At 53.9% G+C, this 138,343-nt stretch overlaps 6 protein-coding genes across 14 annotated transcripts; 4 read left to right on the plus strand and 2 right to left on the minus strand.

Annotated features, from left to right (window-relative positions):
- The first annotated feature begins 2,419 nt into the window (after positions 1-2,419).
- Positions 2,420-20,130, plus strand: GHITM (growth hormone inducible transmembrane protein). Its single transcript, XM_059661999.1, has 8 exons — positions 2,420-2,555; positions 3,297-3,396; positions 4,938-5,049; positions 5,942-6,083; positions 8,975-9,083; positions 15,961-16,149; positions 16,604-16,775; positions 19,840-20,130. Exons 1-8 carry the CDS (start codon positions 2,424-2,426, stop codon positions 19,922-19,924), a joined length of 1,041 nt encoding a protein of 346 aa, XP_059517982.1. The 5' UTR covers positions 2,420-2,423; the 3' UTR covers positions 19,925-20,130.
- A 9,232-nt stretch (positions 20,131-29,362) lies between these two features.
- GPR15LG (G protein-coupled receptor 15 ligand) lies at positions 29,363-36,039 on the plus strand. 4 transcript variants are annotated; one of them, XM_059662000.1, is made up of 4 exons: positions 29,363-29,733; positions 31,222-31,344; positions 32,721-32,920; positions 35,790-35,932. In XM_059662000.1, exons 1-4 carry the CDS (start codon positions 29,664-29,666, stop codon positions 35,799-35,801), a joined length of 405 nt encoding a protein of 134 aa, XP_059517983.1. In that variant the 5' UTR covers positions 29,363-29,663; the 3' UTR covers positions 35,802-35,932. The 4 variants fall into 4 exon arrangements, with proteins under 4 accessions (XP_059517983.1, XP_059517984.1, XP_059517985.1 ...); XM_059662001.1 differs by having other exon boundaries at positions 29,403-29,733; positions 31,255-31,344; XM_059662002.1 differs by lacking the exon at positions 32,721-32,920 and having other exon boundaries at positions 29,410-29,733; positions 35,790-36,039.
- A 14,253-nt stretch (positions 36,040-50,292) lies between these two features.
- CDHR1 (cadherin related family member 1) lies at positions 50,293-75,829 on the plus strand. Of its 5 annotated transcripts, XR_009448329.1 has the most exons (18): positions 50,293-50,424; positions 50,734-50,811; positions 51,575-51,720; positions 52,415-52,465; positions 53,608-53,697; positions 55,464-55,550; positions 56,617-56,733; positions 58,412-58,555; positions 60,251-60,329; positions 62,230-62,330; positions 65,036-65,239; positions 65,705-65,857; positions 68,511-68,675; positions 69,123-69,190; positions 69,687-69,915; positions 71,140-71,397; positions 72,204-74,550; positions 75,395-75,829. XR_009448329.1 is itself a non-coding variant. In XM_059662005.1 (17 exons), the coding sequence occupies exons 1-17, from the start codon at positions 50,382-50,384 to the stop codon at positions 72,735-72,737; spliced, it is 2,547 nt and encodes an 848-aa protein (XP_059517988.1). In that variant the 5' UTR covers positions 50,293-50,381; the 3' UTR covers positions 72,738-74,604. The 5 variants fall into 5 exon arrangements, 4 of the variants coding, with proteins under 4 accessions (XP_059517988.1, XP_059517989.1, XP_059517990.1 ...); XM_059662005.1 differs by lacking the exon at positions 75,395-75,829 and having other exon boundaries at positions 72,204-74,604; XM_059662006.1 differs by lacking the exons at positions 52,415-52,465; positions 75,395-75,829 and having other exon boundaries at positions 72,204-74,604.
- An 11,514-nt stretch (positions 75,830-87,343) lies between these two features.
- On the minus strand, positions 87,344-90,114 carry LRIT2 (leucine rich repeat, Ig-like and transmembrane domains 2). The gene is given in 12 exon segments (XM_059661958.1): positions 87,344-87,504; positions 87,507-87,569; positions 87,572-87,604; positions 87,607-87,645; positions 87,648-87,770; positions 87,773-87,868; positions 87,871-87,965; positions 87,967-87,990; positions 87,992-88,097; positions 88,100-88,137; positions 88,719-88,812; positions 90,039-90,114. Coding segments are annotated over 12 exon segments (948 nt in total).
- Positions 90,115-91,662: 1,548 nt separating this feature from the next.
- Positions 91,663-101,756, minus strand: LRIT1 (leucine rich repeat, Ig-like and transmembrane domains 1). The gene is made up of 4 exons (XM_059662009.1): positions 101,597-101,756; positions 98,652-99,115; positions 96,442-96,747; positions 91,663-95,352 (listed from the first exon to the last, which is right to left on the minus strand). The coding sequence occupies exons 1-4, from the start codon at positions 101,716-101,718 to the stop codon at positions 94,442-94,444; spliced, it is 1,803 nt and encodes a 600-aa protein (XP_059517992.1). The 5' UTR covers positions 101,719-101,756; the 3' UTR covers positions 91,663-94,441.
- Positions 101,757-103,637: 1,881 nt separating this feature from the next.
- RGR (retinal G protein coupled receptor) lies at positions 103,638-114,060 on the plus strand. 2 transcript variants are annotated; one of them, XM_059662010.1, is made up of 7 exons: positions 103,638-103,859; positions 105,342-105,498; positions 106,787-106,908; positions 109,657-109,810; positions 111,257-111,374; positions 113,032-113,145; positions 113,546-114,060. In XM_059662010.1, exons 1-7 carry the CDS (start codon positions 103,781-103,783, stop codon positions 113,681-113,683), a joined length of 882 nt encoding a protein of 293 aa, XP_059517993.1. In that variant the 5' UTR covers positions 103,638-103,780; the 3' UTR covers positions 113,684-114,060. The 2 variants fall into 2 exon arrangements, with proteins under 2 accessions (XP_059517993.1, XP_059517994.1); XM_059662011.1 differs by lacking the exon at positions 113,032-113,145.
- The last annotated feature ends 24,283 nt before the right edge of the window (positions 114,061-138,343 follow it).

Here is a 138,343-nt window from a genome sequence, read left to right on the forward strand (position 1 = left end):
ATCTTTGAAAAAAATTAATTACTTTGTGCTTATTTCTCCACCTCTTGGCTGACAAGGGGTTGCTCAAGCCTCAAACAGCATTCCTGTAGCTAATTAGCATCATTGCAGGAGCTATCAGTCTGAAGGCCAGAGAGAGGAGCATTTCACTCTGTTACAGCCTCAGTAAATATTTAATGACTAAAAGAATGAAGGAAAACAAAAACAAAAAACCTTCATTAAATAGGAAAAATAGCTTTTCACTACAAATTCTGTGCAATAAAAATGTTACAGGGCAGTGAGAAGCTAGAAAATTTTTAGGACAAGTGGAATAGGGAAACTGAGACAGGAAAGTTAAAACAAGGCCAAACAGTGAGGGCAATTTGCAGCTGGCCTGCAGATTACAAGGCATTATCTTTGAGAGCAAATGGTTAGAGCCTCCCTCCCGAGAGGATGCAGACAGGAAGGGGAGGAGAAAGGAGAAAGGCGGTTTCATTTCTTCTAAGCAGAGAAGCCAGCATCCTCAAGGCTGGGCAAGATAAAGCGCAGACACTTTTCATATGTCCTGCGAAGGCCACACAAAGTAATAAGGAACCTTGAGAATTAATCTGCACCAACATATGCAGCAGGGAATTCTGAAACCTATAGCCAGGAGGGTACATAATGCCCCCAATCCCCACCCGACCTGCTCTGCAGATTAGCTGAGCGCCCATCTGCGCTGCATAAACCAGATGGATAGGTTTGCTAGCCTAGCTTCTCTGATAAATGTGCATGCTTTAATTTTTAAAATAAATTCACTTTAAGACAATGTGGTGATTGCCCGGATTCACCCATTTGAATGTATTCCTCGGAGTAGGACTGTCACTGAGGTGGGGACTTAGGGGCTGTCCCAGGGCACCTGCCTGCGAGAGGCGCCGGCACGGAACACCTGCCCAGCCAGTCGCGGGCCTGTCCCAGGCGCAGCGGCGGGGGAGCGCGTGTGCAGGTCGCGCAGCCACGAAGACAACTCCGTCCCCGCCAGCTCGCTCCCCGCCGCCGGCGACTCAGATCCCGTCGGGATTCAGGCGCTAACCTTGGGCCTCCAACCCAAGAAGCCAGTTGGCGCCGGTCTGAAGCCGTCGCCTTGGACAGACTGTTTATATTCCTGAGGAGGCACAGAGGCGACGAGAGCGAAGGATCGAGAGGTAGAAAGATTTTTAATTCTCACGCCACGTCGGGCACGTGTTGAATAATTCTGTAACCGCTGCGAGGAACAACGTCCGGACAAAAGCAGAGCTCGGCCCACACCGACCGGGACGCCGGCCTCCCCCTCCCAGCCCCCTCGCTCGGCCCCGCCCCTGGCCCCGCCCCTTCGCCCTGGTGCCGCCCTCTGTCGCAGGGCGTCCTGTGATTGGCTGTCGGGAGTGCGGCCGCTTCTCCGGACGTTGCGTCACGCCGCGAGCGGGGGGCACTGCGCGCGCCGACGGCAGGGGCGGGTGGACGGGCTGACTGCGCGCCTGAGTGTCGCTGCCGGAGGGTCTGTGCGGTTGAGGCGACCGGGACTGAGGTGCGGCTCCCCGCTGCGGGCACCCGAGGTCGCCGCGCTCTCGGGGGCCGCTGGGGGCGCCGGGGCCTCTGGGGGCGCGAGGGCGGCGGCTGCGACACAGCTCGCGGCGCGTCGCCGGGGCCGCCCGCGGTGACCTGTGGCCGGGGCGGCGCGGGGCCTGGGCCGGCGGGGCTCGCCCTCGCGGCCTCTTCTCCCCGGACGGCGAGTGCTGAGTCACCCCGCCGCCCCGCAGAGAAGGGGTGCCCGCGGCGGTGTGGGGTGCGTGGACGGGGCGAGGCTCGCGCGGGCGCTCGTAGCGGCCCGGGGCTGGGGCGGCCTCTCGGGCGCCTGGAGGGCCAGGATCCGAGGCCCCGGTCCGACTCCCGGGGCCCCTCCGGCTGCGGCGCCCGCGGCCGCCCGTCTTGGGGGCAGGGCCCCGCGAGCCGGGCCTCCGGTCGGTGCGGGGCCCGGGGGCGTCCCCGCGAGGGCAGGCGGGCCGGTGCGGGCGGACCGGGCTGGAGCTCGGGGCTCCCGGGGCCGGGCCCCGGGGACGGGCGTGTTGAGCGGGAGTTGGGCTTCGGGGCGGCCCCCCCGGAGGGGGGAGCGTTGGGACCCGCAGAGCGAGCTCGGGATCCACACCTACAGGCGCATCCCGGAGGTTCCGGAACTGGAACGTCTTACACCCTATTTGAAGGGAAGTCGTTTGGGGCATGTTTGGCAGAAGTGTGCTTGGTTCCGTTGATGTCTGGTCACCGTGCGGTGCAGGATGACCTTGAGAGTTGCTCGTCTCTCTGGGTTTTGTCGGCCGAGTTCCCCGAATTAACCAGGGACGCGCAGGGGTTTAACGTCTGGAAGCTACTTGAGTCCGTCCGCCCGCCGGCTCACGGTGGCCTCTGTCTGTCTGTCCCCCAGCACCTGCGCCATGCTGGCCGCCAGGCTCGCGTGTCTCCGGACGCTGCCGCCCAGGGCCTTCCGCCCGGGCCTGCCCACCAAGGCCGCCCCCGGGCTGCGGGGCCCCGGCGGGCCGGGCCCGTGGCCCTCCGCCCCCGGCCGGGTAAGCGCCGCCCCGCCCCGCCGCCAGGCATTTCCCGGAGCAGTTGCCTGAGGAAGCCCGGTTCGCGCTTCCTCCCATTGGTGTTGTGTCTTCCTGTTCCGCCTTCATCTCGTGTAGAAAGGACCCGGGACGCCTCCGTTTTTGCGGCTCTCGGTTTCCCCTGGAAATCACCGGGGGTGGGAGCGAGGGGAGCCTCGCGGAGGGGCCGGCCGAGCTGTGTCATTCCAGCTTTTGTTTAGGAAATAGCTGTCCGGTAGGAGAGCGACTTCCTTAGCGGATAGATTCCTCCTGGCGTTCAGACACGTACACTTTTCGAGACGTGAGTAGATAAGGACACACAGAACCTTTTCAGTGGGCCGTTTCACTCTTGAAAAGGAGCTAAAATGGAGGTAGTAGTCGTTCCTCCTTTTGGCTTTATGTTAAGGAAAGAAACTTTCTTGAGCCCATTTTCCAGATTAAAAAAATGTAGCTAATAAAGTCTGTAGTTTATGGAATATAAATTCTGAAACTTAAACTAAGAAGTTCAGTTATAAAGGATTAGCAAGTCACTTTGAAGATAGAGCACAAGTACAATAGGGTCTCCATTTAACATTTAAATTGGCTACCGGGCTTTAATAGTGAAAGTACATGCATATAAAGCACCAACTTCATATGGAGGTTTCTAGTGTAAGGAGATCCTGTCTTATCGTTAACTTTCTGTTTTGCTGTGGGTGGTGTATGTCTTGTTTTCATGTGTATCAGGAATATGCCACCAAAACAAGAATTGGGATCCGGCGTGGGAAAACCGGACAAGAACTCAAGGAAGCAGCATTGGAACCGTCAATGGAAAAAATATTTAAAAGTAGGTGCCTGACCATCTGGCCTAGTGTTGAGGGAGGGTCCTATTAACTGGCTGCCCCAAGGGCCTCTCGGAAGCAGGGCCTGCGGTTCGCAGTTTGCAATTCAGCTTTGCAAGTTGAGAAACTAGATTGTTAATCTACCCAAAGCCAGCCCAGGCTCCTTAACCTTGCAAAATGTCCATCTATTATGCGGGAGACAGCCCTCATTGGTATCCCTTGGGGTATTTCTGGTCAGTAAATTGGCCCTAAAAACCAAATTACATGAATCCTGTAGCCACGGAATAGTAACGTTTGTGAACAAATGGAGACTAAAGGGAGTAAGCTGGTCTTTATGAATACCTTTCACCAGTTAGAGTTAATAAGTTGGTTCTTAGTATTAAAAGCAAAAGCACCCTCCCCCTTAATTCAGCGGCATAAACATGGGTTACGTTTTTCTTTGATTCTTTTTTTCTTGACTCCATGTAAAGCACCATCTTTGCTAATGTCACTGTAGACACAATGCGATCTAACTCAACATTTCTTTCTCATGTTTAAAATTATTTTATTGCTTGATGGATTTTAGAGAGAGAGGAAGGGGGGGGGAGAGGGGAAAAAACATCTATTCTACTTTATATACACTCATTGGTTGATTCTTGTATGTGCCCTGAACAAGGGTGGACCCCGAAACCTTGGAGTATCGGGGTGACACTCTAATCAACTGAGCTACCCAGCCAGGGCTCTTTCTCATCTTTGCTTTCTAAATGTCATGAGAACACACCCCAAATTCTTATGAGTAAAATAACGTATCACAGAAGTCTCCCCACATCTACAGATACACTGCCTCTAATTTTGTTGGAGACGAAAGGTTAACCAAGTCTGATCCTTTTTGTACTAATTATTACACCTTTGTTTCAGCAGTGTTCTTACTAGTCCCCTAATTCTAAGGCCATTTCTATATATACTAACTAGAGGCCCGGTGCACAAAAATTTGTGCACTCGGGAGGGTCCCTCAGCCCGGCCTGTGCCCTCTCTCAGTCTGGGACCCCTCGGGGAATGACCACCTGCTGGCTTAGGCCTGCTCCCGGGGGGATTGGGCCTAAGCTGGCAGTCAGACATCCCTCTGGCAGCCCCGGAGTCCTCGGGGGATGTCCAGTTGCCAGCGGGGAGCAGGCCTAGCTGCAGTCAGACATCCTTAGTGCTGCTGAGGAGGCAGGACAGGCTCCCACCACCACCCCTGTACTGGCAGCCATCAGCCTGGCTTGTGGCTGAGCAGAGCTCCTCTATGTGGGAGCGACCTGACCACCAGAGGGCAGCTCCTGCATTGTGCGTCTGCCCCTGGTGGTCAGTGTGTGTCATAGTGACCAGTCATTCCCAGTCTTTCTGCTGTTAGGGTCAATTTGCATATTACCCTTTTATTATATAGGATTATAGCTATTACAAAGAAGTGTGGTGTATAGTTTGATTTCCCTCATTTACTGTAAGTATGGGGAAGGGCTTATTGCCAGCATTTTAATTTAGTTAAAACATGACAGTGTTAACCTGCATTTCCTCCTGTGTTCTGCAGTTGATCAGATGGGAAGATGGTTTATTGCTGGAGGGGCTGCTGTTGGCCTTGGTGCATTGTGCTACTATGGCTTGGGAATGTCTAATGAGATTGGAGCAATTGAAAAGGCTGTGTAAGTAAATTGTTCCCAAACAGTTCTAGCCTTAAAGCCTCCAATTTTCTTCTCATACTTACCTTTGGCCACTTTGGGAATGTTTTATGTCTAGTTTTCTTGTGTAGGAGAAAAATGAATACAGATAGAATCTCTTGTTTCCATGACCTGTATTTATTCAAACCTAAATAAACTTCTTTTTCCAAGGTTATATGTATTCAGTTAAGGAGAAAATGTGTCACTTTGTATATAAGCCAAATGCTTATGTCTTTTATTATGGTCGTGCTTATTTTTTAAAGCAGAGTCACTAAGGCATAATTTATATAAGTTCACCCATTATCAGTATACAATTCAGTGATTCTTGAATGTATAGAGGTTCAACTATCACCACAGCTGTTTTAGAACATCCCCATCACCTCGAAAAGATCCCTTATGCTTAATTGAAACCCTTTCATCCCCAGTCCCAGGAAACCATTAATCTTTTTGCCTTTGTAGATTTACCTTTTTTGGACATGTAGTCAGAATAAAATCATGCTGTGTGTGGTCCTTTGGGCCTGGATTCTTTCACTTAGCACAATGTTTTTGAAGTTCAGCATTTTGTAGAATGCATATATCTCATTCTTTTTTGTGTGTTTATTTTATTTTAATTTTTTCAAACTTTTCCATCACCATTTATCCCCTCTGTGCCCTCTTTCACCTCCACCCATTCTCCGCCCCCCCCCCCCCCTTATATGTCTTTTATCATTTACGTTTTATGGTAACTTCAATGTATGCATCATTTTCGTTCCAAATGAGGTGAATAAGATTTAGAGCAGTAACATATTTCCCAAGACCTCCCAGCTAATCTTATTCAACCAAAATTCACATTCAGAATCTTATAAATTAACTTTTTTTTTTTCTTTTTTTTTTACAGAATTTGGCCTCAGTATGTGAAGGATAGAATTCATTCTACCTACATGTACTTAGCAGGAAGCATTGGTTTAACAGCCTTGTCAGCTCTGGCAGTGAGCAGAACTCCTGTTCTCATGAACTTCATGATGAGAGGCTCTTGGGTGGTAAGTCAGCTTGTTTTTGTTTACCTTTTCTACTCCGTATCAAAAGATTAGACAAAAAATATTGGGACGGGTGTTAAAGGGAAAGAATACCTTATTAAATTGAACAGGTTTTTGTTCAAATAATATATGAAATTAGTAGTGCAGCTGAGATAGAGTAAGAAGTACACAGTGAAGTACTTCAGCTATTCTTTGTTAAATATGTATTTTATAGTGGCAAAGGGGTTGGAAACCAAACTTACAGGAATGTCCTATCTAGCAGCAGATACCAAACTGCCTGTATTTTGCATATCTTACATCAATTTACTAAAATTAAGGGGGATTCCAAACCATCTTAGAGGTCAGTGGGAAATGCATATCACAAAAACCCTAACATTCTATACTATTAAAAGTAGAAAGTGCCACAACTATTCTGAGTTTTCTTGACCCTGTATAAGGAATATTGAGTGAGTGTTTCTTGTGCATTTGTTATTTTACTAGAAACCAAAAACTGATTTCAAGTGTGGTGACTATTTTTCTACTCTCTGGTTGAAGAAATAAACTAGAGTAAGTGGTAAAGAATATACAATAAGAAGTAGAAAGTTTAAAATCAGTGGAAAGATTATTTTTGTCTTGGACTACTAGGGAAGTTCCATGAAGGACAATTTTATCTCATCAGGGCCATTGAAGCCTGGCATTTCTTATTTTAGGAGAGTACAAGGGTAGTCCAAGTTTGCAAAACAGCTTGAGCAAAGAAAGCAGTCATTAAAAATGACTTTACAGTTCATTAGCATATTTGAGGGTTGGTGTGTGAAGAAGACAGACAGGGGCTGTGTGATTGGCAAGCTGAGAGGAGTGCCTAAGCAGTGGGAGGCCATTGCAGATAACTGGACCAGCAAAAGGCTGATGAGCATGGAGAACTAATGTGCAAGAGCCGGTGTACTAGCTCTGCCTTTGCAAGATCTGATGATAAGAGTGTGAACTAGAACAGTGAGCGTGAGGCTGGACAGGACGGGAAGATGGGAGAGTCTATGTAATACTCAGAGATGTCCCATGGCAAACCAGTTCTCCACAGGTAGCCCAAATCCATCTAACCTCCAAATCTCTAGTATTTCCACATTATACATTCCAAAAGGAGAAACACTTACAGTAGCATAGTTAGTATTCTTAGAATATTGCTTCCCAGATGGGTGTCATGAATTGCCTAGCCCCGTGGTCAGCAAACTGCAGCTCGCGAGCCACATGCAGCTCTTTGGCCCCTTGAATGTGGCTCTTCCTAAGCCTTAGGAGTACCTTAATTAAGTTAATAACAATGTACCTACCTATATAGTTTAAGTTTAAAAAATTTGGCTCTCAAAAGAAATTTCAATCGTTGTACTGTTGATATTTGGCTCTGTGGACTAATGAGTTTGCCGACCACTGGCCTAGCCTACAGGTTCTAGAAGAATAAGCATGTGCATTCTCACCAGGAATGTTAGTTTAATCAATAGTACGTAATTTACAATAGTGCCTTTTGTAATTAAGCATGCATGGCTGTATGAGGGAGATCAAGATATGCAAAGGAGTTTAGCCCCTAAAATAAGACATTAAAGAAGGTTTGTGCATGGGCCATAGTCTCAACTCCCTGTGGGCATTAGATCACTCTCATGTGCTTTTGCTCTCGTACTTAAGTAAAAGTTTAGAAAGCCAGACAGATGCTACAGTGGTGAAAATGTAATCTTTTGGGGAGGGGGGGTGGGGTGCCATGTCTGTAGACACTGATCACTGTACTAAGTGTCTTTGGACAGAGGAGAGTCATCTGACACCCTTGGCAGCAAGGGGACCCACCATAAACCTTCCCAGACAAAGGGAAGTCCTTGAGTAAGTCAGACAGGAAAGAGTTCTTGGGCACAATGAACAGAATTGTAGAGGCATGAGCCGGAGGCATGTCCGTAGCCCTACTAGTTCCCACAGCTGGAGTGGAGACTGGAAAGCTGAAAGGCAAAAAGTGGAACTGGATCATGAAGGACCTTAAAAGAAAAAATGTGTAAATTGTGATAAATAACCTGAAAATGCTTTGCACAGAGATGTATGAAGTAGTTTTTAGTAATTGTGCATTGGAAAATGGTAGACTAGAACTCAGCATGCTTTTCTGTTTAATGTGAATGAAAGCAGCAGGTGCCTGCGTGTCAGACAGACAGTGCAGACGACGAGGCAGGTCTGGAGCATCGCACAGGATTCTTAGCATCTGGAGAAAAGCCTTCCCAACCAGAAGCATTCGCGTTCAGTTATGGTGTTTTTTTAGTAATTGGCCAAATACCTGCTACCTGATTCTGTCCAAAAGCTACAAGGTTACAGTTTTTCCTTTAAATTTCCTGGATATTATCATCTTTCTTCCATTACCTATATTTCTTCCTTGTTATATATACAAGGGATCTTTACAAGTCATAACAATAGAAATCTAAGGCAAAGAAAAGGAAAGGACCAAGTCAGCCAGAAAGTTTGAAGGAGAGAAGCAGTCTTATTTCTCATCTTTTCCATGTGCTTTTATTTTTTCAGGTTTCTTTTAGCAAGTGTGCTGTATATATTTTAATTGGTATATCATGACTAATATTTTTAAATGCTATTAGTGCTATACTAAAATATAATTGGAAATAATTCTGGGACTTTTAAAGAGATTTTGTGAAACCTTTGTCTAAAAATAATAAAGTTTTTTAAAGATGACGTTATTAGTCAAAGCTTAACTCATTCACTTAAAGCCGTCTGCAAGTCTAAGGGCACTGGCCTTCTCGTCACGTGGCCAAACGGAAATAAAGGCCTTTAATATGTTGGGAAAACATGGTTTCTTGGAAACACTAACTGAAAATTAGAACTTGTGGGTTTCTACTTTGTTATTGTATAAGGATAGATTTTTCTTAGTAATATGTGTCTTTCAGACAATTGGTGCAACCTTTGCAGCCATGATTGGAGCTGGAATGCTGGTACAATCAATACCTTATGACCGGAGCCCAGGCCCAAAGCATCTTGCTTGGTTACTGCATTCTGGTATGTTCTAGTTTTCAGTTGTTATTAAATAAATCTTGAATACTACCTTTGAGGTGGCTTTTCACAATCATAAATGCTTTGTACATAATTTAGTTAAGCTTCATGTTTAGAAAACACTTGTCATTTTCTACTTACTACTGTTTATATACTAAGACCAGGGACATCCCTAGTATTACACTTGCCTCCTGTATAGTCTAGTACATGCAGAGATTTTCTTTTCTGTGTTTCATCTAATACCAGGAGGATTTCAGACCTGATACCCATCATTTGAGAATTGTTTATATTGTGTATCTTTAAAAAAATTAAAATGGTGAAAAGAAGAAGAAGAAGAGGTTTTTGCAGTGCAGTATTTTAAGAAAGCAGTCAAAAAACTGTTCGGAAATACACATTTGTGACTGATGCGTTTAGGATAGTTCTTGGCACAAGGTAACATTGGGCAGCAAAGGCTGTCAGCCGTGCTGTTGCAGGGCAGTTTTCATATCCTTGTAGGTAGATGTAGTGAATTTTTTCTTAATTGTTGCAAGACAAATATTTGAAAGTTCAGACAAAGTTTTCTACCTCAAGTTTCCTGGAATAGTATGTTCCTGGGTTGAATAAAGAGTCAACCAGACCGAGAAACAAAAATGCTTAGGTGAATGTTCTCTACCACAAAACAAGACATTGTATAAGCATTTCCCTGAAATTTCCAGGGAAACAGACTGAAATGTTCTAGCATGGTTAGTAAATGGAAATCAGGTTTTTGGCACTCAATAACAACTTTGGGGTGAAATATGTCATTTATATGATTCTTATGCTATCTTTATTTTGCTAACTTGAGACAGCATGATTTCCCATCCTTGTTTTCAAGTCTCTTGGGTGTTAGATTATTCAATCATAGATGTTCTCCCTGGAGCTTTGCAGGAAAAATCACTGGTTGGGTGGGAGATGGTCCCTTTTCTTCTATTACCAATGACCTGTTTTTAAGAAAAAATTCTTTTAGAATACTAGAATGTGCATTTGTTAATAAGACTTTCATTGAATCACCAAAATTCTCGTCCTCTGAATTTTAACATTTACATTTATGTTTCTAAATCTCTTGGCTACTGAGTAGTTTTGCACCTGTTTCCCAATTTAGACAATGAGTTCCTTGAGAAAACAGGGTTAGTGTCTTTTTATCTCAGATAAATAGGCAAGAGGCAGCCAATCAGTGATTCTCATCATTGATTTCTCCCTCTTCCCCTCTAACTCTCTCCCCCTCTCCCCTCTGTCCTTAGTCCAGTGGTTCTCAACCTTGGCTGCACATTAGAATCAGCTGGGAATCTTTAAAATCCTGATTTCTGGGCCTCATCCCCCTGGAAATTCTCTTTCTTTGTTATGGGGTGGGTCCACAACATTAGTAACAAAGAAACAGAATTTCCGGAGGATGAGGCCCAGAAATCAGGATTTTAAAAAGATTCCCAGCTGATTCTAATGTGCAGCCAGGGTTGAGAACCACTGCCTTAGTCTCTTAGTCACTTGTTGAATTGAATTAAGCATTTCTACCTGCTTTGCTTACAAAACCCCTTTTAATCTGATGTCATTGTAGCATATAAATTACTTGAGTCGGTATTTTTTTTAAATATGTTTTATTGATTTTTTGCAGAGAGGAAGGGAGAGGGATAGAGAGTTAGAAACATCGATGAGAGAGAAACATCGATCAGCTGCCTCCTGCACACCTCCTACCGGGGATGTGCCCGCAACCAAGGTACATGCCCTTGACCGGAATTGAACCTGGCCGACACTCTATATCTACTGAGCCAAACCGGTTAGGGCTTGAGTCGGTATTTTATGTGTGTTGTGGGGGTGGGGTCCTTAAGACCACTAATTCATTCAGCAATTGATTAGTACTCAGAGCTGAGGTTTATTACAATGAAAGGATGCACAACTGAATCAGCAAGGGGGAAAGATACAGGCAGAGTCTGGAGTTGGAGAAATACACTATCTTTCAATGCTCTCCTTGCTGGGGGAGCACACCAAGAATGGGAAAAGAGGAGGAACGTGTAGTTTTTCTGCCCAGGGAAGCCAGTAGAGACTCAGTGTCCAAGGTTTTTATTTTTAGTTTATTTATTTATTTGTAAATATATTTTTATTAATTTCAGAGAGGAAGGGAGAGGGAGAGAGAGAAATATCAATGATGAGAGAGAATCACTGATTGGCTGTCTCCTGCATGCCCCACACTGGGAATTAAGCCTGGAACCCAGACCTGTGCCCTGACCAGGAATCGAACTGTGACCTCCTGGTTCATAGGTCAGTACTTAACCACTAAGCCAGGCAGGCCAGGCCCAAGGTTTTTATTGAAAGCTGATCATGTAGGCACCCTCCTAGCAACTATCAAAAACCAGACTCCCTGCCCTGGCTGGTGTGCTCAGTGGTTGGAGTGTCAGCCTGCACACCAAGAGTCACGGTTTTGATTCCCAATCAAGGGCATGTACCTGGGTTCAGGTTCGATCCCTAGTCCCAGTTGGGGCACATGTGGGAGGCAACCAATCAATGTGTCTCTCTCTTTCTCCCTTTCTTCCCTCTGTCCTCTTTCCTCCCCTCCTTTCCACTCTCTTAAAAAAAAAAAAAAATCAATATAAAAATATCTTCAGGTGAGGATAACCACAAAAAATGAATAAAAAAACCAAACCAGACTCCCTGAAGGAAAGCAGGTCTTCAGCATAACTCAGTGTTTGCACCAGTAGCCTAACCCTGTCAGTTAGGGAGCTGTCCAAGTGCCAGGTTCTCAGATGAGAGGCAGGACTAACCTGGCAAGCAGGCCTTTGTAAAGACAGCCCTAGGCCTGCTATGTTAACCCAGGGCTGCACAGTATGAAGGCCAATTTCTTACTTTTTTTTTTTAAATTGTTGTGGCTCAAAATTTGTTTTATTCTTCATAAACGTCTTAGGAAGCTGGGTAGATATTAGCATATTCATATTTCATAATTGAGGAAACAGGCTGAGTGAGTCACACACCAGGAAGCACCAAAGTCAAGACTGGCACCCCAACCTTGTTTTTTCAAGTCCTGCATTGCCCATTGATTACTCACTGGCGTGATTGAGATGGGACCCAGAGGGGTTTGGATGATTCAAGGACAACTGCTCACAGCGTCGAAAGGACATCAAAGCTGACATTTTTTATCCAGATGTTTATTTAGTACAGCTGTGGTCTCAATCAGGACCAAGTGATACTTCACAGAAATTACTGGAATGCTCATTGAAAAACTATTCTAATTGTTATTCCCCCAACTTTTTTGAGATGTAATTGACACACAGTCTTATCTAATAAAGAGGGAATATGCTAATTGACCCTCATGCCGTCGCAAAGATGGCAGCGCCCACAGCCAGTAAGGAGAGAATATGCTAATTGCTCCTCTGCCCTCAAAGATGGCAGCACCCACAGCCAATAAGGTGGGAATATGCTAATTGACTGCACCGCCCTCAAAGATGGTGGTGCCCACAGCCACAAGATGGCAGCGCCCAGTCCCCTTAGCCCCCCAGCCACCCAGGGCAGCCCGAGGCACAGGCAAGCCTCGGATGGTGGCTGCTCGGCCTCCCAAGTCTCAGGTAACCAGGACGGGCCGAGGCTTGTGCTGCCGGCAGTGGCAGCAGCAGAGGTGTGATGGGGGCATCGCCTTCCCCTGATCGCCAGTTCACCTCCCGCCCCTGAGGGCTCTTGAACTGTGAGAGGGGGCAGGCCCGGCTGAGGGACCCCTCCTCCAGTGTATGAATTTTCATGCACCAGGCCTCTAGTATTGTGTAAGTTTAAGGTGTGCAACATGTTGATTTGATACATGTATGTGTTGCAGAATTATTACCACCATGGCATTAAATAACACATCCACACCATATTTGCCATTTCTTTTTTCCTAGTGGGAGTATTTAAGATTTACTTTCTTAGCAACATTCAAGTGTATGATGCAGTATTATTAGCTATCATCTCTGTCAAAAATTCATAAATAACAAGTAAAATCAGTGAATTACTGAAATAATAATTAGTAAAAGTTAATAGTACACACACCAAAATGACAGCCTGCAAACTGGGAGCACTTAACCAGAAATATCAAATGAGGCTAGGGTATCCTATCTAATAAAAGGCTAATATGCAAATCGACCGAACAGCAGAAAGACTGGTGGCTATGACGCGTGCTCACCACCAGGGGGCAGACGCTCAATGCAGGAGCCGTCCCCTGGTGGTCAGTGCACTCCCATGGGGGAACACCACTCAAGCAGAAGCCCTGAGCCAGGCTCATGGCTGGCAAGCGCAGCAGCCGTGGTGGGAGCCTCTCCCACCTCTGTAGCAGTGCTAAGAAGTCCGACTTCTGTGGGGAGCGGGCCTAAGCCATTATTTGGACATCCCCCGAGGGCACGAATTTCATGTACCAGGCCTCTAGTATTATTATAAAGCAACTTTTATAGTGAGAAAGCAGTGGTTGGTGGTTCTTTTTTTTTTTTTTTTTAACTTTTTTATTTTAACATATTTTATTGATTTTTTTACAGAGAGGAAGGGAGAGGGATAGAGAGTTAGAAACGTTGATGAGAGAGAAACATGGATCGCTGCCTTCTGCACTCCCCCTACTGGGTATGTGCCTGCAACCAAGGTACATGCCCTTGACCAGAATCGAATCTGGGGCCCTTCAGTCCAGCCTTCCACTAAGCCAAACCAGTTAGGGCTGGCTGTTCTTCACAGGGATTGGTTATAATAGAATTTTCTGCGGTTACCTCATATCAGCCTGGGAAACAGTTCAAATTTTGCTAATGACTTCCAGAGGCATAAGCAGGAAATGACCCAGGTCAAGTTAATCTTGTAAAATAAACTAAATTGAGCTTTATTTTTATGACTAAACTGGTTTTGTCTGCCTAGGGAAAGTTCACATCTAGTCTCCATTTGTTTATTTTAATGTCACCATGTTGTACATTAAATCCTCAAACTTGTTAATTGTAGAACTGGAAGTTTATATTTTTTACCAATGGCTCCACAGTACCTCCCCACCCCCCCACCTCCAACCCCAACCCCGCAAACACCGGGTAACCACCAGGATACTCTGTTTCTCTGAGTTTGACTCTTGGATTCCATGTATAAGTGAGATAATACTGTGTTTTTCTTTCTCTGTCTGACTTATTTCACTTCGCATATTGCCTTCAAGGTCCATGTATGTTGACAAAAATGGCAAGGTTTTGTTTTTTATGACTGAATAATGTTCCATTGTCTATATATTTTTACCCATTTATCCATAGATGGACACCTAGGTATTTTAATCTTGACTATTGTGAATAATACTGCAGTGAACATGGAAATGTAGCTATTTCTATGAGATCCTGATTTTAATTTCTTTTGATATAAACCCAGAAGTGGGATTGCTGGGTCATGTGGTAGTTCTGGCTATAATTTTTGAAGAACGCCCACACTTGTTTTCTACAGTGGTTGAACCAATTTGCTGAATTCCAGTTTTCATTCACAATAATAATGAGCTATCCTTGTTAGTTTTATAATTGATTTGTCCTTAAGCAGCACACAGCTATAACCACTTAAGATTTTTATCAGAAAGTGTCATTGAAAAGTCTCTGAACAGTCTCCTTAAAAGTTTTGATAAAAATTTTGCTATCAAATGTAAAACTGATGGAAATCCCAACAGAAATATTATACAGAAGAATTTTTATTTAGTATCTTTTCCTAGAGCAAAAGAAATTTTAAAGTTATTCATCATGAAATACAATTAATTACCTTACTACTTGATCTAGAAATGTTATTCTCACAAAAGGAACACACTAGTATTGAAATGTTAGTAAGAAGACAGCTCTGTGCCTATTCTGTGAGTTAAACTGTACACATTTAATGTTTAAGAAAAGGGTAACTTGTTCTACTCACCACTGAAATAATGCCTTATCTAAGATTTGTTTGTTTGTTTATTTATTTATTTATTTTTGGTTAATTCTCGCCTGAGGGTATTTTTTCCATTGATTTTTAGAGAGGATGGAAGAGGGGTAAGGGGGAGGGGAGAGAGAAACATCGATGCGAGAGACACATTGATAGGTAGCCTCCTGCACATGCGGGCCTGTAACCCAAGTGCATGCCTAGACCAGGAATCGAACTCGGACCGTTCAGTCTGAGGGCCAAGGCTCTTACCACTGTGCCAAACTGGTCAGGGCAAGATTTATTTTTCAGTTGAATTCTATTTACTTGGTTAATTATATTGATAACTTTCACTTTAATTTTTATGAGGCTGTTTATAATGACAATTTAAATTACTTTTTACAAGTTATGATTTCGTTCCTTATTACACAATGTAACAGACCTCTAGTCTTGAAGTCTCTACATTTTAAAAGTACATGTTTTTTTATTGATTTCAGAGAGGAAGCGAGAGGGAGAATGAGAAAGAAACATCAATGATTGGAGAGAACTATTGATCAGCTGCCTCCTGCATGTCCCCTACTGGGGATCAAGCCCACAACTTGGGCATATGCCCTGATTGAGAATTGAACTGTGACCTCCTGGTTCATAGGTCAACATTCAACCCTGAGCCACATTTAAGATTAGCATAATGTACTCATTTTCTCATCTTACTTTGTTTAAGACTAAAGCTAGGTTTGAATCCAAAAAATTAACTACAGCATGGAATTTGACAAAGTCACTAAAAATGTAGGTTAGGGTTTGTACTTTTGAGTTGTGGCTGTTTGACTAGGAATAATGCTGCTGCTGTAATTTTAGAATCTGGATAGTCCCAAGTTTTGGTTGTAGGATTGTGGGGGTAGTGTTACCTAAATAAGGGGAAGGCTTTTCGTATTGTACTGTTTAACATAAGGTAAAATACGTACAAAGGGCATGTTAGAAGTGGCATTTTCCCTTTGGTTGTTTAGTAAAAACCACTTGCTTTCTCCAGGTGTGATGGGCGCAGTGGTGGCTCCTCTGACGATATTAGGGGGGCCTCTTCTCATCAGAGCTGCATGGTACACGGCAGGCGTCGTAGGTGGCCTCTCCACTGTGGCCATGTGTGCACCCAGTGAGAAGTTTCTGAACATGGGAGCACCCCTGGGAGTGGGCCTGGGCCTCGTCTTTGTGTCTTCACTGGGTAAGCCACTGTGCTTTGACAGTTGGTTCTTGGTTCGTGATGTACCAAAGTCATCTTACGTACTCAGGTTTCCTACTGGGGGGAAGATATCTAGTCATTTTTAAAAGTTGTTTAAAAGATCTGTGCTAATTAGACTGGATTTTCTTATTTGGCATCATGGCAAATCATTACTATTGGTTTACCAAATGCACCTAAAATGGCAAAGTTGGTCTGCAGAACACATGAGCATTGCTCTGATGCAGAGCCTTCCTGTAATGTGGGTAAGCCACCCTTTGCAGAAATGAGTATCATGGGTTTTGAATTGAATGTATATAAAATTAGACCGTGCTTATAACTCAGATGCTTTTTTATGTTGGTATACCAAAGTAAAAATATAAAAATAGCATTAACTATATATATAGTTAGAGAAAAGTCCCTTTTTTAAAATAACCTTTTTCCCCCATTTTGATTTCAGGATCTATGTTTCTTCCACCTACCACTGTGGCCGGTGCCACTCTGTACTCAGTGGCAGTTTATGGTGGATTAGCTCTTTTCAGCATGTTCCTTCTGTATGACACGCAGAAAGTCATCAAGCGTGCAGAAATAGTGCCAGTGTTTGGAGTTCAAAAATATGATCCCATCAATTCGTAAGTAGTCTTTAATGTCTTTGTTATATAAAGACATTTGTTTCATTTTGTCCTGTTTTATGATTATATTAGTTTCTTAGGGCTGCCATAACAAAAGGTACAATCTGGGTGGTTTAAAACAAGAGAAATGTATTCTCTCACAGTTGTAGAAGCTAGAGGTCTGAAATCAAGGTGTTCTCAGCGTTGGCACCTTCAGAGGCCTCTGTGGGAGGGTCTGTTCCTTGCCTCTCCTGCCTTCTTGGCAGAGCCAGCATTCCTTGGCTTGTAGATGCATCACTCTGACCTCTCTGTCTGCACACGGTGTTCTTCCTGTCCTGTCTGTTTCTGTCTCTCCTCTTATAAGAACAGGAGTCATATTTGATTAAGGCCCACCCTACTCCAGTATTCATCTCAACTCACATCTTAATTATATTCGCAAAGATCCAGTTCCTAAATAGAGTCACATTCACAGGTAACCAAGGATTAGGACTTGGACATACCTTTTGATTTCAACCCACAACAATGGCTTTGTCAGATTTTACTATTTTATTTCTATTGCTGTTTGGTCTATTCTCTCTCTAGTAAACTGTGTATCCATAGAAATTTTATTCTATTGCAAGTAAGTAATATTTAGGTATTCAGTTAATTCATAATAATTAGCCTGATGGTGTTCTTGTTGGTTAATTAATTTTAATATTTAATAGACTTTAGAACTGAAGAAAAGATGTATTAGTTGGGTATTCATTGGAAAGTGTAAATAATTGACTTGAAATGTTTAATCGAAAAGACTTTTACTAAAAATTGGAAATATCTTACTATGGAAATTTCATTTTGGAGATATTCAAATTTAACTGATATTAGGTGTTATATAATAATGCTTTTTTCCTTTTCTCCACCAAAGTAGGGTATTTTATTAAGCAATTTTCTTTGAGTTTCATGGTGTTACCACAAATTTTTAAAGTAACTTATTTTTTAGAAATAGTTTTTATTGATTTCAGAGACAAAGAGAGAGAGATAGAAATATCAATGATGAGAATCATTGGTAGGCTGCCTCCTACATGCCCTTCCCTCCCACCACCGGAGGGAGGGGGGGAGGGGGGGGCTTGAGCCCGCAACCTGGGCATGTGGCTCTGACTGGGAATTTAACTGTGACCTCCTGATTCATAGGTTGACACTCAACCACTAAGCCATGCCAGCTGGGCTAAAGCAATTTTTTTAAATTATATTTATTGGAGTGATAGTGGTTAATAAGATCATATAGGCTTCAAGTGTACATTTTTATAACCTACTAGAGGCCTGGTGCACAAAATTCATGCACTCTAGGTGGGGTGGTCCTCAGCCCCGCCTGCACCCTCGCAGTCCAGGACTCCTCGGGATGTCTGACTGACAGGTTAGGCCTACTCCCCGTGAGTCTGGCTTCCGGCTGAGCGGCACTCCCCCTGTGGGAGCACATGGTCTTTCCACCGTTCAGTCAATTTGCATATTAGCCTTTTATTATATTGGGTGATCTGTTTATTGAGTGGTGTGCCCACCATGCAAAGTCAAATCATCTTCCGTCACCATATACTTGGCCCCTTTACTCTCTGCCCCCCTCTGGTAATCACCATCCTATTTTCTGTCTGTCTCTGAGTTTCAGTTTTATATCCTGCATATTAGTGAAATCACATGTTTCTTAGCTTTTTCTGACTGATTTATTTTGCTTAGCATGATATTCTCAAGGTCCATCCATGTTGTTGCAAATGACAGTATTTCATCTTTTCTTATAGTTGAGTAGTATCTCATTGTGTACTAGTATATGTACCACATCTTTACCCAGTCGTCTCCCAAAGACACTGGTTGTCTCCATGTCTTGGCCACCATGAATAATGCTGCAGTGACCATAGAGCAGCGTATATCTTTATGAATAAATGTTTTAGCGTTTTTCAGGTAGATGTTGCTGGGTCATATGGTAACTATTCTTAATTTTTTGAGGAACTGCTATACTGTTTTGCATAGTGGCTGCATTCCTACCAGCAGTGAATGAGGGTTCCTTTTCCTTCACAACCTCTCCAACACTTGTTATTACTTGTCTTGTTGATAACAGCCATTCTACCAGGTGTGAGGTGGTATCTCATTGTAGTTTGGATTTGCATTTCGCTAATAGTTGATGAAGTTGAATCTTTTTTCATATATCTGTTGGTTGCTTATATGTCTTCTTGGGAGAGGTGTTTGTTGAGATCTTTTGCCCATTTTTCAATTAGGTTTTTTGTCTGGTGTCCCCATGTACAAAAATTAATTCAGGATGGATTAAGACCTAAATATAGGATCTGAAACAATAAAGTACATAGAAGAAGGCATGGGTACAAAATTTATAAACCTTGGTCATAGAGAACATATCAGGAATTTGACCCCAAAGTCAAGGGAAGGAAAGGCAAAAATAAATGAATGGGACTATATCAAACTGAAAAGCTTCTGCACAGCAAAAGAAACTGCCGACAAAACAAAAAGGCAATGAATAGAATGGGAGATGATATTTGCAACCGACAGCTCCAACAAGGGGTTAATATCCAAAATATATAAAGAACTCATACAACTCAATTTATTTGTCTTTTTTTTAATACTAAAACTGTAATGATGGTTTTTAAAGTGCTGCTATAATGCTTACAGATTCATAACAGTTTCTTTGGATGAAGGCGGAGTAGGGCCTTAAGGGAAGGGTATATTATATTTAAAAATGCCAGACTTGTGTCTAACACAATTTTGTAAAGGTGTTTCTTTGTTTTTGTTTTGATTCTTGTATTGTCCAACACCCATTCCTCCCTCCCACCCCCCATCAAGATATTATACTTATAGTAGAGTGTTAGAGGATAAAATAATGATTTTTAAACTGCTCATTGCCATTTAAAAGATTAATCTACCAGAAGAAAATCTTGACTATTTTCTTGTCGAGGACTTCCTTAGTTGGCATATCTTGTTTTAAAATTTCCATTTTATATACCTAAGTTAAATAATCAGTATTGCTTTTTCTTCTTTTCTAGATTAAGAAATAGTTGTTGTCATTGTTATTAGAATTACATACTTAAACAGGTATTATTTTCTTTTCTAGGATGCTGGGAATCTACATGGATACATTAAATATATTTATACGAGTTGCCACTATTCTAGCAACTGGAAACAGCAGAAAGAAGTGAAGTGACTCCGCTTCTGACATCACTAATGCGTCAGATTCCTGGCTTGTCTAGTAGGGCAGGTATTAATTAAGTGGTTTGTTGAAGCAGCTTTTGTTGAAGTTTAGAAGATAAGAACTTGTCATCATGTTTGAAATGTCCCAGTAATGTGATGCTTCAGGTCTGCTTTTTCTTCTGGAGAATAAATTCAGTAGTTCTCTGCCAGATAAGCGCACCCGTGTTCAGTTCTCATTTTTGAGTGATTCTGAAATGTTTTAATGAACGTGAAAACTGAGGTTTGTGTTGTGAGAATTTTAAGTGTTTTATCTTAAATTTGTTTTGTTAAGTAAAAATTAGCAAACTTACGTTTACCTGTTTAGATTTTGGAATGCATAATATTAACAAGTAATGTCATGAGTGGCATGGAGGTTTGGTAAAGGGACCAGAAAGAAATAAAGGGTCACCTGCAGCTTTTCTTTGAATACTGGCTTTAGGACTTGCTATTTGGAAACAAGTCATCACTTTAATATTTCTCTCCTGAGCTTACGAAAGCGTTGAGCACAAAACAAAGGCATAGGTGATAAAATTTCCTGCTGTTCCTTTTCAAGCCTCTTTCCATTGTAGATGTGACCATATTGGCTTCTCATTGTTTGACATTGTTAGGATGCTCCAGAATTGTAATCATACGGAGAATTCCTAGTATAAAATGCGTGTATGTGCAAGCTTTACTTTTGAATATTCTAGAACAAAATATTCCTTAAAATACTTTCTCAGGATAAAATATTCAAAGTATATAAACAGTTGCTGAATTTTTTGCATATTTATTGAAATGTTTAATAGAATACATGCTTGTTTTTTTTCACCTCTTCAACTTTTGAAGCTTTATTAGAAAAATCTGTTGTGGTTTACACTATGAAAGGAGTTTTTCTCCTGAGACTTGGTTTCTCATGTCCCTCTCAGATGAAGCACTAAAAGAAGGAAAGCAAAGCTACTCTTTCTTCATGGAGTACGTCAGTCAGAATTGTAATGGGCAGAGTGCTTCATGAGAGTGCCCTTGAGCAGAATTTTCCTTCTCTCCTTCATAGACTGTTCCTTTACTCTCTTGTGACATTTGTCAGTGTTTGAGAACAGAAGAGTTATTTTTGGAAGTTCTTAATGAATGAAATAAGTGTGTGTGATTATTGAGATGATTGGTGTGTTTGACAAGAATTTATTACAGTAAGCCAGAAAAAACTATTCTAACCACATCAAGTTACCGAGGACACTTATTTTTGAAATATTAAAGGTTCCGCCAGATGTTGATTGGTCTGTAATTTTTCCAGCTGAACCATATGCATATTTTTTGAATAGGGGATTTGTTCAAGAAAGCAGCTTATTCTCTTCCCAATGTAGTATATATAGTGCAGTGTGATTACGACCATGCACTGACAGCTGGACTTACTTCCTACATGACCCAGGCAGTACTTCACGGCACTGTGCCCATTTGCTCATCCAAAATGAAGAGGACAGCAGAGCCCACCTGCAGGTGACATGTGCTGTCACTTCGTAAACACTGGGCATTTTAGCTACTGGTTTATTTGTTTTTGTTATTTTCCCCCTGAGAACAATTCTATATTTTCCTACTTTGGTTCTGGTACAGTGTTAGTGTGACCTTAAAGTGAAATCTTAAAGGTCCTTTTGTCTTCAGTCACATTTTGGAGCCCAGAGTTTATATCTTTATGGTTGGATGGTATCACACACACAAAACAAACTATAATTTTAAGCATGGCTCTTAGGCAGAAGCTTATCCAGGAAATCAAGGGTGTTGGTTTTTCAGTGACCTAGTTTTTTATTTTTTCTGACTTTGCTAAGACAGTGAAGACCTTTCAATAAAAAGTGTGTCTACCATGCTAGCTGGCCAGGGGAGGCACATCTCCGTGCAAACAGCCATTGTTTGTTATGGTGTCAATACGAGAAGTGAGCAAAGGACTGAGTTTCCAAGCTGTCCCAGGAGGAAGTACATACAGTAGTTACAGTGCACAAAACGGGCATTTCATACAGCAGGAGGATGACGGAGGAACTTGGAGAAAGATGGCAAGAAATGAGAAGTTCTCTTGAAACCTGGTTTCCTGCTCACAGCGTATGTTCTGTGCTTAGAACACTGACCCCTTGGACTTTTCTGTGCTCTTTGAAGTGTTAGCATCATGTTTCCTTTAAAATTGTTCATCTGTATAGAATGTGTCCACATTGGAGTTCCTGAAACGAAATGATACCCAAGATTTGTATCATCCCAGTAGTCTAGAGAGGCTGGTGTGTGTGTGGGGGGGGGGGGTGGGGGTGGGGGGTAAGCCCTTTGCACAAATGATAACCTTCCTTTGAACTAGGTGCTACTGTCTTCATTTTGCAAAGGAGTGCACTGAAGCCCCCAAGTTTAATTTTTGTAACAAGGTCATATGGCTGGGAAGGAGAGAGTGGTAGAGTTGAATGACCCTCCTAACCTGTTACACTGGGAAGTTTGTGATGAATGCCATAGGGCTGGGATCCTGTTTGAGAACAGAAGCACTGTGCCAGTTAAATAGGCAGGCTGGGAAGTCTATTGAACACACCCAGGATGTTGGCGTTCTAGTGTTTATCAAAAGGAATTGACCTCGGTCAAATGGTGGTGGTGCTTTACTTACTCAGGTTCTATTTTTTTATTTTATTGGTTTTTTACAGGGAGGAAGGGAGAGGGACAGAGAGTTAGAAACATCAATGAGAGAGAAGCATCGATCAGCTGCCTCCTGCACACCCCCTACTGGGGATGTGCCTGCAACCAAGGTACATGCCCTTGACCGGAATCGAACCTGGGACCCTTCAGTCCACAGGCTGACGCTCTGTCCACTGAGCCACACCGGTTAGGTCTCAGGTCCTGTTTTTTATAGAGTATCAGAAGTTCCAGTGCACTTGGAGCTACAAATCAAGCCTTTTTTTTTTTTTTTTTTTTTTTAAGGTGAGTGTAGTTGATAAGATGGACTCCTCCCTAAATGTACTCAATTATGTCACTCAAAATGGAAGCCATTTTTCAGAAGACATGAAGGCTCTGACCTGGAGGACTTGCTCTTTAGCATAGCAGCTCATGAAAACAGAAAACTCCCCCAGTATTAACACTTGAAAGCAGCAAAGGGGCATTTGTGTCAGAAGCAAAGATGAAATCAGAAGTCTGAGTGGGGAGGGGATGTGTGGGCTATCTGGCCAGTTAGCACGAGGGCAGGTCCGGCACAGTCTCTTCCGACCTCACCTTCCATTCTGCCTGGTTCACAGCTCATACGGATTCCTCACCTGTGAGATGTCAGTCCTCCTGAGGGGCCTCCACCTTCTACCTTCACCTGGAAGGTTGATGGGTGGAGGGTGTTACAACCTCACTGGATGCATTTGGGAGCTGGGGAGTGAGTACCTGTGGCTACACCCAGGAATACAGAATTGATATTTTCTGGCAAGACCAAATTGTCATTAGTTCTCACGAGGCACACAAGTCTGGAAACAATTTTTAAAAAGGCTCTTGCTCTGGCTGGATTGGCTTGGTTGATAGAGCGTCAGACTGTGGACTGAAGGGTCCTGGGTTTGATCCCAGTCAAGGGCATATGCTTGGGTTGTGGGCCCAATCCCCAGTAGGGGGTGTGCAGGAGGCAGCCAATCAATGATTCTCATTGGTGTTTCCCTCTGAAATCAATAGAAATATATTTTAAAAATAAAAATGCTCTCCACTGAGACCCTTGTAAAAGCTATCTGATCAGCTGAAGCATGGTGTCAGTTGGCCATCGTTCCCCCAGACTAGGCTTACGTGTGCCTGGAACACGTGGGTTGCGCACCTGTGTGCCCCAGTGGGATTGTGCGTAGCATCACAGCTGCTGAAAATTGGTTCATGTGGTGATCTCAGAGAGAGGGTTGACATGTCTTAGTTTCATTTACTCAGTAGCCGTGTTACTTCAATGCTAAGATGCAGTATTTTTCACACTTGGTTTCAATTTTTTTTTTTTTTAACGGAACTAGCGTATCTTAAAATCAGTGGCATTTTAGAACTGAAGAAATGCGGTGTTTTCCAGTGATTTGTTTTCCATAATTTCCCAAGAGTTCATTATTCTGTAAGAACAGGTATCTAAAGGATAATCATGGTAATTGCCAATAGCAATGAACTTTTCCTGATGATTCAGAGGGAATCTTTCACAAGACAGTACTAGCCTAGCCCCACCCAGTTATGTGTCTCATAAGGCTTGAATGCAGAATGACCCAAACAGGAAGACCAGTGGAAGCTGAGAGCATGAATGATTTGGTTTGATCTGACTTCGTTAGGAAGAGTCAGGAATTTGTTAGGTTGGTTCAGTTTGGTGCTTCCTGAAAGAACTAACTCAGCACCAGCTGTGGAGAGAAACAGGAGTCCTTGTGTCTGCCCTGCCGTCGGGCCATCGAGAAGACAGGCATCTGATAGGCAGAGGCAGGGTGGCAGCAGGAGAGCGAGCGGGAGGAGGTGCTGGCTAAGAGCAGGGGGTGCTGGAGCCGGAAGCCCCTAGGATCAGTGGGGAGTTTCCAGCACAAACACAACTGTTAATCACCAAAAGTCCCTCCTTAAGAGATAAGCCAACAGATACATATTAGATGCTGTATTAGATACCATGCCGTGAAAATGTGAGAAACAGCAACGAATGACCCAAGGTAGTTATGAAATAGTTACCTAGAAACTCCAAAAGCTTAATCCAGACTGAATGCTGCAGGAGTGCAGAGCAGGGACAGGTGTATCAAATGCCCACAGGAAGGCAGGTGTCCCCAACATCCTGCAGAGGGCTGGTGGCTGGAAGGGGCTTTCTGCTTTGGTGGGAAGGGAATGTCTGGGACACCCCCACGCCCAGCATCATGGGAAGTATCCTGACCTACCTGGCAGAGGACCCAACCTCTGCCAACACACCAAATGTGCCCGTGACTCTGCTTGTGTCGCAGGTTGTGTCACCCTCGCCGTACTGGGTGCCTCAGCAAGGGAAATCGTGATAACCCACCTCTAAGTAGAAGGCATTTAAAAAGAAGTTGGAAAAATTATGGCAGGATCTTCACTGTTAATTCTAAGTGGCAGGGAAAGGGGCACTTGGTAGGAAAATGAGGTGTTTGTTGTATTTTCCAGTATATTATAGCAAGGAAAGTACATATGGTGAGAAAGTCCATTGAAACACACTTTTCACAAGAACCATGAAAGCAGAACATCTCCACCCTGAGGCCTTGGCACGTCTCGTCTCCGAGTGGAACTGGACCAGAGCCTTCAAGGTGCTGCAGCCCTGACAGGCTGTTTGCAGGGAGCCCAGCGTTGAAGCTTCCCCAGGACTGCCGAGCCCTGGCCGCACCTCAGACATCGCCCTGTCCCGGTGGTGCCAGGTGGGAGGGTGGAGATGGGAAAAGCTGACACTTATTTACTGGGAGGCCTGCTGTCAACCCTGCAAGTCAGAGACCAGACACTGACAGGATCCATCCCAGCCAGCCCCGAGAGCTGGCAAAAGACTTTGGCACCCCCTTCTCCCTGCGGCCCATGCCTCATGCTTGCTCTACCAGTTCTCCCTTCTCTGTCAGAATCCACAGCTGTGACTGGTGGTGGCACCCGCCATTTAGGCCTGAATTTTAGTGGGGATTTTTTTGTCCTGAATTGTGGCAAGAAAACACAGTCATTGCTCTACCAGCATGTCAAACTTGTGGCCAGTGGGCCGCATGCCTCATTTATTTTAACAAGGCATGGGGCCCTCCAGCCGCGAGTTTGACATGCTTGCTTGAAGAAGCACTATACATCCTTGAACATTAGTGGGGGTTGCTATTTTTTGGAGACAGGTTGCACCCCACTTCCAGCAATCAACCACCTAATAATAAGAAAGATTATCTTCAGATACCAGGACGCGTTAGCATTGCACTCATCAAAAGGATGTGTTCCTCTCCAGCCGCAGCTGCTGTTGTAATTCGCAACAGACACTAAGGAACAGGACAGCTGTGCAGCTATTCCAGGGCCGCTCAGTGGCAGAGTTCTGGTTATTCACGCAGCCCAAGGCCCCGAAAAGGTGCTATCAGACAGCTCGAGTTAGAGGGAGAGGCCTGTCCCCACCTCAGTTCTCTTCATGCTCCTATAAAAGAATTTAAATGAGGGACTCTAGATGATGGAGTTGTGATAAAGCTAATTTATTAAAGCATGCACATTTATCACAGAAGCTAGGCTAGCAAACCTATCCATCTGGCTTATGCAGCGCAGACGGGCGCTCAGCTAATCTGCAGAGCAGGTCGGGTGGGGATTGGGGGCATTATGTACCCTCCTGGCTATAGGTTTCAGAATTCCCTGCTGCATATGTTGGTGCAGATTAATTCTCAAGGTTCCTTATTACTTTGTGTGGCCTTCGCAGGACACATGAGAAGTGTCTGCGCTTTATCTTGCCCAGCCTTGAGGGTGCTGGCTTCTCTGCTTAGAAGAAATGAAACCGCCTTTCTCCTTTCTCCTCCCCCTCCTTTCCTGCATTCTCTCCTGAGGGAGGCTTTAACCATTTGCTCTGGAGTGTGAGTGAGTGTGCTTGGCTGGGGAAGATAATGGCTTGTTATTTACAAGCTGGCTGCAAATTGCCCACAGTTTGGTCTTGTTCTAACTTTCTTGTCTCAACTTCCCTATCCCTCCTGCCCTGGCATGTTCCTAGCTTCTCACTGCCCTGCAGCAGAGCCTGGGCCATGCGGCACCTGTGCTTTTTAGAAGACCAGGGTCCTGAGTCCCCCTCCAGAGCCTCCATGGAGAGAAAGGGCAGGAGGGCAGGGGGCTCAGAGGCAGTGGCCTCACAGGTGCTCCAGCAGGACAGGGAGTGGCCACAGGCCGGAAGACGGCCCCCTTGTGTCCTGGAGCAGAAGGCAGCATTCCAGCATGGGCCTGGGAGAAGCCCAAGTCCTGCTGGCAGCCACCATGGTGGGCAGGTGGCCCGCCATCGGCTGTGGGTGGATGGCCTCCCAGTGGTGGAGAGAGTAATGGGGAGGGTGCACAGCATCCGGGGACCGAGGGACCAGCCAGGTGAGGGCGGAGGGAACAGACAGGATTTACCAGCCTTGACCCCAGAGGCAGGCTAGAGGCTTATGAGGAAGCACAGATCAATGGTAAAACAGAGAGGAAGCCATTAGTTGTTTGTGCATGTTCAGGGTGGCATGTAGGTGATTGTCGATCCCATGAGCTCTGTGGAACCAACACGTCAGAAAAGAACCTCAGCGTTGGAGTCCCATAGGCTGCTGCTAAGTTGCCAAAACGTCTCCTGTGAGGGGAGGAGTGTTTCCTTGTTACAAGATGAAACTAAATGCCCATGTCTCTGAGGCTGGGGAAGAATTCAATGAGAAAAGAATTGAAGGATCACTGAAGTGGTCCCAGGAGTCTGACCCCTCCTCCTATTATAAATTCACCTGGAATTTGCTAAGCAAATGAGGGAGCATCATTGCAGGGCCAGGAAAGCCCCTGGGAAGAGGAGTGGTGGCCCAGAGTGAAGGGAGGACCAGCCTAAGGTGCTGGTGTAAGGGGAGGCGCTTCAGGCAGTTTCCTAATTAGAAACCAGAAATTTGACTGGAAACTGTCTCCTTCCTGGCACCCCCCTGCGCGAGTTAGGTGAGCCTCTAAGACATTTTCTCAGGAGGCTGCCAAGTGTCAAATCATCGTTGGAAATTATTCAACACCTCAAGCTTGATTATTTTTGTACCCAAACTGCATATGCTTAAAACTAACAGATGTTCCTATTAAAAATGCTTCTCATTTTTACCTCTCTCAGCTCAACATGAGATTTCAAATATTCTAAAGAGTCAAAGACATTTCTTCCTTTTTAAAATTAAGACATCCACAGCCATCTGTCTTTGAAATGTTCAGAAAGCAGGTGAAAATCCGAGAGCAGGGATTGTCTTTGGGGAGTGGGGTTTGGGGTAGAACTTTCACTTTATGCCCTATGTTTTTAAATTACTGCAGGCAGAGGTTGCTGAAGTAATTTTTATAAGCATTTAAAAGCAGGTGGGATTCTGACATCTGAATCCATCCTTCCCACCTAGCATGCCATCCCAGGAACACCCGCGGATCTGAGAACAGGGTGTGTGGTTGCGCAGGGAATGGAGGCCAAGAGAGCCAGTCCTCCTGCTCTTAGCTCTCAGTGCCCTTATGATTCTGTTCTGTGTTGAGAAGCTGGCATCTATTTCTGACTCAATAGCTGGGTGGCTGAGGGTCCGCAAAATTACTCAAGCCCTGGACCTTGGAGCACACCAGTACCTCTCTTTAGTAGCCAGTCCCTCCTACTGTCTCCGCCTTGCAAAGCAATTAGAGTTCAAGTCTGAGTTGGACTGCATTGCTGCCCTGGGCCAGGGCGGGCTTCCTCCCCTCTGAGGCTGGTTTGCCGGTACAGAGTCGCTGTTTCAGCAGGCAATGGGTGAGTGCAGCCAAAGGTATGCCATCTCCCAGAGGACTTGGTGGTGGCACCCAAATCACCCAATAAAAGTAAATAAAACAATGGCAATAGTTCTTGATAGGAACCATGGATGTAATTCTAACTGGGAAAGCACCTGAAATGTGCAGTTAGTAAGAATAGCTGCTGCTGGCAGATGCAGCTCAAGACAAGTCCCACCCTCGCCCTGCCCTCCTTTCAACAATGGCCGCCCTCAAACCTCTCCTGGGCACCAAGACTGGAGTTGTCTCTGGAAGAACCCCCCCACCCCCTGGTCTTCCTGGCCACACCCTCGCTGAGGCCATGCCCACTCAACGTGGCCATCAAGGCTGGAAATTGCTTGGAAAGGAAACCAGATGGGCTGGGTGACCATCCACGGGACATCGGACCTCAAGCCAGCAGCCCCTTTGTGTGGATGGTTTAAAAATGTTGTAAACACACGAAGCTTACAGGCTGACTGTCATGACATCCCCTGGGCCCTGACGGGCTCACTGAGCCGACTGACACTCTTGTCTAAATTGTCTCCTGAGCTCCAGGCAGGAGGCTGCGGAGGGCGCGGCTGCCAGTCCCGGGCAGCCTGGGCATCTGGATGGGCTGCTGGCAGCAGCGGGCCTGGAGGCTCGAACCAGATGCCGCCGTGTCCCCCGCGCCTGTGGGCCCAGCGGAGCCTGCTCTTGGTTAGAAGGGCACACAGGAGGGCACAAGGGGAAGCACTCTGTGGATCTGCACTGCGGCCCCACCAAGAAAGCCCGAGGCCAGCAGGCGCCTTCCGCGCCCCCGGGGCCAAGCACTCAGCCTGGCGCGGGGAGGGGCCACGGAGTCTCGGGACGCCCGCCCGCAGCAGAGCCTCCTCACACGGGTTCCTCGCCGGACTGCGGGGACGCAGCCAGCACAGGCTCCGCCGCCCTGCGCGTGGCAGCGCAGAGCCCACCCGGCTCTCTGGCTCCCACATTCCCCCAGGGCGTCACCGGCCTCCTCAGGCCACAGCTCCACAAGGAGCAGGAAGAGCTGTGCGGATGGCATGATCACGGACACTAAAAGTTAATGTTCAACCCAGGGAAGGGGCTCTTCCTGGCGGTTTCCTGCTCTGGCCACTGAGGCCCCGCTGGGCGCTCCCTGGGCTGGGCCACAGCTCTGCTCCAGCTCACCAGGCTCTCACCTTCTTGAAAAGCTGGTTTCTTCCTTTTGGGAGGGGCTGGCTCTGCTCTTTATGAGAATTCCACGGTTGCTGCGGCCCTGCCCATTTGGGAACACCTCTGCCGGCACTCGGCACTCGGAGTCCTTGCGGAGGAGTTCCGGGCTCAGCTGCCTCCGGGACGGACAGGAGACCCGGCCGCACCATGCGGGCTCTGGTCATCGGCGGCCTGCTCTGCACGCTGCTCCTCTGCTCCTCCGTCTTCTCCGTGGAAGGTAGGACCGTCCCGGGTGCTGGGCCTGATGGGATGTCCGCACCCGGAAGGCTGGAAGCAGGAAACGTTGGAGGGCAGGCCGCTGGCAGGCAGTCCTGGGCCCGAAAGACGGTCTTCCTCCTGAGTCTGTGCAGCCCTTCTACCCCCAGTGTCACACCAAGGTGGCGGGGCGCCTTCGCCATCGTCTCCTCACAGCTCCGAGCACACGCAGGCGGAGGGAGGGCAGGCTCCCCGCAGACCAGACAGGGACTCCCCGCCAGATCGCTCTGCACCGAGGTCCCGCCTCGCTGGAATTCAGGGCCACTGTGCTGTCCTGTGTCACGCTCGAAGCACAGTGAATGTGTGTTGAGTGAACGAGTAAATTAATTAATAGGTTATCTGAGTCTGAACATCTCCCAGACTCATGCACAGTAGACACTGTGGCAGAAGGCATGAGAGGGCACATGCGCGGGTTTAGAAGTGGGGGCGCTTCTGTGCCTCTGTGGATATGAGTATCTATCTCTCCTGCCTTCTGCCATCAGATAGCTGAGTATTTTGAGCTTTTTCTCTTGCCTAACTTCTCTAGAAACTGCTACTTTTACTCTTGTTTCAGTGGTTTCGGTTATTTAACATTTATTGGGGTTGGGGATAAAGAAATATGTATAGGGGTGAAAACACCCATCATTTCATGCTGCAAGAATAGCCATGTTCAACATTTTGATTATTTCTTTTCAGTATTGCATGCCAGCATTTTTTGTAGTTGATAAATCCCTGCATGTTTGATGTTGTCTCTTTATTAATCCCTGCATGATTACGCTCACCAAACATAGTTATGATTGGAACCCTGGGAGCATTTACACCAGAATGTCAGCAGCAGTGATCTCTGAGCAAGAAGGCGATAGGAAGCATTTGTTTTCTAAAGTGCCTGCAGGGACAGCGCGTGTCTATGACGTGCAGCCAGGGCCTGGAACCTGCATGCACAGGGCCTGGCAGTGCGGACAGGCCTCCGTTTGCCATGTGGAGGCTGCCACTGCGCCTTCAGGAGGATTTAATGAAGATGAAGCTCTTTCCCCATAGTTTCCCATCCATTTAGGAATATCTCTGGCAGATTCTCATAACTTGCCATCAAGTGAATGTGCATGATGAATTTACACGCTTAGACATTGAGATGGTTGACAACTTTGCACTAGTTTAGGTCTGTGGCAAAGGCATATGAGTACATAACACAATTCCTGTATTTAGGGCACTGTCAGGCTCAGTGGCCATGGTGAGAACCATGGTGTCAAAGGGCAGAGACACTTTTGAGTGAATGTTTCTCGGACAAGAACACGAGAAACAGATTCTGGGGGCAGAGATTCCCTCCATGTGGACTTTATATTCCTAAAAGGTAAATCCCCTCCAGGCTCCTCCTCTACCTGGGCCTCCCAGAGCCCATCCTGAGCTTTCTTAAGCAGCGCGTCTGAGCCCTGAGCCGTGAGAGCTAAAGCTCACGCCAGTCATTCCTGCACAGACCAAGCCCAGTGCCCCCTGTGTCCGCCCGCAGGAAGAAGGCACCCCCGGCCGCCTGCCAAGCCCTGGAAAGGCAAGCCCTGCTGTTCCCAAGTTCCGGATCCTGCCCTGAGGACCCAGAAAGGTGAGCACCGCACCCCATGGGGCTGCGTCAGCCCCACCTGAGCCTGGGGTCGGCCTGGTATGGAGGGGCCATAGACAGATAGGATCGCTGCCTCGTGGGGCTTCCCGTCTGTGGGGAAAACTGACCAGCCCAGCCCCAAAGTCACTAAATGAATCATTTTGAACTCAATATGTTCTGTCAAAAGAAAGAACAGGATGCAATTATGAAATGGGGAACAGAGGATGGAGGGAGAGGGTGCAGGCAGGGGGTCTGTGATGTGCCCGAGAAAGGCATGGAGGATAGAGGGAGGGTTGAGAGGTGCTCATGGAAGCTACCAACCAAGGCAGGGCTGGTCTTGGAGCTGGTGCAGAGGTCGGGCAGATGAGGCTGGCAGATCAAGAGTCCGGGAAGTACAGGCAGGCAGAAGGCCTGGGCAGTGCTGGGTGGCAGGAGGTGTGCAGTGGGGGAGGCTGCAGGCACCCAGGTCCCAGCCACGCCAGGGGCAGACTGATGCGTAGGCGTGGGCTGGCTTGGGTGAGAGGTAGGAGTGCTGGGCCTCTGCTGACCTGTGGTAGGCGGGTCCTAGAGCCTGGGACAAGCACAGGCCTTCAGGGGAAGCTGCAGAGCCTGCCATCAGCCAGGCCTGACACAGAGCCAGGGCGCCTGCCCCCACTCCCCGCAGCCCAAGGTTCCCTGCAGGACCCACAGCCGGCAGCCAGGCCTGACCAGCTCCAAGAGCCTGTGCACCAGAGGGAGCTGAGTGGCTCCACCTCAGGCCACTCCTCTGAGGAAGGGCATCGCCTCCTGCAGGGGCCGGTAGAGGTACTAGACCTCATACCCTGAGCCCAGGGCGCCCAGCACCCAGGCCAGGTGGAGAGTGAGCTGCCGACAGGCTGTCTGCAGCTCAGCTCCCACCTGAGGCCCAACCAGGCGCAGGAGCCGTGTTTCATGAAAGAAATAAGGCAGAAATCTAGGGAAGAGAAGCCGCATCTACCCCACGCGGAGAGAAGGGCGTGCTCAGACCCTCCCCAGGATGCGCCTGCTTGGAGGCAGGAGGGGAGTCAAGGACGCGTGCACAGCACACGCTAGCACACGGCTCCCTGGAAACCGCCGGCTCGTGGTGGGCGGGATTCTTTTCAGTGTGTGTAGTTTTTAAATTCCGTTGCAGAAATTTGCAAACAACTTAGAACAAGAAGAGCAAAACAAACATTTCTATTGTGTCCTTCTGCAATCTCAGTTAAGCCCTGGGGACAACGGGGAAGCATTGTCACTGCTTTACAGATTGGGAAACTGAGGCAGAGCGAGGAGTCCGGTGTGTCCACTCTTCCCACTGCAGCCATGCTTCCCCCAGAGCCGGCTCCCCGCAGCGCATTTATGAAGCCACTTACGTGCCCCAGGGGACCGCGGACTCACCTTCTCAGCCAGCCACCTGCTCCACCTGCTGGCCACCTCGCTCCTCGCTGGGGTCAGTGTAACAGTTGAAGCCGCCTCACAGGCCACGGCCACGGCCACGGTGGAGCCAGTGGGATGGCCCCGAGTGCCCTCCACGTGCCTGTTGTATCTTGGGAGGAAGTGTGAGCGGGCCCAGGATGGCGGGGTCAGGAGGAGCGAGGTGCACGCTGAGAGCAGAAGCCATGTGTTCTCGGCCAGGCGTGGGGCTAGTGCTGTGTGGCCAGCAGCGGGCTGGGTGTGCTGGCTCTGCTCTCTGCACTGACGGAAGAGTGTCCATGCGCCTGTCTTTGGAGAGAGCATAGCCAGGTGGCCTGGAGGTGGTCCCTGCGCGCCGCGGGCTGTGGCCCATGCGTGGGCATCAGCTGCTCCTCAGCCTCCAGGCTCTCCTGAGCTCTGTTTCCCTGCAGGTGAAGCAGGTGTTGTGTCTTTATTAATCCCTGCATGATTACGCTCACCAAACATAGTTATGATTGGAACCCTGGGAGCATTTACACCAGAATGTCAGCAGCAGTGATCTCTGAGCAAGAAGGTGATAGGAAGCATTTGTTTTCTAAAGTGCCTGCAGGGACAGCGCGTGTCTATGACGTGCAGCCAGGGCCTGGAACCCGCATGCACAGGGCCTGGCAGTGCGGACAGACCTCCGTTTGCCATGTGGAGGCTGCCACTGCGCCTTCAGGAGGATTTAATGAAGATGAAGCTCAGGGGAGTAGGGGCGGGGATAGGAAGTGCCAGGCATAGGACTCTGGGTCAATCCAGCAAAATCATCTTCAAAAATCAATGTGCCAAGTGGCCGGTTGCTGGAGTACACTTACCAGTTTACTAAAACAGTCTTTTTCTCAAGTGTTAGAAACGGGCAGCAACCTGTACAGCTGCACTGTCATAGCGCAGTTTTTAAAGCAGGGTTCCACCTGCTGGCCGTGAGCACTGAAGGGCGTCGGGCTTAGGTTGGGGTCTGATGGCAGCTGTTTAAGCCCCACCAGCGGCAAGGCCTCCTTCCCTTGCCCCCCCCACCCTTCCCCCCCCCGCACCCGGAGGCAGTCAGTGAGGAAGCTCCTGGGGGCCTCCCTGGGAAGGCCCTCGAGGCTGAGGGCTGGGAGCCCGGGGCCACCGCACTGCTCACAGCCCAGAAAAACCATCACCCTCGGTGGCGCTGGGGTGAAGGGGCACAGAGGAGTTCCTCCCACCATGGGATGGGCCCTGTTTTCAGGGAGGGGCCAGACTGCAGACACAAAGGGCCATGAGTGTGACAACTTGCAGATTTCGGCAACTTTGGGTGGTACCATGGGTATAGGAGGGCTCAGTGCAATGGTCCCTGGAGGGGGAGGTAGGGAGGGTGGCCAGCCCATGCTGCCCAATTAGAGGGCTCCGATCCAGTGGCCTTATTCCCTGTGATTATGTCCATTCGCCAACGCAACATAGCAAACACTCCCCACTTTGGTGGTCAAACCAGTAAGCGTTTACTATTTTCTGTGAGTCCCAGGTCAGCTGGCAGCTCTGCTGTGCTCGCTGTGCTCAGTCACTGCTGATCTTGGCTGGGCTCTCGGTTCTGGGCTCAGTGGTCTTGGGTGGTCTCACTCGGGCAACTGGACCTTCCACACAGTCGCTCTCCCTCCAGCAGGCCAACCCACATGGGGCTGCAGGTCTCACCTCTGTGAGTAGAAGCACTTAAGCCTCTCGAGGCCTCAGAACTGGCCCAGCTTCCTCTCCACGTCATCACCTCATGGTTAGCCGATGCCCCGCCCCAGCACTCAGCCCCAAGGAGCAGGGAAGCAGACCCCGTGTCTTGACGGGAAGCTGCACAGTCACATTGCAAAGAAGGGGTGGAGACTTGTGATCATATTGGCAATCAGTCAACCACAGCATTTGCTGTGGGAGCCAGAGAAGAGAGTGTAGGGGTCGCAGGGTGGGGGTCGGTGGAGGGGAGCAGTGCTCAACCACGGGCCTCCAACAGAAATGCTGGGGGTTCTCACAATGTGAGTCAGCATAGACCTCGCCTGTGTGTGGCTGTGATGATCACTGGGAAGACAAGGGCATCTTCACATAGGAACAGATATAGAAGCCATTAGCACTATTTGTGATTGAGACAGGAGGCGTGGATAAACTATGATGACTAAATTTACTTTCTATATAGCTAGTAGTCATATAGCAACTGCTGTGCAGCACTTACATCTGCTAACTCATTTAGGTTGGGGTCAGATGCAGCTGTTTAGGCCCCACCTCCTACTAATCCTAAGAGTTAGGTACTATTACTATGGCCATTTTTACACATGAGGAACCAAAGCACAGAGAGGTTAAGTAAATTGTTGAAGGTCACACAGCTAGTAAGTGGTAAAGCTGGCTCTGCCAAATGACCTGGCTCTAGATTCTATGTTCTTAACCCTCTCACTGCCTTGTATAGTAATAGCCTGGAAACAGAAGGAGAAAAAAAGAGAATAATCCCATTACCATAACTTAATAACCTTCTCATTCGTGTTTCCTTTGTTTTGTCATGCAAAATGCTTGCCTGGTTTTATTTTTTATTGTATATCATTCTTTAATTTTTAAAATTCACATTACATCATAATCATTTTTTTATGTTACAACATAGTCTTCATAATCATAGTGCTTAGTACTATTAAATTTTTCCACTATTGGAAACAAAACTCTGAAGAATACCTTAGTGCATGCAGTTTTTTCTTTCTGTGGATTATTCGTCCCATAAATGGGACCCAGCTCTGACACACACGGTGCTGGAAGGTGGTCTGGGGGGCGGGGGCCTGCATGTGGGCAGGGCCTCCACCTGGGCCCTCAGCCTCCATGGACTCTGCTCTTGACAGAGCCAGCCGAGCAGCTAAGCCAGCTTCTCTCCACCTCCTGCGAGGAAATCGGGTTTCTCTCTCTGCCTCGGGGAGGAGGGTAGAGTTTGATTCATGCTTTGATTGTTTTCAAGATTGTGTCTAGAAGTGAATCTTAACTGTGTTTCCCCTCTCTCCACCCTGGCTCTGCCGCTGTGTCTGCCCTTTGCTCCTTACCAGGACACCGTGTGAGGATCTGCAAACCATGCAAGTTCAAGCCAGCGTCCCCCTTCTGGGTGGTGCCCGGGGCGCTCCCACAGGTTTAGTGTCCCCCAGCAAGGCTCAGTCCCTGAGGCGCCCCCGGGTCCCCCGGAGCTGGGACTGAGGCACAGGCCCTGGGAGCCTTAAAGACACAGCATCCCCGCGCCACGTTGGATTGTTCTTGCCCTGCCTTTCAGAAAAGCAACAATAAAGAAAGAAGAGCTTGGAATGCTTGCCTGTCTGAGTGTCCTTGGACAAGTAACCTAGCACCTCAGGACTCACATCCGCGTCAGAGATATAAAAGCTGAGGAAAACTCAAGGCCAGGAGGGCCCTCATCGCTGTTCCGAAGGCCTCCATTCACCGGCTTCAGCCTTCACTGCTGTGAGCTGGGTGTTGGAAAGCTTCTTCTTGGGCAGCAAGGGCCCTGGGGAAGTTCTAGAATTTCAGATCCTGGTCCCATTGTGCCACCAACCATCAGAGTTACTGTGAACCAGGCTCAGCCCACCTGGCCTCAGCCCCCCCCCCCCCCCCCGGCCCCTGCAGCGCAGACAGGATTCCCCGGACACAGGCAGAGCCTTCAGAGCCTGCGGGGTGCAGGGAGCAGGCTCCCCAGGGCAGCTGACTGGCTGCAGAGGCCCCTCGGTTCCACCCGCGCCCAGCCCCTCCACTTGTACCCAAAGGCCCCTGAGGGGTCCTTTCCTATCTTCCCCACGAGCATCGGCAGGAATCTATAATAATAAAAATGTAATATGCTAATTAGACTGGACAGCCAGACGGCCTTCCGGACAGCCTTCCGACAACCTTCCGGACGAAGGCTGGGCTGCAAGGGCCGAGCCCCTTGCATGAATTTCATGCGTCGGTCCTCTAGTGAATAATAATCAGACAAATAAATAAGCAAAATGCATGGCGCATCCTTGTTTGGGCAAGTCTGTCAGAGGATGTGAGCCTCAAGGTTCTGCTGGAGAAAAGCCCGTCATCACAGCACACCCAATGCGGAGCGGGAGAATGAGAACGAGCGACAGCGGCAAGGCCCTCACCAACACCCCAGGATTCAAGTCCCAGTCCTGCCTAGGATTCCTCTTTTCTGTGAAATAAAGAGCACAGGACCTACTTAGAGGGCGGACAGGAGGCTCCAACTAGTAGAGGATGTAAAGTGCCCACAAACAAAGGGTTGGCTCGCGGGGGCAGGGACAGGGTGGGGGCGCCTGGCTCAGGGAAGTTGCTGCCTCCCTGCCCCCACCCGGGGGAGTGTGTGTGTCCACTGTGAATGCAGAGCTGCAGGGCTGCGGCTCAGAGGAACAGATGGCCCAGGTCTGAGAGGCTCATCGCTCAGTAAAGCTCCCTTTAATCGGATTCTCCCCACAAGGTGAGCCCCACAGACATGTCAGCCTGCGAGGCCGCCAGGCGCAGGGCTGATGGGCACAGGTGCGCCGCACAGCCTCGGGGACCATTCCCAGGGCAGCCAGCAGTCCTTGCTTTGCTTTCCAAGCTTCACTCACGGGCACACGCCTCACGCACTCACTCTCACCCCTCCCGCTGGGCACTGGTCAGGCTGGGAGGCTCTGAGGCTGTGGTGCACCAGGAGGCTGAGGGCTGAGGAGCCATCACCGTTCCACAGAATGGGGAGCATCATGGGCGGGGCCGGCGTGGGAGGCTGGGGAAAGGAGGAGCTGGTGCCTGAGCTGGGTTCCGGGGAAGCTCCAGCTGGGAGAGAAGGGTCTATCTGTCTGTATGTCTGTTTGAGGTGAGTAGGGGTGCAGCAAGGGCCAGGCAGGAAAACTTGAGTATTTGAGGAAAATTCAGCAACTGGACAGCAACACCAAGGGACAAAGAGAAAGGGGGATTCACTCTGGGGCCCTATGAGCCCCTAGATATGTAGAGTTTATTCTGAGATGAGAAGAGCCAGAGACACGGTGAGCAGAGGAGAAGGCAGGCAGGGAGAGGGGCCTGCTGGGATGAAGGCGGGACAGTGGGCCAGGCAGACGGGAGGGGAGACGTGGGCTTGTGGGCTGTGTGGGCAGGGACCATTCCTGGGTGCGCAGGCTCCCACCGAGAGCTTCCCCGGCAAGGGGACCCTCACCTTCCAGCAACGCCGAGAGCCAGCCCTGCTCTCTCTATTCCCCACCCCTCACACCCTCCAAAACAGGAAAAGAAAGAAATCTCACACAAAATTAAACACCTGTACTCAAGACTCAACCAGGAGGAACAATTCAAAGGCCACGTGCCCGACCACTGAGCCAAGTCCTTCTTTACCCTCAGAAAGCCCCGGGCCTGAGGCCAGCCCTCCGAGGACGCTGGGAAGGGAAGGTCAGACATTAAATGCACAAATAAAAGTGTAACCGGACAACCAAGCGTCCGCTGCCTGTCACTACTTGAGCCAATTCAGCAGAAACCGGGTTGAATCATATGAGCGTTTAGTCCAGTCCTGCCAGCAGCTGGGTGAGCAGCAGGTCGTCCACGAAAATCTGCTCTGCCTGCCCCCCCACCCCCACTCCCGCCCCCGCCGCATAAGCCACTGTGTATAGAGGTAGAAGGACAAAGGAAAGTTGGCAAAGGGCAAATGGGCAGTTTACAGACACGCCAAGGGCTGGGTCCTCAAAGGGCTGAGTGATATGCAAGGGCTGGGGCTACCTGGGGAACAGCCAAAGGGAGTGCCGGCTCCCACGCAAACAGGTTTCTGTGGAGCTGCAGGAGCTGGAGCACCCCTCCTCTTCCTCGCCACATGCGTTTTAATTGGTGAGTCTGCGGACAATCATGTGGTAGGGTTTTCAAGGCTCTCAGGGACCCTTTGAGATGACAAGGAAACCCCAAACATCTGAAAGTGACTTTTAGTTAGAAAACTGGACTTCTCAGCACCCTGATTCCTTGAAGAACTCAGCCATGTTTGCAGTGGTGCCATTAGAGAAAGCGTGCCATCTCCATAGCAACTGAAGGGGCCCACACTCGCTGACTGTGGGATCCTGTACTGCTGACAGCTTCAAGCTTCCCAGACAGAACTGGGTTCAAATGATGGCTCACGTCATGTGCCCACTGTGACGTCAGGGGCCTCAGGTTCCCGTCTCTGCAATGAGACTGAGAGCCTCTCGCGGAGAGTAAATAGACGAGAAATGCCTGGTTCCACAATAGAAGCCAAATGGTCACAGATCTGCTTCCACCAAACAGGGCCGCCGCTCCCCCCAGGACCAGGCTTCCTGGAGCAGTTCCATTCCCGCCCCTAAAGGGCCTCCTGTTGGCGCCGCACATGTTACAGCCCCATGTTCCCACCCTCTGCTGACTCATCTCCCAGCGTATCTCTGGGCAAACTGTTGAGGGTGCCCTTCCTGGGGCAGAGAGGCCACGTCTGGTTTGCTCAGTGCTCCGAGGCCCTGCTGTGGCCCCAGGGACCCTGCAGCACTTCCCTGCCATGAGAACAGCAGGCAACTCCTGGGACCAGGTGAGCCAGGCTTCGGTTCAGTCAGGGGCTGGCCCTGTGCTTACTGGCAGCCTGGTAGCCTGCGCCAGCTCCAGAGGCAACTGGTAGGCTTGCTATCAGTAGCTCCATCCCTGGAAAGGGTCACTGGCTCATCTGCTATTTAACGTGTCAAACCACACTGCGCCTCTCCGGACCTGCAGAGTGTGAACCAGAGGTGGGAGGTGTCAGGTTATAAGATGTCAGAACTGAAAAGGTCCTTTTCTACATCAAAATGAGCCTTTCTGCTCAATTCAGTGATTAAATATGCTGTGGATCTGAACAGGAGTCGAGAGCAGGGGTCTCCACCCCTTGCTATTGGGTGGAGTCAGAGAGACATGCCCTAGACCTGTGGGTCACAAACAATGGAAATACATCCTGCATATCAGATATTTACATTATGATTCATAACAGTAGCAAAATTACAAATATGAAGTGGCAACAAAAATAATTTTATGGTTTGGTCACAACATGAGAAACTTCATTAAAGGGTCATGGCATTAGGAAGGTTGAGAACCACTGCCCTAGAGGGACCTCCTTACACGGACCTGCCCTAGAGGGACCTGCCCTAGAGGGACCTGCTCTGAGGGACCTGCCCTAGAGGGACCTGTCCCAGAGGGACCTGCTCTGAGGGACCTGCCCTAGAGGGACCTGCCCCAGAGGGACCTGCCCTAGAGGGACCTGTCCTAGAGGGACCTGCCCCAGAGGGACCTGCCCTAGAGGGACCTGTCCTAGAGGGAAGTGCCCTAGAGGGACCTGTCCTAGAGGGACCTGTCCTAGAGGGACCTGCCCTAGAGGGACCTGTCCTAGAGGGACCTGCCCCAGAGGGACCTGCCCTAGAGGGACCTGTCCTAGAGGGACCTGCCCCAGAGGGACCTGCCCTAGAGGGACCTGCCCCAGAGGGACCTGCTCTGAGGGACCTGCCCTAGAGGGACCTGCCCCAGAGGGACCTGCTCTAGAGGGACCTGCCCCAGAGGGACCTGCTCTGAGGGACCTGCCCCAGAGGGACCTGCCCTAGAGGGACCTGCCCTAGAGGGACCTGTCCTAGAGGGACCTGCCCCAGAGGGACCTGCCCTAGAGGGACCTGTCCTAGAGGGACCTGCCCCAGAGGGACCTGCCCTAGAGGGACCTGCCCCAGAGGGACCTGCTCTGAGGGACCTGCCCTAGAGGGACCTGCCCCAGAGGGACCTGCTCTAGAGGGACCTGCCCCAGAGGGACCTGCTCTGAGGGACCTGCCCCAGAGGGACCTGCCCTAGAGGGACCTGCCCTAGAGGGACCTGTCCTAGAGGGACCTGCCCCAGAGGGACCTGCCCTAGAGGGACCTGTCCTAGAGGGACCTGCTCTGAGGGACCTGCCCTAGAGGGACCTGCCCCAGAGGGACCTGCCCCAGAGGGACCTGCTCTAGAGGGACCTGCCCCAGAGAGACCTGCCTCAGAGGGACCTGCCCTAGAGGGACCTGCCCCAGAGGGACCTGCTCTAGAGGGACCTGCCCCAGAGGGACCTGCTCTGAGGGACCTGCCCCAGAGGGACCTGCCCTAGAGGGACCTGCCCCAGAGGGACCTGCCCCAGAGGGACCTCCCCTAGAGGGACCTGTCCTAGAGGGACCTGCTCTGAGGGACCTGCCCCAGAGGGACCTGCCCTAGAGGGACCTGCCCCAGAGGGACCTGCCCTAGAGGGACCTGTCCCAGAGGGACCTGCTCTGAGGGACCTGCCCCAGAGGGACCTGCCCTAGAGGGACCTGCTCTGAGGGACCTGCCCTAGAGGGACCTGTCCCAGAGGGACCTGCTCTGAGGGACCTGCCCTAGAGGGACCTGCCCCAGAGGGACCTGCCCTAGAGGGACCTGTCCTAGAGGGACCTGCCCCAGAGGGACCTGCCCTAGAGGGACCTGTCCTAGAGGGACCGGCCCTAGAGGGACCTGTCCTAGAGGGACCTGCCCCAGAGGGACCTGCCCTAGAGGGACCTGTCCTAGAGGGACCTGCCCTAGAGGGACCTGTCCTAGAGGGACCTGCCCCAGAGGGACCTGCCCTAGAGGGACCTGCCCCAGAGGGACCTGCTCTGAGGGACCTGCCCTAGAGGGACCTGCCCCAGAGGGACCTGCCCTAGAGGGACCTGCTCTGAGGGACCTGACCTAGAGGGACCTGCCCCAGAGGGACCTGCTCTAGAGGGACTTGCTCTAGAGGGACCTGCCCCAGAGGGACCTGCCTCAGAGGGACCTGCCCTAGAGGGACCTGCCCCAGAGGGACCTGCCCTAGAGGGACCTGTCCTAGAGGGACCTGCTCTGAGGGACCTGCCCCAGAGGGACCTGCCCTAGAGGGACCTGCCCCAGAGGGACCTGCCCCAGAGGGACCTGCCCTAGAGGGACCTGTCCTAGAGGGACCTGCTCTGAGGGACCTGCCCCAGAGGGACCTGCCCTAGAGGGACCTGCCCCAGAGGGACCTGCCCTAGAGGGACCTGCCCCAGAGGGACCTGCTCTAGAGGGACCTGCCCCAGAGGGACCAGCCCCAGAGGGACCTGCTCTAGAGGGACCTGCCCCAGAGGGACCTGCTCTGAGGGACCTGCCCCAGAGGGACCTGCCCTAGAGGAACCTGCCCCAGAGGAACCTGCCCTAGAGGGACCTGCCCCAGAGGGACCTGCCCTAGAGGGACCTGCTCTAGAGGGACCTGCCCCAGAGGGACCTGCTCTGAGGGACCTGCCCCAGAGGGACCTGCCCTAGAGGGACCTGTCCTAGAGGGACCTGCTCTGAGGGACCTGCCCCAGAGGGACCTGCCCTAGAGGGACCTGCCCCAGAGGGACCTGCCCTAGAGGGACCTGCCCCAGAGGGACCTGCCCTAGAGGGACCTGCTCTGAGGGACCTGCCCTAGAGGGACCTGCCCTAGAGGGACCTGCTCTGAGGGACCTGCCCTAGAGGGACTTGCCCCAGAGGGACCTGCCCCAGAGGGACCTGCTCTGAGGGACCTGCCCTAGAGGGACCTGCCCTAGAGGGACCTGCTCTGAGGGACCTGCCCTAGAGGGACCTGCTCTGAGGGACCTGCCCTAGAGGGACCTGCCCTAGAGGGACCTGCTCTGAGGGACCTGCCCTAGAGGGACCTGCTCTGAGGGACCTGCCCTAGAGGGACCTGCCCCAGAGGGACCTGCTCTGAGGGACCTGCCCTAGAGTGACCTGCCCCAGAGGGACCTGCTCTAGAGGGACCTGCCCCAGAGGGACCTGCTCTGAGGGACCTGCCCCAGAGGGACCTGCCCTAGAGGGACCTGCCCCAGAGGGACCTGCCCTAGAGGGACCTGCCCCAGAGGGACCTGCTCTAGAGGGACCTGCCCCAGAGGGACCTGCTCTAGAGGGACCTGCCCCAGAGAGACCTGCCCTAGAGGGACCTGCCCCAGAGGGACCTGCTCTAGAGGGACCTGCCCCAGAGGGACCTGCCCTAGAGGGACCTGCCCCAGAGGGACCTGCTCTAGAGGGACCTGCCCCAGAAGGACCTGCTCTGAGGGACCTGACCTAGAGGGACCTGCCCCAGAGGGCCCTGCTCTAGAGGGACCTGCCCCAGAGGGACCTGCTCTGAGGGACCTGCCCCAGAGGGACCTGCCCTAGAGGCACCTGCCCTAGAGGGACCTGCCCCAGAGGGACCTGCTCTAGAGGGACCTGCCCCAGAGGGACCTGCCCCAGAGGGACCTGCTCTAGAGGGACCTGCCCCAGAGGGACCTGCTCTGAGGAACCTGCCCCAGAGGGACCTGCCCTAGAGGGACCTGCCCCAGAGGGACCTGCTCTAGAGGGACCTGTCCCAGAGGGACCTGCCCTAGATGGACCTGCCCCAGAGGGACCTGCTCTAGAGGGACCTGCCCCAGAGGGACCTGCTCTGAGGGACCTGCCCCAGAGGGACCTGCCCAAGAGGAACCTGCCCCAGAGGAACCTGCCCTAGAGGGACCTGCCCTAGAGGGACCTGTCCTAGAGGGACCTGCTCTGAGGGACCTGCCCCAGAGGGACCTGCCCTAGAGGGACCTGCCCCAGAGGGACCTGCCCTAGAGGGACCTGCCCCAGAGGGACCTGCTCTAGAGGGACCTGCCCCAGAGGGACCTGCTCTGAGGGACCTGCCCCAGAGGGACCTGCCCTAGAGGGACCTGCCCCAGAGGGACCTGCCCTAGAGGGACCTGTCCTAGAGGGACCTGCTCTGAGGGACCTGCCCCAGAGGGACCTGCCCTAGAGGGACCTGCCCCAGAGGGACCTGCCCCAGAGGGACCTGCCCTAGAGGGACCTGTCCTAGAGGGACCTGCTCTGAGGGACCTGCCCCAGAGGGACCTGCCCTAGAGGGACCTGCCCCAGAGGGACCTGCCCTAGAGGGACCTGCCCCAGAGGGACCTGCTCTAGAGGGACCTGCCCCAGAGGGACCTGCCCCAGAGGGACCTGCTCTAGAGGGACCTGCCCCAGAGGGACCTGCTCTGAGGGACCTGCCCCAGAGGGACCTGCCCTAGAGGAACCTGCCCCAGAGGAACCTGCCCTAGAGGGACCTGCCCTAGAGGGACCTGTCCTAGCGGGACCTGCTCTGAGGGACCTGCCCCAGAGGGACCTGCCCTAGAGGGACCTGCCCCAGAGGGACCTGCCCTAGAGGGACCTGCCCCAGAGGGACCTGCCCTAGAGGGACCTGCTCTGAGGGACCTGCCCTAGAGGGACCTGCCCTAGAGGGACCTGCTCTGAGGGACCTGCCCTAGAGGGACTTGCCCCAGAGGGACCTGCCCCAGAGGGACCTGCTCTGAGGGACCTGCCCTAGAGGGACCTGCCCTAGAGGGACCTGCTCTGAGGGACCTGCCCTAGAGGGACCTGCTCTGAGGGACCTGCCCTAGAGGGACCTGCCCCAGAGGGACCTGCTCTGAGGGACCTGCCCTAGAGGGACCTGCTCTGAGGGACCTGCCCTAGAGGGACCTGCCCCAGAGGGACCTGCTCTGAGGGACATGCCCTAGAGGGACCTGCCCTAGAGGGACCTGCTCTGAGGGACCTGCCCTAGAGGGACCTGCTCTGAGGGACCTGCCCTAGAGGGACCTGCCCCAGAGGGACCTGCTCTGAGGGACCTGCCCTAGAGTGACCTGCCCCAGAGGGACCTGCTCTAGAGGGACCTGCCCCAGAGGGACCTGCTCTGAGGGACCTGCCCCAGAGGGACCTGCCCTAGAGGGACCTGCCCCAGAGGGACCTGCCCTAGAGGGACCTGCCCCAGAGGGACCTGCTCTAGAGGGACCTGCCCCAGAGGGACCTGCTCTAGAGGGACCTGCCCCAGAGGGACCTGCCCTAGAGGGACCTGCCCCAGAGGGACCTGCTCTAGAGGGACCTGCCCCAGAGGGACCTGCCCTAGAGGGACCTGCCCCAGAGGGACCTGCTCTAGAGGGACCTGCCCCAGAGGGACCTGCTCTGAGGGACCTGACCTAGAGGGACCTGCCCCAGAGGGCCCTGCTCTAGAGGGACCTGCCCCAGAGGGACCTGCTCTGAGGGACGTGCCCCAGAGGGACCTGCCCTAGAGGCACCTGCCCTAGAGGGACCTGCCCCAGAGGGACCTGCTCTAGAGGGACCTGCCCCAGAGGGACCTGCCCCAGAGGGACCTGCTCTAGAGGGACCTGCCCCAGAGGGACCTGCTCTGAGGAACCTGCCCCAGAGGGACCTGCCCTAGAGGGACCTGCCCCAGAGGGACCTGCTCTAGAGGGACCTGCCCCAGAGGGACCTGCCCTAGAGGGACCTGCCCCAGAGGGACCTGCTCTAGAGGGACCTGCCCCAGAGGGACCTGCTCTGAGGGACCTGCCCTAGAGGAACCTGCCCCAGAGGAACCTGCCCTAGAGGGACCTGCCCTAGAGGGACCTGTCCTAGAGGGACCTGCTCTGAGGGACCTGCCCCAGAGGGACCTGCCCTAGAGGGACCTGCCCCAGAGGGACCTGCCCTAGAGGGACCTGCCCCAGAGGGACCTGCCCCAGAGGGACCTGCTCTGAGGGACCTGCCCTAGAGGGACCTGCCCTAGAGGGACCTGCTCTGAGGGACCTGCCCTAGAAGGACCTGCTCTGAGGGACCTGCCCTAGAGGGACTTGCCCCAGAGGGACCTGCCCCAGAGGGACCTGCTCTGAGGGACCTGCCCTAGAGGGACCTGCCCTAGAGGGACCTGCTCTGAGGGACCTGCCCTAGAGGGACCTGCTCTGAGGGACCTGCCCTAGAGGGACCTGCCCCAGAGGGACCTGCTCTGAGGGACCTGCCCTAGAGGGACCTGCTCTGAGGGACCTGCCCTAGAAGGACCTGCCCCAGAGGGACCTGCTCTGAGGGACCTGCCCTAGAGCGACCTGCTCTGAGGGACCTGTCCTAGAGGGACCTGCCCCAGAGGGACCTGCTCTGAGGGACCTGCCCTAGAGGGACCTGCTCTGAGGGACCTGCCCTAGAGGGACCTGCCCCAGAGGGACCTGCTCTGAGGGACCTGCCCTAGAGGGACCTGCCCCAGAGGGACCTGCTCTAGAGGGACCTGCCCCAGAGGGACCTGCTCTGAGGGACCTGCCCCAGAGGGACCTTCCCTAGAGGGACCTGCCCCAGAGGGACCTGCCCTAGAGGGACCTGCCCCAGAGGGACCTGCCCTAGAGGGACCTGCCCCAGAGGGACCTGCTCTAGAGGGACCTGCCCCAGAGGGACCTGCTCTAGAGGGACCTGCCCCAGAGGGACCTGCTCTGAGGGACCTGCCCCAGAGGGACCTGCCCTAGAGGGACCTGCCCCAGAGGGACCTGCTCTAGAGGGACCTGCCCCAGAGGGACCTGCCCTAGAGGGACCTGCCCCAGAGGGACCTGCTCTAGAGGGACCTGCCCCAGAGGGACCTGCTCTGAGGGACCTGCCCTAGAGGGACCTGCCCCAGAGGGCCCTGCTCTAGAGGGACCTGCCCCAGAGGGACCTGCTCTGAAGGACCTGCCCCAGAGGGACCTGCCCTAGAGGGACCTGCCCCAGAGGGACCTGCTCTAGAGGGACCTGCCCCAGAGGGACCTGCCCCAGAGGGACCTGCCCCAGAGGGACCTGCTCTGAGGGACCTGCCCTAGAGGGACCTGCCCTAGAGGGACCTGCTCTGAGGGACCTGCCCTAGAGGGACCTGCCCTAGAGGGACCTGTCCTAGAGGGACCTGCTCTGAGGGACCTGCCCCAGAGGGACCTGCCCTAGAGGGACCTGCCCCAGAGGGACCTGCCCTAGAGGGACCTGCCCCAGAAGGACCTGCCCTAGAGGGACCTGCCCTAGAGGGACCTGTCCTAGAGGGACCTGCTCTGAGGGACCTGCCACAGAGGGACCTGCTCTAGAGGGACCTGCTCTGAGGGACCTGCCCTAGAGGGACCTGCTCTGAGGGACCTACCCCAGAGGGACCTGCCCTAGAGGGACCTGCCCCAGAGGGACCTGCCCCAGAGGGACCTGCCCTAGAGGGACCTGCCCCAGAGGGACCTGCCCCAGAGGGACCTGCTCTAGAGGGACCTGCCCTAGAGGGACCTGCTCTGACGGACCTGCCCTAGAGGGACCTGCCCCAGAGGGACCTTCTCTGAGGGACCTGCTCTAGAGGGACCTGCCCCAGAGGGACCTGCTCTAGAGGGACCTGCTCTAGAGGGACCTGCCCCAGAGGGACCTGCTCTAGAGGGACCTGCCCTAGAGGGACCTGCTCTGAGGGACCTGCCCTAGAGGGACCTGCCCCAGAGGGACCTGCTCTAGAGGGACCTGCCCCAGAGGGACCTGCTCTGAGGGACCTGCCCCAGAGGGACCTGCCCTAGAGGGACCTGCCCCAGAGGGACCTGCTCTAGAGGGACCTGCCCCAGAGGGACCTGCCCTAGAGGGACCTGCCCCAGAGGGACCTGCTCTAGAGGGACCTGCCCCAGAGGGACCTGCTCTGAGGGACCTGCCCTAGAGCGACCTGCCCCAGAGGGCCCTGCTCTAGAGGGACCTGCACCAGAGGGACCTGCTCTGAGGGACCTGCCCCAGAGGGACCTGCCCTAGAGGGACCTGCCCTAGAGGGACCTGCCCCAGAGGGACCTGCTCTAGAGGGACCTGCCCCAGAGGGACCTGCCCCAGAGGGACCTGCTCTAGAGGGACCTGCCCCAGAGGGACCTGCTCTGAGGGACCTGCCCTAGAGGGACCTGCCCTAGAGGGACCTGCTCTGAGGGACCTGCCCTAGAGGGACCTGCCCTAGAGGGACCTGTCCTAGAGGGACCTGCTCTGAGGGACCTGCCCCAGAGGGACCTGCCCTAGAGGGACCTGCCCCAGAGGGACCTGCCCTAGAGGGACCTGCCCCAGAAGGACCTGCCCTAGAGGGACCTGCCCTAGAGGGACCTGTCCTAGAGGGACCTGCTCTGAGGGACCTGCCACAGAAGGACCTGCTCTAGAGGGACCTGCTCTGAGGGACCTGCCCTAGAGGGACCTGCTCTGAGGGACCTACCCCAGAGGGACCTGCCCTAGAGGGACCTGCCCCAGAGGGACCTGCCCCAGAGGGACCTGCCCTAGAGGGACCTGCCCCAGAGGGACCTGCCCCAGAGGGACCTGCTCTAGAGGGACCTGCCCTAGAGGGACCTGCTCTGAGGGACCTGCCCTAGAGGGACCTGCCCCAGAGGGACCTGCTCTGAGGGACCTGCCCCAGAGGGACCTGCCCTAGAGGGACCTGCCCTAGAGGGACCTGCCCCAGAGGGACCTGCTCTAGAGGGACCTGCCCCAGAGGGACCTGCCCCAGAGGGACCTGCTCTAGAGGGACCTGCCCCAGAGGGACCTGCTCTGAGGGACCTGCCCTAGAGGGACCTGCCCTAGAGGGACCTGCTCTGAGGGACCTGCCCTAGAGGGACCTGCCCTAGAGGGACCTGTCCTAGAGGGACCTGCTCTGAGGGACCTGCCCCAGAGGGACCTGCCCTAGAGGGACCTGCCCCAGAGGGACCTGCCCTAGAGGGACCTGCCCCAGAAGGACCTGCCCTAGAGGGACCTGCCCTAGAGGGACCTGTCCCAAAGGGACCTGCTCTGAGGGACCTGCCACAGAGGGACCTGCTCTAGAGGGACCTGCTCTGAGGGACCTGCCCTAGAGGGACCTGCTCTGAGGGACCTACCCCAGAGGGACCTGCCCTAGAGGGACCTGCCCCAGAGGGACCTGCCCCAGAGGGACCTGCCCTAGAGGGACCTGCCCCAGAGGGACCTGCCCCAGAGGGACCTGCTCTAGAGGGACCTGCCCTAGAGGGACCTGCTCTGACGGACCTGCCCTAGAGGGACCTGCCCCAGAGGGACCTGCTCTGAGGGACCTGCCCTAGAGGGACCTGCCCCAGAGGGACCTTCTCTGAGGGACCTGCTCTAGAGGGACCTGCCCCAGAGGGACCTGCTCTAGAGGGACCTGCTCTAGAGGGACCTGCCCCAGAGGGACCTGCTCTAGAGGGACCTGCCCTAGAGGGACCTGCTCTGAGGGACCTGCCCTAGAGGGACCTGCCCCAGAGGGACCTGCTCTGAGGGACCTGCTCTAGAGGGACCTGCCCCAGAGGGACCTGCCCCAGAGGGACCTGCCCTAGAGGGACCTGCCCCAGAGGGACCTCCCCCAGAGGGACCTGCTCTGAGGGACCTGCCTTAGAGGTACCTGCCTATTGGCCTTTCACCACAGGTGGAGGTGGGAGACTCAAGGAGAAGGAGTCTCATTGTGCAGGTTGGTCAGCCTGGGGGACCGGTGACTTGGAGCCTGAGCAGGGTCTGTCCGGATGGCCAAGCTCAGGTCCCAGAGCAGGGAGTCCTTCCTTCCAGCTATGACAGAGGAAGCCATCAGGGCCTCCTACTGAAAGGCCAGAATCAGGCCGTGGTGAGGCCTCCAGGAAGAACTGTTTCCCAGGTCTCGGGGCCTGAGGGTGACTGCTCCTTCCGTGCTCCCCAGACCTCTCTGGTTGTGGCATTGAAGGTCCCACATCCGAAAACACCCTCAGTCCCAGGCAAGCTCGGATGGCTAGTCACTCCAGCAGAGGCAAGCCTGTGCGATCAAGGGCTTGATCTCTGTAAGAAGACAATATAAACTGCAAATATCAAACGCGTGCTGTGGAAGGGATGTGTGAGCTAGGGGCTCAGCTGAAGACTCAGCAGCTTCAGGCATCTCTGCCGTGGGAAGAGCTTCGGCTGTTTTTGAACCCGGCTCTGGGCCTCACTGGCTGTGTGAGCCTCGGCAAGTGCCGTACCCTCTCTGTGCTCTAACTTCTCCCTTTCTACAGCAGGGACAGGCATACCAGGAGAGGCTGTGCTGGTCACATGAGATGATAGAGTGACAGGACAGGCTGGGGGGGCCCTTCTCTGTCCCTCTCCAGTGCACGTCTGTTGACTGAATGGATGGAGGGGAGAGAAGCCACTTGGTGAGGGGATGGGCCAGGACACCAGCGGGCTCTTCTGGGCCCACTGACAGGGCACTTGTCCGGGAGATTCTGGCCCTGCTTCTGGCACTGGGCCTGCAGAAGGCGGCAGTCCTCGTCCGGAGACGAAGCTGCCGCATGTCTGTGCAATTGAAAGTGCACCTTCGGGCGCAGGGCCACGCCCAAGGGGCTCAGGAGGAGTGAGGATGAGGATGAAACTGCCAAGCTGTCTGGGACCCGATGCGCCTTCCGGCCCCCATCCCGGGCTCTCAGACGGAAAGGCTGGAGTGGCTGCTTCTCCCTGGTGCTCAGAGGACTGGTGATGAGGCCTCAGGAGAGCGGGCCTAGCTGGGGGGCGCAGGGCGGGCAGGAGGGAGACCCCAGAGGCAGCCCACAGCCCCCACCCTCTGCTCTGCCCCAACGCACCCCTCCTCTGGGTCTTTCGGTCTCACCCGCAGCCTCGGGGACACTCCCCGGACCCACACGCCTGGCCTGGCCCTCCTGCCTCCTGGGGAGGGAGCGGGGAGGCTGGGCTCCCGCGCCCGCTCCTGGCGGCCGGGAAGCACTGAGCGGGGCCTCCCGCGGCCCCCCCGCCCCCCCCCCCCCGGGCGTGGGGACCGGGAGCCAGGTTTCCGGGGCTCCTCAGGCCCCGCAGCGCTCGGACCCAGCGCAGCCTTCGTCCCGCCCCCACCCCCGCCCCCCTCCCCGCCGCTGCGGCCGCGCTAATCGGCCTCCCAGCCGGTCACCGCGCAGCGCCCCCCTCCTGCCCGCACCTCTGCTCGTCGCGGAGACATGCGGGCCGCCCTGGCCCTGGCGCTGCTGCGCCTCTGCCTCGGTGAGCGGGCGGGAGGGGGGCGACCCGGCGGGGACCCCAGCTGCCCGCCGCTTCAGGGCGGGGGGGAGGGGGAGGGGAGAGGCGCAGAGGGCGCCAGGCCCCGTCTGGCTTGGCTCCCAGCCCGTTGGGGGGGTTTATGTGGCCGCTGCCGGAATTCGAGCGCCCCAGAGTCTGTGTCCCTGACAAGCAGACGGGGTGTGGGGAGGAGACCCCCAGTGGGTCCCCCGGTGCCAGGGGTGGGCCAGACCCCGAGGGGGGCGAAGGTGTCCCCTGCTGCCTGGGAGCCACCTGCTCCGTGTTTTCTTCCAGCTAAGGTCAACTTCGCCCCCCACTTCTTCGACAACGGAAACCTGGGCCTGTTCAGCCTCCCGGAGGACACCCCTGTCGGTGAGGACCCCCGGCCACGGGGCCTCAGGAGGGGTGGCCCTCCTTCCCCGGCATGGCACCCACCAGGAGCCAGTCCTCCAAGCCTGTGGGGACAGGTGCCAGCTGCCCGGCTCCGGCGCTGATTGCGCCTGAGTTCCCAGGGCTCTTGCTGAGCTCAAGGCTGCCCTGGGGGCCTGAGCCGGGGTCCGGGAGACGCCGGGCACAGACAGACTGGCCCATGATGGTCTCTGCTGGGCCCAGCTGTCCAGGGCCCACTGGCGTGACCTTGAGCACCTGTGCTGACTCCCAGGTCGCAGATCTTTAGGCTTTAAAATGGCCCAAGAACACCCACCTGCCGGGGCCACAGAGCAGAGAGGAGGAGGGAGCCTGGCACGTCCTCCCTCGCGTCTGGGCTGGAAGCCTGAGCAAAAGGACAGCAGAGTGCAAGCCACCTGCTCGCAGGCCCCCAGGACTGACCTGGGCCTGGGGGCTCCGCTGCTGAGAGCCACTCCTCCTGCCTGAATGGTGCACCACCCCTTCCCCCACCCCGCCCCACCCCCACCCCCAGTCTGGGTTCTTGTCTCAAGAGCCGCCCAGCCATCTGATAGTAGAGTGGCCGGTGCTCCCCTTCTTCCTCACATCACAGTGGGAAGCAGCCGCCCAGGATGGGCCTTTGCTCTGAATCGCGTATTCACTGTGTAAACGGGGATCCTTGTTCTGAGCTGCTGCCACCTGTTAAGAAAAGTTGGGCTCTAGATTCCAGGCCTCCTGTGTCGCCTTCCAGGCTCTCATGTGTACACGCTGAATGGGACAGACCCTGAGGGCGAGCCTGTGTCCTACCACATCAGCTTTGACCCCAGCACTAGAAGCGTCTTTTCTGTTGACCCCAATTTTGGAAACATCACCCTGATCGAAGAGCTGGACCGAGAGGTATGGGGAGGTGTGAGGGTGCAGCCTGTTGGCATGGAGACCAGCATCTGTGGTGAAAGGCCCCCCCGAGATGGTCCTTGGAGAGGTCCTATAAGCCACAAAAACTCGGGCTGACCAGGACTGGTGGCATGGTCTAGGGGTGGGTCTGAGTTTGGTAGAACTCTACCCTCTGCACCCTCGAACCTGCAGTGACAGGCCAGGGCCTCCACACCAGCTGGCGGGCCTGGCTGTCGTCCACAGAACCTGACCTGTCTGTGGGCTCCTGCCAGCTCGGGTCGGATGCAGCCACCACCAGCCCTGGGCCAGGGAGAAAAACCTCAACACCCTTCCCCCCTGAAGTCCCACTGAGTCTTGGGGAGTGTGAGACCACAGACCTGGCCCTCTGCAGCCTGTGGGCTGGGGAGAGGCTTGGGGGAGGCCAGTGGAGTGAAAGGAAAGGGAGAAAGGAATAAAACCTGCTTCCTGGGACCCGGCACTGCTCTCGGCGCTCTAGCGGGGGGACGTTTTCTGCTGGCTCCTCGGCAGTCCCTCTGGGTTAGGAGAACCCGTGTGCAGAGCCCTGAAAGAAAGTATGGCCAGAGGCAACTTTGGGGCACCCAGCCCTGCTCCAGCCTCTCTCAGGGGAGCAGGGAGGGCCCCCAGTCTCGGCCTCTAGGTGTGTCTCTCCCGGACACTCAGTCCTCGTGCTTCACAGAGGGAGGACCAGATCGAAGCCATCATCAGCATTTCTGACGGCCTGAACCTGGTGAGCAGACACGGGGCCAGCCCTGGCAGCCCGCATCCCGGGCCTGAGCAGTTTTCCCTTCCCACCTCCCGGAGGGGCACTCCCTGCAGTCCTGCCCCGTGTGCCCCCAGGAGTGGCTGTAGGAGAGGCTGCAGGGAGGGAGGCCGGTGGGAAGGGGCAGGGAGGGAGAGAGCCAGGCTCTTCAGTGTCTCCTGGAGTCTTTCCCATCTGCCTCCTCCACCCGTTCTTGGCTCTGCCACCTGTCACCCACGCAGAATTCCTGGGCTCCCGAACCCACTTCTCCCTTCCTCCTTCCCCACAGCCACACTCTCCCAGCCCCCACCACGCTGCTTCCCCCAATCACAGGGGCTTCCTGCCTGCAGGCTCCCAGACCCCCCCTCAGAGCTGGGCCAGGGCCATCTAGAACCCAGGCCTGGCCAGGACCTGCTCAAGAGCACTAGCAGCTGTCCCACCCCCAGGAGAAAACCCAAGCTGCAGCCTGGCGTTCAGGGCCTCTCCGTTGGGCACCCTTGGCCTCGTCCCCCCTTCCACATTCTCCCCACCAACATCAGCCACATCTACTGTGTTCTCTGAGGTCACCAGGTCCCTCCTCCTGCGTTGGCATGTGGTGTTCCTTCCCTCTCGTCCTCTCGCCTGACACACTGCTGCGGAGCTTACCTCCCCCTCCGCAGCGAGGCGCCCTGCTACCCACCCCCAGGCTGGTTAGATGCCTCTCTGGGCCCCTGACCACAGCCTCCTGCCCTGTGCACCCGACCCTCAGGTGGCACTGACCTGGGCAAGGTGAGCGTGGTGTCCGGGGTCAGGCCTGCACTCAGGCAGCACCCGGCATGCCACTGCCATCACCGAGTGTATCGCCACCTTCTTTTACATGCTGGCCTTGGCCCTGCCATCTCATTTTGCAAAATACACACCATCAGAGTGTATCTTCTGCCTCTGAGATGGAACACAGTGCTTGGCACCAAATAGTTGCTTAATAATAATAATGTTTCATGAATGAATAAAAGAAGGAAGGAAGAAGGGAGGGGGAATAGAGGGAGGGAGGGAGATGGGTAGAGACATACCTGGGGCACTAGGGGCCACTGTCCCTTTATCACCCAGAAGGCCTCACTGCCCCAATTCCTGTCCCATTTGCCCCTCCCTAGGTGGCAGAGAAAGTCGTGATCCTGGTGACTGATGTCAACGACGAGGCACCCAGGTTCCTCCAGGAGCCGTACACTGTCCAGATTCCTGAGGTGAACTTGGGCCCAAGGCAGGGCCCATGCATTCCTGCCCCAGACCCTGCCTGCCCTTCGGGGCTGCCGTGGCCTGGCCCAGCGGCCCTGGCACTGAGTCAGGGGCCTCCCATCACTCGCTGCCTCTGGGGCCTCCCTCGCACCCCCCCCCCCCACACACACACACTGCCATTCCTCACACATGCATTCCCCACAAAGGACTGTTCGCTTACCATTTTCCAAATCATAATGTATGTTTATTGTGGAAATGTGAAATAAGTAGAAAAGTAAAGAGAAAAGAAGTTTCCATTAACACTAGCCAGAAAATAGACACAATGCATTCGTTTTGGTGGGTTAAGAAAAAACGAACTGCTTCATCGAATCTGAATAAATATTCACTTATGGAATGTTCCAGATGACTTCTCAACCATTCCTACTGGCAAGGTGGCAAGGCATTTCCTTAGACTTTGTTCTTACACGTTTTTACAAAATTCAGAATCAGTTTTTGATCATTCTACATTTAGATATTTTTATCTTTAGAAAGTTTTGTTAGATAATACAAAATTGCTATTCTCACTCTAAAAAAAAAAAAAAAAGAAAAGAAAAAAAGAAAAAGTTTCCAGACCAACCCAAACCCCTCCAGGTTGAGACTGCAGTGTTAAATTTTGGTGTATTTCTTTCCAGCTGTTTTTGTGATTATTGGATTTATTTTCTGTGTGTTTTAGGTAATTGGGGCTATACTAAGCATGCTTTCTGTATACTTTTTTTCCATTTAATTCATAAGCATTCCCCCCCTTACTTTTAAAGTTTGCATAATTACCATTTTACTAGTGTCTGTTAAGTGAACATTGCACCATTTATGGAACTGTTCCTTTATGTTTAGACTAGAGGCCTGGTGCACGAAATTCGTGCACTGGGGGGGGGGGGTCGCCTGTGCCCTCTTGCAGTCCGGGAGCCCTCAGGGGATGGCCAACTGCCCTGGAGGTGGGAGAGGCTCCTGCCACCACGGCTGCGCTCACCAGCCCAGTTTCTGGTGCACTAACCACCAGGGGGCAGCTTCTGCATTGAGCGTCTGCCCCCTGGTAGTCAGTGGGCATCATAGTGACTGGTCATTCTGCCATTTGGTCTATTTGCATATTAGCCTTTTATTATATAGGATATTTAAGATACTTTAAATTTTTTCTGTAAGAAACATCAAATTCTGAGCATAACAGCTCTTTTCCTCTATTAGAATAATTTCCTAAAGATACAGACCAAGATTTGGAATTGTTAGGTTGGAGAGTGAAGCCTGAGTGTTGTTGCTTCTTCAGGGTGAGGGAGCTGTGCTTTCCTGATGGGGGTGATGTGGGCGAGGTGTCTCCCTAGCCCTGCCACACTCAGACTTTCACATATTTAAGTGTTCGCTTCAGTGGGAGAAAGATATTTTATTTTGGTTTTCAATTGTATGGATTTTATTCCTGGTCATGTTAATTATGTCCATGTTTATTAACCCTTTTCTCAGTTCATATTTAAGCAGTTTATCTCCTTGGAGTCTTAGTTTTCCTCTTTCTCAGAGGCTGTGCTGGGGGCTGGAGTGGGGGTCTGCTTGCTCCTCCCTTTCTCCTCCTTCTCTCTACCCCCCCCTACCCCCCCTGATGTGCCCCTGCCCAGGGCTCCTGGGTTCATCACCCCCTTCCCACCTCTTCTTAGCCCTTCACTCTCCTGACCCACTTCTCCATGATCCTCCGCACCCCAGCTCCCTGGCATCCTGCCCCTGTCCCAGGCCTAACCCCTGTGGCACCCCTCAGGACACACCTGCTGGGAGCAGTATCTTTGAGGTTCGTGCTGTGGACAAGGACACGGGCTCTGGAGGAAGTGTCACCTACTCCCTGCAGGTGAGCAGGGCACACGCGTGTGTGTACCAGGGGCTGGGCTGGCGGGGACCAATGGCTGACCCTCCATCACCAGGCCTTAGGTCAGTGCCTCTGCTAGTCCCCAAATTGTCAGAAATGACACATCAGATCCTATGGATTCAGTAAATGCAGGGGGCGAACAGACAGGTGAGCACATGAGAGGCTGGCAGAGGCTGTCTGCCCCAGACTCCCCCCTCCCACCTTACTCTGAGTTGGTTGATCTCCAAGACTCATAGTTTCCCCCCAAAACCCTTCCCTAGGAGAAGCCTGGGCACTTAATACCCCCTCACCCTGCCCCCCTGCCCCCCGGAAGAAAGCTCCTGCGCCTGGAGCTGCCAGTAGGAAAGGGCAGAGGGCAGCTCTCGGCTGTGAACCCCAACCTGTCCGTCCGTCCATCCATCCATCTCTCCATGTTGACTCACTTTCTCTTACAATTTTCCAGGCAACACAGCTTGGTGGTTAAACACAGGTTAGAGGGAATCTCTTGGGATCCGCAGGTGCTGGAGAAATCTAACCATTTCCCACTCGCGGGCCTTCCAACATCCCTGATGCTCCCAGCTCACCCCTCGCGTGTGAGGTGGGGAGATGGAAGCACCCTCACTGGCTGCTGTGAGGATTAAATCCTCATAAAGTCCCACAACAGCTCCCGACACGGAGGCCCCTCTCTCAGACGGGATCGTCTCCTGGACCCTCGCCCACCCCAGGCGCTGCCTGGGACTGGCCCCCACGCTCAGCTGGTCGGGTTTAAAGACCCCACCTCTCCAGGGGAGCTCTGTGCTGACACCCCCCTGCTGGGACCTGCAGGCCAGGTGCACCAGCTGTTGCCCAGATGAGCTAAGGCCTCTGGAAGGGCCCCTCTTGGTTCTGACTGAGGGAGGAGCAGGGGGTACCCAGAGCCCTGTCAAGGGGGACCTGGAGGCGAGAAGGCTGAACTCCCAGCCGAGGCTGGGGTCCCTGGGACCCAGGACAGCGCAGGCCCTTCCTGAAGCAGAGCCGGCACCCTAGGCCCGCGGTGCCCCCGAGACCAAGCGGACCCTCACCCCTACAGAACACGCCGGCCACCCAGTTCACTGTGGACCGCCTCCGCGGCGTGCTGCGCCTCCGGGCAGGGTCCGCCCTGGACTACGAGAAGGCCCGGGCCCACTTCGTCACGGTGGTTGCCCAGGTACCAGGGAGGAAGGGGGCATGCAGCCCTTCCCCAGCCTTTGCCAGGGAAGCTGCACTCGATGGCAGCGGTCCGTCCCTACAGCAGCCCGGCAGTTTGGAGAGCAGGTGTCTGGGTTGGGAAGGGGCCGGGCGTAGCTGCAGTGTCTGCTGAGTGGACTCCACACAGACATGGACGTCTGCTCCAGGGCTGCTGGAGGCTGTGGGCTGTCGTGCTGTCCCCTCTGGGGGACAGACAGGCCAGGTCCCCTCCATAGGCCTGGAGACTCACATCCCAGCACGACCTCAGCCCTGGCCTCTGCTCACCCCCCAGGCCTGCACCCCCCTCCAGGTCCGCATAAACCCCAGGCCCACTCAACTCCCAGGCCCTCACACCTTCCAGGCTCACCCTCCTGGCCATTCACCCCCTAGGCCAGCACACCCTCCAGGCCTGCTCCCCCCCTCCCAGGCCTGCACCCCCCTCAGGCCTTCTCAACCCCAGGCTGACCCCCCAGGCCCACTCACCCCCCCCAGGCTCATCCCCCCAGGCTCACCTCCCAGGCTCACCTCCCAGGCCTGCTCACCCCCCAGGCCTGCTCACCCCCAGGCCCCCTCACCTCCCAGGCCTGCTCACCCCCCAGGCCTGCTCACCCCCAGGCCCCCTCACCTCCCAGGCCTGCTCACCCCCCAGGCCTGCTCACCCCCAGGCCCCCTCACCTCCCAGGCCTGCTCACCCCCCAGGCCTGCTCACCCCCAGGCCCCCTCACCTCCCAGGCCTGCTCACCCCACAGGCCTGCTCACCCCCAGGCCCCCTCACCCCCCAGGCCTGCTCACCCCCAGGCTCACCCCCCAGGCCTGCTCACCCCCCAGGCCTGCTCACCCCCAGGCTCACCCCCAGGCCTGCTCACCCCCAGGCTCACCTCCCAGGCCTGCTCACCCCCCAGGCCTGCTCACCCCCAGGCTCACCCCCCAGGCCTGCTGACCCCCAGGCTCACCTCCCAGGCCTGCTGACCCCCAGGCTCACCCCCCAGGCCTGCTCACCCCCAGGCTCACCTCCCAGGCCTGCTCACCCCCCAGGCCTGCTCACCCCCAGGCTCACCCCCCAGGCCTGCTCACCCTCAGGCTCACCTCCCAGGCCTGCTCACCTGGCCTTCCTCTGTGTGACCAGTTACCTCTTGGGGCCTCCATGTCCTGTCAGCCTGTCCCTGAGGCCTCAGTCCTCATGTCCAATGTGTGGTGTGGGGCCTGCAGCTCCGCAGGGGCTCAGAGCAGCTGCTTTGCCCCAGCGACGACCGGCCTCCCAGGCCCTGCGCTCAGGTCCCCAGGAAGGCCCCCGCCCGCCCGTGCCCGGGCATGAGAGCAGGTCACTCCGTCAGCTGGGCTCTCCCCCCAGCAGGGCCCAGTCAGACTCTAGTGGGTCCAGGAGGGGCCGAGGGTGGTTCCTGGCTGGAGGGGGTGTGTGACTCCCTCCTTTTACTTGTCCAACGTGACCTCCCTGGAGAGAGAACTCTTTTGAGAGCCAGACACAGCCAAGCCTCAGGCATCGTCTCATCCCCAGCACTCTCCGAGAGGGGAACTATCTTGGGGGGGGGGGGAGCAAACAGCACTCAGAGGGCAGCTCCCCCACGCCAGAGGCAGGAACCCATGCCAGCGAGTCTGTCAGCCCGGAGCCCAGCTCTCTGCTCCCGGTTCCTCCCCAGGACGGCGGCGGGCGGCTGAGGGGTGCAGCTGCGGTGTTCTCGGCCACCACCACGGTCACGGTCAGCGTGGAGGACGTGCAGGATGTGGGCCCCGTGTTTGTGGGCACTCCCTTCCACGGCTGCGTGTACGAGGACACCATTCCAGTGGGTGACTGCCTCCCCCTCTTGGTCCCCCCCACCCCACCCACACCCCCCACTCTGCTCCTGAGGCCCTGGGTCCTGTGGAGGCGCTGAGCTCCCCCCGGGCCTCGTGCTGAGCTCCCCCGGGCCTCGTGCTGAGCTCCCCCCCCCCTGGGCCTCGTGCTGAGCTCCCCCCCGCCCCCGGGCCTCGCGCTGAGCTCCCCCCCCCCGGGCCTCGTGCTGAGCTCCCCCGGGGCCTCGCGCTGAGCTCCCCCCCCCCCCCCCGCCTCGTGCTGAGCTCCCCCGGGGCCTCGCGCTGAGCTCCCCCCCCCCCCCGCCTCGTGCTGAGCTCCCCCAGGCCTCGCGCTGAGCTCCTCCAGGGCCTCGTGGGCTCAGGGCAACAGGTGTGTTTGCCTCTGGAAGCCTAAGGGGAGGAAGCAGGTGCTCCTGTGCGGGCACCCGGGGTGCAAGACTGTGCCAGGCATTCTTCCCTCCCTCACACTCAACTCAGACCCGCCCAGAGGTCGGCCCTGCGAGGCCTGCCAGGAGGCTGGGAGGGAGGTGACAGCCTTGGTTGGGGTCTCTCCTGCACCTGTGCAGGAGGTGAGGTGCTCCTGTGTCCCCACAGCCCCAGGCCTGGAGCCTGGGCCCCCCAGTTTGCTGCCAAATCACGTGACCCTTGTTGGACATCACACAGGCTCAGCTCCAAGGCCCACCCCAGGCGTCTCCCCACGTGCGGCTCTGATCTCAGTGTTTGGGCTCCTTCTGCCTCTCAGGGGAGGCACCCAAACCCCAGCCTCACAACCGCCCTCCCCGAGCCGTCACCATCAACCCCCCCGCCCCCGCCCAGCACTGCCTTATCCCTCTGCCTGAAACATGCCCTCGCCCTAAGGCCCTTGCCCCCCTCATATCTGGGTTGAGGGGGGAGCCCCCCTCCCTGCTCCCACGCTATGCACCCCCTCATGGACATGCCCTCCTCCCCGGACCACAGCTCCAGACTTCCAGGGCTGGGGCTTGAGGCCTCCTGTGGGATCGAGCTGCCTGCCCCATCTTCACTTCCCCAGTTTTGGATGATTCTTGACCTTGTAGAGCAACGGAAACCCTTACTGAGGACCATTCCCATGCCAGGCCCAAGCGAAAATGCCCCCCTCCCTCCGGCTGGGCGCTGGCAGGAGGGAGGAGGGGAGGGAGGGGGTAGGGGGGAAGGAGGGAGAAGTGCCAGCCTCCTCCCCACCCCTCCCCGCTGGGACTGGCAGGTGTGGGGGTGTCCTCTGTGCTGCTGAGGAGAGAGCACAGAAGGGGTGCCAGGCCAAGGTCAACAGGGCTTGTCTAGCTGTGCGCCCGGGCCACACCCTCACACAGCACCCTGATCCTCCCTTTACGTGGGACCCCTCTGTGCTGGCCGCTCCCACCAGCCTCCTGCCTCCCCTCTGATACCTCAAAGGCAAAGCATGGGTGAGAAGAGGGGTGAAGCTGGAGGTGGGGACAGGGCTGAGGGCTGAGTGGGGGATGTGGGGAAGGAGGCAAAGTAAGAGACCTGTGGCTGAGAGTCCCTGCAAGGCCAGCGGTCCTGTGAGCTCCCCGGAGAAGAGGGGCCCTCAGAGGCTGGAGGCCAGCTCTATCCCTGGGTGAGGCCAGCACCTCCCCTGCCTGATGGGGCAACGTCGGGGGTGGGGCCCCAGCACCCCCCAGCCTCCAGCCCCTGCTCCTGTTCCCAAGGGCTCTGAGGTGCTGACAGTGGTCGCCATGGATGGAGACAGGGGCAAACCCAACCGCCTTCTCTACAGCCTCGTGAATGGTGAGTCGGGCACCTTTGGGGACACCACCGCGGCAGCAGCTCTGCCCTGGGCAGCCAGAGCACGTTCCCAGCTCCTGGCGTCCAGTCGCCACGGGCAGAGCCCAGTGCGGAGGGCAGGCCGGCCTCACTGGGCAGCAGCCCTTGCCTGTGGCCTCGGCCCGCCTGGCATTAGGGCCAGTTGCAGGGAGATAAGCTTTTGGGTGGGGAACTGAGAACAAAGGGTGGACAGATTCATGTTCCTTTTGTTGCCAGAAAGGGGCCTGGCCCTGAGCCGTCTGCCTGGGGTCAGCCGGCCAGTAGCATGTGGGTTCTTGACTTCGTGCAGGAAAGATTTCACAACACAGGCCCAGGTGACTGTGAGGCAACGTTTATTAGAGCCGGACGGAAAACAAAGGGTTTCGCATAGAAGACGCAACAGGGGCGCCCGGCTGGGCCGCTGGCTCTCTGGGGAGTCAGAGAAAAGGGGGTCTTGGGGTCAGGTGGAGGGGACTAGCCTGGGAGGAGCTGCCACTGCCCATGGCTCCCCAGGTTGCAGCCTCGTGGGGTCCCTCAGAGCAGGAGTGCTTGGCTGTGGGGAAGGAGAGGGGGCGGCAATGGTGGCGGCTCCCTGGGGGAGAGCGCTGGGCCCTTTGTCTTGGGGGTTATTTCTCTCGCAGGCGGGAATCTGAGGGGAGGCCTGGGGAGGGTTCCAGCAGAACAGTCACCAGTTTCCTGGTGGGCTCCTCCAGGGCCGTGGTGGCCACCGATGGGTCCGTGCCAGGGCAGGGGTGTCAGGCATCACAGCTGGTCCTGGCGCCGCCCACCTGGTTTGGCGGCTTTTCTGGGCCTGGAGCTGAAATACAGCCCAGGTGTCATCTGTGGGAGATGTTCTCTGCGGGAGGGGCCTGCGGGGACTGCTCTGCGGGGGCTCAGCCAGGGCCTCGGTGCCCTGCCCCCGCCTGGCTGCGGGCCTGCCTCACCCTCACCCTGAGCATAGGCTCAACAGGGGCGGCGACATTCCTTGCACTCTCAATGCTGTGTTTTTCTAGTACTCTAACAATTTTTGGCCTAGAACATATACTTGGATTAATAAGTTAAATGCATGGTGATATGGCATTTTCCTAGTACTAGCCCTGTATATGGATGGGGAAGCTGCAGCTCAGAGCGCCAGGCAGGCATCCCGAGTTCCCACCAGGTTTGAACCTGAGTCTGCGCTCCTTCTGCAGCGGGCAGCAGCTGAGCAGGTGGGACAGCTCTGGGGGCCACTGAGCCCTCAGGGGCGGGTCCCAGTGGGCAGCCCTCCCTCGGGTCACCACACCTAAGCCTGAGCCCAGCGGCCACGTCCGCAGCTCTCACTCAGACACCCTGCTCCTCCAGCCCTCCCCAGGATGTATGTGCCTGGATGCACACGCCCCCTCAGGCCCTTCCCAGGCCCACAGGCGCGCGACTGCCCACTTCACACCTGCACAACGTGCCATGCTCCCCTCTTTCCTCTCTTCTTGACTCCTCTCCCTCCCCTCCTCCAGTCTCTTTTCTTTCGCTCTCTCCTCTTTTCCTCCCCTCCCCCTTCTCTCCTTCTCTTTATCCCTCTGAATCTGTCTTTCGATTTCCAGTGCACATGCGTGCACATGAGCACGCGCGCGCGCGCACACACACACACGCAGTGCGCGTACACACATGCACACACACACGCAGTGCCCGTACACACCTGCACACGCACACACGAGCGCACACACACAGACACGCACACACACACACTGGGCGCCCAATACAAGTGAGTTCCAGTCCCCGCGGCCCCTGAGACAGCCCCACTCGGTGGAGGAAACTCTGAACTTGGCCTAAGGAGCACATGGGACCCTGCCTGGCAAGACTCCCGGGCCCGTGCGTGCGGCCAGCACTGCAGGGGCATCTCCTCCCACAGGGAGTGACGGTGCCTTTGACATTAACGTGACGTCTGGAGCCATCGTGGTCACCCAGAGCCCCGCCCAGCTCCGGAGAGAGGTGTATGAGCTGCACGTCCAGGTACTGGCCTTCCTCGCCCTCTGGCCCCGGAAGGCACCTGAGGCCACGAGCCGTGCCAGGCACTGGAGTCCACTGGGCCTGCCTGGGCTGGGAGGGACGCGGAGGAGGAACAGGGAGGCAGAGCCAGCAGCCGGGCCGATACCGAAGGCCGGCTGGACTGGCAGAAGTGAACCAAGTGCAAATAGGAAGGAGGAGAGTCCACAGAGCATGCGAGGCCCTGGCTGTGAGTGTGGGAGAGGAGAGGAGAGGATGGTGACACCGGGCGTGGCCAGCCGGGACGGGGAGCTGGACCAGGACAGGCACCAGGAGTTTGCTGCGCAGGGAAAGCCAAGTTGAAATATCCCAAATGCAGGCAGGTTTAGGATTTAAGGAGCGTGCACATGGACGGTGGCTGTGAGAGGGAGGGCAGAGATCGCCAGAGGATGGCCTGGGAGGAGCCATGGGCGCAGACACAGCTGAGGGGCACCCCCAGCTCAGAGTGAGGAAGGAGCAAGCGAAGGAGCTGCCAGAGGATGGAGGCGACTGCAGAGCAGGCCCTTCGGGGGGAGGGGGGGACACAGAGCTTTCCGGAACGGGAGAGTGGAGCGCGGAGCGCCACGGCAGTGTGGGGGCAGCGAGTGTCAGGCTGGGATGGTGAGTGGGAGCAGGACATGGAGAGGTGCAGGCGCGGAGAGAGGAGAGGTAGGAAGTTGCAGGTGGACAGAAGGGTCCTAGGAGGGACATGTTCGATGGCTAAGACCAGAGCTCATGGAACTAGGGGAGAGGCTTGAAGGGGCGCACACGGTGTTTGCCACACGGTTCATGAGGCGCCGGTGGCCTGGGCCCCGCTTGCAGCCTGTGCTAGCATCTATTACTGCTTCTCCCCTCCCCCAGCCGCTCCCCCTGGCCCAGGCACCCAGGACAGACCACGGCAGAGCTGGGGTTCGAACCCTCTGGCTGCAAAGGGGGATTCGTGCAGTGAGGTAGAGAGAACACTGACTGCAGAGTCCCACACACCTGCTACTCGGTGGTTGTGACTCCAGGCGCTGCCCCCCTCCCCACCCCCACCCCCACCTCACCTGGTCAGTGGCTTAGTCACGGCACCGTGTGGTGTCTCCTGTGGCCGTTATAATAGAGCAAACATATCAAACTCAAAGGCTAACACGGGCCAAATAAACAAGGTTTAAGTTTATGTGGCTGCAAAAAAAAGCTTCAATTTTCATAGAATCGTAGGTTTATTTTGACAGAGACATGCTGAATACAAAGGGCTGAAATACTAGTAAATGAGTAATTGTTAACATAAAATAACAGAACATTTTAATAAACATTAATATTTTTTCTTGAACATTAACTTACCAGACACTGAATAACTGCACAAATTAATAAGCGTAACGCAAATAAACCTATTTTTCTTGTTCTCCAAAAGCGAAATATTTCCTGTTGCGCACACCAAACAAGTCAGTCCAAGTCTAATGATGTGGCCATCAGCTGCTAAAATATTCGCTGCTAGCCGAAACCGGTTTGGCTCAGTGGATAGAGCGTCGGCTTGCAGACTGGAAGGTCCCAGATTCGATTCTGGTCAAGGGCATGTACCTGGGTTGCGGGCACATCCCCAGTGGGAGATGTGCAGGAGGCAGCTGATCGATGTTTCTCTCTCATCGATGTTTCTAACTCTCTATCTCTCTCCCTTCCTCTCTGTGAAAAATCAATAAAATATATTTAAAAAAATATATATTCGCTGCTAGTGTTAGTGGTGAGAAATGGTGCGCCTTAACATAAGGCACATAAGGGAAATGAATGCAACACAATTGTAGTAATCAGTCATTAGCAAACATTGTAGTTTGTTATTAATAACTGTGTCTAACAGGATATTGTAAAAATTAAGTTATGAAATTTTTAAAAAAATATATTTTATTAATTTTTTACAGAGAGGAAGGGAGAGAGATAGAGAGTTAGAAACATCGATGAGAGAGAAACATCGATCAGCTGCCTCCTGCACACCCCCCACTGGGGATGTGCCTGCAACCAAGGTACATGCCCTTGACCGGAATCGAACCTGGGACCCTTCAGTCCCCAGGCCAACGCTCTATCCAGTGAGCCAGACCAGCTAGGGCTGAAATTTTTATTAAAATGTTTCTTACATACCGTTACATTGGCTGGGCTGCAAAAATATTTACTGTGGGCCGCATGCAGCCCGCGGGCCACGAGTTTGACATGCTTGATGTAGATGATCACAAACCTAGAAGCTTTGAAAAACACATATTCCTTGATCACAGCTTCTGTGGGTCAGGAGTCCAGGCTCAGCTTAGTGGGTCCTCAACTCCAGGCCTCTGGGCCGCCATCTCATCTAATCTCCAGCCCGGACTTGCTCTCACTGGAGGCTCGGAGAGGAGGCCCCTGGGCTCACATGGCTCTGGTAGGATTTCCTTCCTTGTGGGCTGATGGGCTCAGAGATTGGCTGCTTTCTAGCTGTTGGCAGAGGTCGCCCTTAGTCCCGAGACACAGGCTTCTCCGTCGTAGAAGCAGCTGGGAGAGTCTGCCAGCAGACGCTGTTATAACCTCTTGTGATCTAGTCACTGAGTGGTATCTCCTCACCCCCGTCACACCCTACCAGCTGGTGAGTCGCTAGCTAAGGAGAGAGTGAGGGATGACCGCCGTGAGGTGGGGCCATGCAGCCACCTCGGGGTCAGCCTGTCCCAGCACCAGAACACCTGTCCCCATCCCAGGTGACTGAGGTCAGCGCTGCAGGGAGCCCCGCTGCCCAGGCCACGGTCCCCGTCACCATCAGGCTCGTGGACCTCAACAACCACCCACCTACATTCTACGGAGAGAGTGGACCCCAGACCAGGTTCGAGCTGTCCCTGTCCGAGCACCCGCCCCCGGGGGAGATCCTGCGAGGCCTCAAGGTCACTGTCAAAGACTTGGACCAGGTATGTGGCTCTGCCCTCCACCCTGTCTTCCTGAGAATCGCATGGGGCCAGCGCCCCAAACAGGGTCTGCATCAGCCTTCGCTGCTTGTCACAGGGCTTACGGCCACCGTGGGAATGGAACAGGAGAGGGCAACCGAGAGAGCGGTGGGAGAGTGGCTAACGAATACTGATTGGCTAGACATTCATGATCAGTTAAAAGGTTAAAGTCAAACAGAAGCACCGCCTGTCTGCCTGGCCGGGAGGGGTCTGTGAACGTGGCCTGTGGCCTCCTGTGCCAGCGCGGGGTGCGGCCTCGGATCCTTGGGGTCCTCACAGCCCTTAACCCTCCAGACAGGTCGCCTCCCCTTCAGGAAGAAGGAAATCTTGCCTCCAAGGCTGAGGTCGGGTGGCTCCTGGCCCAGGGCTGCTGCGTGTGAGTTCTGTTCTCATTCACCGTCCTTGTTTCCTCTCCAAACCTCCGCCCAGGGCACCAATGCCAAGTTCGCCCTGCGGCTGGTGGGGCTGGAGGATGCCTTCCGCGTGGTCCCGCAGACAGCCCTGAAGGAAGCCCAAGTCACAGTCCTCGCTGAGAACTCAGCCGCCATTGACTTTGAGAAGTTCAGAGTGTTAACCTTCCAGGTATGGGGGGCTCTGCGCCATCCCCATGGAGCAGCCCTGGGTGCATTTCTGAGGCCCCTGTGGCCCCTGCCCCTCCTCGTCCTACTCTCTCTCTCAGTCCCTCTGCCTGGGCTGCTGACTTGGGAGGGAGAAGGTGACATGAGAGCCTCCTCCTGCGGCCACACAGCTTCTCCGAGTCTCAGGCCTGCACAGAGGGCCAAGGGGAGACTGCAGTGGAATGTGCATGTTACTAGGTGGAGAGCCCCGCTGATGTGGCTCAGTGGATAGAGCGTCGGCCTGGGGACTGGAGGATCCCGGGTTTGATTCTGGTCGAGAGCACATGCCTGGGTTGCGGGCTCGATCCCCAGAAGGGGGCATGCAGGAGGCAGCCAATCAATGATTCTCTCACACCATTGATATTTTTATCTTTCTATCCCTCTCCCTTCCTCTCTGAAATCAATAAAAATACATTTAAAAAAATAGGTGGAGAAAGAAACACTACTTGTCACAATGCATCTTCTCATATACATTTGACATCTGTCATCTATTCTGATAAAACTTTAGCAAAACATGAAACATATTCCTTTGTATTTGCAATTATTTAAAACTATAATCATGCCCTAACCGGTTTGGCTCAGTGGCTAGAGCGTCGGCCTGCGGACTGAAAGGTCCCAGGTTCGATTCCGGTCAAGGGCATGTACCTTGGTTGAGGGCACATCCCCAGTAGGGGGTGTACAGGAGGCAGCTGATCAATGTTTCTCTCTCATCGATGTTTCTGACTCTCTATCCCTCTCCCTCCTCTCTGCAAAAAAATCAATAAAATTTATTTTAAAAAAAACAAAATAAAGCTATAATCATAAACAACACCTATTATACATAAACACGTAAATAATATATATTAATAAAATAAAAAATACTTTGTTGATATTATTTAAATTATTATAATTACTTATAATTATACATACACATTCAGAGCCAGCATAATTCTTTTTTAAAATATATTTTTATTGATTTCAGAGTGAAAGGAAGAAGGAGAGAGAGATAGAAACATTAATGATGAGTGAGATTCATTGATTGCCTGCCTCCTGCACATCCCACACTGAGGATCGAGTCCACAATCTGGGCATGTGCCCTGACTGGGAATCGAACCATGACCTCCTGGTTCATAGGCCAATGCTCAACCACTGAGCCATGCCGGCCAGGCGAGCCAGCATCATTCTTAAAAGTGGAATTCTAAAAGCATTCTATGAAGCCAGAAACAAAACATGGATGCCTGCTATAACCACTATTCCTGGAATAACATTATTCCTGGATAAAGAAGGGAAATAAGAGGTATAAACATTAGAAAGGAAAAGATAATTTTATCATTTTTTAGGTGATATGATCATGTTTAGAAAAACATAAGAGGAATTGAAAAATAGTCAGAAACACAGCAAAGTTGTTAACATGATTGGCTACAAAGTTAACACACACAATTCAGTAGTTTTCCTACATAAAAAAAATAGCAATGGAAACAACAGATTAAAGGTTTTTCTTTCACAAAAACAACTAGCAGAAAAATTTTCTAGGAATTTCTATAACAAGAAATAGGGTACATCTAAATGACAAAAAATGCAAAAATTTAACAAACAGATGAAGAAAACCCTGTTAAAAATGCCAATTCTCCTTAATAAAGAATCCAATGCCACCTCAATTAAGTCTTATCTACAATTTCCTTCAGAGAGGTGGTGAGGGGACTTGACACCATCTGGAGAAATAAATATATAAACACTAGGGGCCCAGTGCATGAATTCGTGCACTTTGAAAGGAACTGTGTGCCTCGAGGCCGCGGTGGGCACAAGGGCGGGTCTCAGCCCATTCTCCATGGCCCTGCCCAGTCCCGATTGCCCCTTGGGAGCAGGGGGAGGTGGAGAAGCCCTCGAGGTGATCAGGGCTGGCCGACGCCATTCACACCCGCAGATGCTGCTGAGTGATTGGGACCAGTGCTGGGCGCAGGCAGTGGGTGCGAGTGCAAGTTGGGCCGCACCAGCAGCAGGTGCAAGCGTTGGTGGGACCGTGGTGTGTGGGGGCAAAGAATTTTCAGTGACCACTAGAGCTGGCCCTGATGACAGTGACCAGCGACCCGCCTTGATCTGGCACCCCTGCTCACCTGCTCCACCATCCGCCGCGGCTGACGCCTGCCATGTTCCGCATTCTGCTGCCTGCTGTCCATGCCCACCATGTTCGGCACATGCCCACCATGTTCCACACGTGCCCCCTGGTGGTCAGCGCATGTCATAGTGACTGGTTGTTCGGTTGTTCCACAGTTCGGTCTATTTGCATATTAGGGTTTTATATATATAGATAGGTGGGAAAACTCAGAAAGAAAGAATGAGGCAGGAATTTGCTCTAACAAATATTATATTATAACATAAAGCACAATAAATTTTAAAATTGGAACTAAAAAGGGATATGCAAATTAGAGGAACAAAAGAAGCTGGCAGAAATACCAGTGGGAACTATAAGAAAGCTGGTGGTGCCACTTGGTGGGGGAGTGATGGAAGCTTTACAGGTGCCCCCTGCAGGTGGTGGCAGGAATAGCGGCCGAGAGTCAGAACTGAGAAGAGGCAGGTGGGCCTGGGCCAGGCTGAGAAGAGGATCAGCACTGACAATCCCTCCCTCTCTCCCTCCCCAGCTCCTGGCGACTGAGGTGGACACGGCCGAGAAGTTCAGTGCCACCGCAGATGTGGTGGTCCAGCTGCTGGACTCCAACGACAATGCCCCCCAGTTCACCTCTCCCCACTACGTCGCCAGGGTTCCCGAGGACGCCCCAGGGGGCTCCACCGTGGTGGCCGTCAGGGTGAGTTGGGGACTAGTCCCAGGATGGGATCTGGGTGGGACTCCCGGAAGGAGACCTTATGAAGTCCGACAGGCCCAGGCTGCAGCCTGAGTTGCCGTTCTCAAGAGCCTGCCTTTGGACAGGCCTCCAGCCCTCAGGGAGCCTCCAGGTTTCCTTCTGCACGATGGGCTATAGTCCCAGGACTACAAGGGGACATGAGTGTGAGCCCCAAGCTCAGGCACAGGGCCCGCCTCCTCCCCTCTCACCGACGAAGAGGAGGAGGGTACACACCTTGCAGATCTATGCCCTTTGGGACCTCACACTGGAGACCCCCTGGGCTCTGGGCAGCCTCTGTCAGTTTCCACCTGAGCCGGGCAAACCTCACCCCCTACTTTGCCCTTGAAACAACTCAGAGCTGCCAATGTGCCCACACAAGGGGCAGGTGCCATGGAGTGCTTTCTCTTCTAGGCTGTGGATCTGGACACAGGCCCCTGGGGGGCAGTCACGTATTCCATCTATGGGCCCGGGGCAGACCTGTACGTAGACCCAACCTCAGGCAAGGCCTTGGGCAGGGCCTGGGAGGCTGAGGGTGGACAGGTCTGTGCCACAGTCAGGAGTGAGCGGGGGAGGACAAGACCTGGTTTCGGAGGTGAGCACACAGCAAGGTGTGGAGGGAAGCAGAGACCTGAGGCAAGGTGTGGGGCTGAAGAGGGTAGGCGCCCTGATGGCCGGGAGCTGAGGCCCTGACCTTAGGAGCCGCCAAGTAACTGGCCGGGAGGCTGACAGTGGCAGGAGGGGCATGTCTGCAACTTGGTCCTTCAGTTGGCTGTCGGTGGTGGCATAGTGGGTGGACCTGCCTCCCTCAGTGAGACTGCAGGGATAGGGAGCCTTAGAGGAGCTGCATGGCCACAGGCACGCATGTCCGTGTGTGTGTCCACGTGCCCATGTGTGTGTCCACATGTGTCCACATGTGTGCACACTTGTGCATAGGCATGTCCTGTGCACACCCTGCCTGTTCTCTGTGCCTGGCAGCTTTCAGATCCACTCCTCCACGGGGGTCATCTGCACGCAGCCCTGGGCCAGCCTGGATGCCGAGGCCACCGCCAGGTACAGCTTCCATGTAAGAGCAGAGGACACAGGGGGCAGGCATGGCCTGGCCAAGGTGACCGTCTTGCTGCTGGATGTCAATGACCACCCCCCCCAGTTTGGACAGAGCATCCAGGAGAAGACGATGGTGCTGGGGACCCCTGTGAGAATCAAGGTGGGCTTCAGGCAGCTCAGTGCCCCTAAAGCCTTGTTTAGCAGCTGCAAGAGACAGTGTGGCTAAGAATCTATTTTAAAACTAGAGGCCCAGTGCATGAAATTCATGCATGGGGGGGAGGTCCCTCAGCCCAGCCTGTACCCTCTCCAATCCGGGACCCTTCGGGGGATATCCAACTGCCTCTGGCAATCAGGGACCGCTGGCTCCTAACCACTCGCCTACCTGTCTGCCTGATCACCCCTAACCACCTCTGCCTGCCTGATTGCCCCCAACTGCTCCCCTGCTGGCCTGATCGCCCCTAACTACCTCTGCCCTGCCCTGCACCTGGGACCCACCCAGGATTCCCTCCTCCAGCTGGTCGCAGGCACCTGGGACCTGGGCTCCCTCCCTCTGGCTGGCCACAGGCACCCAGGACCCAGGCCAGTTTCTCCTGGGCTGGCTGCAGCCTCAGGTGCCCAGGACCACGGGGTGGGCGGCTTGTCCCTTTCCTGGGCCACAGCCTGGCTGGTCCCCATTCCTCTCTCATGGGCTCATTTGTGCCTGGCTAGTCCCTATTCCTCTCTCCCCAGTGTTGAGTGTCTGAGCTGTTACAGTGTGATGGTGTGAGGGCGTGATGATGTGAGGGTGTGACGACCATTTGCATATTAGCTCTTTATTATATCGGGTACCATATACTGAGTTCTCGCTCTGGGTGAGGGTTTTTAAAGTACCTGCTAGGTCCCTACCCTCACCTCAACCCGGAAATACCCCCGGGAAACAGATGTTATTGCGGCTCCACCAAACAAAGGGTGGAGTCTAAAAACAAACAAACAAAGGCTCCTCCAGGGGCTGTGCTGGTGGCGCTGGTCTCACAGCAGGTCTCGAAGCCACGCTTTGCCCCCTGTACAGGCTTCCCCTGAGGAGAAGTGTGGCCTCTGACCCCAAGCCCGGCCTTCAGCTCCCGCCCTCACAGTCTGTCCTCAGACCCACCACCTTGTATCCCAGCTTTTGTTTTTCAACAGCACCTGCTTCCAATAGCTCTGAGCGTGATATGGCAGGCACAGGTGGGGGCCCTGGCAGGGCACTGGCTCACAGTGGGGCACACACTCAATTTCTCTCCCGGCTCCAGGCCACTCAGTGGGTCAGGAACTGTCCCATCAGCTCAGCAAGCCCCGTGTGACCGGGCAGCTCAGGCGGGACACAGCATTGTCCTGGAAGCCCAGCCGCCCCTCTCCCTGTGCTCAGGCCACAGACCTGGATGCAGAGGCGCCCAACAACCTGGTGGACTACTCCATCACGCACGCGGAGCCGGCCGGCGTGTTTGACATCGATGCACGCACAGGAGAGATCCGGCTCAAGAGCTCCATCCGCTCCCTGGACGCCCTGCGCAGCATCACGCACAGCGGGGACTGCACGTGGGCCCTGGAGGTGCAGGCCAAGGACCGCGGCTCCCCATCCTTCAGCACCATGGCCGTCCTCAGGATTGACATCACAGACGCCGAGGTGGGTGTGAAGCTCGGGTGGGGAAGGCTTGAGGGCCTCTCAGGCCTCGCTGCAACATGACCCAGGGAGAGACCATCTCCAGCTTCCTCCAAAAGACTCCATGCTGGGCCGGCTTCCTTGCCATCAAATGCACTGGCTTTGGATCAGGTTGAAGTCCTAGTTTCCACCCTCACTAATGGCGTGACTCTGGACTTTGCCAGGCCTCCTCTTCCTTTTCTGTAAAATGGGAATAATGCCTTCTTGTCATGGGTGTTGAAAGCAGAAGTGAAATCATTATGTATAGTTCTCAGGTCAGTGTCAGAAAAAAAGCCACTATTTTAGGCGCTCCTGTCACATTTAGGCAGGTGTGGCCCCCATAATCAAAGGTAAGTTATATCCTACTCTCTGGGGAACAGAGTCCAGATAATGAGAAGGTGTAGATCTGAGAGAGGGTGTTTGCATCATGCTTCCTCTGGGTGCATTTCCTGGTGAGCTGCATGCATTGTGTGTTGTTCTCTGGGTGCATATCCTGGTGAGCTGCATGCATTGTGTGTTGTTCTCTGGGCGCATTTCCTGGTGAGCTGCATGCATTGTGTGTTGTTCTCTGGGCACATTTCCTGGTGAGCTGCATGCATTGTGTGTTGTTCTCTGGGCACATTTCCTGGTGAGCTGCATGCATTGTGTGTTGTTCTCTGGGTGCATTTCCTGGTGAGGGAGACCTGGAGTCAGTGAATTCAAAACCATTGGACTTCCAGGAGCTCGTGACCCCACTCTGTCCTCCAGGGACCAGCCGGGGCCAATGAGTGAGGTGGCTCTCTCTCTTTCAGACGCTTCCCCGGAGCCCCATCGACACCTTCCTGATGCAGACCAGAGATGACCCTGCGAAGGCTGTTGGCGTGCTGGCTGGCGCCGTGGCCATTACTGTGGCCATCACCGCCCTCGTGTCCACCGTCACCTTCTGGCGCAGCAAGAAGTCCAACAGGGTCCTGCCAGTGCGGCGTGTGCTTCGCAGGCGGCCCCGCCCTGCCCCCCGCGCTGCCCGCATCAAGTGGCTGAAGTGCAGTAGGACCAAGGCTGCAGCCAAGTTCGTTCTCAAAGAGGATCCCCCCAGTGAGAGCTGCAACGGCAGCCTGGGGAGCCCCCCACCCCTCAGAGCCCCAGTGCCCCCTCCTCTACCCAGAGTGGCACCCGGCCCGGGGGCAGCAGCCTGGACTGTGCCCACAGTCTCTGGCTCACTCACCTCTCTGCAACCTCGAGGGTCACCCAAACCCAGCGCCTCGGGAAGCCCCATCCAGTCAGCTCTGGTCTCGGAGCTCAGGCAACAGTTTGAGAAGCGTGGAACTGACAAGGCGCACTTTTAGAGTGCGGCCCAGAGCCCCTCTCCCCAACCTTCTCTCCCCCCTGCTCCTTAGGGTCACCCAGTTTTGTATGATGGTGTAACCCCCATATTCAGGGCTCTGGATAACACCTGGGCAAGGGATTTCCCTGGTTCTGGACGCGATGGGGCAGCACTTCCCATTGCCCTGGCGCTTGCAGCTGCCCTCCGTTCAGCAGAGGCCAGGAATCGACAAGGAGTCGGCTCCCTGTCTCCTACTCACCAGTCCCAGACCCACAGTCCATGGCTCTCCCAGGGCCTCCGGATCCTCAGGCGAGGAGCGGGCCTGGCCCCTGTGACAAGGCCAGCCAGAACCTGATCCTGAAGCCCCAGCTGAGAGCAGGGCAGACACAGGAGGTCCAGCGCTGGCTGAGGGAGAGCAAACGTGTGGGAAAGGGCAGAGGTGCACTGGGAGCAGTCAGCTGACTGCGAGGCTGTGCTGGGGCTGCTGGGAAGGTGGGGGGAGGGAGGGGCGAGGGTGTTTGGGCAGAGACCGCGGGGCACTCCTGTACCCACGGGAACCAGGGACACAGGTGTAAAAAGGGCCTTGCAAGAGGGAGAGTGGATGCCCCAGCCAGGGCTTCCCTGAACCCAGAAGTGTTCAAGCTGGAGCCCGAGGCGGGTGGAGGGTCCTAGTGGCCACAGGAAAAGCTTCATGTCCCTCATGAGGGAGCTGCCCCCAGGAGCCGTGAAGGGAGCAGGCAGGTGTCAGTGCTGAGATCTGGGGAGACCTCGCTTCCAGCCGGCTCTTCTCTTCCCCGGTGTAACCGTCTGGAAGCTCAGCCTCTTCCTCGTTTGTGAAATGAGACGGTGAGTCCCATGGGCCTCCTCAGGTCCAGGGTGAGAATGAAATGAGCAGTGGGGACAGGGCTTCAACAAGTGCAAGCGGCACCCATGGGTTCTCCGCAGGCAGTTCTCGGGTACGGCTCTTCCAGGAAGTGTCAGGGACCCTTGGCTGCTCTGCCAAGCACCCCAGGAAGAGCTGTGCTGGGCGAGGGTGTTGCCACTGACCCGGCAGCCAGAGCAGGACAGTGGCATTGCCGGATTCCTGCCGCCCCATCACCTCCCGGGGCGGCGGCCCAGCCACTACAGGGCGCCTGGCAACAGCAGTCAGTCCAAGCCTCCATCTGCTGAGGTGAGAGGCTGCCGGCTCCGGGTCTCCGTGGCCCTTTGGGAAGGGGCAGGTCTTTGCATGTTGCCCCTCACGAAGAACCCCAAGAATCTGCCCGGCATCTTATTCAAGCAGGTGAAGTGCACGTGTGGGGTCCTGAGTCTGCGGAGTTTGGGGCGCTCCTCAGACAGGCCCCTGGCCGGGCTCCTGCTGCCCCTGCCCCTGGAGTAGTGACAGGTGGGCTCTGGGGAGCCAGGGCCCTGACGGACAGACAGTCCTCTGCAGAGTGTCAGGAGGCAATGGGCCCAGGTTGTCTCCCAGAGAGCACAGCAGCCTCCCAGCTCCCTGCAACCACCCTCTTTGTGAAGGTGAATGCCAGGGCCCGGTAGCCACGCCTCTGGCTCCTGCTGAGGCTCCTGCTAGCTACTCCAGAGACCACTTCCCGGTCCACAGCTGAGTGCCTCCGGCCTCCTGGCTCCTCTGGTGGATGGATCCATCCTTCACCCCAGGTCTGACTCTGTGGGTAGCTGCAAATTTTTGTCCAAATTGCCATGCGGACTCCTCAGACAGCAGCACGCCTGCAGGGAGGAATGGGATCTAATTATCCTCAGCCGAGCCCAGCAAGCAGGAGCCAGGAGACCTGGCATGGGCGTGGGAACCCAAGGGCGCTGCTGGCCCTGGGACAGTGGTCATGAAGGCCTCTGGGCCGCGAACTCTGGGAGAGACAGCTCAGAAACTCTTTTAAGAAATATATTTTTATTGATTTCAGAGAGGAAGGGACAGGGAGAGAGAGAGCATCATCAATGATGAGAGAGAAACATCAATCAGCTGCCTCCTGCATGCCCCACACTGGGGATCAAGCCCACAACCCGGGCCTGTGCCCCGACCGGGAATCAAACTGTGACCTCCTGGTTCATAGGTTGACATTCAACCACTGAGCCACACCGGCAGGGCCAGTCCAGAAATGTGAACCAAGGCAGAACCAGTCTTGAAAACTGGGCATGGTGGCAGCTCTTGCCCTGGGGAGAAGGGAAGTGCCCAATTGCCAGCATGAGCCACCCTGACAAAGAGAAGGATGGCACCAAGCCCTGGGCACACAGTGTGTGGAGGAGACCCGCCTGTGAGAGGCAGGCCAGGCTGCTCCCTCTGCCACGAGGAATTGTGAGGCCACGGACTGCTCGCTCAGTCACACTAAGAGAGGACTACAAACTGGCACAGTGCCAGGCCTCGCGATGAGCTAGAGGGCAGGGTGATAGGCGTGGTGGGCTCAGCCCTCCTGGGCCCTAAGAATGGAGCTTTAGACCCATGGACCATCGGCAGATGTGACTGAGAACCAGGAGGTCACAGTTCAATTCCCGGTCGGGGCACAGGCCCGGGTTGTGGGCTTGATCCCCAGTGTGGGGCATGCAGGAGGCAGCTGATCGATGATTCTCTCTCATCATTGATGATTCTATCTCTCTCCCTGTCCCTTCCTCTCTGAAATCCGTAAAAATATATTTTTTAAAAGAGTTTCTGAGCTGTCTCTCCCAGAGTTCGCAGCCCAGAGATATGCTTCTTCCTGTGGCTGAGCTCCGACTTCCTAATTCTATAAAAGTCAGGCGGCCCTGGGTCTGAATCCTGATCCTGTCAGGCGTGACTTTGGGCCTCACTTTCCTCATAAGTACATGGAACGAAGACGTGTTTCCAGGAGGATGACAGGAGCTGCCTACGGAAAGACCGCCTCCAGCTCTGTGCCTGGGGCCAGCCGGAGACCGCTGCTGTTCTTGGTTTTACGGGAGGGACTGAGCGTGACGGTGGTCCCCACACTGAGCACCAGGTCCTGGGGGTGAGGGTCCCTCACGCATCCTCATCTCCAGGGTGTTTCCCTCCACCGCCAGACCCAGGAGAGTAGCCCCTCACACAGAGGCAGCATCTCTTGGCAGACAACGAGGCTTCCCGGGGTCAAGGAGATCGGAGAGATGCCACGTGGAGACGGGCATGTGCCCATGAGAGACCCTGAGGAGGGCACAGGAATGACGGGGAGGGAGGCGGTGCTTTGAAGGGCCAGTTTCCAGAATGAGGTGGTGATGGCCTAAGGGACCCTATTGGCGGTCAACAAAGAAGTGGCTGGTTTTGCAGCCAGAGGTGCTGCTGGGTGTCATGAGGCCATGAAATCCTGCACGTGCACCTCTGGCCGAATAAGATCCACTCCCAGCAATTCACCCAGCCAGTCCCTCAATGGCCCCACTTCTGAGGCGGTCATCTGTGCCCGGCCTCTTCCAGGCAAGGACATGGCGCTCATAAACCAGAGAAAGACAAGAGAAACAGAACTTCTTCCCGCGGGTGCGGGTGCGGGTGCAGAGCCTGGACCAGCAGTGCGCATTCTGGAGGCGAGGAGCCTGCACCCCCTCTCTCCTGAGTCAAAGGCATTGGCTTCAAACTGCATAGTCAGAACTCTGAATATTAATTAGAATCAACCAGAACATGCGAAGGATATAAGCGTAGATAGCATGTCGTCACATATACACTTATACATGTACATACCTATGTGATCCTAATAAGCTCTGATGTTCCCAATGGCCAAGTGTGTATGCTGGGTCACATTCAACACACACACACACACGCACGCACACACACGCACACACACACATGCATGCACACACACACAGCCTGACACATCAAAAATGGTGATAACATTTATTGTGGCGACGTTTACTGAGGACTTATTCTGTGACAGGCATTATTCTGAGAGTTTCACGCGTAAAAACGCATAGAACCACCCAGACAACCCCATGAAGTCGGTAGGAACTACGATTACCCCCACTTTACAGATGAGGTGTTGTGCCCAGATTTCAAAGTTCCCAAGACCCCCAGGGAGCCAGTCAGTCCGATGCAAAAGCAAAGAGTCCTTTATTATGCAAGCCGGCCTGCGCTCCCCATTCACCAGACCCACCGACACAGCGGAAAGTCCAGTGGCAGAGAGAGCGAGGCCTGATGGGACAGGGGGTTTTAAAGGGGGATGGAGTGGGGGCAGGAGAGGGCACTGTGGGCCCGGCTGATTGGCCAGGCGCGAGTCGGTACAGGATGTGGTCATAGTGATGGCGTGCACTTCCCTTGATCACCATTGGTTAATTCAGAGAAATCCTGGGTGTGGCTAGCAGCGGCTTCTTCCCGTGAGGAAGCACGTGGCCCCATCCCAAAATGGAGGACCCAAGGCAAGATGGAGGGTGCACATGGTCCTGTCCCAAGATGGAGACCCCAAGGCAAGATGGAGGGTGCACATGGTCCTGTCCCAAGATGGAGACCCCAAGGCAAGATGGAGGGCGCAGTCCTTGTCTGGCTCCTGCTGCTGCCGCTCGAACTCGCCACAAGGCAGGATGGCCCCCCACATGGGGCCCGGCGGTCGGCCCACGCAGGCCCCGGTCCCCCCCGACTGGGCCCCGAGGGCCGCACGGACCCTCGGCCCCAGCGTGGGCAAGCGGGGAGCCGACCACGGGGGAAGGGAGGAAAGAGCGAGGCGGTGAGGCCTTCCGCCCCCATGACCTCCCCTGTGGTCGGTCGCCGCCAGGCCCCCACCCCTCGGCCCGCCGCCGGCCACCACGCAGCCGGTCCGGAGACTCGACCGCTCCGGGGAGGCCAGGCCCTACGGCGGGCATGGAGGGATTTCAGAGCCAGGCGGTCAGACTCCTCCCCCCGCACCGCCCGGAGAGGCGGGCGGTGCGCCTTTCAGAGGAAGTTAAGGCACAGAACAACGCTGTAACTTGACGGATGTTCCAAAGCAAGTACAAAGCAGAGCTAACATTTAAGCTCAAGAAACTGGGTTCCAGCGTCTGCTCTCGCTCCCACTGTTATGTTGCCCATCAATCTGAGGAACACAGATCTTCATGCAAGGATTTTTGCAGGGACATCGAAGGTTCTTAAAGAACAAGATACCCAGGAATCCTCCACAGGCCTTCTCCTTCCCTACGTCCCCACACTCACAGAAGCCGCTGAGCTGCCCAGCACGCAGACATGCTCCTGACCTCAGAGGCAATAGCACAGGTTCTGGTCTTGCTCTAACCATTTTCTTTAAAATTTATCCCAGGAAGTTTCACAGGAACAAATTCTACTATACTGCGTGCATGTATGGATATGTGATTTGTTCAGGTATAAGTATATATGTACATAAAATGTAAAAATATGTGTTCTTAGGTGTGAGGATGGCATTGTTGTCTGTTATAAATAAAACTAGAGTCCTGATGCAGGAAATTTGTGCAAGAGTAGGCCTTCCTTCCCCCGGCTGCCCTCACCGGCTTCCCTCTGGCACCTGTGACCCGGGCTTCCCTCACAGCCCTGGCTTCGTCTGGAAGGTTGTTGAAGGATATCTGATCTAATTAGCATATTATGCTTTTATTATTATAGATAAAATAAAATAAAATAAAATAAAATTCAGGTGCTGCAGAGCTTCGTGTTTTCCTTTAAATACTCCAATGTTTGTTGTTTTTTAAAGTTGGGGGTGATGATTAGATGAAAGAAGACTGGAAAATGTTAAGAAATTATTGAAGCTCCCCTGGCCAGTGTTGCTCAGTGATTAGAATGTCAGCCCATGCCCTGAAGGGTCTTGGGTTTGATTCCTGGTCAAGGGCAAGTACCTGGGTTGCAGGTTCGATTCCCAGCCCTGGTTGGGGTGTGTGTGAGAGGCAACTAATCAATAGTCTCTCTCTCACACACCAATGTTTCTCTCTCCCTCCTGCCTTCCACTCTCTCTAAAAATCAATGGAAAGCACGTGCACGTGAGCGCACACACATTATTGAAACTGACTAAAGGGGAGGATGAGATTCTCTCTACTTGGGATGTGTCAGAGACAGCAGGAGCCTGCTCAGCACTGCTGCTCTGAGTCCATGTGCTCTCAATTCTTCCCGACTGCACCAGGGCAGGTCCTGCTCGAACCCTACTCACTACACTAACTGTTGGGAACTTAGTCCAAGTTCTTCCTCTTTCCTCTCCTCGCTAGTCACAGGTGGTGGGTCTGAGCCCCCCCCCCCCCCCCGCCTGGGCTGGACCTCCTAGGATGCTGGGTCTCAGACGGAGAAGCCATGAGAGGCTGTGGGGTATAAGGAGGAGTCTTTATCGCAGAAGCCAGTGGCCACATCGCCATCAGACAGAACAGTCCTCACAGCAATCCCATATAGGCGGCCGAACACCGGCTGGTGAGCACATATCTTTCCTGCACAGTAGTAGAGTCTCTGTACCCACAGCTATTATCTGAGCAGCCGCACGCTGCCCCAGACTCACCACCTTACATTGTAGCAGCACCTGAGCTCCAGCTGAGGAGCTGCTCCTGTCTCCCTGCCCAGCACACTGGTGGGGTAACCTGGCAGCTGTATCTGACTCCCTGTGAGCTCTTACCCTCCCATCAGGCAGTGCCAGCTCTCCTCTCTGCTGCACACATAGGAGCTGCATTCTCTGTGCCTACCACCTCTCTTCTCTGAGCTCTCTTACCTCTGCTGTGCCCGGCTCCTCTCTCTAGCACAGTGATGGCGAACCTTTTGAGCTCGGCGTGTCAGCATTTTGAAAAACCCTAACTTAACTCTGGTGCCATGTCACATATAGAAATTTTTTGATATTAGCAACCATAGTAAAACAAAGACTTATATTTTTGATATTTATTTTATACTAGAGGCCCAGTGCACAAAAATTTGTGCACTTGGGGGGGGGGGTGTCCCTAAGCCCGGCCTGTGCCCTCTCGCAGTCTGGGACCCCTTGGGAGATAACGACCTGCTGGCTTAGGCCTGCTCCCGGGTGGCAGAGGGCAGGCCCAATCCCTAGGTGCAGCCCCTGGTTGGGCTCAGAGCAGGGCCAATTGGGGAGTTGGGGTGCCTTCCCCTGTCATGCACAGAGCAGGGCGGATTGGGAGGTTGTGATGCCACCCTCAGTCACGCTCAGGGTAGGGCCGATTGGGGGGTTGGGGCACCACCCCCTGTCACACTCAAGGCAGAGTAGATGGGGAGGTTGTGGCACCACCCCGTCACGCACAGAGCAGGGCCCATCAGGGGGTTGGGGCACTGCCCCCTGTCACGCACAGAGCAGGGCCCATCAGGGGGTTGGGGCACTGCCCCCTGTCACGCACAGAGCAGGGCCCATCAGGGGGTTGGGGAGCTCCCCCCTGTCATGCACAGAGCAGGGCCCATCAGGGGGTTGAGGAGCTCCCCCCTGTCACTCACAGAGTAGGGCCGATAGGGGAGTTGGCATACCGTCCCCTGTCACACACAGAGCAGGGCGAATCAGGGGGTTGGGGCGCCGCCTTCTATCACCCACAGAGCAGGGCCGATCAGGGGGTTTGGGCGCTGCCCCCTGTCATGCTGATCCCAGTGCCAGGAGGCCATGCGGCTCCGCTGATCCCAGTGCTGGGAGGCATATTACCCTTTTACTATATAGAATAGAGGCCTGGTGCACGGGTGGGGGCTGGCTGGTTTGCCCTGAAGGGTGTCCTGGATCAGGGTGGGGGTCCCCACTGGGGTGCCTGGCCAGTCTGGGTGAGGGGCTGAGGGCTGTTTTCAGGCTGGGACTGAAGCTCCCAACTGCTCCTTTTTTTCTTTTTTTCTTTTTATTCTGGGCCAGCTTTAGCTCTGAGGCTCCAGCTCTTAGGCCTCTGCTCCTGAAAGCAGGTATCTGGTTTGTTTCGGTTCTCGAAACTCTGTATCAACTCCAGCTCTGAGATCCCAGCTGGCTGAAAGCTGGTTTCTGGGGTTTTGTTTAGTGTCTGTATTTATTACAATGTTTGAAACTGCAGGCTCAGAGGCCTGCAGCAGCAGGCGGGGAACGTTGGAGTCCTCCGTCACTGAAGCAAGCAAGCCTCATGTTAGTTTCAAGCTGCCTGGCTGCCAGCCGCCATCTTGGCTGACAGTTAATTTGCATATTGCCCTGATTAGCCAATGGGAAGGGTAGCGGTCGTATGCCAATTACCATGTTTCTCTTTTATTAGTGTAGATATTTAAATGCCATTTAACAAAGAAAAATCAACCAAAAAAATGAGTTCACCACATGCAATGCAGTGTCATAGGTTCGCCATCACTGCTCTAGCAGCTTCTGGTCGGTAGCCTGTATATTACTCCAGAGACAAAGAAGGTTAGCTGCCAACAGTGACATCAATCATTCGAGTTACAGAAGGGCACAGTGTACCGTGTGTCCTTGCACCCACTCATGGTGTCTTGGCCTTGGGCACCCCGATGAGGCTCATGCTCAGAGTGGCCTTGAAGATCCCGGTGTACTGACAACAAGGCCTCGGTGCTCCCGTTGGCCTTGACTATCCAGGGACCCCGGTGTGGTTCCCACAGAATGACTGAAAATTTCCATTAAAAAGGGTTTTTTTTTCTAATGCTTAGAAAAAAATAAGTGAGAACTTGAAGAAATGAGGGAACAATTACTCTAAATATGAAAGCAGTCTTCAAATTTTTTTTAAATATATTTTATTGATTTTTTACAGAGAGGAAGGGAGAGAGATAGAGAGTTAGAAACATCAATGGGAGAGAAACATCGATCAGCTGCCTCCTGCACATCTCCCACTGGGGATGTGCCCGCAACCCAGGTACATGCCCTTGACTGGAATCGAACCTGGGACCTTTCAGTCCGCAGGCCGACGCTCTATCCACCGAGCCAAACAGGTTTCGGCAGTCTTCAATTTTTAAAAATTTGTTTCAACCAACATTGATTTTCCAAATAGTCCAGGTCATGGGTGGGCCCGGCAGCTACAGCCAGACTCTGGGTCTCCCCCAGAGGACTGGCAGCCGATGGAAGCGTTGCCCATCCTGCCCGCTCATCGCTTCTTTTCGTGGGAGATGTCAATCAAAGAAGGCTAATGGGGGCCAGGAGGATGAGAAGGGATGGGTGAGAAGGGTGAGGAGGGTGGGAGAGGAAGACGCTGGTGGGAATGTCACAGGGGCCAGCTCCTGCTACAGCCTCGAGGCCACTTCCCTGTGCCAGTGGGAGACACTGTGCGGTTAAGCCCTGGCCTTCCCTGCTGGGCTCCCGGGAGGGACGTGAGCTGTGTCTGGGAAGGGGAAGGGTTGTATCGCCATTTGTGTGACAGATGTTTGCCGCCTCAGCACTGAGATCTTAGCCAGGGACACAGGGCTGAAAAAAATAAGCCCGTGGCTCACAATCTCCTGGGACTAGGTGAGCATCAGGGAGTGTGGCTCACACCTTAGAAAAAAGAGAGAGAGAGTCATGTGACTTTATACACATCTCCTTCTCCTGGCTGTTCTCAGCTTCTGCCTCCACTGCCCCCTGCACCTGCCTCCACTGCCCCCTGCACCTGCCTCCACTGCCCACTGTGCTGCCTCCACTGCCCCTTGTGCCGCCTCCACTGCCCCCTGCACCTGCCTCCACTGCCCCCTGCACCTGCCTCCACTGCCCACTGTGCTGCCTTCACTGCCCCTGTGCTGCCTCCACTGCCCCCTGCACCTGCCTCCACTGCCCCCTGTGCCGCCTCCACTGCCCCCTGGCCGCCTCCACTGCCCCCTGTGCCGCGCCTCCACTGCCCCCTGTGCTGCCTCCACTGCCCCCTGGCCGCCTCCACTGCCCCCTGTGCTGCCTCCACTGCCCCTGTGCCGCCTCCACTGCCGGCTGCGCTGAAATGCTGAGCTAGACATTGTCATTCTCTGGCTTCAGTTTCCTCTCGTGAAAAAGGGTAGAATGTTACCTTCTTTAATAGGACAACACACGTGAAAGGTCCCATGTGAATGTTGCACGCAGACATGTCGATGTTACAGGGTGGTGTATGTGGGAAGAGTAACATGTATGAATTTCGAGACTCCACATGCAATGCGGTGATCAATGGGATAGGATAAGGCTCCGTGGGCATCGGCGCCATGAAAAGAGCCGTGTCTCCTCATTCATGGCACCGAGTCCAGGGCCAGGAGCACAGCGGCGCCCAGCGAACGCCTGCGGAGTCATGGGCCGGCCCGCTGAGCGGCTGGGAGCCCCGTTCCACGCCGGCGGCCTGGCTTCCAGCCGCCCCTCCCTCTCCCCCTCCTCCCCGGTCGGTGCCTCCGGCGGACCCGCGCCAGGTCCCTGCGGGGGGCACCTGGGCCCCCCCCCCACCGCCGCAGGGGCCCTGCGCCGCCCAGACCGGGGCACCGAGGGCGAGGGCGGGCGAGCAGCGCGGCGCCAGGACCACCAAGCGGTGCCGGGCGCTCCCGCTCCTCCGCCCCCCGCGCGAGCCGCTGCCCGAGACAAGGCCCCGCACGGCCCCGCCCTGGGTCCCCGGTGCGGGCGCCCGGGAGGAGGTCGCCCACCACCTGCTCCTCCCGGCGCCGCCTGGGGCGCAAGTGGAGGGTGAACCCCGTTTCCTCGGGGCAGTCTGCCTGGCACCCGCAGGCCCAGGTGGGCGTCGCCCCGAGGGGAGGGCGGGCAGCGCCGGGATGGGCTGGACGTGCAGGGAGTGACGGCGGGACTCGGGCGGGGAGGTTGAGGCCGCGGGTGTGACCCCTGTGGCCGGGCCGCACCCCCCCGCCCCCCGCCCCACCCAGCTAACCCGGTAACCTCCGGGCGCTGGAGACTCACGGGGGGCTCCTTCCCTCTTACCAGGACCGGGCGACTTAGACCCTGGAGCCAAGAGCCGGTCCCGCCCCCACTAGCCACATGGTTTGGGCAAGTTGTTTGGATTTCTCAGCCTCCATTTCCTCATCGATGAGAGGAGACGGACAGGCAGCGCCCTTAGTGTCACCTGTTCTGTCGCCAGGAGAACACGACTCGGTGCAGGGACCATCCGCACTGTCCCCGGAGAGGCGACGGGAATAAACCTGTGTTAAACCTCAAGCCAATAAAGTGTGATCACACAGGGGAACGTCCACATTTCAGTTAATTGAGTGTTTCTAATCATTTAGACTCAAAATCATTTAGACTTGAACGACCCTTTCACAGGGGATGCCTAAGACCATCGGAAAACACCTATATAATTACATATTGTTTTTGTGATTAATCACTATGCTTTAATTATGTTCAATGTGTGACAATGAAAATACATCCTGCATATCAGATATTTACATTACGATTCATAACAGTAGCAAAATTAGTTATGAAATAGCAACGAAAATAATGTTATGGTTGGGGGTCACCACAACGTGAGGATCTGTATTAAAGGGTCGCGGCATCAGGAAGGTTGAGAACCACTGGTTTAGAGGTTTGTCACCATGGATGCAAATACCGGTGGCTGGCTGATGCCTCAGGTTGCCCCCGATGTTCCCAGTGTCTTCTGGACTTCACTGCCCGCCTTGGGAGCCCATCCTGCCCTCAGGTGGCATTGAAGGTGGTTCCAGCCCAGAGCTCCAGGAAAGGAGGCCCGTGTGGGTGCATCTGTGGGGCCACCAGCCCCTCCCTGGGTCCTAGTTTACAGCTTTAGCCAATGGGGTGTGCTCAGCAAGTGGGGCAAAGTCCCTCTCATCACATCCAGGACACCCCAGCCTGGCCTGGTGCTAGGAATTAGGGGGAAAGGAAAAGACTTATTAAAATACTAGAGGCCCAGTGCACAAAAATTTGTGCACTCGGGGGGGGGGGGGGTGGTACCTCAGCCCGGCCTGTGCCCTCTCGCAGTCTGGGACCCCTCGGGAGATAACGACCTGCTTGCTTAGGCCTGCTCCCTGGTGGCAGAGGGCAGGCCTAATCCCTAGGTGCAGCCGCTGGTTGGGCTCAGAGCAGGGCCGATTGGGGAGTTGGGGCGCCGCCCCCTGTCATGCACAGAGCAGGGCGGATTGGGAGGTTGCGATGCCACCCTCAGTCACGCTCAGGGCAGGGCTGATTGGGGGGTTGGGGCACTGCCCCCTGTCACATTCAAGGCAGGGTCGATGGGGAGGTTGTGGCGCCACCCCCTGTCACGCGCAGAGCAGGGCCAATCAGGGGGTTGGGGCGTTGCCCCCTGTCATGCACAGAGCAGGGCCGATCAGGGGGTTGGGGAGCTCACCCCTGTCACACACAAAGCAGGGCAGATCAGGGGGTTGGGGAGCTCCCCCTGTCACTCACAGAGCAGGGCAGATCAGGGGGTTGGGGCCCCGCCCTCTATCACCCACAGAGCAGGACTGATCAGGGGGTTGGGGTGCTGCCACTGTCACACTCAGGGCAGGGCCGATGGGGAGGTTATGGCTCTACCCCATCACACACAGAGCAGGGCCCGTGGGGGGGGCGGGCGCCGCCCTCTATCACCCACAGAGCAGGGCCGATCAGGGGGTTGGGGCACTGCCCCCTGTCACATTCAAGGCAGGGTCGATGGGGAGGTTGTGGCGCCACCCCCTGTCAGGCACAGAGCAGGGCCAATCAGGGGGTTGGGGCGTTGCCCCCTGTCATGCACAGAGCAGGGCCGATCAGGGGGTTGGGGAGCTCACCCCTGTCACACACAGAGTAGGGCCGATCAGGGGGTTGGGGCGACGCCACTCTCACACTCAGGGCAGGGCCGATGGGGAGGTTATTGCTCTACCCCGTCACACACAGAGCAGGGCCCGTGGGGTGGGGGATGGGGTGCCGCACCCTGTCACACACAGAGCCGCAGGGTGATCAGGGGGTTGAGGAGCTCCCCCCTGTCACGAACAGAGCAGGGCGGATAGGGAGGTTGTGGCCCCGCCCCCTGTCACACACAGAGCCACAGGTCGATCAGGGGGTTTGGGCGCTGCCCCCTGTCATGCTGATCCCGGTGCTGGGAGGCCTCTCAGCTCCTCTGATCCCAGTGCTGGGAGGCATATTACCCTTTTACTATATAGAATAGAGGCCTGGTGCATGGGTGGGGGCCGGCTGGTTTGCCCTGAAGGGTGTCTTGGATCAGGGTGGGGGTCCTGACTGGGGTGCCTGGCCAGCCTGGGTGAGGGGATGATGGCTGTTTGCAGCTGGTCACACACCCTTCAGGGTGGGGGTCCCCACTGGGGTGCCTGGCCAGTCTGGGTGAGGGGCTGAGGGCTGTTTTCAGGCTGGGACTGAAGCTCCCAACTGCTCCTTTTTTTCTTTTTCTTTTTTTTTTATTCCGGGCCAGCTTTAGCTTTGAGGCTTGGCTCCAGCTCTGAGGCCTCAGCTGCTGAAAACAGGTATCTGGTTTGTTTCGGTTCTATAATTGAAACTCTGTATCAACTCCAGCTCTGAGATCCTGGCTCGCTGAAAGCTGGTTTCTGGGGTTTTGTTTAGCTTCTATATTTGTTACTATGTTTTTTAAACTGCAAGCTCAGAGGCCAGCAAGGCAGGCGGGGAACGTTGCAGTCCTCCATCACTGAAGCAAGCAAGCCTCATGTTAGTTTCAAGCTGCCTGGCTGCCGGCTGCCATCTTGGCTGTCAGTTAATTTGCATATCACCCTGATTAGCCAATGGGAAGGGTAGCAGTTGTATGCCAATTACCATGTTTCTCTTTTATTAGATAGGATATTCTCAGGCCCCCGCTGGACTCACTGAATCCAATCCTCCAGGGCGGGGGCCTGGATATCTTATTTCAAACAAGCACCCCTGTGAGTCTGCTCAGGCACATGTAGGAAATCCGTAATGGATAATCTCCAGAATTAGTCCTAGTCAGGGATTTTGATAATTTAAAAATACACAGTATAGGTTTTGTATCTAGAAGACCTTCAAAAATCATATTTATTCATATAATTCTCTATTTGTACAATACTAGAGGCCCCATGCACAAAATCCGTGCAGGGGGCGGGGAGGTATCCCTCAGCCTGGCCTGCACCCTCTGGCGATCCGGGACCCCTCGGGTAGGGTCCCTAGGCCTGGCCAACGATCAGGGCCTATGGGGCCTTCCTTCCTCGGCTGCCTGCAGCTGCCCTGTCCCCGCCGCTGCCACTGCTTGCCGTTTGTGCAGTGCTGCCCCTCCCACCCCCCTGCCACCGGTCCCCTTTCTCTGCAGGTGACAGATGTGGGTGCGATCACTTGGCCGGCCTGGGCCTCCCTCTATGGGGCAATTGATCACAGGGCCTCCAGATCAATCACCCCTCAGAGGGAGGCCCTGCCCACCCACCACAGTGCAGCCAGCTGGGTGGCCCCACCTACCCGGCCAGGGGTCCACAATTGCAGAGCCGCCCCCCCTCCCCCGCCCCAAATTGATTACCCCGTGGGCCAGTGGCCTGGGCCTCCCTCTTTGGGCCAATCGATCGCGGAGCCCCCCATCGATCGCCCCGCAGAGGATGGCCTGGGCCTCCTCTGTGGGGTGATCATGGAGTGATGGCAGGGCCCTCCAACCAATCGCATTGCACCCTCCTTGGCTGGCCTGGCGCCAGTGCGTGTCATAGCGCAGTCGTCCAGAAGGTCGCTCTGCTGTTAGACTGTTCAGTCGATTTGCATATTATGCTTTTATTATCATAGATGTTGTCAACTCCAATATATCTATCTCTTAGAGATCTGTATGCAACCATTTAAAACAATACCGACAGGCCCACTCCCTTCTTGTGGTGTGTGCAGTTCAGGCCTGTCCCAATCTTCCCTGCCCCCAGGTTAGAGCCTCTCTACTGAGGATAGGGTGGCTGCAGACCTCCCCCTCCTCCCAGACACATCAAGAGGGCGCATGTGGCTCACCATCAATTTCCCTCCACATGCTCAGGGGCTCCATCCATGTAATGGTTGGCAAAGGGCTGGCTTGTGCCAGGCATCATAGGGTTACACTTTGTCCCACCTTGATGGTGACACGGACACTGGGGGTTGAGATGTGGGGCTCATGCAGGTGCTGAGCTCAGTTTCATGGAAAAACTGCCCCGCCTTGGAGAGAGGGCCTTGGCAATCAGGTAGGCACTCACCAAGACCGCCGGGAGGCAGTGGACTATACAACCTGGAATAGTCCGCTTAAGCGACAGTTGCCAGCCAGGGTGTATTTTGCAGAGCCAGCCCCGTGCTGGAGAGACTCTGGGCCCCACATCCAGCAAGCTGGCAGGGCTGGTAGGCAGGCCGGTTCAAGAAGACACTCCTGGATACCACTACCAGCTATTGGAGGACAGGTCAAGGTGGACCAGGTGGGCCAGTAACTGAAGAGCCAGCGCAGGGTGCATGTCAGTCCTGTTGTGCATGAGATCCGAGACCCTCGGGCCAGGGTGGCCCGGAACTTTGCCCATGGTACTGAACAGGGTCTGTTCCCCTCCAGGCTCAGCTCGTTCACTTCTGCAGGTACTCCAAGGCCCCCCGTGGACCACAGCGACGTTGTTAAATTAGCCCAAGTTATTCCACGGTGCTCGTGCTGACGAAGGACCCTCAGGGCAGCTCAAACAAGGACGCATGTTCAATCCTCACGTGCCTGGACTCTTCAGGGAGGTTCCTGGGATCTCTCCCCAGGAGCTGGGCATGCACTGCAGAGTCCTGCATGAGACACAGGCAAGCTTTAAGGTGAACATCAGAGAACTGGGACCAGGCGGATCCTGGCATTAGGTGTGTGAATTAGAAGAAATATTATTCACTTGAAATAAAAGAGTTAGACCTATTTTGGTAAAAGTTCACAGCTCATCAAAGCTCAGTGCCAACTAGAACGGGTCTCCTAGAGGTTTTGCTGATTTCCTAAATTCTAGGCCCACTCCCACTCCAAAGTATCCCCAGAGGAGCCCCGTGCCCCACAGCCCTCGGCTTCTGGCCAGCACAGCACACCTGCCAAACGTCTCCTCTGTGCTGGCAGGTCCTGGCACACAGGAGGGCTGAGCTGCATGAGAGTCCAGAAGGACCAGAACTAGCAGTGAACGGAAGCCATATTCCTCTGTAAGGAATTACCTTGGGAATTTTGAATAAGACAGTCCCAGCTTCCGAGGTGCAAACCCTATTATTGGTGACCCTTGGCAATGTAGGTCAGCACAGCCGTTGAAAAGCCTCTGGACACAATAAGGTCTATTGTGGCCCCAATCACAAGCTCAGTAAGAACCTGGTCAGGGAACTAAGGTCAGAAAACTCACCCTTTGTCTGGTTCTTGAATCCAGAAGGCAAACTCTAGGCCAGATGTCCAGTTCTGTTCTGACACTGCCTTCCCTCCGCTTCTTGCAAAAAGATCTGAGACCCCAGCAGGTGCGCTGTGCTGGAGCGATGCCTCAGGCTTTAAGGAGTGAGCTTTCTTTCAGAATAAGCGGGAGTGGGAGGAGGCCGAGAACTCTGAGCATCATGGATCAGGTGATTTGGCTAAAACTCATCCAGCCTGGCTGGCGTGGCTCCGTGGTTGAGCGTTAACCTATGAACTAGGAGGTCATGGTTCGATTCCTGTCAGGGCCCCTTCCCCGGGTGGCAGACTCGATCCCCAGTGTGGGGCATGCAGGAGGCTGCCCATCAGTGATTCTCATCATTGATGTTTCTCTCTCTCTTCCTCTCTGAAATCAATAAAAATATTTTTTAAAATTCATCTAATACTTCATCAATCACAATTGGTTCCTGAAACCTAGAATTTCCAACCATCCTCTAAAAATGAACGCAGGTGATGGGTGACAAGTAATCCTGTGACCACGCCCCGCCCCTGAAAGGCTCCCTCCCACACCTGGCTGGGCTGAGTCCTGCCTCCACTGCACACGCTGCCTCTGCCCATGGCGACCAGGGTCAGGGCAGCATCGTGGTGCGGAAGGCGGACCACAGGCTGTGTTTTCTGATCAAACTAAAACATGTGTGTTTTAATCTTGGATCTCACAACTTCTCCTGAATGCCATGTATTTCCCATAATAAGAAGGAAAGGCCTACATTTAAAGTGATACATATGTGATTCTTGGGTACTTGCTCTGCCACCCATCACTCAGTAAACAAATATTTATTGGTCATCTGCTCCAAGCTACACACCTGCTGGGGCAGGGACGCAGTGGTGAGCAGCCCTGTGCAGACGCTGCCCCATGGCCTTCTTTCCAGCTCAGCCTCCCGTCACACTGCCTTGGGAATGTCCTTTAACCTCTGTGAGCCTCGATCTTTCCTCTGCAAAGTGAGGGAATTAATACACACTCATAGTGCTTCTAGGCAACTCTGAGATTATGTAGAATAGAGTACCCAGAATGCAGCACTCCATCACCTGTGTTGTGTGTTCACCACCCTTGAGTAATAAATTTCAGTTCCCCTCCCACACCAACAGACACTCCTTCCCTATTACCTGGGGCACTTCCTGATGAATATTGAGGTCCCATGGTTCCCCTAGGACTCAGGACGCACACAGCTCCCTGCCAATGCCTCAGTGAGCAGCCAGTGAGGGGAGCAGTGGGTCCTTACTAAGCTGCTTCCACCCCAGCTATCCATCTGAGCAGACATACCTGCCGGGTTCAAGTCTAACCCTGTGAGCTGCCAGGTCTCCAAGTCCCTCATGAGGTAAGAATTAAAGCAGGACATGCTGTGGGCACAGAGCTGGGGTGAATGGACCCCTCCAGGAGTGAGTGGGTGCTCACCGGCCAGGAGTGTGTGCAGAAGTCATTCCTGCCGAATGTGCCCCGGCAGGGACTGAGGTGGTGCGGGCAGCGGCACGGGCAGTGTGACCCGACAAGGACACGCTGATGGGCAACTCGCATTCCAGAGCCCCCACCAGGTTGGCCAAGGTTTTGTCAGGTTTGCTTCCTGGAAAAAAATGTGTTTTACTCTGTGGGTATCAGAAAGCACTCTGAATTCTGTTCTCACCCCAAAATATAAGGGCCTAAAGAGCTCTCCACCCCCACAATTTTTTCTCTGTTCGTCCCATATTAGTCTCTTCAAATGAGTCTAGCTCAGCACACCACTGCTGAGAAATGTCTGGAACCACTGGCGCTTCCGCTGCCTCCTCTGCTGGCCCCTCGCCCTCCGCAGGGCCTCGGGGAGCTGTGTTGTCAGTTAAGGCAGGCGACTAGGACAAGGAAAGTTCCTCGGGTGATATTGTTTTTCTTAAATAGCAAGCGGTTACGTGGTGTCTCTAAACTCAGCAGAGTCAACAACAAAGGGAAGGAGTCTGAGTACATCAGTCCCCACCTCTCTCCCTGCAGGATGCCTTCAGGAACTGGACTCTTATCATGGTAGAGACAGAGTGCAAGAGAGAACTTCTCTGTGTTTATGAAATAATTAGATAGAAATGGCTTCTGGGTATCAACTCCCTGGCTTGTCTTAACAGAATATTAATCAGAAAGTTTCTGATCTAGTCAATTGGCAGGACGTGGGACATCTCGGACAGAGGCTAAGTGACGTGTAAGAAACAACATGCTGCCCTTCCCTCCCCCACGCTGGCCATCGTGTCGGAGATGGTACCCAGGCTCTGAGGCGTGCCTGTGCCTGTGCCTGGATGGACCCGCAGAAGACTATGTTCCCAACTCCTGAAACAGGGAGGTTATGGGACTAATATTCTTGCTGATGAAATGTTAGAGCAAATAATGTTAAAAGCCCCGACATGCTCCTCCAGTTTCTCCTTTCCCTGTTGCAGCCATAGCTGACATTCCAGGTGGTGGGGTCATCGGCCTGGGCCCCTGCGTGAGTGGGTGGAGCAGAGCTCTCTCCTCGTGCACTTTCCCTCCTGACTTAGGTAGATCTGTGAGAGCAAAAATACTATTTCTATGTTAAACCACTGAAATTTGGGAATTGTTACACAGCATAAGCATAACCTATACTGGCTTTTAAAAAGCCCTTGCAATCAAATAAAATATGCTCAAATACTTGTAAGTTGATTTTTTGTCTCTACTGGCTTATATGATAGTCAAAACAATAATTTTCTGTTCTAGCCCTGCTGGCTGGTGCGGCTCAGTTGGTTGGAACGTCATTCCACACATCAGAGGGTGGTGGGTTCAATTCCTGGTCAGGGCACATACCCAGGTTGCGGGGTTCGATCCCTTGTCAGGGTGTGTGCAGGAGGCCACTGATTGATGTTTCTTACATTGATGTTTCTCTCTCTCTCTCTCTCTCTCTCTCTCTCTCTCTCTCTCTCTCTCTCTCTCTTCTCTCTCATCAATAAAAAAAAATTCCCAGCTCTAGTTCTCTAAACACACTGCTCTCTGGGTCCCTTGACTGAAAATCTAGTTTTAATAGCCCACATCTACTTCCAGGATAGAATTTCTTTTATTTGCCTTCCATACCCTTCAACTTGGACTGCAATGACAGATACGTAACATGAGAAACAGCTTCTCCTGGGCAAAGGAGAGCATAGCCACACACCACTCAGAAAAGGCATGACGGGAGGCTACGATTCCAGCCCTCCGAAGAAGGCAGTGTGCTATGGGACCCTGTGCGGGTGGACTCTCCGCATGGGCGGCCAGAACTGCTTTTCACAGGACTCAAAAAACTTCAGGTTTTCAGGAACTGACTCAGACTAACCAGACTCATACACCAAAGGCTAGTATATAAACAAGACATCATTTTATTTTTTTTACAACAGGAATTTGTTTTTTCCAATGACTTGAATATTCGTGAGCACAATCCAGCCTGAGTATCCTCTGTAAGAGCAAATCAAAGAAGACAGAACACATAAGGGGAAGGTGGTTACGGGGGTTGGGGCTGACCATCTGGGGGTTATTTTGTCCAGATGACCAAGTTTGAACTCTCTCTCTCTCTCTCTCATACACACACACACACACACACACACACACACAAGTACAATGCTGGATAAATACTAACATACTAAGAAGAGCTTGCTTTTAAGTCCTAGGTAATGGGTAAAAGTTTTCTATGTATGGACATTCTGTGTTCACGGGCACCGTTGCTCTCCTGGTTCTGACTCCGGGTTCCAGTGGCACCAAAAATCCACCCATGTAGTGACCCTACCGTGGATTGCAATGCAGAGATCCACACTGAATATAGACCCTCAGCTGGCCAGAAAGTCATCAAAGACTTGGATCCTCCAAGAAAACCCACCACAACCCCTGTAAGTCATTCCGCTCTCAGACTCCAGTGTTCTCATCTATACAGTCAAGTAGCCCAGCCTCTATAATAAACTGCTGTGAGGGTCAAAGGAGAGAAAACAGGAAAACATGTTGTAAGGTCTTTTGTTGTAAGGTCTTTTGTAAATGTGAGAGGAAATGAGCTTAGAAATCCCAGCATCACACCGGGTTATATCAAGCGAGTGTTCAACAACACGTGGAGTCTCGCAGGTGATGTTAGTCAGGTAGTTCCCGCGGATCACTTGCTGTCCCAAATCTTCTCAGGTGTTGTTACCTGAAGGTTTTGGCACCAAACACCCCGATGCTCCTGTGGTGGAGCTCAGTGCTGCAGAGGAGACACACGGAAATTTCTGTGGACGCCCGCACTCAGGCCCTCAGGGTCCCAGCGCTAAGTGAGCTGAGGCGGCTTCCTTTCCAGTGGCCCCTGAGCAACTGGGGACATGGAGATGCCCCCCGGAGCCAAGGTAAGTTTAGGAAGCACCACAGACACTGCTGCACGGGCAGAGCGAGCTGTGCGCAGACAGCAGGGCGCACACGGCCGCACACGGGCCCCTCTCGGCCCCTCCAGACTGACATTCGTGAGTAAATGAACACCATTCAAATCTCTAGAACTCACTGAAAATCAAATTATTCTCTCCAGTCAGAATGGCGCCCAGAGGAAAAATGTTAGAATCTGTCAATGTCCACAGTGAGGCCTGGTGTGTCTGCGGGTCTGTGTGTGACCGCCCAGACGTGGCTGCTGCACACGGAGGCGTGTGAGGCCTCTGTGCATCACCCCACCGCACCGCACAGATGCCAGCGGGAAGGCCTCGACTCTGGGACCCACTGCCAGGCCAACTTCCGCGCGGCCACATCCCGCCTGTGGGTTGTGGGCAACGCAGTAGATGAGATCACGGCTCAGCCGATAGTGCCGCCACCATGACTTCCAAGGGAGAACGTCCTCCACCCCTGTAAGTTGGGTTTGGCCATGGCACTGGCTTTGGCAGATGGAATATGGGCAGGAATGGCAGTGTGCTCGTTCTAAGCCAAGAGTTTGAGAGGCATCACATTCCTCTGATGTCATCTGACTCCCCCGGGAAAGGAGCCTGCCCCAGGTGGCCACCGGCTCTCCATGTTGGGCCCCAAATAAGACACACGGGGCAGAGCCACCTGCCCCTCCCAGACCTGTGGGCTGTGCAAACGTAAGTGCGCTGCTTGGGGCCTGTGCTGCGGCTTCATTCATGTGCAGCGAAAAGGGCCGCACAGGCGTGCGGGGCACAGGCCCTTGGACCGGGGCTTAGCCGGAGAAGACATGAGAAGTCGTGGGCGAACAGGAGGGTCTTTATTGCTGACAAGGAGCCATTAAACAGAGTAGTTCTTCAAAGCAGCCCACAGAGCAGCCGCACAGACCCCGGCCAGCCAATTGCTGATGGCAGCACCTTTCCACGAGCTCAGACAACAAGGCTTCTTGCCCAACAGCGACGTCAGCACCGGGTTGCAGAGGCGCCTGCGCCGTGCATGCAGGACCGTCGCTGAGTCCTGCCTTTGCACCTGCGCGTGACAACTTGGCCTTGAACCGCTGTTGTCCTCTGATGAGGGTCCCCACAGCAAGTTACTTCATTCCCTGCTTCTGCTCCAGGAAGATGGGGAGAGAATTGCAGGGGTGTCTTCTGCAAAGATTGTTGTAAGAATTAAATGAGTTAATGCATATAAAGCACTTAGAACACTTCCTGGCACATAGTAAGTGCTTTAATAGGTGTTAGTTCTTGTCGTTGTGTGTAGTGGAGGAGCAGGTGAGCACGTGGGGGGAAGGTCGGAGCAGGTGTGTGGGCGCCTGCACCAGGGGAGCCTCAGCAGAAGTACTCGTCCACCCGCCCGCCCTGCCTGGCGGCCCCGGGCGCAGAGTCCAGGCTGGAGCTGGAGCGGGCGGACAGGAGCCCGTCAGCCTCGCCAACGCCGGGCTGGGGCCGCGCCCCTGAGTCCTCGCCGAGGCTGAGGCTCAGCCCATCCAGGCTGAGGTAGGTGCTGGCGGCCTCGGGGGAGCGCCCGGCACGGCACTGGCGGCAGCGCCTGCGGAGGGCCCCGCAGCCCACCAGCAGCGTGAGGGGCAGCGCGATGACCGCGGCCACGCTGGCCACAACCGCGTTGATGAGCCGCTGCGTGGCCTCGGCGTCCGCCACCTCGTCGGGGGAGAAGACAACGCACTGCTCCTTCCGGGGCGCCAGGCCCCGCGCGCAGACACAGGCCACGTACTTGGTCTCCGGCACCAGCCCCCGGAGGGTGACCCTGGTCCTCCCAGGCGGCACAGCCACCCGCCGCATGGCCCGCTGCCCGAGGACAGCGTACAGGACACTGAGGGCCACGCTGCCGGCCCGGGGCGCCTTCCACACCAGCGTCACACTCCGGTGCGTGTCCCCCACCACCTTGAGCGCCGTCACTGTCCGAGCCTCCTGGGGTCCCGTCGGCCCACCCTCCTCCATGCCGGGCCCTGCAGGCCAGGGTGTGGGGGGCATATGCCTGGCCACCAGCCTGTCATACGCAGCTGCTTCTGGCCCCTCGCCCGTCCCTGCCCCTGGGGCCTCCGGGCTCCTGCTGCCCTCAGTGGAAGCCTGGGGCTCGGTGACGACCAGGGAGGTGAGGGTCTCGGAGGCGCCCAGGAAGTTGCTGGCCTGGCAGACGTAGTCCCCGGCGTCGAGGTGGGACACGGCGGGCAGGCCCAGCAGCGCCCAGCTGGTGCCATCCCTGGAGACCTGCTGGTGCACTGCGGGGGGGCGGGGGGAGGGGAGGAGGCACGGATGAGGAGGGTGCCCGTGCCCTGGCTCCCTCCAAGGGCCACACTCGAAGCCCAGACTGTGTACACGCCACTGAAAGCCTTGTCACCCCAAGAAAACACTGGGGCTCACCAACCTTTCTCAGACTAGCCAAGGAGATTGAGACCACCAAGGCTCTATCTGGGGAGCGCCCGGCTAGGGCAGTGCCCCGTGAGGGCTGTTCCTCAGGCCCTGGGGCTCTGCAGCGCTGACCAGGCAGCGGGCCGGTGCGGGGCACAAGGCAGGAGCCCTGGAAGGTCCCTCCCCTGGCTGCGCGGCCCGTGCTCCGGCCCGAGCCAGCTCCATCCAGGGTGCCTCCTGCTCGCTGTCTGTGGCCTGGCGCTTCCTGTACAGCTCAGCTGGACAGATTCCAAACCCCTCGTTCTAGCGCAGCACGGCCAAGCTGGTTGCAGGAGAGAGAAGGAAGCTGGGCGGAACCAAGCCATCGGTCAGATACTGAGAGCGGCTCCTCCTCAGCTCTCCCTGGGTGTGGCGAGCGCCGACGCCCCACCAGCCCGCCCAGGGCCAGGATGAGCCCTGTCTACGGCAAAAGAGCCGGCCCGGCCCGTGGAGTCACCGGAGCGCGGCCCACGCCCGTCCTCCTGTAGGAGCTGCTGATGGAGGCCGCGCATTTAGCCTCTCAGAGCCTCAGGTTACTTATACAAAGTAAGAGGATTGCTCTTCAAAGCTCAAAGACATGATGGACAGAATACATTTAACAAAGAGCTTCATGAATGAAACTCACATCAAAAGTTACTCCTAGTGATACCAACCTCATATTTGCAACCGGGAGACTCACTGTTGCCCTCTCGGGGGCCCCGAGTCTCTGATAGAGGGGTTGGTGGGATGTGACAGGACAGGCTGAGAGCCACCATTGAGGCCACTGTCCCAGGCCCTGCCTCTGCGTGACGCCTGTCCAACCCCATCGGGCAGAATGGGCGTGAACAGCCCCGCTCAGCCTGCTGCCCGCTCCTAGCCTTTGGGACCCTGACCCGCTGCCCTGTGGGATCTCAGCATGGTGGTTCCTGAAGCTCACACACCTGTGCCGTTGAGGGGGCGCCCACTGATCCTCCTCCAGCTCATCTGGGGCTCAGGGACACCAGTGGCCCCACAGCGGAGCAACACTGTGCTGCCCAAGGGAGACCTGACGCTGGCCACGCCTGGCCGCAGCTCGGGTCCCTGGCACCTGCTCAGCTGCAGCTGGCGGAAGGCCACACCGGCCAGGTCGCCCGGACCGGCACACCGTAGCCCGGCCTCTATGAAGGCCAGGTGTGGGGCCTCGCCTTCCAGGAAGTGGACCAGGTCGTGGAGTCGGCAGTCGCACGCCCAGGGGTTGTCTTGCAGCCCTGCAGGGTGAGAGGCCAGAGGTCAGCCCGCTGTTCACATCCCCAGGCCCACTCCCTCCCCTTTGGGGGTCTAGGCAGGTCCTGCCTAGAACTGGCCTCCCACTCGCTCCTTGCCCCCCAATCCTGCCCCCTCGGCGCCCCAGCCCTGCCCCCTCAGCCTGCTCTTCCTCTGGAGGCCTCACACGGCTTCCTTGTCAGGTTGGCATGAGCATAAATAAAAAAAGAATCATATCAGGCACTGGGTAGGCCATACAGCACCAACAGCATCAGCAATGACCCCGCCAGCCTTAGAGGGACACTTTCAGCCACTGGCCAGCGAGCATTCCTGTGGTGCTCGCCATGTGCCAAAGCCCGTCGCTGGCAGTGCTGTGACCCTGGCTGCTTGACCCCTGACCTCCCAGTGTGAGTGACACTGCCAGCACCAGCCCAGCAGGGCGGCCGTCTGAGCCCTGGTTCCTCTGACACAGGCTCAAAAGGAGAGAAGAGAGGAGGCCAGGAAATCAAACCCTATGTCACCATCCTGTGCTCGCATGTCTTTCGGAGCTGGAAGGTCACTGCCTGCCCCTCCCCCCCCCCCCCCCACCCCACTCCCTGCCCCGGTCAAAACCTCCAACAGAGACAGGGCTTCCTGTGTCCTCAATCCTCAGGCACAAATCCTCTTTATATGTTTGCATTTCTGAAATGCAAAATGAATGCATTTAATATGATGTCCTTTTTATCCCCCAAATACTGTTATTAAATGTGATAGTATGTCCAGGAGTCAGTGGATCTTGTACATGTATATGCAGGTGTTCGGTTTGTTTGAAAGAAGAATGTGAGTGTGGAAAGGCTGCATTCACATCTGCTGGATGGTCACGACTCATGAGAAAGCCAGCCAGGGCGCTGGCTCCTTCTCCTGCCCCAGCCCTCCCCACCCAACCGGCAGCTGCTCCCCGTCCCCGTGAAGTGCGTGTAATGAGTCATCACTGCCTGCCTCTGGCTTTCACCTGGTACAGAGTCCCCGGTAAATGAATGCAAAAGGCAAAGTCAGAGGACAGTGAAGCAGTCACCCATCACATTGGCAAAAGTGAAACATTTGGCCACTTTAACTGTTAGCCCACGAGAAAGTAGATCTTCATCAGCTGTGCTCACGGCTGCATTCCCAGCGCCTAGAACGGTGGCACACATTCATAAGGGCTCAAGTCAACTTGCGGAGCGGGCACCACCTGCCTGGGGAACAGCAGGACATCCAGCATGCAGACTCCGGGAGCTCGCCACGCCCCTGGAGAGCTGTCTGCAGCAATCTCGGGGAGGGGGTGGGGGCACATGCTTTGAAGACTGTTGGCTTTGGGTTTCCCAGAAGGAGGCTGAGAGGCAGAGTGCGGTGCAGGGGAAGGAGGAAAGCAGGAGAGAGGGGAGCTCTGCGCGCCTGGCAAACACCCGGGCTGGGGCGCTCTGGAGCTAGAAAAGCCCATCAGCGACCTTTACCTTCCCCCTGATAGGTCCTTGGATGGGACTGTCCTCAGAGAGGGGTGTGGCCTTGGGACAGGCTGTTCTGAGCCGAGATGGTCCCCGGGGCTGAAGCACCCCAGGCGCTGGGCAGCCAGAGGGGGTGGGGGTGGGGCGGTGCTGCACGTCTCTGTGCTGCCCAGGTGCTCATGGCTGCGAGCGCTATGCCCCCAGGCCTGCCTGTTTGAATACATCTTTCTATCAACCTCTCTTCTCTAAAGGAAACGGGGGCAAGCTGAGCCAGGGACACAACTAGTAAGGGGCAGAATTTGAACTCCTAACCTTACCAGTATGTGCCTAGCACTCAGCCTCCGCTTAACCCAGGACCAGCGCCATGTCTGTTTCCCAGGGAAAGAATCAGAGCCCAGATAGGCGTGGCGTCCTGCACAGACCCTAGGCGCAGGGGCCTCTCTTACCGAGGACCAGCCCCGGTCGGCCCGGGTGGGAGGGCGCGGCGGGCAGGGGAGCCCAGGCGGCCAGGAGCGCGGGCGGGAGCCGCAGCAGCCGGTTGCTGGAGAGGTCCAGGAAGGTGAGGTCGCGCAGGAAGCGCGCGGCGCCAGGCGGCACAGCGGCGAGCCGGTTGGCCTGCAGGTCCAGCAGCCGCAGCCGCGGCGCGTCCCCGAGCGAGGCCCAGGGGAAGGCGGCCAGGCGGTTGCCCGGCAGGCGCAGCTCCCGCAGGCGGCCCAGGCCCCGCAGCGCCCGCGCGCCCAGCCGGCCCAGCGCGTTGTAGGGCAGCCAGAGCTGCTCCAGGCGGCGCAGCGCCACGAAGGCGGCGGCGGGAACCCGGCGGATGGCCGTGCGCTCCAGGCGCAGCCGGCAGGTGTCGGGCGGCAAGGCGGCGGGGGGCAGGGTCATGTCCGGGTCGTTGCACACCACCGTCCTGGGCACAGAAAGGGGGCGTCTGAGCGAGGGTCTGGCAGGTGACACCCTCCCCACCTCCTGCCAGAGGCCACTGCTCTGCAGGGACGGGGACACCCGCCTGGCTCCAAGCTGCGGGGCTCTGGGATGGGCGGGCGCCAGCCCCTCCTGGTTCCTGGGGCGAGGGGAGGGGGGCCTGATTTCAGACCCTTCCACGGGATCCCGGGGCGGCTTGGTCTCTGGCACCCTGAGGGACCTCAAGCTGAGCCTGCCGTGCCCGGCACCGCCACCACCCCCTCCACAGTGCAGCACTCAGAGTCCCGAGATCCCCAGGCGCATGTCCTTTTGCAAATATGTTGAAAGTGTTGATTGTCAAATTATAGCTCCGCTTTTGTAACCATCTGGGCTTTTCTTCATTTAAAAACTATATGCCAAGAGCATCAGAAACGGCAGCCACCCCCTCTGACTGAGCCCCACCCCCAACCCCCAGCGAGACTCACACCTGGGCTCTGCTTGCTGCCCGTGTCCTTGAGCACCTTACATGACCTTCACTTTCCTCAGTGTCCCCGTAACAATAGAGTCCACCTCACGGGTGGTTGGGGGTAAAGGAGGCCATGTGTGTGCCGCTCGCACATGGGTCGCCTGCAGGGCCCAGGCTGGTGCCAGGCATAGATGCCACCCAGCCCTGCCGGTGTGTCAGGCTCCACAGCGCCTGCCAAGGCGCCTCGTGTGCCAACAGTGGCACCTGAAGTTTCGGCCTGTGAGCTTGGCGCGGAAGGCCGCAGGGCTGCCTCTCCCCACCACGGGGCTGCACCACCGTCAGGACGGAGCGGCTGTCCAGGAGCCGGCCTGGGAGGCCCAGATGGAAGGGGCCTTGGCCTCCCCACACGTCATGCCCGTGGGCACCGCAGCCACTCAGGCCTCCTCCCCTGGCAGGACCTCCCTGCACACGGGCAGGCGAACAGCTGCGAGGCTACCAGCAGGTAGACTGTGGCAAGAGGTCTGCTGTCAGAGGCAGGATGGCCGCTGGCTGACATCAGGGGCCCGGAAGCTGTCCTAGGAATGTCCTTTTCCACACTAAGGTTAACCTGCTACCAAGACCTCTCCGTCCCTGCCCCTGCCCATCGCCAAGGGGCAGAGTCTGGAAAAGGAGCAGTGGCCGGGTCCCAGCACCAGGCTCAGCCGGTGCTTCCTGTGGTGGAAGGAGGTCCTGCATCCCTCGGTCGCCCTGTGCAGGCCCCGGGCTCCGCCTGGCTTCCCTTCGGAAGAGGTCCCTCACCGCGGATGGTCTGCGTGAGTTGGAGTATCAGAGATCTGAGCCACACATGGAGCTCCTTCTGTGCTTCAGGCCATATGGTGCCCTTTCTTGGGTTCTCGCTGCCTCCCTCACACCCAGTCAGCCAGTGCCCCTGGCCGGGACCACTGAGAGGTGCACCGACAGTATTGCTACCTGATCAGAAACCACCAGTGTCTCCCCAACACCCACCTAAGACAGGGAGAAAGGAAGATGGAATTCCAGAAGGTTGGAAAGGTTGTGGGAGAGGCCCTGAGTCAGGTGAAATCCTTGAGTGAGGTGGGTTCAGTGCTCATAGATGGATAAACTGAAGTGTCAGAGAACAGAGGCTTTAAAGACATAGGAGGAGAAAGGGAGGGAGTCATGGTAGGGGTGGAAAAGCAGGGCACACAAACCCGGCGGCCTAGGGATGCCCATGGAGTGGGGGGGGGGGGGGAAGAGGATGGAGGTGCTCCCAGAGCTCAGAGGGCGTGGGGAAAGTCAAAGAGAGGTGCGGAGGGAGGGGTGTTTGCTGCAAAAGAATGGGCAGTCCCTGCCTACAGAGAGCCCTAGGAAGAGGTCAGGGCTGAGGCTCTGAGGGCTTTGCCAGAGGAGACCCAAAAAGGCAGCGCATAGGAGGCAGGTGGTCCACCCTGGGAGGGTGGTCAGGGATACCTGGGATATGAATGGGCACTCTGAGAGATGAGGCAAGAGAATAGGAAAGGCCTGGGAAAGAGGAGGCTAAGGAGATATGGAGAGAGTGGCGGGAAGGAAGGAAGGAAGGAAGGAAGGAAGGAAGGAAGGAAGGAAGGAAGGAAGGAAGGAAGGAAGGAAGGAAGGAAGGAAGGAAGGGAGGGAGGGAGGGAGGGAGGAAAGTAGGAATAAAAGAAGGAAGGGAGGAAAGGAGGGAGAAAAGGAGGAAGGGAGGGAGGGAGGGAGGCAGGAGGGAGGAAGAGGTAAAGGGGAGAAGTCCTGGAGGAGAATTCGGGAAGGATTTCCTGGGGCTGCACACCTGTGCCCCACCCCACTCCACCTGCAGAGGTGCCTGGTACCTCTGAGGCAGAGCCATGCCTTGCTGGCCAGACAATAATTCAGCACAGATCATCCTCAAGGTCCTGGGAAATGGAGGTCTCACCTGGCCACTCTCTGAGCCCTGCATCCAACCCTCCCACCCCAGCCAGCTGGTGGAGCTGGGGACTGGGATGCCACCCTACACACCTGGCGCCTTACCTGGCCATGCTGCCATCGCCCAGGACCTGGAGGCTGCAGCTGCACCGAGGCGGACAGGAGCTCCAGGCCTGGGGTGGGGGCCTGAGGGCCAGAAGCCAGAGCATGCCCAGCGCCACCCTCATGGCTCCAGGCTCCGCTGCAACCCAGGCAGGGGCCTGGCCTGGCCCAATCTGTCCTGCCTGCTCCACCCCCCTGCCTGAGGCCATCAGATAAACAGGACATAACGGGGATTAAGGAAGGAGATCAGCCAGTCACAGTACTCAGCGGCTTATTGCTCCCTGGAATCACCCATCCTGAGAGTAGGGGTGGGGGTCCCCTCTGTAACAACAGCCACAGGCCCAGAGAGGCCGACCTTGGAAAGGTGGGGCAGATGGGTGGACAGGGCAAGCTTAGCTGGGCCAGCTGGCTGGCCACCCATCTGCAGGACCCCAAGGTCAGCCCGGCCATGGGCAGCAGAGACCACCAGGCGCCTGGCTTACAGGAGACAAGACAGGCCCTGGCGTCGGTGCTGGCCGTGGAGGTTCTTCTCTGTGATGTGTGTTATAGTGCAGACGCAACGAGGTGAGGACAGTGAAGGCGTGAGGAAGAGCCCAAGCTCAGGACCACACTGCCTGGCTCAAATCCCAGCGCTTCCATTCAGGGCTGTGGCCTTTGATAAGTCACATGATTCCTCTTGGCCTCTGTGTCCTCATTTGTCAAAGGGAAGTAATGTTACTTTGCTCGGGTGTTTATGAAAATTGAACAACCCAAGTTCTCCAGACCTCGACAGCCCTCGAAGCAGAAGCTCTCTTAGGAGTCATCAAGACCCCGTTTTGGCCGAAACCGGTTTGGCTCAGTGGATAGAGCGTCGGCCTGCGGACTGAAAGGTCCCAGGTTCGATTCCGGTCAAGGGCGTGTACCTGGGTTGCAGTCACATCCCCAGTTGGGGGTGTGCAGGAGGCAGCTGATCGATGTTTCTCTCTCATCAATGTTTCTAACTCTCTATCTCTCTCCCTTCCTCTCTGTAAAAACTCAATAAAATATATATTAAAAAAAAAAAAAGACCCCGTTTTGTTGGCACTTGCAAGTACCTGCTCATGGAGGAGTGGGGAGATGCAGAGGTTGGAGAGACCTCCAGATGCCCTCCCAGGGGCTCACGAGCCTCTGGGCACCCGGCAAGCAGCTGCCTCCCGCCTGCCGTGGACAGCCAGGCGGAGCACTGCCTTCTGAGCAGAGCCTAGGCCATCCCTCTAGAACAGGTGCCTCTGCAAGGGTGGCGGTATCTGAGAACCATCCCCCGGGAGTTAGTCCACGCCTGGCCTTAGCGAGCACCAGTGGGCATGAGCTGTGTTGCTGATAAAACTCTTTACCTGAAATGAGTAGAGTTGCTCCAGATCGATGTTTCCTGCTGTAACTTCACCATGAGCCAGTGTGTAAATTGTACCAGGACCTCATTGCAGAAGCCAAAGCTCATAGTGGTTGTGGGCCAAGCCCTGGGAGACTGATACTTGGGGAGCTGAAGGGCTCCGTGGGTGTCGGGACGTCCCCCCCACCCCCCCCGCCCCGGACACCGCATGCACCACGGAGTCTTCTACCCAAGACCTGCACAGGCCCTGAGGAAAGATGCCCACATTGCAAAGGCGGAGAAGAGCCCCCAGTGGGCCCACCCCAGGGCACACAGCTAGGTGATGGCAGACTCAGAACCAGAACTCGAGTCTCTGGCCCCAGCTGGTATTCTTTCTATGACAACAGGCGGCTTCCTAGCCACCATCCTTTCCCCACTTATGAGTACACGCATGTGATCATGTGGACACATGTGCCCACACATGCTCAGGCGCTCAGCTTGTCAGCACCGACGAACACACCAGGACCTGGCTCCTAACCAGTTCTCAGGCATAGCTACAGCTTCAAACCCCTCCTTTTGCTCCCCTCCCTCCCTGGTTATGCAACTCCTCTAATTCGGCTCAGCTGCTCAGCTGCCAGCCCGGTCCTAATCCCCCTGCTGGGCGGGCTCACAAAGGCTGCCCTGTGCAGCAGGACGTTCCTTCTGCTCTGGCCCGAGGACACTGCGGGAGGAGGGGCAGCAAGAAGGAGCCCAAGGTCCAGCATAATCCCCCCCATGGGCCCTCGTGTGTCCCCTGGCCCTTTAAAAGGAAGGGGTCTGTTTCTCAGGAGCCAGAGAAGTGCTGGGCCAGGGGAAGCGAGATGGCAGAGGCCGGGTCCCTGCCCACAGGCTTTGGGGAGCTGGAGGTGCTGGCTGTAGGGGTGGTGCTGTTGGTGGAAGGTGAGCAGGCGCCTGGGCAGAACGGGGCCCATTGGTCGCCCAGAGTCGGGCTGCGGTTCTGAGGCTGGCAAGGAGAGGTCCCCAGCCCCCTCTGTGCTGGGTCCCCGGGGCTTTTGGTGGCTGCATTGGGGAGATGCAACTTGCAGTCTGGGAGCCGAGACGGAGGAGCCAGCAGAGGGTCAGGGAGGAGGGCCTCTGAGAGGGGGCATTGACCAGGGCGCAACCAAGCACCAGCTGCAAGCCTTTGCACTGTCCCTCCAGCACGGAGACTGTTTACTCCCTGGGAGTCTGAGAATCTGTAAGATCAGGCCCCGGGAGGTGCTGGAGACAGTACTGCCACCGGGTGCTTGCAACCGAGTCACTCGGGCTCCGGCCCTCGGGGCCCTGGCCTCCTGGGTGTGTGGGGACGAAGGGGTCATAAGGCTCCAGCTGAGACAGACACCTCTCCGCACCCCATTCCTGCCACCACCTCCTTTTCTCGGCCCTAAGCATTCCCATGGCTGGGCGACGGGGCCCATGAGGTGCCAGCCTCACCCCGCATCCCCACGGTGCTCACTGAGGCCAGAGCTGGGGCTGCGGGCCAGCCAGACGGGACTGGGGGGGAGAACCCTTGATCGGAAATAATCTGCACATTTTCTCACCCAACGAGAGTCGCCAGTGGAGTGGGCACACTCCACTGGTGGCCCGGCCACGCTTCCCCTCTCCTGGGAAGCTGCAGCCCAGCTCCCCTGTGCCCTGAACACGCCTTGACATTGCACCACGGCACGTCTTTGTGCACGCTGCCCCTCTTTCCAGAAGGCTCTCTCACCCTGTCTTCCTAGCAAGTGCTCAGTTTTGAAGGCAGGATGCTTCCCCGTTTCTCACTTAGATGGGAGAAGCTGCGGCTTAGGCTTAGCGTGGGTAGGGAGTGACCCAACTTCAAGGTCAGGTCTGCCTGCCCCGCCCACCCAGCGCTGCAGCAGCCTCCCCTCCGAGAGCCGAGAGCCGCTCCCTGGCGGGCTCCCAGTCGAGATGGCACTGGAACTGGAGAAACCTGAGCTCCACTCCCAGTGGCACCACTTACTAGGGTAGGTTAGCTGGATCTCTGCGCCTCAGTTCCCGAGTCGGGAGGACAGTGCCCAGTGAAGACCGGGAGAGGACCTGCAAAGCGCAGCGTGTGCCGGCCGGGCTGGTTGGCGGGGCGCTGTGGGGGGCTGCCAGTGCGCCGGCTGGCCTGCTTGGCGGGGTGCCGGCCTGGCCTGGTTTCCTTCCTCGCTGTCTTCTCGTTCGGCTGCCGTATGGCGAGCAGGGTGCTTGCATGGCTTCATCTGTGAGGCCAGCCCTCCTGGGGGTGTTGGAGGAGCTTCGCTGAGAGTTGCTGAGTGTGAGGGCTTGGGGGGTGAGAGGCGGGTAGAGGGCTGTTTAGGCTCCGCCCAGCCCACACCTGGCTCTGACCCAGGCGGCCTCACGAGCCCCCTCTGCCAGCCCCTACCTCCCTTTCAGCTCTCGCCGGCCTCAGCCTCAATGGCCTGACCATCTTCTCCTTCTGCACGAGCCCGGAGCTCCGGACCCCGAGCCACCTGCTGGTGCTGAGCCTGGCTCTGGCGGACAGCGGGGTCAGCCTGAACGCCCTCGCCGCAGCTACGGCCAGCCTCCTCCGGTACTGCCCTCCCTGGGCCCTGACCTCTGGGTCCTGCCCCCGGCCTGACCTCTGGGCACTGAGCATATTCCTACCAACAGAAAACTGCCCCGGGCTGGGGGGGGCGGGGGGCAGGCTGAGCTGGGCTGGATCCAACCCCAGACCCGCAGCAGTTCCTGGAGCACAGGAGCTGTCCGCCCGACCACAGCGGCTGCCGGGCGGAGAGCGGGCCTGCCACCGGCTCCCACGTTTGAATCTTGGCTGCATTAGTTCCCACCTCTTGGCTTCCTCTCTAAACTGGGTCTTATTACCTAACTCGTGTGGTGGTTGGAAGTATGACTGCTATGACTTGTGAATAGCTTCACCCCATCACTGGCCCCGGGGAAGCAAGCCGGACCTCACAGGGCCTGAGACCGCCTTCTGGGCAACCCGGGTCTTCCCACTGGCCCCAGTGGGTGTTTCCAAGAGCTCTTAGGGCAGCGGTTCTCAACCTGTGGGTCGCGACCCCTTTGGGGGTCCAACGACCCTTTCACAGGGGTCGCCTAAGACCATCGGAAAACACATATATAATTATGTATTGTTTTTGTGATTAATCACGATGCTTTAATTATGTTCAATTTGTAACAATGAAAATACATCCTGCATATCAGATATTTACATTATGATTCATAACAGTAGCAAAATGACAATTATAAAGTAGCAACGAAAATAATTTTATGGTTGGGGGTCACCACAACATGAGGATCTGTATTAAAGGGTCGCGGCATTAGGAAGGTTGAGAACCACTGTCTTAGGGGGACTGAGCCCTGGCTCCTGCAGGTGGAGGCTGGCCCCCCCTGGTGTGAATGGCCTGGGTCCAAGCCAGTGAGGGCTCCTGGCTGAGACCTCCTCCTGCTTCTGCTGAAGCTCTTCCCTTGTTTGGCTCCCAAGGCCATGAGCTGGGAGGCCTGGGGTTCCCTCTGACTTTGCCTTCATCGGCTCTGTGACCTTGGCTCAGCACCTTATCTTCTCTCAGCCTCAGTTTCCCCATCTATGGAATAAAGGTATGAGCTCTCTTTCCAACCAGGGTGTTCCATTTACTGTAATGGAGGCTCCTGATCACACAGAGACCTTTGTTCCAGCCGTGGGGCTGAGCCTGAGCCTGCACCCCGCCCCCCCCCCCAAGGGACCTCATAGGAAAAACAGATCATACCGGCCTCACCTGAGGAGCTGGGCTGATGGGCTGACGTCAAGGAAGGGCCTCCACGCTGCTCCTGGGCAGGGGCTGGTGCAGAGGCCAAGGGAGGTCCCTGTGCCCATGTCTCCGCAGGCGCTGGCCCTACGGCTCGGGTGGCTGCCAGGCTCACGGCTTCCAGGGCTTTGCAGCTGCTCTGGCCAGCATCTGCGGCAGCGCGGCCATCGCCTGGGGGCGCTACCATCACTACTGCACCCGTATGTGTTTGAGGCTCCCAGGAGGAGGGATCCCCAGGCAGTGAGGGTGATCAGGATGGAAATGTGCTCAGTGCTTCCCAATTCAAGGGCGGGGGGTGGGGGTGTGGGTCCACGCGGGTGGGGTGCGAGAACCAGGCAAGGAGGAAGACCGCATGTGCTGGACAAGCTGTCTGTGCCCTTGCTGTAGCCTCAGGCAAGTCAGGGGTCCTCTCTGAACCTTAGTCTCCTCTTCTACCAGATGATTTTTGTAACCAATCTCCGTTTTATCCTGAAAATCAAATCAGATCATGGATACAGAAAATGTCCTTGATGACAGGCACTGTTGGGGAGCAGAGAGGTGATGTGTACGTGTGTGTGTGGCTGGGCATGTGACCCCACACCTCACACTTCCACGGAGCCTGTGCCATGCCAGAGCTTCATGAAAACTAGTCTAGCTCTCCATTTCCCAAGCCATATTGTCCAGTGCCATCTTCTTAATTGGCCATGTGAGAGTACCACCTGCTGTTATTTACTTGATATTTCTTTTTTAGAGGTGAGCCGCTTTTAAAATTCTAACACCCGCTTTATTCTTGTTCTAAACTATATCTGTGACCTCACAGCTTTAATGTTCTTATAATTTTAATACACATTAATATAAAACCCATGTTCACCCATAGGCTCTCTAGAATCCCCTTCACCTCAGAGCATACAAACCTGCTTCGGTGAGCAGTGGCTCGGCAAACCCACAGCAAGCCCCACGGCAAACCCCATGGCAAACCCCACGGCGAACCCCACGGCAAATGCCCAGCTGGCAGACTGGGAAGCAGAGACTCAGAGAAGCGAGGTCGTGTCTAGGCCACAGCTGATGGGGCTGTGCTGGGAGTCGGCCTGGCCTTTGTGCCTTCAGAGATTTCCTCTCCCTTGTCCCGGTCTCCACGTTTCGAGCAATGGAGGTTCTGTGGGGTACGTGGTCAGCATGTCCTGGAGCCCTGGGCACGGCCCCTTTGGAACCACAGATCTTCCCTTGCCACAAACACATACACACCCTTGACCCTTGGCAAAGTCACATTGCTATGGGTTCAATCAGCGAGATAGACCACCGACTCAGAATTTAAATTTATTAAGCTGGCCAGTGACTACAGCGCATACCTCCTCACAAGGGTGCCTCACAGCTGCAGTACCAACTGAGAGGGCAGCAAAGCTTTTATTTGCAAAAACTACGAAGCGTTAACTGGCAGAGTGAAAAGTTCAGGAGGAAAACGGGGTCACACCTGGCTGGGTTCAATCATACCACTTTGTTTCTTTAAAACAATCAGTGATTTTTCTATGCTGCGGTCCCTGCCGCTCGCACAACATGCTTCTCTCCAGACCAAAACATTGCCTTTGTTCTGGCCTCTCCTGTCCCTTCTGACCTTGGAGCTCCTCTCCCACCACCATCCCAGCCCTGCCCCCCAAACTCCTTCAACCACCTCACACACACATGGACTCTCACATGTGCGCACACACGCACACCTTCTCAGAGAGCAACAGGCTTCTCCGCCTCAACACGGCAGTGAGCCGGTGCCAGGGCCTAGAGTCCTAGACCAAGGCCCCCCTGTTCCGGAGGGTGTGCCCAGCGCTAGGCAGGGAGGGGCGGAGGGGCAGGCGGGGCTGAGTGCAAGACTCCCTCCTAGGTGACCTTAGGTGTGCACCTCGGTCATCTGTTTCCAAAGCCAAAAAGGCTAATGCAACACACGGGTCAAGATGTCTTTGAATCATTGTGCCACTGTAACTACTGTGGGTCTTAGCCAGCCAGGAAACATCACAGACGGGGGGCTTCAACCACAGAAAGTTCTCTCTCCGGTTCTAGACGTCCAAGGTCAGGTGCCAGTACAGCTGGGTTCTGAGGAGAGGTTCTTCCTGGTTTGCAGGTGCTGCCTCTTGCTGTGTCCTTACATGGAGGAGAAAGAGATCATCTCTCTCTTAACTCTTCTTTTTAAAAAACGTATTTTTATTGATTTCAGAGAGGAAGGGAAAGGAAGAGAGAGATAGAAACATCAATGATGAGAATCATCCATCAGCTGCCTCCTGCACGCCCCCTACTGGTAATTGAGCACACAACCTGGGCATGTGCCCTGACTGGGAATCAATCTGTGACCTACTGGTTCATAGGTTGATGCTCAATCCCTGAGCCACACTGGCTGGGCCTTATCTCTTCATAGAAGGGCACTAATCCATCATGGAGGCTCCACTCTTGGGACCTAAGTGCCTCCCAAAGTCCACATGGTTATGGGGCTTCATGGTAGGAATTTTGGATGGGGAGCATAAAGATAGTTCATAGAAGGGGACATATCCAAGCCAACTCTATCTGGGGCTGTGTCCGTGGAATCAGTGTCAGGTGAGGGGGTTGTAGACCTGCTCTTCTCTGCTGATCCCCCTGGAGTCCTGTCCACAGAGGAGCATGAGCTATGGACAGAGAAGGCATCTGGGAAAGGCCTTCTGCAGCAAGACCAGGAGGCAGCCCTGGAGGGAAGGGCTGGGTGAGGATGTGAGGGATGTAGGTGGAGGAGGTCAGGCCACTGGGGCGAAGAACACTGTCAGGACCTAAAACACTGTCAGGACCTAAAACACTGTCAGGACCTAGCCTCCACCCGTAGCATTGAGATGCCCAAACCCCATGCCCAGAGCTCTTGAGTCTGGAGCAGACTGCTGCTTCTGGTCATTGTGCCCAACCATGAAGCCCACTGTTCTTCCATCAGCTCCTCTCAACAACCCTCCTCCTCCCTGCAGGCAGCCGATTGGCATGGCGCACGGCCGCCTCCTTGGTGCTCTTCGTGTGGCTGTCTTCGGCCTTCTGGGCAGCACTGCCCCTCCTGGGTTGGGGCCACTATGACTACGAGCCCCTGGGGACCTGCTGCAGTCTGGGCTACGCCAGGGGGAGCAGGTGAGGCTGGAGGCGCCCTTCCGGGGGAAAGCGATGTCATAGCTGAAAATCCAACATTGGCCAGGCAATCCCAGCTCCTTAGCTGTGATGCCCACTTGCAGGCTGACGGTGGGCAGGGAAACCCACTCTGACCGGCTGAGTGACGCATGGTTGCGGTGTGAGGGCAGAGGTGGGCCTGGCAGCGGCCGGCTGTGAGCACTGGCCTGGTTGGTGGTAGCAGCTGCTGAGCCCAGGACCCTTGGCCATCTCAGCAGTCAGCCGTCGGAGCTTCGACTTGCTTGCTTTCTACAGGGAGTCCTGCCCTGGGGTTCGATGGATTCAGGGAGTGTCACGGTCTTTGCTTTGGGAGGAACCTCCTTGGCACAGTGCTCAGGTCTCTAAATCCCCTGAGCCTCTGTGGCAGCCAGGCCCTGGCCAGCCCTGGAGAGACAGTGGATGCACACGCTCGCTGTCAGGGAGCCATGTCTAATACTGCCTGTCTCCCCCCTCCCCCCCCCGGGGCCCCTGGGAGACCAGGACTGAGAGGAGGGGCCACATGGGTTCCAGCTGCCCTCTCACTTCCACTAGAACCGTGTTGCATTTGCTGCTTTATATGTTTACTCACATTTGCTCATGAAGTGTCTGCCCCTGATGAAACCCACTTGAGAACCCTGGGTCCTCCCAGCACCTGCCATGCACTCTGGGCAGCGTTTCCCCGGCTGTGCCCATCCTTCCGGCACCCCTTCCCCCACCTGCCCTTAATGGACAGCACCAAGGTGACATGGTATCTTCTTTTAAAAAATATATGTTTTTTCTTGATTTCAGAGAGAGGGAGAGAGATAGAAACATCAATGATGAGAGAGAATCATTGATTGGCTGCCTCCTGCACATCCCCTACTGGGGATGGAGCCCACAACCCGGGCCTGTGCCCTGACAGGAAATTGAACTGTGACCTCCTGCGTCATAGGTCAGCTCTCAACACTGGCCAGCGACATGGTATCTTCTTAATGAAGGGTCGGCCCTTGCACCTCCCATGACCACAGCAATTTCTTCAGTGACACAGTGCCCAGTCTCTGGCATCCGCAGGCCCCTTTAAAATCCCTGTGCCAGGATCACTCCTGGAATGCTCCTTCCTCTTGGTCCACTGGCATCTCCATCTGGTAAACATGGTTTCCAAACAGAAGTGCCCACCCCCCATGCTGGGGGCACACACTGAGCTGGGCCCCTGGATGGGCAACAGCTAGTGAAGGAGGACCCTCACCCAGCTCCCTGGCTCCTTCAGGGCGTCTAGGAGGCCCTGGTGGCTTCCTGGTTCTGAGGGGAGTGCAGGCAGGACGGGGAGTGGCCACACTCTGAGCTCCCATCTCGTGGGAGCAGTTCCCGCATGCCACTGCCCAGAGCTGAGGCGGAGGGACTCGGGGAGCTCTCACCCTTGAGGGACAGCCTCCCGCTCCCCTCTGTCTGCAGAAACTTCACCAGCTTCCTCTTCGTCATGGCCTTTTTCAACTTCCTCCTGCCCCTCTTCATCACAGTCACTTCCTATCGGCTCATGGAACAGAAACGCGGGAGGACCAGGACCCCCCAGGTAAGGCCTAACCCTGGAGCAGAGGACTCTGTGCTGCTTGGGGGCGTGGCAGATGCAATGGGGTTCCTGTGTTTTCAACAATCAGAAGCAATGCAGCTGTCCCAGGGGAGGGCGAGAGCGCCCCTCCTGTGGGTGCTGGGGATTGGTCGCCATGACCTTGGGGAAGGGCCAGGGCTGCTCAGGCTTACCGGCTGGACACTGAGCCCGGAAAGCCAGGGCCCTGCCAGACTCTGTCCACACTGTTACGGTTCTTTCTTCTCAAGGACGTGAGGGCCGGCACACAATCACATGCTTTTTATAAAAAAAAACTTTTAATTGATTTCAGAGAGGAAGGGAGAGGGAGAGAAAGAAACATCAATGATGAGAGAGAGTCATTGATCAGCTGCCTCCTGCATGCCCCACACTGGGGATGGAGCCCACAACCCGGGCATGTGCCCCGACCGGAATCAAACCATGACCTCCTGGTTCACAGGTCGATGCTCAACCACTGAGCACAGCAGCCGGGCAAAATCGCATGCTTTTTCAAAGCTGCTTGAACGCGTGGAAAGGATGAATCTAATCCCAGGCACCAGCTCTTCCCCGCGACGTGAACCATACCCTCGGCCACTTCTGAATTTCCCCAGGGTGTTTCCCTGCCCCAGTTTTACCTTTGTCACCTGGATAATCTTTAGCAGATGAGTCAAAACAAGCAGCAGAGATTTTTAAATCCAGGTATTAATGGCACATTTTCCAACTCCCAGAGGAGGAGCGGTCTTATTGAGGGGCTGGCTGAGCCCTCTGCCAACGCTGCGGTGGGGCAGGAAAAGGAGCCGGCCGCTGAGACGCCTGCGCAGGTGCTTCCCTTTGACCTGGAAGCGGGGCTCACTCTGCGAGCTGCAGGGAGGGCCCTGAGTCACAGCAGGAGGGCCAGGCTGTGCTGGGACCCGCACTGGGTTCAGGTTCCAGGCGCGGCTCCCGGGCGGGTCGCCCCGCAGGCCGGTGCCATCGCCGGGAGATCAGGCTGCCGCGGGCGTCCTCATTCTTCCGAGTTGACTTAAACCTTGTGGCCGACATCAGCGGGCGCTTCCCTGGCCCTGGCCCCGAGCCGGCCGCGCTTAGTCCTTCTGTGAAAGGAACACAGTCTAGAGAAACAGACACTGAGGTTTAGGCTCACAAGTCCTCGCCCGAGCGCACGTGAGAGGAGAGCATGGCAACTTCCTCTTACAATTAGATCGGGAGCGAGAAGCCCCCTGCGTGGCACATCGCCTGTCCCGGTTGTGTCTCCAGCGTGGGAAGCGGCCCCTCTGAGCCCAGGACCCCAGTGCAGCTGCAGGAGAGCTGGTTCCCAGGCTGAGGTGTGAGGGCCACGCAGGGACCCTTGTGCACACAGACATGCTCAGGGAGCCCAGGCTCGACCAGACCCTGCCTCTAGGCCAGTCAGGTAGAATCTGGCCATTTTACAGACCAGGCAACTGAGGCTAAGCAAGCTTACATGACAGGCTGAGGCTGTGCATCTGAAATGGCAGAAGGGCCCCTGAGGCCCCAAGCTCCCCCACAAGCTCAGCGCCTTCCTGCAGCCTGGCCACGTGCCAGTGTGCACATGCCCACATGGTCCCTGGCTGCCTGGGCTGCCAGCCGTCAGGGCGGTCACGCCCCCTCCGTGCCCATTTCTCCCCAGGTGAATACCACTCTGCCAGCCAGGACGCTGCTGCTCGGCTGGGGCCCCTACGCCCTCCTGCATCTCTGTGCAGCCCTCGCGGGCACGGCCCGCATCCCCCCCAGGCTGCAGGTGGTAAGGGACCCCCAGTGCCAGAGCCTGGGCTCGCTCCACCTTTGTCTCTCTCTTGCTTTCCTACCTCCATGATATGCTCTCTTTCTCTCTTCCTTTAAATACCCATAATTCACTGGGACTGTGCTTGTCGCCCAGGCCACAAGGGCAGCTGCTTGATGCTGCCTAAGCCTCAGGTGAGGTGACAGGGCAGACGGCTAGAGGCGGACGTGCCTCTGGAGCCAGGGACTAAGGCTGTGCCCAGAGCCATGTGCTCCCAGACAAGACACATGGACAGCTGATCGGAGAGGACAGGGCAGCAGGACAGTGATGGGGCCCTGGGGGGTGGAGGGGATCACCAGGTGGGACCAGGGAGATAGGCAGAGGCTTTGCAATTTCTTTCCTGGTGTTTTTGCGATTACAGGTGCCCGCTCTCATTGCCAAAATGGTGCCCACAGTCAATGCTGTGAACTACGCCCTGGGCAGTGGAATCTGGCAGCGCCTGTCCCTGCAGCGAAGTGGGTGGGACTCGGCCCAGGGAGCCACTCGGGTTCTACGCTGACCAGGGCTGACCAGGGCCCCCCTCCCCCGCACCCCCTCCCGCCGCCTGGACAGAGCCAGGGCTGGGTGCTGCCCGTGGGTCCTAACCAGCAGCCCAGAGCCAAACTCCAGACATGCATCCTTCAGCCCGAACGGCCAGGAGCCCAGCCCTGGGCCAGACACTGTAGGGAGGGGCTCTAGGGTCAAGCCTTGGGCTGACCTATGGCAGGTCAAGTCCCTTAAACAAGTCCCAGCCTGGAGGGCAGAGCTCTCCTAGCATAATTAAGCCTGACCTTGTAGCCCTCCCTAATTCCATCCTAAGTAGCTAATGGGCTGTGGGAGGTGCAGCAGGTGTTGCCAAAACAAGAACATTTGTATACATGTTCATCTACCCTTGTTTTAATCAGCTATAAAATAAAGCATTGGCTTGCAGACTAGTCTTTTGTGTCCTCATCCAGGCACGGGAGATCCACCGAGCTCCAGCTGTATTCTCTTGTCTGTCTTTTCTTTGATCCTTCACCACCTCTCCTCAGGTTCACCCTGGGCCGTGCACGGCCCAGGACACAGGGCCTTGAGATGCCAGGCTGCATGACAGGAGTGTGTGTGTGTGGCGGGGGGGGGGGGGGGGGGGGGCGGGGGGGCAGGACCTGAATGTGAGTCATAGCTCTCCTCCCCAGGGCAAGGGGAGGGAAGCCATTCCTCCTGACCCTGATATAAATGTTAATATGGCTCCACTGGCTACTGTGAGGCTCGAACAGGATGATGTGCACAGGAAAGCTGCTCATTGAAACAGAACTGAGAGCACTCAGAAGCTAAGGTAGAGCCCGGCACCCACAGCTCAGCCCGGCTGCTGGCATTCAGATTCCACTGATTACATTGTGATCCGGGTATTTTTCCAGCTTCTAGAGCGATGTCAGGACGGCTGGGTGAGTGGAAGGGGCCAGGGTGCTCCCTGAGTCACCCACCAGCACGCCCTAGTCAGACAGCAGCCCGTGCTGCCTAGTCGCCAACGTTAAAAAGATTTATTTAGAATCCCAGAAGCCGGAGAAGGAGGCCTGCGCCTCCGCAGTGGGACAAGCGCAGGGCTCAGGCGTCGCCCCGCCTCCCCCCCTCCCCCGGCCAGCACGTCCTGCAGGAGCGGCGCCGTGCGTCCCTGCGAAGCCCATGGCACCTGGGCTTGTGACACTGACACGAAGTCCCCACCCAGGGCCCACGTCCGGTCCTCCTGAGTCAGCGCTGCAGGGACAAGGAGCTGGAGCTGGGGGGATGGGGATGGGGCGCAGGGCTCCGCAGAAGGCCTGGTGAGGCAGGAAGGGCAGAGCTGCAGGGGGACGGGCAGTCCTGGGGAGGGGTCCTCAGAACAGCAGCTGGGTCCTTGGCACCAGGATCTGACTCTGTTGCAGACGCAGAAATCAGGCCACACACGCAGCTCAGGGCGTGCACACAAGCAGAGGCCAGTCAGTCATTCTGCACCAGGTGGTGAGGCGCAGCCGCCCTCGCAAGCTTTTCTAGGCCATGCCCTGTGCCAGCCGCTGCGGAGACAGGACGTCGCTGGCCTCGCTCCAGCGCTCACACGGGGCTTGTCTTGGGCCCTAGAGTGGGGCCAGGAGGGAACTTGAGGCCTGAGTGGTGCACACCCACAGGCTGTAGGTGGCCAGGAAGGCCACGGGCTCAGCGCCTGGACGTGTGCCCCTGCCAGAGCCTCAACTGTGTTTATCGAGGAGCGACCTTCACTCACCATTTGCCATCCTCACCCACGAGGGGCTAGGGAACACAGTGAGAAGAAGAAAGAGGAGCCCAGACTGAGGAAAGGTGGAAGCTGAGAGGCTGAGGGCTACACGAGTGGCAGCCTCCACACAGGCCCCACCCCCTGTGCTCAGGAGAGGGCGGGAGGCAGGCAAGACGGCCAGTGGGGTCAAAGACACCTTGAGCCCAAGCTCAGGTTTGTATGGAGCTGGGAATAGCGGGCTCAGGACATCTCCCCACTGGACTGGGTCAGCAGGAAAGGAGAAGGGCTGCAGCGGTGCCCTTGGCAGGGGGTTGGTTGCGGGGTGAGGGGGTGTTGGGGGGGGACAGGCAGGGAATCCCCAAAGCCTGAAGCCCTTTGCTTGGGAAATTCTAAGTCCACCCATGGCCTCGGCTCCATTCACATGTGGGCCTAGGAAGCCTCCTCACCTTTGGGTGTGATCCAAAGTCCTCTGGGCACCATGTGCAGGCACCCTGCCCTCCTGCCCTCCAGCCCCTCAGCCCTCAGCCCCCCTCCCAGCCTCTCCCTTCTATAGAGCAGCTCAGAGAGACATGGGAGGGGGCTGACTCTGACACAGGCCCGCCTCTCTGCCAGCCTGGCATAGTCACTGGGCGGGGTCAGAGCCACCGGTCCACGCTGGGGACCCCCAGGACTTCCTTTGCTCTCAGTGGCCCTGGGCCAGACCGCAGCCCTCCCTGCGAGCTGGTTTCCCCAGGGAACAGGTGTCACTCTACAGTCAGAGAACACGGAGAGCAGCAACTCTGCCTCCTTGGAGCTCTGCTCTGGGCCCCTCTGTGGGTCTGATTTTGGTAGCCGTTCCTCCCATCTCCTCGCTCTCCTGCCTGCCCACAGCTCCTGTTGAGCAAGGTCTCACTCTTTCTGGGCCCCAAAACTCTCTTCTCCACTCAACTGTGTGGCCCCTGATGCGGCCTGGTAGGGGCAGTGTGCACCCCCCCCCCCACCCCCCCACAACACATGGGCTTGGGAGGCACTCACCAGTGTGGCTCCACTGCCCAGCCATCTGTCACTGGGGTTGCCATGCTCTCCCCAAGATCCTTGAATGTCAGGAAAGCTGAGACCAAGTAGGGGGCAAGGGACCAAGAGCCCTAAGAAGCCAGGAAAGAGGTGAAAGCAACAGAGTCCAGAGCCTGGTCCACAGACCTGAGAGTGCAGGCCTCTTCACTGGGCCTGGGGCCTGCCCTGCCCGTGCGTCAGGCCTCCCCAGCCCTCCAGGCCCAGTGGCTTCAGCCCACACCCCGCCAGAGACTCGGAATGGACTTGCAGAGGCCGCCAGGAGGCAGGTGAACCACCAGGCCAAGTGCTGGAAGATAACCACGCAGCCCCTCCAGCAATCACGTCCTTGTATGCAGGTTCGTGTCCAGAATTTGACCCCAACCCCTGTCCGTGTCATCTGGACTTGCTCATCTACTCACTCAGTGGGTATTACTGAGCAGCTGCCGTGTGTCAGACACTGTGCTGATGGGATGACACGGCCAGGACGCTTCCCAATGACCACAGGAGACGTCCATGGCCTCTTTGTCTCTTCATGGCACTTGTGACTAAAAAATAAGTACTATCACCAACTGACACCACACACAGAATAAACTCAAAATGGGTAAAAGACTTAAATTTAAGTCATGAAACCATAAAAATCCTAGAAGAATCCATAGGCAGCAAAATCTCGGACTTTTCACATACCAGAATTTTCACTGATACATTTCCTAGGGCAAAAGAAAAATACACAAATGGGACCACATCAAAATAAAAATCACAGCAAAAGAATCCATCAATAAAACGAAAAGGGAGCCCACTGTTTGGCAATGATACATCTGATAAAGAGTTAATATACAAAATAGATAAGGAACTTACACAACTCAACACCAGGAAGACAAACAATCCAATTAAAATATTAGCAAAGGACATGAATAGACACTTCTCCAAAGAGAACATGCAGATGGCCAAGAGACATATGAAAAAAATGCTCAACATCATTAATCATCAGAGAGATGCACATTAAAACAACAACGAGGTACAATCTCACACCTGTCAGAATGACTAACAGCAATAAATCAAAAAACAATAAGTGCGGTGGAGGATGTGGAGAAAAGGTAACCCTCGTGCACTGCTGGTGGGAACGCAGACTGGTGCAGCCGCTGTGGAAAACAGTATGGAGTTTCCTCAAAATATTAAAAATGAAATTGCTGTTTGACCCAGCAATTCCACTTCTAGGACTACATCCTAACAACCTGAAAAATCAATCAGAAAAAAATATACACACCTATGTTCATAGCAGCATTATTTAAAATAGTTAAGGTGTGGGGGAAAGAAACCAAGATGGCGGCATAGATAAATATGGGAGTTTGCTGCCTGAAACAACCACTTCAAAAATACAACTAAAAGACTAAATGGACATCATCCAGAACCACAGGAAGGCTGGCTGAGGGGAAATTCTACAACTAGAAGGAACGAGAAAAGCATACCGAGACTCAGAGGAGGCGCAGTGCTGAAGTGAAACACTAAGGTGCAGAGGTGCATGCGGAGAGGGCTGGCGGCTGAGGGCACGGTTGTTGTTTTCAATTGGGAGGGAGTCTCAGGCTCTGAGCTCCAGTTCCGGGCGAGTCTCTAGGGACCCAGACTCATATGGGAGAAGTGGCACTGTCTGGCATCAGTCGGAACTCGAGGGCAGCTTTCTCTCAGAGGGGCTGGCAGGGATTTCCAGGACACTGAGAAGCGGAGACGCCATAACTGCTAGCCCCGCCCTGTTGATCCCCTGGGACCCACCCCACCCAAGCCCTATAGGGAGGCTTTTGCTGGATAGCCTCAGACAAAGGCTAGATTTGCACCTCCCTAGAGATCCAGGAGCCAGGAAACCCAGAGGTCAGAGTGGGACCATCCAGTTTGCAGCTCCGTGGAAACATAAAGGACACACTCAGGGGGCAGACTCAGTGAGCACCAAAGCCCCACTGAAGCAAGTCTTGCCCCTGAGGGGTGTCTCCAGCACAGAAGTTCTCCCACTGCAGACACAGCTGATTCTCACAGCCAATTGGCCTGGAGGTCAAGTCCTCTTAGTGATACCTACAACAATCAAGGCTTAACTATAACAAGACTGTGCACAAAGACCACAAGGGAGTGCACCAAGAGTGTCCTCCTCAGGTAATTGGGGAGGCTGAACCACCGGGCCCTACAGGACACTCAGCACAGAAAACCACTTTGTCAACACAGGGAAGCATAAAAAATGCGGAGACAAAGAAAAAGGACACATATGACAGAAATGGAGGAAAGCAAACTACTGTATATAGAGTTCAAAACCACACTTTTAAGGTTTTTCAAGAATTTTCTAGAAACTGCCGATAAACTTAATGATATTTACAAGAAATCTGATGAGACCCTCGAGGTTGTGATAAAGGACCAACTAGAAATTAAGCATACACTGACTGAAATAAAGAATATTATACAGACTCCCAACAGCAGACTATAGGATTGCAAGAATCAAGTCAACAATTTGAAATACGACGAAGCAAAAAACACCCAACCAGAAAAGCAAAATGAAAAAAGAATCCAAAAATATGAAGATAGTGTAAGGAGCCTCTGGGACAGCTTCAAGCGTACCAACATCTGAATTATAGGGGTGCCAGAAGAAGAGAGAGAGCAAGATATTGAAAACCTATTTGAAGAAATAATGACAGAAAACTCCCCCTACCTGGTGAAATAAATAGACATACAAGTCCAGGAAGCACAGAGAACCCCAAACAAAAGGAATCCAAAGAGGACCACACCAAGACACATCATAATTAAAATGCCAAGAGCAAAAGACAAAGAGAGAATCTTAAAAGCAGCAAGAGAAAGAAAGTCAGTTACCTACAAGGAAGTACCCATATGACTGTCAGCTGATTTCTCAACAGAAACTTTGCAGGCCAGAAGGGAGTGGCAAGAAATATTCAAAGTGATGAATTCCAAGAACCTACAACCAAGATTACTTTATCCAGCAAAGCTATCATTCAGAATTGAAGGTCAGATAGCTTCACAGATAAGGAAAAGCTAAAGGAGTTCATCACCACCAAACCAGTATTATATGAAATGCTGAAAGGTATCCTTTAAGAAGAGGAAGAAGAAGAAGAAGGTAAAGATACAAATTATGAACAACAAATACACATCCATCAACAAGTGAACCTGAAAATCAAGTGAATAATCTGATGAACAGAATGAACTGGTGATTATAATAGAATCAGGGGCATAGAAAGGAAGAGGACTGGCTATTCTTGGGGGGGAAAGGGGTGAGGGGGATGCGGGAAGAGACTGGACAAAAATCGTGTACCTATGGATGAGGACAGTGAGTGGGGAGTGAGGGAGGAGGGTGGGGTGGGAACTGGGTGGAAGGGAGTAATAGGGGGAAAAAAGAGGAACAAATATAATAATCTGAACAAGAAAGCTTTAATTAATAATAAAAAAAAGAAAATAGTTAAGATCTGGAAACAGCCCAAGTGCCCATTCATAGACGAGTGGATAAAAAAAAGCATTTACACCATGGGATACTGTGCAGCTATTAAAAAAAAAAAAAAGGATCTCTTACCCTTTGATACAACATGCAGGGACCTGGGGAGTATAATGCTTAAGTGAAATAAGCCAGTCAGAGAAAGACGAGCATCGCATGGTCTCGTTCACTCATATGTGGGATCTACTGATCAAAATAAACTGATGAACAAAATAGGACCAGAGGTATGGATGCATGGAACAGACTGACAGCTGTCGAATGGAGGGTGGGAAGAGATTAACCAAATACCTTGTATCTGCATCACTCATGGAGACAGACAGTAGGGTGGTGAGGGGCTGGGGTGGGTAGGGGCTGGGTGGAGGAAGCCAGGGGGGGAGGGAATGGTGAACATCTTAATACTGTCAAAAATACTTAACAATAAATAAATCTACACTAATAAAAGAGAAACATGCAAATTGGTGTCACTCTGCTACCCTTCCCATTGGCTAATCAGGGCGAAATGCAAATTAGCTTCCAGCCAAGATGGCGGCCGGCAGCCAGGCAGCTTGAAGCGAACATGAGGCTTGCTTGCTTCAGTGACGGAGGACTCCAACGTTCCCCGCCAGCCGCTGCCGGCCTCTGAGCTTGCAGTTTGAAACATTGTTACAAATATAGAAGCTAAACAAAACCCCAGAAACCTGCTTTCAGTCAGCCGGGATCTCAGAGCTGGAGTTGAAACAGTGTTTCAATTATAGAACCTAAACAAACCAGATACCTGCTTTCAGCAGCGGAGGCCTAAGAGCTGGAGCCAAGCCTCAGAGCTAAAGCTGGCCCAGAATTAAAAAAAGAAAAAAAGGAAAAAAAGGAGCGGTTGGGAGCTTCAGTCACCTGCCAGCCTGAAAACAGCCCTCAGCCCCTCACCCAGACTGGCCAGGCACCCCAGTGGGGACCCCCACCCTGATCCAGGACACCCTTCAGGGCAAACCAGCCAGCCCCCACCCGTGCACCAGGCCTCTATCCTATATAGTAAAAGGGTAATATGCCTCCCAGCACCGGGATCAGCGGAGCTGCGAGGCCTCCCAGCACCGGGATCAGCATGACAGGGGGCAGCGCCCAAACCCCCTGATTGCCCTGCAGCTCTGTGTGTGACAGGGGGCGGGGCCACAACCTCCCTATCCGCCCTGCCCTGTTCGTGACAGGGGAAGGTGCCCCAACCCCCTGATCAGCCCTGCTCTGTGCCTGATGGGGGGAGCTCCCCAACCCCCTGATCACCCTGTGGCTCTGTGTGTGACAGGGGGCGGCGCCCCAACTTCCCCCCGCCCCACGGGCCCTGCTCTGTGTGTGATGGGGTAGAGCCATAACCTCCCCATCGGCCCTTCCCTGAGTGTGACAGGGTGCAGTGCCCCAACCCCCTGATCCGCCCTGCTCTGTGTGTGACAGGGGGCAGTGCCCAACTCCCCTATTGCCCCTACTCTGTGAGTGACAGCGGGGAGCTCCTCAATCCCCTGACCGGCACTGCTCTGTGAGTGACAGAGGGGAGCTCCCCAACCCCCTGATCGACCCTGCTCTGTGTGTGACAGGGTACGGAGCCCCAACCCCCCTGATGGGCCCTGCTCTGTGAGTGACAGGGGGCCGCGCCTCAACCCCCTGATTGTCCCTGCTCTGTGCATGACAGGGGGTGTCACCACAACCTCCCCATCGACCCTGCCTTGAGTGTGACAGGGGGCGGTGCCCCAACCCCCCAATCGGCCCTACCCTGAGCGTGACTGAGGGTGGTATCGCAACCTCCCGATCCGCCCTGCTCTGTGCATGACAGGGGGCGGCGCCCCAACTCTCCAATCGGCCCTGCTCTGAGCCCGACCAGGGGCTGCACCTAGGGATTGGGCCTGCCCTCTGCCACCTGGGAGCAGGCCTAAGCCAGCAGGTCGTTATCTCCCGAGGGGTCCCAGACTGCAAGAGGGCACAGGCCGGGCTGAGGGACCCCCTCTCCCCCCCTGCAAATTTTTGTGCACCAGGCCTCTAGTAAATAAATAAGTAAATAAATAGGTGCCAATATGGATACAAAGACCAAGTAAGTGGCATTAGTCACAGTAGTAAGGGTGATCAAGGCGTCTCGGACGTTTCCTTCAGCATCTCTACAAGTCTTTACCCAAACTTCGCCGCTCCTCCTAGACAGATAGACATGCCCTCTGGGCTTCACTGGCATTTGGTGTCATCGTGTGTTTCACAGATCTGCTCCCTGCTGACCTTTCATGCACAGGCCTTTCTGCCCATCCTGGCTTTTTTTTTTTTTTTTTTTTTTTTTTAACTTTCTGTGGTTTGACTTGATTGCTAAATGCCATCATTACTGAGAGACAGTCTGGAGCTGAAAACCAGGATTACAGGTTTTATTAGGGGAAAGAGACCTGCCGGATGTCTTGCAATTGGAGAACAGCAACCCGTGCAGAGGTGAGCACTCCTTTTGAGGGGAGGAATGGGAAGGAATGGGGCTTAGGGTACTCGGCGCATGCTGATTGGTGGCTTAATGTATGGTCCATATAAGGTACATAGTTAGGCACTCAGGTACTTAGGGACAAGGGCTTAGGGTATTTGGCAGGTGCTGATTGGTGGTTCAATGTACAGTCCATATAAGGTACATGGTTAGTCACTCAGGTATTTCCGGGCTGCAGGTTACGTCAGACTCTGCCCACCAGTTCTGGTAAGGGAGGATCTATCATTCCAGGCTTTTGGTAATAGTAAATTAAAAAATTGAGAGTCCAGGCAAGGTCAGGGGGCAAAGGCTCGTCTTCTGTAGCTACTTCCTGCTGAGAGGGGATGTCGTCAGGGGCATCTACCCAGGGTCTCGAAGATTCCAGTGACATAGGTGTCTCTAGGTTCTGAATTCAAGGCCAGATAGATCTCTCCCACCTTCTGGTTGGTGAACGCCTGCATTCTGTTCTGCAAAAAACTAGTGAAACAGCGCATGAGACAGGGGCCAAAGAGCAAGATTAAAAGAATAAACACCAGTGGGCCTAATAGAGGGAGGAGCCATGGGGTAAGTGAGCCAAAGATGTCATATCCCCCTTCTAGGTGGTTACGTTGTCTTTGGTCAATCCTGTCCTGGAGGGATTTAATGTGATCTTCGACAATTCCTGATTCATTTACAAAGTAGCAGCATTCTTCCCCAAGAAAGACACAGGTACCTCCTTTTTCTGCTCTCGAGAGATCTAAAGCATGCCGGTTCTATAGGGCTACTGCTCCTAAGGAGTCTACCTGCCTTTGAAGGGATTCAAGGGAATTGCTAATGATGGAGATATCCTTTGAAAATTCAGCAGACAATTTGTGGTAGAAATGGACAGAAGAGGAAATGCCTCCTACTCCTGTCCCTACTGCAATGAGAACTCCTGTACCCACCAAGAGGGGAACAAGGGCTGCCATTTTGTGGTGAGGTCTGAGAAGACCAAGAGAGGATTCGAGTTCGCCCTCTGTTCTGATAGAAAGATTGGGGTTAGGAAGACATAAAGGCAGAGCGAGTGTGACAGGTCCTGGGGGACACAGGTGTAGGCTGTAGTCACACAGAGGAGAAAAATACCCGGTGGAGGGCAGGCTAAGGGAGGGGGTAAATTTATAGATTGTGCACAGTAGTAAGGTGTAGGGGTAGTTGAGGTAGTGGTTTGAGAGGTATTTGTTAAACAGGTAGTGTTTTCAGTATTAAAGAGAGAGATGTTGTATAGGGTGCATTGAGGTCTGGTATAGGTAAGAGTTAAGTTAGTGGTCCAATAGGTTGGGATTGGAGTGGCTATGATGAGCGTTCGAGCCAGTGACAGACAAATCCAGCAGGATGTAGAGAAGGAGGGATTGATGTTAGAGAGTAGATGGAAAGTTGTGTTGATGAGGGTGGTTCAATATATAGTCCATATAAGGTACATGGTTAGTAACTCAGGTATTTCTAGGCTGCGGGTTACGTCATACTCGCCCACCAGTTGGGGGAAGGGAAGATCTATCAATTACTTTTTAAGCTAACAGAGGAGGGCCAGGCATGGCTCCTGGGCTGGATGGGGCCCCAGCCGTGATGTGCCCTCCCTGGTGCCCACAGTGAGGACAGGCTGCCATGGCCATCCTGGCTCCCACCACAGCTAGAGTGGGCTCTGACAAGGCACAGGTTTTCAAACTATCAAAAGGCTAACTCCTTGTAAAACAAGATGTTTGTGATGGATTTGATATTTGAGTCTTCCCAAAATCTGTATGTTGAAGTGCTACCCCCCAATGTGACTTCTTAGTGGTAGGGCCTTTACAGGAGTGATTAAGATTAAATGAGGGCATCAGAGTGGAGCTGGTCTGCCAGGATGAGTGTCCTTATGTGGAGAGACACTGGAGAGCTCTCTGCACGTGCACACACTGAAGAGAGGCCGGAGGGCGCAGTGCAGGCCCCTCTGCAGGCCCCGGGGCTCATGGCCACCAGCCTGCGGGCATCCGTATGGTGGATTCGCATTCGGAAGGAGCAGACAATGCATTTCCATCGTCTAAGGACCCGCCCAGCAGGCAGTGCACTGTCACAGCACTGGTTGCTCACAACAGATGGAGGGCAGGGATGGGAGCCCAACTGGCACCGCTGCCCCTGCCAGCCTTGGAGGACTCAATGCCACGTGTGCAGAACCCTGGGACTGTATAACCCCAATTCAAAAGGCACACTTGTTTTCTAAGATCACCTCCCATTCTGGGATCCATTGATTTCACAGTCTATGCAAGATCTTAGCAAAGAAATATACGCAGAATAGAATACTAGCCCCTCCCGTCCCCTCCTTGTTGAGAGAGACGGCTCTGCCTATTGACAAATGGACTTGAATGAAAGTCACAAATAAAGTAGCAAGTTGCTTGAGGTAAAGGAATAGATCATCTCTGTCCTCCTCCCTAAGGTCCCCACAGGGCAATTTTCCAAGGGAGGGGAGTGGCTGTGTGCCTGGCTGAGTAGCAGAAAGTAAGTATAAATTAATTACAGTCTCAACTATATCTATATTCTGTCTTAAAAGTAAGGAAATTTTGCAAAATTTCCACATAGGTATAAATTCAATCTTTGGCCTTGCCACGGAATTGAGAGGATTTCTACTGTTTTCCATCAGGGACATTCCTGTTCAGTTTGCTGCGGCACAAGCTCACGCTCCCTCGTCCAAGCGCCTCTGCCTTCGGTTCCTGCAGCACTAACGTCCTCATTGAGTCCGGCCGGGCAACCTCAGCGAAGGAGAAAGCAGGGGGAAGCAAGTACCTCTACATGTAAATGTTACCTGTGGTCAGGGCAGCTCAGCGCTGGGGTGCCCTTCGGAAGAGCCACGGTTCCCCGCAAGGCAGCACGTGGATTGCTGATTCCTGCAGCATCTCAGACAAGCTATCTTTCCTGCTCCTGCTGTAGAAACCTGATGTTCACCTGTTTGCTACCTCCAATGATAATGATTCCACATTTCCCCTGAAGGGAACCGAACTACATGCCCTTGGCCTGGAGGCACCCAGGCAGCCCTAGCCCCCTTGACCCTTTTCGTTGAAAGTCAAGCTGGACATAAACTTCCAGAGCCCTTGCACACGGGCTCGATCAGGTCTGGATCTGGGGTTTGTCCCTGAACTTTTCTGACATGTTCTGCTCATCTGGGAAGTGGGGTGATGGCACTTCTTGCTGGTATTGCATGTGGGAGCACACCTAGCTATGGGTGCGGAGCAGGAGGGCTTTCCCAGTGGGGTGCCCATGGGTGTCCCTAACCGGGAATAACCACAGGAATGCTAGAAATGTCCCGACTCCCCAACCACCACCCGAGCGGACCAATGAAGTTCCAAGAATGCAGCTAAGGTCCAAATTAGGCTATACCATAGGATGTTCCTTGTGCGCCACCCTTGACCAATCAGGAGGTAGCGGGGCATAGCTCAGGCCAAGGAATGTGTTAGTCACCTCCTGCCCTTTGTGCTGTAAGTCCCTGCTGTAAAACCCTGGAATAAAACCCTGGCCTGGAACCGACCAATCACTGTCGCCCACCTCACCACCTAAGCCCGCCCAAATGATCAGTCCCATAAAATCTTTGTCCTCTTGGAGCTCGGGACTCTTCGTATGCTGCCGCTGCATCTGTAGAGTGGAGGGACCAAGCTCGAGCTTAAATAAAGGCTCTTTGCTTTTGCATCGGACTTGGCTCCCTGGTGGTCTGTCTTTGGGGATCCTGAAATCTGGGCTTAACACCGGAGCAGTCCCGGCCACAGCGGATGTGAAGTGAGTGGCTTGTGGTAATGGCAGGATTTCTAAGATGCCGAGTCTGGGCCAGCCCTGGGCACAGGACCAAGTGCAGCCCCAGCCCTCCTGCTCCTCTAGGGGAGGTGACTGGCTGCTCCTCTCTGAAGTTTCCTTGGCCCTGACGTCACCTGTTCTTTGCTCCATTCATCCAATTGCTCTTTTGAGATGGCTGGTCAGCCAGGACAAACAGAACAGGGAAACTGAGGCAGACAGTTACATGGCCAAGCAGTTCACAGCCATCTAGTAAATCACAAACCCTATCTTCTGTAACCAAGGACACTTACAAGTAAATGGTGTCCACTGCTCCCCAAGAGGTCAGTAGCTTAAATCGCTCTATTCAGAAATGCAATTAGCACCATTTGCCGACCACACCCAAGGCCAGAGGCCGTTAAGGGACTGAATCTCATTTAGCCACATCAGCGTAAAACTGAGGAGTGTTGTATTGAGATCCTCCGAAGATTCACCCTGAGCTCCCAGAGTTAAAAACCCTCATGCCCTGACCAGCCTGGCTCCGTGGATAGAGCGGCGGCCTGCGGACTGAAGGGTCCCAGGTTCGATTCCGGTCAAGGGCCAGTACTGTGGTGGCGGGCACATCTCCAGTGGGAGGTGTGCAGGAGGCAGCTGATCCATGTTTCTCTCTCATCGATGTTTCTAACTCTCTGTCCCTCTCCCTTCCTCTCTGTAAAAAATCAATAAAATGTATTTTTTAAAAAAAACAACCCTTCAAACAAGGGTCCCAGGGTGCTCTCCCTCCCAGGGGCACGTCTGCACTCTCCCTCCTCTCTCCCTCCTTTCCCTCCCTCACAGTCTGCATCTCCTAAACTCTAAGGGACCCCAAGAGGCTCTTCCAGGGGGTCAGCAGCCTGGCAGCTCAGAGAGCACTGGGGACTGGCTGGGTGCTGGAAAGACCTGGGTGTGAATCAGGGTCTGCCTTGTGTTGAACGTGAGGCCAAGTGTAAGCCAGTTTCTTGTTCTGAATGTGTTCCACTCTCACCAAAATGTGCTCGTTGGGACGGAATGTTTTAAAGCACATGGCATGTCGTGGGTGTTCAATCCTATCAGATTCCCTCCATTGGGGACCTCATCTAACTCTCCTCAACATCCCAAAGGCATCATTCTCAGGCTGGTCTGCGCCTCTGAGTCCCTGGGGCCTGGTGATTCAGGTGGTCCCCGGTCCAGAGCAGAAGCCTCAGCGTCACCTGGGTGCGGTGCGGTCAGCCCTGCCCAGACCCCGAGAATTTCAGTGTGCTTTCTGACATCGCCCCGCTCCCCAGGGGGTGGGCGTGCACCTACAGCTCGAGAAGCATGTCAGAGCTTTACAAACCACGGGCACTTGGTGGAACTGGCTGGGCTTGGGACTTTTAAACTCCCAGGTGAGTTTCATGTGCAGCCATGAACTGCTGATTTGGTCCAGCCGGTGTGGCTCAGTGGTTGAAATCAGCTTATGAACCAGGAGGTCACAGTTCAATTCCCGGTCGGGGCACATGCCCGGGTTGTGGGCTCGATCCCCAGTGGGGGATGTGCAGGAAGCAGCCAATCAGTGACTCTCTGTCATCATTGATGCTTCTCTCTCTCTTCCTTCCTCTCTGAAATCAATAAAATATATATTTTTTAAAAGAACTACTGACTTAGGGGGCAAAGGGTGCTGTGAAAACTTCTAGTTTATGAAGCGTGACTGAGCTGAGGTTCACTCTGCAGCACCTCGGAGGCCATCCCTCGCTGTTTTACCTGAGTACACAGGCCTGTCCACACACTCACATTCCTCTCTAGCAGCCCTCACTTTTTCACGGACCCCGCCTGGTCCTGTGACTTGCTCACATCTTTCTCTCGTTAATTCCCCAATTCCCAGTGGTCACAGATGAGCAGGACAGCCTCAGCCGAGCTGCTTGTTTCACTGCCATGACACCATTTACCAGGTGCTCCTCGGGTCTCGTAAGTGATGGAGAGACCACGGCTCCGAGAGGGGGCCGCACAGCCGGAAGCCTGGCTCCTGGCCGCAGCGTGGATTCAGGGTCGGCGTGGGCAGTGCATGTGCAGTGGTAACAGCGAGCTTCTCAACGCGCCAGGCGCACACCAGGCGCCTGGGGCCCGGTGGGCGCAGAGCCAGTGCAGCGGGTCTGGTCGGGGTGGGCCAAGACTCAGCATTTCTAGCCCGCTCCGCAGTGAAGCCGCTGCTGCCGCGGCCGTGGCACGTGCGGCCAGAGCGGCGAGCTGTGCACGGGGCTCTCGGCCGCACTGCCTGGCCTCACCTCCCAGCAGCTGACGGGTGCGTCCCCCTCTCACCTGCCAGGTGACTCAGGCCTATGTTCCAAGGTGTCCTCAGGCGGCCTCTGTTCACCACTGGGTGGCACCTGGGAACACCTCCGGATGAGATTGGTTTTCCAAGCTGCTCTCAGGTGCCCATTCAAAACATATTTATTGAGCCTAGTATAAGTCAGGGAGCAGTTTAAACAAAGCAGCAAGATCCTCAGGCACAGCTTGCTTTCCAGTACAAAGGAACAAGTGCACAAGATACATCATCACGCATTGTGATGAGCACTCTGGGAACAGGGGAGGTGGTCAGGAAAGACACCTGAGGAGGCGCTACTTGATCTGAGACTGACAGGGTGAAAGCGGGGCAGCCGGGGAAGAGTAAGGAGTGAAGCATTCTCCGCAAAGTGGGGAAGGGTGTGGCTGTTCAAGAAACATAAAGACCCACGAAGTGGGAGTCAATGGAGTCAAAGAGAAGCCATAGAGAATGCAGGGATATGGACAAGGGATTAGGCTTTATTCTAAGAGCAAATGAGAGCCTTCGGAAGGTTTTAAACAGGAAAATCACCAGATCCGATGTCCATTTGTAACTGGTCACCCTGCTGTGTGGAGACTGCGATGGGAGGAGGGACTGCCGCCTGGCCCAGCTAGAGAACTGTTGCTTTGAACTGGGATACGCGGTGGTCTTGGTGAGAAGTGAACGGATATGGTGTGTGGTTTTGGAAGCAGATATGACAGAACTTGCTAGTAGTTTCAATATGTTTATCCATTTAGATGCCTTTGGTTTCAGGAAACAGAAAATATAATGTTAACTGTCTTTAGAAAATAAGGGCAACTTACCGACTTAACATAAATGAAAAGCGTGATATATGGAGACTTCAGTCAAAGTTTGATCAGGGCTCTAGACTTATTTTTCTGACTCTCAGTCCTGCCCCAGCTATTCCTCACCCTCTTTGTGTCCATTTATCCTTTTGTTGATTTCATACATGGTTGCAAGATGGCTCCACTTACATGGAGGAGGAGTAAGCATCATTTCAAATAATTATCAAACAAAAATTTTGGCCCTAATCGGTTTGGCTCAGTGGATAGAGCGTTGGCCTGCGGACTGAAGGGTCCCAGGTTCGATTCCAGTCAAGGGCATGTACCTTGGTTGTGGGCACAGCCCCAGTGGGGGGTGTGAAGGAGGCAGCTGATTGATGTTTCTCTCTCATCGATGTTTCTAACTCTCTATCCCTCTCCCTTCCTCTCTGTAAAAAACCAATAAAATATATTTTAAAAAAATTTTTGATCTTGATATTGATTGAGACATTTATGAACAAATCCTATTGCCAGAAGAATGGATTACAGTTTTCAATTATGTGGGTAAGGGGATGAGATTAGCTTAGCAGGCTTGGACCAAGGGAAGGTATGAGTGTGGTTGGTCCCACCCAAATGGCACAGGCCCTACCTGGTGGGGAAATATAGAATGAATGCTGAGCAAATTACAATTTTGGAGGTCTCATATGCTAATATTGGGAAGACAAACAGGCTTATAGGGGAATAAATAAAGATGCCTCTTAGATACCCAAGTATTTGAGTCCAGTGAGCATTTAACAGCACAGGCTCAGGTGTTTTTCTCAGGTGCTGTGGGAGGGGACTTAGGTGGCAGCAGGTGCAATGGAAAGGAACTCCGGACTCCCCGTCAGCATAGTGCCCACGCTGGGCTCCAGCTCTGCTGCCCCTCCTGTCTGGACAGGGCTGGTCACTGAGTCTATCTGGCCTGCATTTTCATCTAAGAAGGACTTTGAATTAGATTAGTTGTTCTCAAAATTTAAAAAAGAAAAACTGAAGTTTTTTTCTTCCTTTTTTTCCCCTTCCCCTGCCCCCCACTTTTTTAAAAAAATACATTTTTATTAATTTCAGAGAGAGGAAGGGAGTGGGGGAGAGAGAGATAGAAACATCAATGATGAGAGAGAATCATGGATTGGCTGCCTCCTGCACGCCCCACACTGGGGAATTGAGCCCACAACCCAGGCCTGTACCCTGACCAGGAATCAAACTGTGACCTCCTGGTTCATACCACTGGGCCACACAGGCTGAGCTCTTTTTCTTTTCTTTTGAGAAAAATCATACTAGGAAGTGTAAATAAATGAGCGAGACCCCGCATGACTCGTCCCCCATCATCCTGGAAGGTACGAGGACCCTCCACGTGGCTTTCTAGGAGTTTGTGGGTTGCTTCCCTTTGTAGGTAAGTCCTGGAGTTGCCTACTTTCCCTGCCGCCAGTTCTCCAGGACCCTGACTCACAGCCTGGTCTCCATGCCTGGCCAGCAGCCCCATAGCAGGGCTTTTCTGCTCATAGCTGTGCTGGTGCATAAGCCCATGGATGGAGCACTGGGTTGCTCTGCCTGCCCGAGTTCCAAAGAACGCCTTTGCAGAAGCTCAGACATCAGAGAACTAAGACATCATCGTTACTAGTTGTTATTGGCAGGTACATTTGCCAAACCCTTGCTTAAATTAAGAGGATATGATTAAAGAGCTCCCTGGAGTTAGAAAAGGCAGGAAGACTAAACACTCATCATTATGAACAGACACTGCTATCGGCTTTACAAGTGTCATATCCAATCATCTGAACTAAACAAGGTTCACAATATTCTGATCTTAATTATTATTATTATCCACATTGTATGTATGAGAAAAAGGAGACTCTAAATCAGCAGTTCTCAACATGTGGGTCACGACCCCTTTGGCGGTCGAACGACCCTTTCACAGGGGTCGACTAAGACTATTCTGCATATCAGATATTTACATGACGATTCATAACAGTAGCAACATTACAGTTATGAAGTAGCAACGAAAATAATTTTATGGTTGGGTCACAACATGAGGAACTGTATTTAAAGGGCCAGAAGGTTGAGAACCACTGCTCTAAATGATGATGAAAATTGCCTTAGGACACTCTAGTAAGTGACATGGTAGAAATGGAGACCCACAGAACTAGATACAAATGCAACAAGAGGTTTCCAGGATTCTCTAGGGTTAAGAAATTACCCTAAGCCATAGCATCCTAGACATCGCAGAAACTTTTTCTCAATGGGTTACCTTCTTTGGCAGTTCACTTATTTCTTCAAGGATAGTCTGCTAACCAAACACTCAGTTTCGTTCTGGAAGGGGAGGGCAAAGAGATGAATAAGACACAACCTTTTCCTTCTAGGAGCTCAGAACCTATCATGGGAAAAGGAGGTCATACATTACCATTTGTTACAAGTGCTACAATAGAGATTGATTCAAAGTGCTATAGACTGTCAGCAGAAAAGATGGAATAAGGGTCTCTGAAAATCTTCTCCTCCATAAAAGCAATGAGAACACTTCTTCCTCCCTGCCAAAAATCAAAATGAATGCTTTCATAGCCCTGGAAACTAAGGAAGTGTTTATTAAGAAAAAAATCGCTGAGTCTAATTTTCAACAAAAAAAATTATAAAGCATGCAAAGAAACAATAAAATACGTCAATAGAAACAGTGCTTTGAGAAAGCTCACATGTTGGACTTACTAGACAAGGACCTTAAATTGTGTATTTTAAAAATGTTCAAAGAACTAAAGAAAACCATCTAAAGAACTAAAAGAAATGATGAGATCAATCTCTCACCAAATATAGAATAGCAATAAAGAAAAACTATGAAGAAAATAAAATACCATGTCTAGATTTGAAAAACACAATAACTGACATGAAAAAAATTTACTGCAGGCGCTCAATATCCAATCTGAGTAGGCAGAAAAAAGAATCAGTGAACTTTACGACAGACCATTGGAGATTTTTCCAGTATGAAGAACAGAAAGAATAAAGAATTATGAAAAATGAATAGTCTCAAAGACCTGTAGGACACCACCAAGCATAACAACATGCACATAATGGGAGTCCCATAAAGAAAAAAGAGAAAGAAAGGGGCAGAAAGAATACATTGAGAAATAATGACCAAAAACTTTGCAACTTTGATGAAAATGATTAATCTTCACTTGATCATTTTTTATAGATATACAAAAAGCATTTAACAAAAAGCCAACATCTTCTTATGATAAAAATTACTCAACAAACTAGAAATAGAAGGGAACTTCCTTAAACTGATAAACTGTGTCTATGAAAAAACCACAGTTAACATCATACTTAATGGGGAAATGCTGAAAACTCCACCAAGGACCCAGGACAAGGCAAGGATGTCCACTCTCAGCACTTCTCTTCAACATTGTACTGGAGGGCAGTGATGCAATTTAAAAGAAGGAAAATGCACCAGATTAAAAGGAAAAGGAAAACTATCTTTATTTGCAGATGACATGACCTTGAATATGAGAAATCCTAAGGAAGACACCACACACACACAACTATTAGAAATAATCAACAAATAAGAAAAGTTTTCAGGCCCTAACCGTTTGGCTCAGTGGATAGAGTGTCAGTCTGTGGATTTAAAGGTTCCAGGTTCGATTCTGGTCAAGGGCATGTACCTTGGTTGCGGGCACATCCCCAGTGGGAGGTCTGCAGGAGGCAGCTGATCGATGTTTCTCTCTCATCGATGTTTCTAACTCTCTATCCCTCTCCCTCTCTGTAAAAAATCAATAAAATCTACACTAATAAAAGAGAAACATGGTAATTGGCGTACGACCGCTACCCTTCCCATTGGCTAATCACGGCGATATGCAAATTAACTGCCAACTAAGATGGCAGTTAACCGCCAACAAAGATGGTGGCTAATTTGCATACTTCAGGCAGGATGGTACAATGCCATCAGAGAGTGGGTTGGGGGTGTGAGTGCCGGCAGTTGCCCAGGACCCGATCCCGCCGGCAGACCCGGACCCGGGCCGGCAGAGCGGCTGCAGCGTCCGCCCGCACTCACGCCCCCAACCCAGACCCGATCCCGCCGGCAGAACCGGACGCGGGCTGGTGGGGCAGCTGTGGTGTCCGCCCGCACTCACGCCCCCAACCTGCACTCACGCCCGGGACCTGATCCCGCTGAGGGACCCCCGCTTCCCCCCGAGTGCACAAATTTTTGTGCACCGGGCCTCTAGTTTATAATAAAAAAAAAAAAGAAAAAGAAAAGCTTTCAGGATACAAGATCAAAATATAAATAGCAATTGTATTTCTTTTTTTTTTTTATTGCTTAAAGTATTACAAAGGGTATTACATATGTATCCATTTTATCCCCCCGCCCTAGACAGTCCCCTAGCCTCCCCTATCACCCAGTGTCTTATGTCCATTGGTTATGCTTATATGCATGCATACAAGTCCTTTAGTTGATCTCTTACCCCCCTACCTCCTGCCCCCCAACCCACCCCGGCCTTCCCGCTGCAGTTTGACAATCTGTTTGAGGCAGCTCTGCCTCTGTATCTATTATTGGTCAAAAGTTTATAATGGTCTCTATTGTCCATGAATGAGTGAGATCATGTGGTATTTTTCCTTTATTGACTGGCTTATTTCACTTAGCATAATGCTCTCCAGTTCCATCCATGACGTTGCAAATGGTAAGAGTTCCTTCCTTTTTACAGCAGCATAGTATTCCATCGTGTAGATGTACCACAGTTTTCTAATCCATTCATCTACTGATGGGCACTTAGGCTGTTTCCAGATCTTAGCTATGGTGAATTGTGCTGCTATGAACATAGGGGTGCATATATCCTTTCTGATTGGTGTTTCTGGTTTCTTGGGATATATTCCTAGAAGTGGGATCACAGGGTCAAATGGGAGTTCCATTTTCAGTTTTTTAAGGAAACTCCATACTGTCTTCCATAGTGGCTGCACCAGTCTGCATTCCCACCAGCAGTGCACAAGTGTTCCTTTTTCTCCACAACCTCTCCAGCACTTGTCGTTTGTTGATTTGTTGATGATAGCCAGTCTGACAGGTGTGAGATGGTACCTCATTGCTGTTTTGATTTGCATCTCTCAGATGATTAGTGACTTTGAGCATGTTTTCATATGTCTCTTGGCTTTCTGAATGTCCTCTTTTGAAAGGTGTCTATTTAGGTCCTTTGACCATTTTTTGATTGGATTGTTTATCTTCCTTTTGTTAAGTTGTATGAGTTCCCTGTAAATTTTGGAGATTAGGCCCTTATCAGATATGTCATTGGCAAATATGTTTTCCCACACAGTGGGTTTTCTCATGGTTTTGTTGATGGTTTCTTTTGCTGTGCAGAAGCTTTTTATTTTGATGTAGTCCCATTTGTTCATTTTTTCTTTAGTTTCAAGTGCCCTAGGAGCTGTATCAGTGAAGAAATTGCTTCGGCATATGTCTGAAATTTTCTTGCCTTTGGATTCTTCTAGAATTTTTATGGTATCCTGTCGTACATTTAAGTCCTTTATCCATTTTTAGTTTATTTTTGTATATGGTGTAAGTTGGTGGTCTAGTTTCATTTTCTTGCATATATCTGTCCAATTTTCCCAACACCATTTATTGAAGAGACTATCTTGGCTCCATTGTATGTTCTTGCCTCCTTTGTCAAATATTAATTGAGCATATTGGTTCGGGCCGATTTCTGGGCTATCTATTCTATTCCATTGATCTGTATGCCTATTCTTGTGCCAGTACCAGGCAGTTTTGAGAACAGTGGCTTTGTAATACAACTTGATATCTGGTATTGAGATCCCACCTACTTTGTTCTTTTTCAGGATTGCTGCAGCTATTCGGGGTCTTCTTTTATTCCAGATGAATTTTTGGAAAGTTCGTTCTAGATCTCTGAAGTATGCTGTTGGTATTTTAATGGGAAGTGCGTTGAATTTATAGATTGCTTTGGGTAGTATGGACATTTTAATGATGTTGATTCTACCAATCCATGAACACGGTATGTTCTTCCATCTGTTTATGTCTTCCTCTATCTCTTTTTTCAACGTCCTGTAGTTTTCTGAGTAGAGGTCTTTTACCTCTTTAGTTAAGTTTATTCCTAGGTAGCTTAGTTTTTTCGGTGCAATGGTAAACGGGATTGTTTTTATAATCTCTCTTTCTGAAAGTTCACTATTGGTGTATAGAGATGCCTCAGATTTCTTGGCGTTAATTTTGTATCCTGCTACATTGCCAAATTCATGTATTAAGTCTAGTAGCTTTTTGATGGAATCTCTAGGGTTTTGTATGTATAATATCATGTCATCTGCAAATAAGGACAGTTTTACTTCCTCTTTTCCAATTTGGATGCCTTTTATTTCTTCTTCTTGCCGAATTGCAATGGCTAACACTTCCGGTACTATGTTGAACAGGAGTGGTGAGAGGGGGCATCCCTGTCTTGTTCCTGTTCTTAGGGGAAATGGTGTTAGTTTTTGTCCGTTGAGTATGATGTTGGCTGTGGGCCTGTCATATATGGCTTTTATTATGTTGAGGTATGATCCTTCTACTCCCACCTTGCTGAGAGTTTTTATCAAAAATGGGTGTTGAATTTTGTCAAATGCTTTTTCTACATCAATTGATATGACCATGTGGTTTTTTTCTTTCAATTTGTTTATGTGATGTATCACGTTTATTGATTTGCGGATATTGTACCATCCTTGCATCCCTGGGATAAATCCTACTTGGTCATGGTGTATGATCTTTCTGATGTACTGCTGGATCCGATTTGCTAAGATTTTGTTGAGGATTTTGGCATCTATGTTCATGAGGGATATTGGCCTGTAATTCTCTTTCATTGTGTTGTCTTTACCTGGTTTTGGTATTAGGGTGATGCTGGCTTCATAGAATGAGCTTGGAAGTGTTCCTTCCTCTTGAATTTTTTGTAGTAGTCTGAGGAGGATAGGTTTTAGTTCTTCCTTGAATGTTTGGTAAAACTCCCCTGTGAAGCCATCTGGTCCTGGGCTTTTGTTTGATGGAAGCTTTTTGATGACTGCTTCAATTTCTTCCATAGTTATTGGCCTGTTGAGATTTTTAGATTCTTCCTGATTGAGTTTTGGAATGTTGTATTTTTCTAGGAATTTGTCCATTTCCTCCAGGTTGTCTAGTTTGTTGTAGTAAAGCTGTCCATAGTATTTTTTAACAATCATTTGTATTTCTGTGGGGTCTGTTGTTATTTCGCCTCTATCGTTTCTGATTTTATTTATTTGGGTCCTCTCTCTCTGCTTCTTGGTGAGTCTGGCTAGAGGTTTGTCAATCTTGTTTATCCTTTCAAAGAACCAGCTCTTGGTTTCATTGATTTTCTGTATTGTTTTTTTTGGTCTCTATGTCATTTATTTCTGCTCTAATCTTTATTATCTCCTTCCTTCTGCTCACTCTGGGGTTTTCTTGTTGCTCTCTTTCTAATTCTTTGAGTTGTAGAGTTAGATGATTTACTACCATTTTTTCTTGTTTTTTGAGATAGGCCTGTAGAGCTATAAACTTCCCTCTCAGGACTGCTTTCAATGTGTCCCATAGGTTTTGGATTGTTGTGTTTTCATTGTCATTAGTTTCCAGGATGTTTTTAATTTCTTCTTTGATCTCATTGGTAACCCAATCAATATTTAATAGCATGCTAATCAGCTTCCAGGTGTTTGAGTATTTTGGGTTGTTTTTATTGTAGTTTATTTCTAATATTATGCCATCGTGGTCTGCGAAGACGCTTTTTATGATTTCAATCTTCTTGAATTTGGGGATACTTTGCTTGTGACCCAATATGTGGTCTATTTTTGAATATGTCCCATGAGCATCAGAGTGGAATGTATATTCCGTGGCTTTGGGGTGAAGTGTTCTGAAGATGTCTATTAAGTCCATCTGATCTAGTGAGTCATTTAGGATTGCTATATCTTTGCTGGTTGTTTGTCTATAGGACTTATCCAGTGCTGTCAATGGTGTATTAAAGTCCCCTACTATGATTGTATTGTTGTCGATCTCTCCTTTGATATTTTCCAGGAGTTTTTTTATGAATTTGGGTGCTCCTACATTGGGTGCATATATGTTTACCAGGGTTATATCTTCTTGTTGTATTGATCCCTTTAGTATTATGAAGTGGCCTTCCTTATCTCTTGTTAAGGCCTTCACTTTGAGGTCTATTTTGTCCGATATAAGTATTGCTACCCCAGCTTTCTTTTCCTTTCCATTTGCCTGAAAGATATTTTTCCATCCTTTCACTTTCAGTCTGTGTGAGTCCCTTCTAATGAGGTGGGTTTCTTGTAGCCAGCAGATGTATGGGTCATGTTTTTTTATCCATTCAGCCACTCGATGTCTTTTGGTTGGAGCATTTAGTCCGTTTACGTTTAAAGTTATTATTGAAAGGTACTTGTTTGTAGCCATTTCTTTTTTTGTGTGGCTGTTTTCTTTCTGAGCTTTTTATTTCTTATTTTTATATCAGTCCCTTTAGCATTCCTTGCAATGCTGGCTTCGTGGTGACAAACTCCCTTAGCCTTTTTTTGTCTGTGAAGCTTCTTATTTCCCCTTCAAGTTTGAATGATAGCCTTGCTGGATAGAGTATTCTTGGATTCAGTCCTTTGCTTTGCATCACTTTGTAAATTTCAGTCCATTCTATTCTTGCCTGATGTGTTTCTGTTGAGAAGTCGTTTGACAATCTAATGGGAGATCCCTTGTATGTAACTTTCCGTCTCTCTCTTGCAGCCTGTAAGATTCTCTCTTTGTCCTGAACATTTGCCATGGTGATTATGATGTGTCTTGGTGTGGGTCTTTTCGGGTTCACCTTGTTTGGGACTCTCTGGGCTTGTGTGACTTTTTTCTTCCCCACCTCAGGAAAGTTTTCTGATATTATTTCTTCGAGTAGGTTTTCTAATTCTTGTTCATCCTTCTGTTGTTCTGGTACTCCTATTATTCGTATGTTGTTTCGTTTCATGTTGTCCCAAAGCTCCCTTAGGCTCTCCTCCTGTCTTTTAATTTTTTTCTCCAATTGCAGTACATTTTGGGTGTGTTTTGCTTCCTTGTCTTCTAATTCACTAATTCGGTCCTCCGCTTCTCCTAGTCTACTGTTGATACTTTCAATGGAGTTTTTCATTGCAGCTATATCACTCTTCATTTCTTCTTGGGTCTTACTTAAGTTGTTGATTT

The sequence above is a fragment of the Myotis daubentonii genome, chromosome 13 (genome assembly GCF_963259705.1).
Source record: "Myotis daubentonii chromosome 13, mMyoDau2.1, whole genome shotgun sequence".
In the NCBI taxonomy this organism is placed as follows: domain Eukaryota; kingdom Metazoa; phylum Chordata; class Mammalia; order Chiroptera; family Vespertilionidae; genus Myotis; species Myotis daubentonii.

What these genes read in the sequence shown, in the direction of transcription:
- GPR15LG (XM_059662000.1), top strand. Translation starts at nt 29,664, where the DNA reads ATGCGGGCTCTGGTCATCGGCGGCCTGCTCTGCACGCTGCTCCTCTGC. An exon ending in CTCCGTCTTCTCCGTGGAAG is followed by an intron (nt 29,734 to 31,221) that starts GTAGGACCGTCC and finishes ATTCCTGCACAG; the next exon opens with ACCAAGCCCAGTGCCCCCTG. An exon ending in TGCCCTGAGGACCCAGAAAG is followed by an intron (nt 31,345 to 32,720) that starts GTGAGCACCGCA and finishes TACGTGCCCCAG; the next exon opens with GGGACCGCGGACTCACCTTC.
- RGR (XM_059662010.1), top strand. Translation starts at nt 103,781, where the DNA reads ATGGCAGAGGCCGGGTCCCTGCCCACAGGCTTTGGGGAGCTGGAGGTG. An exon ending in CTACCATCACTACTGCACCC is followed by an intron (nt 106,909 to 109,656) that starts GTATGTGTTTGA and finishes TCCTCCCTGCAG; the next exon opens with GCAGCCGATTGGCATGGCGC. An exon ending in GGAGGACCAGGACCCCCCAG is followed by an intron (nt 111,375 to 113,031) that starts GTAAGGCCTAAC and finishes ATTTCTCCCCAG; the next exon opens with GTGAATACCACTCTGCCAGC.
- CDHR1 (XM_059662005.1), top strand. Translation starts at nt 50,382, where the DNA reads ATGCGGGCCGCCCTGGCCCTGGCGCTGCTGCGCCTCTGCCTCG. An exon ending in ACACTGTCCAGATTCCTGAG is followed by an intron (nt 53,698 to 55,463) that starts GTGAACTTGGGC and finishes GGCACCCCTCAG; the next exon opens with GACACACCTGCTGGGAGCAG. An exon ending in TCAGAGTGTTAACCTTCCAG is followed by an intron (nt 65,858 to 68,510) that starts GTATGGGGGGCT and finishes CTCCCTCCCCAG; the next exon opens with CTCCTGGCGACTGAGGTGGA.
- LRIT1 (XM_059662009.1), bottom strand. Translation starts at nt 101,718, where the DNA reads ATGAGGGTGGCGCTGGGCATGCTCTGGCTTCTGGCCCTCAGGCCCCCA. An exon ending in GGCGATGGCAGCATGGCCAG is followed by an intron (nt 99,116 to 101,596) that starts GTAAGGCGCCAG and finishes TTCTGTGCCCAG; the next exon opens with GACGGTGGTGTGCAACGACC. An exon ending in CCGACCGGGGCTGGTCCTCG is followed by an intron (nt 96,748 to 98,651) that starts GTAAGAGAGGCC and finishes CTCACCCTGCAG; the next exon opens with GGCTGCAAGACAACCCCTGG.
- GHITM (XM_059661999.1), top strand. Translation starts at nt 2,424, where the DNA reads ATGCTGGCCGCCAGGCTCGCGTGTCTCCGGACGCTGCCGCCCAGGGCC. An exon ending in TGCTTGGTTACTGCATTCTG is followed by an intron (nt 9,084 to 15,960) that starts GTATGTTCTAGT and finishes TGCTTTCTCCAG; the next exon opens with GTGTGATGGGCGCAGTGGTG. An exon ending in AAATATGATCCCATCAATTC is followed by an intron (nt 16,776 to 19,839) that starts GTAAGTAGTCTT and finishes TTTCTTTTCTAG; the next exon opens with GATGCTGGGAATCTACATGG.